This window comes from Vitis riparia, chromosome 18 (genome assembly GCF_004353265.1).
Source record: "Vitis riparia cultivar Riparia Gloire de Montpellier isolate 1030 chromosome 18, EGFV_Vit.rip_1.0, whole genome shotgun sequence".
Lineage (NCBI taxonomy): Eukaryota > Viridiplantae > Streptophyta > Magnoliopsida > Vitales > Vitaceae > Vitis > Vitis riparia.
The window spans coordinates 26,767,459-26,908,288 of NC_048448.1; the positions used below are offsets into that span (position 1 = coordinate 26,767,459).

A 140,830-nucleotide genomic window follows, 5' to 3' on the forward strand; every position below is an offset into this window, starting at 1 on the left:
ATCGAAATTCCTAAATCCCCATCCAACAACATAGAAACTGTATCCATGGAGATGCATAGGGTGGTGTGTCTCTGCAAGCACGGCTGTCCCTTGAAGAACAATCTCCACTGTGGAGTTATACTCGAGCACCCTTACTTCTGTTCCACTGCTCGGCAACTGATAGATTAATGGAAGATAATCATATGTAAAATCGAACACTAGTGGTGGAAAGCTAGGAAAATTATTTCCATATACACCACTGATGTTATAATAGTAAGCTTCCAGTATGTCAACCGTAGGGGTATGGAAGCTTATGTTGTTTATACTTGAGGAGAACCGCGTCCCATTTGGCCCTGCACATGAATCATTGACACATGGGTACGAGTTCATAGAAAGAGTGTAAAACAACTTAGTGCTTGTGCTCAATGGGACATTGCAAGGATGTTCCGCATCTGCTAAGCTTCGGAGGCCGGCCATGACCTGAACCGATGCATCTGTGTCATTGTATGCAGGAAGATGAGGCAAAGAGGGAGGTGAAGATGGAGTGTAGTATCCCCTATACTGTACAATAGCTGTGGTGGTTGTGTTATCATAAAAGCCTTGATATTTCGGGGCAACAGAATAAGTTATAGCTGCCATGTAATAGTGATCTGGGCGTTGGTTAGCTTCTAATAAGACATCGTAGGTTTGGCCAGGAAATATTGTGATATAATCTCGTGTCAATGGTTTCGTGTAGCTACCATCTGTTCCAACCACTATCATTTTATGCTTGGCTATGGCGAAGAAGAGAGCCTCGTGCAAGGCAGCATTGATTATGCGAAGTAGATAGGTCTTTCCATGATCCACCGTTAGCTTGAATGTGCCTGTAATTAGAAAGGGAAAGTTGTATACTTATGACTAGCCAAAAGAAAAAGAAAAATTTTCCATGAGAATCCACTAATTATGAAGTGATTGATTGATTAAGGGTGTAAATTTGGCTCCATAGTTCAAAATTATATTTGGACTAGCCTTTTCTGATGTGTTAAATCATGGCTCTACCATCCTCATAGCTATATTCCTCTTTCTTAGCATTAACCTTTAAATATGTTAATGTTAATAAGAAAAAGTAGTGTGGTTAACATATAGGAAAATGAAATTGTGTACAATTTTAAAATGGGAAGTTAAACTTTGTACCTGATTTTGAGCATGGATATAGATCACCGGGTTGTCCATTTATCAATAAAGCATCAGAGGAGTTGGGGTCACCTCCGGTTGCAAGCCCTTGATCTCGAACCTCATTCACATCCCTCTTCCACCATTCTCCTGCATTTCAACAACTTCAATAATTTTAGATTTTTCTTTGCTGATTAATTCATAATATGTAAATTAACCTTTAAAAGTAACAACACTTATACCTAATATGATGGGGACTTCTGCGTTAGGTTTGTGAAAAGGATACTTGGTTCCATTCTTGGGATAGATGATTATAGCTCCATGAACAGTGGCTCGGGTCCAATCACTGTGAGCATGCCACCATAAAGTGCCTTCCTCAGTGGAAAGGATGATCTTCTGGGTAAACTTTGACCCTGGCTGAATTGGGCATTGTGTGATATACTCGGGACCATCTGTCCATGGATATCTAGGCATGGTCACCCCATGCCTGTGAAACCATAACCATACATTAAAACTAGTACTAATTTTCAAAGTAATAAAAGATAGCACGCAACAAGCATCAACTGTATTTCAATGGATATGAAGAAAATAACCCTAAAGTATTGTTTTAAATTTGACTTTATTTTCAAAGCAATATGTTGTGGCCCCCTCTTAGAAATAAAAGAATTTAAGCCATGTCTTTCTCTAAGACACACACAGGACCTACCAGTGAATGGTGACATTTTCTTTTCCCCTGTTATAAACGTCGACAATGATCGTCTCTCCTTTCATAGCATATATAGTTGGTCCCGGAAATTGTCCATTTACTGTTAAGATGTTCTTGGCGCTACAAAGCCTTGTATATGAAGCTTCCCTCACCTGCAACCCATTAAAATTTAACCATGCAATCTCATCCCAAAAGAAATATTACATGTATGAATAGTTCCATCGATCCATTCATGTAAGTGTATAACCAATTAGAAATTGATGGCATGGATGAACGACTCAACGACACCCATAACATGCATGAACAACTCAATGACACTAGGGTAAGAGGTCATACGGTAGAAAATGAGAGCCATACTACTCCTTAAATATCATGATTAGAAGGTGGTGTTTAGGCCAATATCATATATAGTATTTACCACAAAAGTAAGCCGACGGGTCGAAGCTTGGCAATGTATGCCACCACCAAAAACTAGAAACGCTAAAATTTGCAAGAGGAAAACCTTCATGATCAGCCACATTTTCCTTGGAATAAAAGCCTCTTCTCTTCTCTTGTCCTAAACACAACTCCTTCAATTCTCTTACTACTTTTGATGTATTTCTTTCACATGTGATTCATTATATAGGCATGGTAATTCTCTCGGGATACAATACTTCCTCTCCACGTGTCAATATAAGAGGAAGTGATTTGAATGTGTATTGGTTTTCAATGTTCTTATGATATTTCTTACATGAGCAGGACCATTCAAAATAATTAATTATGATATTTCTTACAAGTTACCTACACGTTACCTTAGAATATATAAATTTAAAATATTCTTTCACAAGTCCAACAAATGTTAATTAATTAAATATATGTAGAATACTTTTAAAACTTTGACCTCCCGTATGAGTACCCTTATCAAGATCAGTCATGAAAACTGTTTTTCATTGACAACTACTTTTAAGAATTATTTTAAAATTATTTTTATAAACATTATTTAACCAACCCTTATTATTAATTTTACTTGTTTTCGTGTTACTTAAGATAATTAATAGTGCAGAACCCATGACTTTGGTGGTTGGTGGCAGAGTTGTTTTCGTATTGTTACGTAATACAATTATAATAATAATAAAATAATTAATTTTACTTGTTTTCGTCTGAATGGGACAAAGTTGTTTCCCTTTTTTTTTTTTTTTTTTTTTAAACCTGAGAATTGAGATTGTAAAAGACAAGATGATAAGCTAATTCGGTATTTCAGAATTTTTCATAAAAAACACAAAACTATATTTTGTAAAAAGTTGAAAATAGGATACGAACAACCCCTTGTAGTATTTTTTTCTCAACAAAAAGCAATTTAATTATAATAATAATAAATAATTATAGATTTAAAAAAAAAAAATTTTATTTTTGGGGCAACTTCTAGTAGTTCCAACTCCCAAAAACTGCTCCACCTTTGATATTTTATTTGGTTAGGTTGGGTTGGGTCACCTCGACTTGGGCACCCACCCACCTCCAATAATATTTAAGTAATTAATAAAGTAAATGATTGAATTACAATGAACAAGTATAATGATCAAAATAAAAAAAAATTAATCTTTTTTGTTTTAATATAAAATCCAACCTCTAATTGAACAAATCATTTACCATTTAAAAATATTCTTAATATCTTCATTTTCTTTTTGTGTTTTTGAAAGTTCATTTTTGTTTTAACTAGATCAAATAATATTTGTATAATAATGCCTTTAACATACATTTTTTATCAGTAATACCAAATAAACATCTCAACAAATATTATATTAGATGATCATTAATTTCACTATCTTCATTTTATTTATCTTATTCTTCTTTATCCAGTGGATTTAATTGTGTATTGTAAAATGAACAAGGACCTCCATAGTTATAATCTCACATAAAAAGTTGGAGAAGTTATCTCTACATTTATGGTTCATGCATGAAATAAATTGTTTTTGTACTTCCATCATCAAAGATGCATGTATGTCTATGTGGACCCACATTTCTCACATGCGCCCCCACTCAATCGGTGAGACTCACTTTTATTAGTGAAAAATTAAGTTTTGGAAAAGTCGGAGTCGCCACTTATTTTATTTTATTTTAAAGGGAAAATAAAACAAGAAATAAAACCCTAAAAAATAACTCCATAGTTTTGGAAAAAGCATGTTTTTGAAAAACCCGAGTCTAGGTCCGCGGATCAGGTTACCTATTAGGAAGGTACCCCTAAAAGGTAGCACCTCTCTAAGCCCTATAAAGGCCTCTACTAACTAAGTTAAAGGAGATGTGACAATTAATTGGTTAATTATAAATACCTAAGTAGGCAAGGTGATTTCAAAAATAGCATGCCTAACAAGAAAACCAATCATAATCATAAAGAAGATTTAGGGTGCGTACCTGAACTGCTTCTTATGCGTTATCACAAGACACCAAAGTTAGTTCAAATAATATACAATCCAGCATGCGCTTTATTAGAAAGGTTGCAACAAAAATAAATTTTGAAAAGATTTTCTTATGTAGGGGTTTCACCAATTCCCCAATTGATATACATGAATCTAGCCTAGAATTATCCCATTTGTTTGGGACCATAAGCTTGAATTCGTATTCCACTCAAAACCAAAATTTTTATTGAAAACTGAAGAAGATGCAAACCGACCAAAACATGGTTGCATATTACTTAAGAAAATGAGATTTTGATTCTAAGGACTCTAAATGGAATTTTAAAATGGATTTTTATGAGGAACATCTTCAGAAAAGTATTTTATTTTACAATGAAAGAAATTAATCTAAAAACAACAAAACACGAGAAACAAACTACCAAGTGAAACAAAAGAAAAAAAAAATCACAAAACGGAATTTTTTGACAACCGAGCAAACTAAAGTGGTGAGAATGGAGGCCAATCTTCACTATTTTTTTATGGCCTCTGAAAACTAAATTTTACCAGAAACTACCAAAACAATAAACTATTCAAACTTAAATCAATTAAATTAATGACTAATATTCAAGAAACATATCAATTAAGAGTAATAAACAAGAATTAGTGCGTGATCAATTAAACAAACAAACGTATCTAGGCTGATTAAAATGGACCAAATTAAATCAGGGCAAACATGAATTCTCAATCATAGAATTATTTTATTAGTGAGCTAACATTATAGAAAATGCCTAAAATAAATAGATGAGTGAAGCTAAATCAGAATAAACTAAACACAAGCACTTGCTAATATAGAATTTATTTTATTAATAACTTAAAATTATAAAAAAAATACTTAAAATAATTAAAATGAATCAAATTAAATGAAAGCAAACTAAAAACAAAATATGAATTCATGGAATCAACTTCCTAAATAAATTTACATTATTAAAATGAAATCTATGCTCAAAATGAATTAAACACTAATTAAGGCAAATCTAAAAATCAAATATTTAACACATGAGGTCAATTATTTTAACAAACTAAAATTTTACTTAAACCTAAAATTAAATTGAAAAACTATCCAAAACTAATTTTAAAACTAAACTATAAAATCAATCTCATTAACAAATAGATAAATAGATAACACATGAATAAATAAGTATGACTAAAACGAAATATGAACTCATGAAATCAATTTTTTTTAAATAAATTTACATTACTAAAATGAAATCTAAATTTAAAAATATTTTTAACACCAATTATGGAAATCCTAAAATCAAATATTTAACACTTAATATTAACTACTTTAGCGAACTAAAATTTCACTTAAACCAAAAATTAAATTAAAAAACTATCTAAGACAAATTTTAAAACTATGTCTCTAACCTATAACATAAATCTTGCTAATAAATGGATAAATAGATAGCATATAGATAAATATATCTCAAATTGAAAATGACTTACAAAGGTGTAACAATAAATTCATAAAGAACCTTTAATATATTGTATTGATTGATTAAAAATATAATAGGAGAATAGCTCAAATCCAGCTGGTTGTGCAAATATGCAAACTTCCAAAGACCTCCAGGTTGCTGACATATTCACCAAAAGTGTCTCTCGACCTCTCTTTGAATTTTTCCGATCCAAGCTTCACATTCATTCCAATCCGACGCTCAGCTTGCGGGGGTGTTAAGGATACTTAGCTTTTTCATTACAATTTACCATATGTATCATATTTGACCCTTGATTACATGCTATTCCTTTGTAATCAGTTTGATATTATTTCCTACTTTCCATTTCTTTTGTAATCAGTTTGATATTATTTGATTTGTAATATTCTGTAAATGATTATAAATAGAAAACTCTCACCACCTTCTAAAGTGTGGTGGTTTTGGCAAATATTCTTACCCACAACCCGCTCACCTTTCCGATGCTGGTGATGATCAAGTCTGGCACTCGAAAGAGAGAGGACAACTGGGTCATCTCCCTCTTCGTGGTCCTCCACATTGGGCCCTTCTTGCATCACCATAAGCCATGCAAGGGAGCATGCCAGTCACGTTCTCTAACTGCCATGCATCCGGTGAAGCGGTTTTGCGAGGAGAAGTCTCCACAAGAGAATCTTTTCGGTCGCGGGAATATAAAGATCACGCCAGAAAGAATAAAGAGGGCCGTTCTAGAGACTTCGGAGGAGGAGAGAGGAAAGGAAAACCGACATAGAGAGTCTCTGTTTCTGGGCGTTTTTTGGAAGAGAGTTCAAAGATCTTCTTTCTGTAGAAGATCATCACATGCACCGATTCAAAGAATTTAGAGAGCTTCTCGTTAGAGTCAAGGTTCTCGTCATTCTAGACCTTCATGAATATCTTCTTCACGGCAGCATTGGCATCCCGATTCCTGAACCTCCATGATGGATTGATCTCCATCATCTTCACGATCGTGCACAAGTTCTGAAAGAAGAGACGTGAATCTCTTCATCGTCTTCACTCTCTATACTTGTATCTCGAAGGTTATCCCGGTTTCTATGTGCATCGGATTTCCATAGATGAACTCGGATTTTGCATTGATCTGAATCTCAAGCATGCATTATTTCCATATTTTGCTGCCAAACTTGGTGTTTTTCTTCATTTATTCTTCACGGCAACAGCCTTTGAAGACACCATCAACATGCATCAGCCTTTGAAGACACCATCAGCACGCATCAGGTTTTAAAGAGATACATCACTGAACTTTGAAGAGGATTTTGAGGTAAGTTGCTGAATTTTTGTTAAAATCTTCTAATGTTCATCACCTAATTCAAGCCTTTGGAGACCATATGAAATAATGCTTTGTGTGAAATTAATTTTTTGATTTTGTTTTCTTTACTTTGATCTTATTTTGGTTGTTTGGTTTTGTGATGATCAACTTGTTCACTTGCAGCCATGATGCCACTATGAACACACACACATCAGCCACACTTTCACTCTCATCACACACAACTCAGCATGCTTCACTCACTTTCAGCACACACCACTTTGTTTCCTAAGGAATTTTCTTCTTTTAGTTGTGTGATTTTATGTGATTATTTGTGTTTGTTAGTGAATTCAAAATTCTTATCAATCTACCTTTCTAAAAATCAATTCTCAAATTTTCAAATTCATCTTAGACATTGTTAGGTTATGAAAAATCATTTTTCAAAATCATGCAACCACTTTATTTCAGTATGCATGCTTACTTTGGTTTTCAATGATTTTCAATTTTCTTACACTTGAATAAAATTCACAACTCTAAAATAATGGAGTTATTCATGGCCTTCATGAGCTTCATCATGATTATTGAGGGTTTAGGGAAGTCTGGATCAATTCATGAAAATTAAATCAGGCCTTGGTGAAGCCTTACATTCTAAGTTTCCAAAACAACCCTTTAAGTTATGAGTTTGTGACCTTCAAGATATTAAATTGAGTTTGGACACTTCAGAAATGATCAAAAAATATTTTTCATGCTTGGATGACTTTTTAAAACTTCTTAAAAGTGTTGGAGAAATTTTATTTTGAATAAAAATCACTCTCCAATCTAATAAATAAAGTCAACTTTTTCAGAAGGTCCAGATTCAATTCATTTTTTGATACATAACATGTTTCTATAAAATTAAATTTGTTTGAGAGGTTTTTAATTTATTTTGATATTTTTCTCATATTTTAGACTTCTCAAATAGAATTTTAGGCTTTTATTTCACTCAAAAACAATAAGTTGTAAAATTTTTAGTTTGATTATATCACACTCTTAAGATAGTTTTTAAAATTCATCTTTGCATATAATCATATTCTGCCCTATTTTTGAATGATCAAATTTTTTATTAAATATGGGATATATGCTGTATAATTAGGATTGTTGGACACTTGGGTTCTATTCTAGACTCATTAAGGTTGATGCACTTTTTTTTTTTTTTGGATTTAATGTCACTTCTAGCTATTTTTTTTACGGATTTATTTTGTGCATGTATTTGTTATGTCTTTTTTTATGAGTGATCCTAAGTTTAATTAAATCTAGGATAACCTGAGTATAATTAAGTTTCTGGGGCACTTGTGTTTATTCGAAACTCTTTAAGGATGATGTACAATTTTTGTTTTGATGAAATATCACTTCCAAATATTTTTTACGGATTTATTTTTGCATGCCACTATTATGACCGTTGTGTAATTTATATGTTTTGATTTATTCAACATCTTTCCACATATTTTTGAATTTTTTTGATATGTGTTGTGGACATGTTGTACGTATTTGATAAACCTATGTTGTCATTGCTTTGTTTCATGATCTCATAATTAGTTTAATTTTGAGAAATTATTAGTTTGGTTGCTTTGTTGATATTATGTTTGGTTTAATTATCTTAAAAATCATTAGTTTGATTATTTTATTAATCTCATGCTAGTTTAGTTTCTATTAAAAACCATTAGTTTGGTAATTATTCCATTGATCTCATGTTTAGTTTAATTTTTAAAAATGATTGGTTTAGTAGCTTTGTTGATATTATGCTTAGTTTAGTTTCTTTGAAAAATTATTAGTTTGATTATTTTTTTATCTCATACTAAATTTAGCTTTTAAATATTATTAGTTTTGTTGTTTTGTTGATATTATGCTTAGTTTAGTTTCTTTTAAAAATCATTAGTTTGGTTATTCCATTAATCTCATTTTTAGTTTAGTTTTTTAAAAATTATTACTTTAGTTGCGCGCTTTGTTGATGTGATGTTGGGTATAATTCTTTTGAAAATCATTAGTTATTTTAGGTCATTAATAAAATTAGTCCCATATTTGAAAGTTCATATTTTTAGTTTGCTTTAATTTAATTTGGTTCATTTTAATTAGTTTAAGTACTCTTATAGTTTTAGTTAATTCATTAATAAAATTGATTATATATTTGAAAGTTCACGTTTCTATTTTACTTTTATTTAATTTAATTCATCTATGTAGTTTAGATAATTTCATAATTTTAGTTCATTAATAAAATTGATCTGATGTTTGAAAGTTCATGTTTTTAGTTTAGTTTGATTTAATTTAATTCATCTATTAAGTTTGGGTACTTTTATAATTTTTGGCTCATTAACAAAATTGATTATATGTTTGAAAGTTCGTGTTTTTAGTTTGGTTTGATTTAATTTGACACATGTTGTATTTTGTATTATTTGTCAAACTAACTTTGATGTTTTCATGAAAGTGCTTTAGGTTGCAGTTTAGGTATTTTCTTTCTCATATGATTGATTTTTTCAGTTTGATTGTTTCAATGTGAATAACATTTTGTTTGGCCTTAGATATAATCACATTTTGTTTGATCATTAGACTCAACCTTTTTCATTGAATATATTGATTCATTCCCAATTGGTGTCTCAGCTGATTCATGTCCAGCTGGTGCTCTTTGATTGAGAAAGTAATCAACAAAATTTATAAACCTATATCACCATGCATTAGGATAGCTTTAGCTAATATGGCATAGTGGCTCTAGGATCGTTCACTGTGAAGGGTTTTCAACTCACAACTGATACCAATTCAAAGTAAATTGGTGCTTTTTCATTTCAAGGTTAGCTTTAAAAGAAAACATAATCTTTGATGAAAAAGATTTGGCTTTAAGCTAACTAAAAAGAAAGTAATGAAAATTACTTATGAAGAAAAACATTCCTTGGAGGTTTAGGTTCACAGGGGAGGTTCCTTATGCAAAAACAGAGCTCTGGTCATTTGGTTCATTTCCTCGCATTAGAGAATTAACATATAGTCAATTCTCTAACCGGTGTTGTACAGATGTATCCCTTTAATGGATTTCAGCTCTAATTCCCTCTAATTGATGCAACTTGCAATGGCTCATGCCTCTCACCTAGCATTTGCCATTCAAGATGATCTTTAACTTTGGACTTCCCTTCTCAAGCTCGCAAGAGATAACTAATGGATGTCTCCTTGGAGTCCAAAAGCTTACCAAGTGTTGGCAATTCTAGAAAATCCTACTTCCAAGTCACTTCCCAAAAGCTCGCAAGAAATAAACAAGTGCATCTCAATGGATGGAGATCACTTGCCTTACCAAGTGTTGGCTCAAGTGACTTGAAGGTGTTTTAAGTTAACTAAAAACATAGAAATCATTAAAGGATCACACTTTCTCTTCATTAATGGCTGAAGCCACAAAGCTATAAATTCTTGCACTTGGAAACTTTCCCTGCAACCTTAACTCCAAGGAACTAAAAGTCTAGCCACTCATTCTCTAAGGAAACTTCCTCAGAGCTTGTTTGGCTAGAAATAAAAAGAACGAGAAAACAAGAATATATATATATATATATATATATGAAAAGCAGAACAAGTGCTCTCTAGATATATTAGTTCAACAAAAGGTTGTCTCTGAGAACAAGCTCCCAGAATCCCTTTTTAAAAGAAGATTACAAACTATATATATGGGTTTATTTACCCCTTGTTCTTACTTAAAGACTAAGGAATCCTATGATAGGTGGATTACAAGGAGAGTTTGGGGATTTAGACCTCAAATATCTAAAGCAAAATATCTCAAAATGTCGGTCGGAAATATCAGGAAGCTTCAAGAGAACACCGCGGCACTGTGCAAAATGGCTGCGAAACTCTCCGGGTAAGCGCTGTTAGAGGATCCGGCTATGTCTGACCGGGGAAGTTCAAAAGTCCTCCTCTCCCATCCGGCTGTGAGACATCCGAATGTGAAATGTCGGCGGACGGAATTCTTCCCCGGGTGGACTGAGCTATGCTGCGATAGGGGGACCGTCTGCGTGTGCAAGGTGTAGGGACCCCTCTCCCGGATGACACGGAGTGCGCAAGGCTATCCGGATCAACTCCATCTGGATTTCCCAAGAGGACAAATGGCGGTGCTCCCCTATCCAGAACAACTTCATCCGGATCATTGACTATAGTGAGCAAGACTTGCTATAGCCCACGTTCCACCGCCTTTCGATGGTGTGTCCGGACGTACTGTCCGGACATCTTTTACTCCTTGCATTCCGGATTTGCTTATGGTAAAGGACTTCAAAGCTTCGGTTCTTCATGTTTCTGAGCTTTCCTTTGCCATGGATTCCAAAGAACTCTCCTCAATCTCTGATTGCTTTGGTGATAAAAAAGCTATCAAAACACTAAAACTTAACACAATTTGATTAGAATTGATTGCAAGGGTCCTTAACATGTTAATTGGGTTAAAAGGTGATAACTACTACTCAAAAGTGTTTAAAAGAGTTAATTACAAGCTATGAAATAACACTTTTTGAGTAGTAATCATATATGTTTATGTCTTATGGTGCATGTGTTAGACTTTCAATATGCTGCATTATTCACTTGCATATCACAATTATTGGGCCTAACCCATCATAGAGGATATTAAGCTAGGACTAAAGGATCGACTTAGGGAGCTTAAGATTGTGGCTCATTTGTCTTGTGATCAGAGTTGTACCTTATTCACTTCCATTTACACCTTGACCTTTACATCCTATCTATCTTGAGCCTAGCCTCCTTGCTTAAGACGGCCATCCCTACGGTTATATATGGCTACAAAGATCAAGCAGATTATAGATTTGAATTTTTGAGCTTCAAACTCTCCCACTTGCCAATCTGGGAACGTATGCGGTAATGGAGTTCTACTAGGGTCAAATTTTCAGAAACAACAACAACCAGGCTTTGCCACATGAGGAGCAACAGTATTGATGCACATTAGGGAATGACTCAATACCTGGAGAAGTTAGTCATTGATTTATCAGGGCTGATGACTGGACCGGATTGCCGTCGCTAGGTCTGGTAAAGCATTGACATTTGGAATTTCTTTCTCTGCCTGGTGATGCCTTTGGTTCCAGCGGCTCAAAAGACGCAGGGGTTTGTGATAATGAAAAGAACGTTTTCTGCTTAAATGGGAAGTCATCGACCTTACTGAATGGAATTGGATAAAGGAGAAGGAACTCCAAGAAACTTGGGAGTAATGTGCATGGAAACTTCATTGTTCTTGCAAAGTCGTGGTTCCTATAAAATCATATGAAGCTTCAGGTTCACTTTCAGGTGACGCGATATGATTATAGAGTACTAAGAGGATATGGTATGGCAATGCAGAACGGTTTTGTTTGAAACTGGGCGAGCAGGTCTACCAGTGATGATAGCAAACCCGAGAGTAGCCACACGTACATGCAGATTCTACATGCATGGTTATCTTTTGGTGTGCCCCCACACATGCATGTGTCACAATCAGGGTGAAGAAAAAATGTTTCCATGGAGACAGAGATAGGTGGCAGTGAAATAAGGAGAAGGTAGCTGTTGGTGATGTTACATATGTTGAAGCCCAATGTGGAGCAGTTAAAAGGGTGGGCAGAAGTGATGCTTTTGCTACAGAATTTGACCTTGAGGTGGAAGAGTATGTTCCACTTCTTAGATGAGAGGTTCACAAAAAAAAGGGAGATAGTTCAGGATGTAACACTTCATGACCTGGATATTGCAAATGCACGGCCTCAAGGTGGACAAGATATATTGTCCCTAATGGGTCAGACGATGAAGCCCAGGAAAACAAAAATCACTGATAGGTTACAATAGGAAATTGACAAGGTTGTTAACCGTTACATTGATGAAGATGTGGCAGAGCTTGTTCTTGGGGACCTATTTATTAATGAGGTACACATGTTGGATATGGAGTGTTTTTCATATTTGAATCGTCCTCTAGATACCTGACTGTCTCCAAATGTAATTTTTGCTGGAAATAGGGGAATATATAATGTAAGAGGAACCGATGTGAGTATTCCTCGTGGCATACCTGCTGACTTGTTGGACTGGTTGGTGATTGTACGGACGAAAACTTATGATCCTGCTGATATGATTCAGATTTTGACGATTCGTGCACAGGTGGAGATGAATAAGTGGTTTTGAAGAGTGACCCTTCAATGCAGTCCTAAGGATGGTTGTTGGGAAGAGATATTTTGTTAATGGGGTCCACGCAAATGAAGAAGCAAGACATGTCATAGCAGGCTTTAAGCAGTTCCTACATCTCCTCGAGGCCCGTGTTCCATCTGACGTCTTTCCATTTGTAGAGTGGATAGATTTGGACGGCTATTTGAAGTCTATGAAGCGTGTAGCCAAGCCGGTGGACAGTGTACAAGGTTGGGTAGAAGAACATGTTAAGAAACCTAAGAGTGACCCCAACAGCGGGTAGGACTTCATTGATGTGATACTGTCTATTCTCAAAGACGACTCCGCGTTTAGCCATACACGGGAAACTATTATCAAGGCAACAGTAGTGAATCAACATTGGCAGGGTCAGTAAGCGTTCTTGGTTGTTCTTTATCTGTTGCCCAGATGAAGATTATTGATGAACCTGTTGAGAAGCTTTTCCTTTGGGGTTATATAATGCATCAAGATATTGCAAAGGAGTGGACGCTCATAGTTTGGGCCTTGTGGATGCTGTAGTTGCTCCAGATCAGTTAGTAAAGACTGCTCGCAATGGGCCCTAGATATTTTAGGGTGTAGAAGACCATGGGTTTATAATCTTTACAAGACTGGCAAGTTGGAGCCCCTAGGCAAAGCAAGGGAGATGCTCAAGTTTGCAAGAACTCAGGCACAGAAACAGGCTCTGAATTTGACGCACCCATTAGTTTGCATTGATGTTATTGAAGCGGGTATAGTTTCTGGTCCTGTTGCTGGACTTTGGAAGGAGGCTGAGGCTTTTCAAGAACTTCTACGCTCTGAAATTTGCAAGTCCTTGGTCCACATCTTCTTCGCTCAATGAGGAACCACAAAGGTTCTTGGGATCACTGATCTGGGTTTGGTACCAAGACGAATAAACAAAGTAGCTATTCTTGGAGGATTGATGGGATCTGGAATTGCAACAGCATTGATACTTAGTAATTATCCGGTGATCCTGAAGAAAGTAAATGAAAAGTTCTTACAAGCTGGGATTGGTAGAGTCCGAGCTAATTTGCAAAGCCGTATCAAGAAAGAGGCAATGACAATCGAAACTGATGCTACTTCTGCAAGTGTTTCAGCAAGTTCCTAGAATGAATTAAGCTTACCCTCTATAGAGGCAATTGAAATGGAAACAAGCAAGCAGACAAATTGTTCTGCTAGTGTCTCCAAGAGTTATCAACACTCCCCAAGCTCATCCTATGAGAAGGCAATGACAATAGACGCAACTGGCCTTTCACCAGGTTGTAGTGATTGTCAGCCTATGATCAACTCGGTGAAGCAGCAAAGAAACAAGAACTTATCAATTAAAGACCTGTTTTCCAAGTATAAGAGTTCTCAACATGCTCAAAGCTCAGCATATGATGAGACAATGTAAGATAGCGGTGGTTCTTCTAATGATGGTCCATCTATGGGCAGCGTGTGACAACAATGTGAAACCTTTAGCAAAAGAGTCAACTGATTATCTTGAAGTAAGCGATCTAGAATTCAAGGATTTCACTAAAAAGTAGAATTGTGAGCAGAAATCCAGCTACAGCTAAAGGTAATGGCGTCAGAAGTCCAACTGGAAACATCAGCAGAATATCCAGTAAGAGATATTATTGATATGGTTGCTGGATTGCCTCAAACCCTATGAAGACAGGGCACATATGCATTTGCCACTCTAAAGTGAAATGTCTCTTACAGTGAAGAAGTTTGGAAAATCCTTCTCATGACTGTGCGAACTAGTAAGGATGACGTTGAAACTGATTCTTCCTCAGGATTTGAAATTGATTCTTATGAAGACTTGCTCGCACCACTGTCCAAAACCAAAACTGCCTTGCTTGAAATCGAAACTACCTTAATGGAACACTGAAGTCTATCCAGACAGTCACGGTTAGAATGTACTGGTTGTCTTTCCTCCCAGGCATTAGCATGCAACGGCAGTTCTAGGTTCAAAGATACATGTATTTGGTGGACTTGACAATGATGCAATCTCTCCATCCTTGCGTGTCCTTGACACGGGCGATTTGCAGTGAAATGAGATGCGTGTCCATGGGGAATGGCCTTGTGCTCGTCATTGTCACTCATTGGTTGCCTATGGGTCTAAATTATTTATGATTGGGGGTGCAATGATGGCAAAGCTCGTGGGGATCTGTACAGTTTTGATGTTCAAACACGTCCATGAAAAAAATGAAGTGGCATCAGAAGAACTCCATATACAAGGTTCTCCCACTCAATATTTATCTACAAAAATTATCTCGGCATTATTGCGAGTGGTTCTTTCCTAAGTCCATCATCATATTCAGCGGCAAACATGGTCAGGTTAGTGATGATGTGGACCTGCATTTCTCACGTGCGTCCTGCTCGATCCGGCGGGACTCACTTTAAATTGGTGAAAATTTGGTTTTGAAAAAGTCAAAGTCGCCACTTATTTTATTTTATTTTATTTTAAAGAGAAAATAAAAAAAGAAATAAAACCTTAAAAAAATGACTTTATAGTTTTTGGAAAAACGTGTCTTTGAAAAACCCGAATCTAGGTCTGGGGATCAGGTTACCTACTAGGAAGGCACCTCTAAAAGGTAGCACCCTTCTAAGCCCTACAAAGGTCTCTACTGACTAAGTTGAAAGAAATGTGATAATTAATTAATTAATTGAGGATACCTAGGTTGACTAAGGTGATTTAAAAAAAAATAGCATGTCAAACAAGATCAAATCACAATAAAGGAGAGTTAGGATGCATACACGAACCGCTTCTCAAGCGCTATGATAAAACATCAGAGTTAGTATAGAAATATAACACACAACATGTATTTAATCATAGCGAATCAAGCACACATCTAAGCATCTAAGGATCATATCAAGCATAAATAAGGCTCACGATAGCATGCATGTCCATGGAATTCCAAAAAGTATGATAGAGAGCGTACCTGGATAACATGCATAATTTATATAATTCCTCCAAAAATGTTAGAGTGATTAGGACAAGTATGAATTATATAACATAGTCATTATGTCCAATACACAGTAGCAAAGCCAAAATTGAGCCAAGGTAAGTCAAATGGCTCTAAAAATAAATAACCAATTCAAGCAATGTATACAAGATCATCAATATGCAATTTGAAAAGGGAGCATCAAAAAACCAATTCCTAAAAAAATGGCTTAGAATGGAATTTAATTACGAAAAACATCAGGAAACAACTTCTACACATTTAGATCAACATACCAAAGGCCAAACTCTCATTCAAAGGACAGATTGCAGCGAAGACACCTAAAGGTTCTACAAAGTCTAGATTAGATAAGAAAAACTAACATGCATAAATAAAGTTTTTTAAAAATAATAAATGATGACATAAAATCATACAAAAAATCACACACAAAGTTCAAAGTGTCTATATCACATAAAAAAATAATCTAGGGTTGGATAGTATTCAAAAATACTTTTAAAACACTCAAGCTAATCAAATGTCCAGAATCAAGCATGCACAATAGGAACAACTTTGAAAAAAACATATCTCCATCAAAGAGGCATGTTTTTTAATATTTTATGTGTCTAAGATTAATTTCAAAAAGCCTAGAATTGAGAAAAAAATATTTAATCAATTTTAAAAAGTCGTCTGGAATTTTATTTTTTCAAAAAAGTTCTCGGGTGTCCATAATTAGGAGAAAACGAAGCCCCCCTAAAGACTCGTTTATATATTCTATTCTAAAATGGCTTTCTAACTCAAACGAAACTTTAAATTCAAGTTCAAGAAGTGAGGAAAGTCATACAAGTTTTGGAAAATTTTTAAAAACATTCTAAAGTTGCTAAAACAAATTTTATCTAGAGGGTCAGTGGCTAAGTGTAAACTAGTAGCAAGGAAGTGTTTTGGAAATTTTATGTAAGGGTTTCACCAATTCCTCAAGTGATATACACAAATTTAGCCTAAAATTATCCTATTTGTTTGGGATCACAAGTTTGGATTTGTGTCCTATTCAAAACCATAATTTTTATTGAAAACCGAGAAAGATGCAAACCGATCAAGACATAGTTGCATATTATTTAAAAAAAAAATGAGATTTTGATTCTAAGGACTCTAAATGAATTATTTTTAAAATAGAATTTTCAAGGGGATCTTTTGAGAAAAGTATTTTATTTTAAAATAAAAGAAATTAATTTGAAAACAATCAAAATATAAGAAACAAAATATCTAGCAAAATAGAAGAAAACGAATTCATAAAGTGAAATTTTTGACAATCGAATAAACCAAAGTGGTGAAAATGGAGGCCAATTTTAACTACTTTTCAATGACCCTTGAAAAGTAATTTTTACCAGGGACTACCAAAGTAATAAACTATTCAAACTCAGGCCAAATAAGCTAACGAGATACTCATCAAGAATTAATGATTAATTTTCAAGAAACACGTAAATTAAGCGTAACAATCAAGAATTAGCAGTGATCAATTAAACACACAAATGCATCTAGATTGATTGAAATGGATCAAATTAAATCAGGGCAAACATGAATTTTCAATCATAGAATTAATTTTATTAATGAGCTAATATTATAGCAAATACTCAAATTGAATAGATGAGTGAAGCTAAATCAGAGTAAACTAAACATAGGCACCTTCAAATATAGAATTGATTTTATTAATAACTTAAAATTTGAAAAACACCTAAAATAATTAAAATGAATCAAATTAAATGAAAGCAAACTAAAAACAAAATATGAATTCATGGAATCAAGTTCCTAAATAAATTTACATTATTAAAATGAAATCTAAGATCAAAATGAATTAAACACTAATTAAGGCAAATCTAAAAATCAAATATTTAACACATGAGATCAATTATTCTAACAAACAAAAATTTTACTTAAACCTAAAATTAAATTGAAAAAACTATCCAAAACAAATTTTAAAACTAAACTATAAAGTCAATCTCAATAACAAATGGATAAATAGATAGCACATGAATAAATAAGTACGACTAAAACGAAATATGAACTCATGGAATACATTTTTTTAGATAAATTTACATTACTAAAATGAAATCTAAATTTAAAAATATTTTTAACACCAATTATGACAATCCTAAAATCAAATATTTAACACTTAATATTAACTATTTTCATGAACACAAATTTCACTTAAACCAAAAATTAAATTAAAGAAAAACTATCTAAGACAAATTTTAAAACTACCGTCTCTAACCTATAACATAAATCTTGTTAAATAATGGATAAATAGTTGGCATATAGATAAATAGATCTCAAGTTTAACAATGACTTATAATGGCACAACAGTAAATCCATAAAGAACTTTTAACATATAGTATTGATGGATTCAAAAAATAAGAGGAGAGAAAGTGGCAGGCGCATGGACTGCATGAGGATGGTTGACGTCTCATAGTCACCTTCTTTCCTCCATTGATAGTAGCCCACAAGGCCACCTTAAGTGGGCGACACAATAAGACTGCCATGCACGCATGACGCAGCCACGTGGGAGAAGGCAGCAACCACTTTCGCATTTTTACTATGTATCTCCAGAAACTCCTTTGTACAGCCCACACACGCGCTAATGAAGCAGATTCAGCAGATTTTAAGAGGGGGAATCTTGAAACCACACAACATCAAGAGACTTGGCCGGAAGTGTGATGATGGGTGTTTCCGAAGAAGAGTTATAATTCGCCCACTGTTGAATATGGTCATAGCCATGAAGGGTCCCACGAGCCTTGAATTTGTCACTACATGCAAAATATATGCAGAAGTGATTGAAAATGCATGGCCACCTTTTCCTGCATGTGAATGTGTTGAGCTCTATGGTGCAATTACTAATGGAATTCTCAATTTGGTTGATAAGTACAATGATATTGGGCGCTTGTGACTTGAAATTATATTATCATCATTATTAAGTCCCAAAGTACAATGATTTTAAATTTTAGATCAGCCTTATGCCATAAGCAGCTTTTAATTTGTAATAAAGCCATACGAGTTAGACTCCAAGCCTCTAACACCAAACTGTAGCAAAGCTAAGTTGGCTTTGGATGAGCATGGTTCAACTCACAAAGCCCCAATATTCTCCACAACACTCAAAAATCCAAGCAATTATATATGTCCCACTCCTCTACTACTTGGGTTTGTTTGCCAGTCCACTTTTGGTAAGTGATCTAGGTTGAATCTTCCATAAGCCAAATACATAAACTAGTTTGATCTCTAGTTTCACTATACTACCAAAATAGAGTAATTCAACTAAGAAGACTTCTAAAGAGAATAGTCTAAAGAGCTACTACAAAAGAGAATTGGAGATGGTTGGAGTAATGGTGGTGGCTATTGAAAGGGTCGATGGTGGTGGGAAGCCATAGCCGCTGGTGAAGAGGAAGTTAGGTGAATTGGAGACTCAGTGAAGAAGATAATGTGAGCTTGATAAAATTTCATCCAACTTTTCCTTCTCTCTCTCTTATTTTCCCCACTAATTTTTAAGGAAAGTAGTAGGGAAAATATTACAATATTTTCTTTAGTGTTTTACTTTATATATTTTTTTCCATCCTATTTTTCATGTCACCCAAACTAAGGAAAATAACTTTCCACAATATTTTTTTTCCTTTCCCTTGCATTTTATGAAAACTAAACACAACCTTTATAAATAAAAATTAAGAATTACATTAAGACTGTATATTCTTCCTCTTTCTTCTTGCATTTCTACATCCACTACTCTATTTTACATCATATTTTTACTCCTTTCTTCAATCAGCATTCCTCCCTTTATAGAGTTATCTTCACACCAATTCATAAGATAAGAAAGATGAATGAACCTTGGGGCAAGGTTGGACAATTGGTGGCAGCTAGTCAAGGCTAGAAGTAACCTTTTGCTTGAATTTTTGGGAATGGGTAGCAACGTGTCGACCTCTCTTTAGGATGAAAATGGCTAGAACGTGTTAAGCTCTCTTATTAGATGATGTGTCAGCTATAGGTCAATCATAGGGTGGGGAATATATGGTAATTATGCAAAAAAAGAAAAAAAAAAAAAGAAAAAGAAAAATTGATGTCCAATTATATAAAAAGACATCTTCCAACATTTGATATAAATATATAAAAATTAAGAGAAAAATATTTTTAAAAAACATATTAAACCTAAAAATAGGGAATTAATAATAAAATCAAGTAAAAAGGTAAACTTAAAACCAAATATTAAATATGAATATAGTTTAAATATTAAAAATAATATTATTTAGGTTTAATCATTGGGTTTGCTAGAGGAGTTTATATATATATATATATTAGTTTTTTTTTCTTTTTTTAATCCTATCTATGTTGTTGATATTAATGCATTGAATTTGATAATACCTAAAACAAAATTATATTTCATGTCTATTATAAGTGGACAATCATTCCTTATGTTAGGTTTTAGATAAAGAAGGAATAATGAATATTGGAGTTGTAAGAAATTAGGAGATCCTAATTTTAAATATGTAACAAAGTTCTATAATCACTCCAATCTACGTTTAAAAATTGTATTTCTTTCTAATATGGGAGCAAACTTTTTCCTTCTTTCTTATAATTTTCATTTGGGAATGATTTAAAAATAAAAGCCCTTCTAAATATTAAAAAAAACACTCTCTTATGAAAATTAATTAGGTGGATGGTAAGGTCAAATTCGGGATAGCTTCATATTTTTTGCTTTAACTGAAAATTAAAATCAAAATTATAGTAATAATTTTTAAGATGTTGTAAAAGTTTTATTAAACATGAAAAAACTTATTGTGTAAACAAAAATAGAACTATAGAATTCTTATAAGAAATAACATTTTTATGACTTCTATATGAAACTTTTTTTAAAAGTTATAAGTTTTTAAAAAAAATAATTAAATAGGTATAAAAACTTTTAATCAACTTAATTTTTCTTAACGGTTAAAAGTCAATTCAAATAAAATTTAAATATATTTGAAAATCATTTTTAAAAATCCAAAAAATTACTTAAAAATATTTTCTGGACTTTTTTTTTAATTTACATTTAATTAATGAAATTTCATTTATTGTTATTTATTTTTTGGGATTTAATTCTTTACAATTATTTTTGAGTGTTTATAAAGTATAATTAGGTTATGCCCAAATTTATTCCTTTAACTCTATCCATTAGATATAAGTAGCGTGAAATTTTGGCCTATCTCCACCTTTCTTCACTTCTGACATTGTCACGCACTACTTCGTCAACTCCAAACACAACCGCTGAGGATCGAAGAAAATGAGACAATGGTCAATAAAATGAAAGTTTAATCATTTAATCTTTTTTAGCACACCACTCATAACTGTCAGTGATTTCCTGCCAACTTAACATATTGACATGGACTTGGAGAGTTCGGTCAATTGCAGCAGCTTGGTTAATTGTAAGTGTCTTTTCCATTATCTTGATAGACTTTTAACAATCCAAGAAATTGACATTAATAATCCCAGACACAATATTCTGCAACTTTACATTATCTTGATTGAAGATAATCATATTATTTCATTAACAATTCAAGGAATTCCATTATCAAACAAAAAAATAAATCATGAAAGCTGAATAATACAAATATTCAATGAAATCTTTGGCGTGTTATTTCTTTGCAGCTTCAACATGGTGGCATGTCCGACGGAGGAGGCAGCATTTGAGCTTCCGGGTGTTTACCATTTTTCACTATGAACGCAGTTTCCATGCCCCAAGTCAGATGGCATTCTACATGGCAGTGCATGAACCACACTCCTGCAACAGAGAAAATATGCCAACATTACACCTAACTTAATTGTAATATTAAGAAAAATTATTTCCTTGGTATGTAGATTGGCAGTTTCAAAGGTTTTTTTTTTTTTTTTTAATAGAGGACATAAGTGCTTGGAACATACCAGGGTTGGATGCCTCGAATCTGATTGCAACCCAACCATTCGAAGGAACGGAGATGGTATTCTGAAAGGGAGGATCCACCAGATTATAGCGCAAAGGGTCCTTATTTCCATCGAAATTCCCAAATCCCCATCCAACAACATAGAAACTGTATCCATGGAGATGCATGGGGTGGTGTGTCACTGCAAGCACGTTTGTCCCTTGAAAAACAATCTCCACTGTGGAGTTATACTCGAGCACCCTTACTTCTGTTCCGCTGCTCGACAACTGATAGATTAATGGAAGATAATCAGCTGTAAAATCGAACACCAATGGTGGATCGCTAGGAAATTTATCTCCATAAACACCACTGATGTTATAATAGTAAGCTTGTAGTATGTCAACTGTAGGCGTATCGAAGCTTATGTTGTTTATACTTGAGGAGAACCGTGTCCCATTGGCCCCTGCACATGAATTATTGACGCATGGGTACGAGTTTACAGAAACGGTGTAAATCAGGTTAGTACTCGTGCTCAATGGGACATTGCAAGGATGCTCCGCATCTGCTAAGCTTCGAAGGCCGGCCATGACCTGAACCGACGCATTTGTGTCATTGTATGCAGGAAGAAGAGGGAAGGGTGGAGGTGAAGATGGAGTGTAGTATCCGCTGTACTGTACAATAGTTGTGGTGGTTGTGTTATCATAAAAATCTTGATATTTCGGGGCAACAGAATAAGTTATAGCTGCCATGTAATAGTGATCCGGGCATTGGTTAGCTTCTAGTAAGACATCGTAGGTTTGGCCAGGAAATATTGTGATAAAATCTCTTGTCAATGGTTTCGTGTAGCTACCATCTGTTCCAACCACTGTCATTTTATGCTTGGCAATGGAGAAGAAGAGAGCCTCTTGTAAGGCAGCATTGATTATGCGAAGTAGATAGGTCTTTCCATGATCCACCGTTAGCTTGAATGTGTCTGCAATTAGAAAGGGAAAGTTGTATACTTATGACTAGCCAAAAGAAAAACAAAAAGTTTCCATGAGGACCCACCAATTATGAAGTGATTGATTGATTAGGTGTGTAAATTTGGCTGCATAGTTCAAAATTATATTTGGACTAGCCTTTTTTTGTGTGTTAAATCATGGCTCTACCATCCTTATAGCTATATTCCTCTTTCTTAGCATTAAGCTTTAAATATGTTGATGTAAATAAGAAAAAGTAATATGGTTAATATACAAGAAAATGAAATCGTGTACAATTTTAAAATGGGAAGTTAAACTTTGTACCTGATTTTGAGCATGGATATAGATCACCGGGTTGTCCATTTATCAATAAAGCATCAGAGGGGTCGGGGTCACCTCCGGTTGCAAGCCCTTCATCTCGAACCGCATTCACATCTTTCTTCCACCATTCTCCTACATTTCAACAACTTCAATAATTTTAGATTTTGCTTTGTTGGTTAATTCATAATATGTAAATTAACCTTTAAAATTAACAACACCTTTACCTAATATGATGGGGACCTCTCTATCAGGTTTGTGAAAAGGATACTTGGTTCCATTCTTGGGATAGATGATTATAGCTCCATGAACAGTGGCTCGGGTCCAGTCACTGTGAGCATGCCACCATAGAGTGCCTTCTTCAGTGGTAAGGATGATCTTCTGGGTAAACTTTGACCCTGGCTGAATTGGGCATTGTGTGATATACTCGGGACCGTCTGTCCATGGATATCTAGGCATGGTCACCCCATGCCTGCGAAACCATAACTATACGTTAAAACTAGTGCTAATTTTCAAAGTAACAAAAGATGGCATGCAACAACATATTATCATAGTAACAAGAGGTATCAACTGTATTTCAATGAAACTGAAGCAAATAACCCTAAAGTATTATTTTAAATTTGACTTTATTTTCAAAGTAATATATTTAGAGCCCCCTCTTAGAAATAAAAGAATGTATGCCATGCAGGCATGCTGCCACTACTCTTTCTCTGAGACACGCATAGGACCTACCAGTGAATGGTGACGTTTTCGTTTCCCTTGTTATAAACGTCGACAATGATTTAATGGCGAGGAATTGTTGATACCCAAGCCACATTTGATCTGATTTAATGTAGCTGCCACAAAGTTGCTGCTTTCATTCTCAAACAGTCTGAAGCAATTAGAAAATGTGAATCGGAGGCCCCCACATTCCTTGGATCTGTAGACACTTGATGGACACAAAATGTTTTCCATAACTGTGCAATCATGGGCATCTATTTCTTCTATACTTGATGGAAGCTCTGGTAATGATTGAAGCCTCTTGCAATAGCCCAACCTAAGGCCTTTGAGCCGTGAAAGTTGATTGAGGCTTGAAGGTAGAGTAACAAAATTGTTTCTGCTCAGATCTAAATATTCCAATGAGCAGAGAGCTAAAGTCATTGGGAGTTGCTCCTTCCAATATGCGGCAATCACTTAGATTTGACTTTCTTAGGGATCTTAAACCAAAGAAAGATGCAGTTTCAAACGCCCAAAGCGTGGAATTTCTGCGGGCAACAACTGTAAAGAGAGGAGCAAATTCCTTGGCTTGGATTCTAGTCCTTTACATCCCTCAAATGATAATACTTCAAGGTTTTCTGAAAGAGAAATAGAGGGTGGCAGCTCTTTTATAGAGTTCCAGCTGCTTCGAGCTTCTCTAAACCTTTTAGGCTCCCCGAACCCTCTGGCAAATTGTCTAGTTTTGAGCAACCAGATGGAATAAGAGTTTGAAAAGATTTCAACTTACAAATGCAATGTGGAAGAATTGCAAGGCTTTTGCATTCTCTCAGATTCAACAGAACAAGTCCACTTAGATGTTGGATTGATGAAGGTAGCTCTTTTAGAGCAGTTCCATCTAAGAAAAGTTCCAACAAACTCCCCATATTTTCCAAGACTTTTGGAAGTGTTGAGATATTAGGAATGTTGATATATTTGGAAAGTTGAGATATTAGGATATTAGTTGTTCTTTCCTTGTATCATTCTTTCCCATTCTTAGAATGGTGATTACCCTCTATATATACTTTATACATGAATGAATGAAAGGAAAAATGAAAAAACTACCATTTATCAATTTGAAGATGGTATCAAAGCCATGGAATTGAAATCCTGGATATTTTGTCGCTATGGTAGTCCGACAGCGATCAACCCAGAATTGGCAGGACCAATCCAAGACCAACCATTCTAATGCAAGCCCTAATATTAATAAGTCAGCCTTCAAATGCACTCACTGCAATAAGACTGGTCATACCAAGAGTCGTTGCTTTGAAATTGTGGGATATCTAGACTGGTGGGATCATAATCGTGATCAACGGAAGAAGGATTCCGAGAAAGCCTCTGCATTGGTAGTCGCTATAGATTATGGTGGTAAGTTTTTAAATACTTTTACACCTATTATTAATAGTGCATGGATAATTGATTATGGTGCTACAGATCATATGACTTTTGATTCTAGACAAGTTTCACCTCTTAGACCTTCCTCACAAAAAATTGTTTCCAGAGCCAATGGTAATACAACCCTAGTCATTGGGAAATGATCCTTAACTCTTATTGATACTTTGAATTTGGATTCTGTTTTAGTTGTTCCATCTTTAAATTATAATCTTTTGTTAGTTTCTCAAATCACTGCAGCCTTATTTTGTATTGTCATTTTTTGCCCTAAATTTTGTGTTATTATGGACATCCAAACAAGACAGACGATTGGTTGTGGTATTAAGCGAGGAAAACTCTATTACTTGGACTTGCGGTCAAAGGATTCAAATAAGTTGCAACAAGCCTTGATGGCAGATGGATCTGAGTGGGAGAAGAAAAAGTCTGAAATTTGATTGTGGCATCGACGTCTGGGACATGCTTCCTTTGGTTATTTAAAAAAAAAATTTCCTAATTTGTTTGCAAAGAGTGATATTTCTGAATTGGCTAAAAGCCATCGTGCTTCATTTCCATTAATTTTGAATGAAAGTCTGCTTCCTTTTATGGTTAAACATTCTGATGTTTGGGGCTCATCCAAAGTCCCAACTTTGAGTGGCTCACGTTGGTTTGTTACTTTTATGGATGATTGTACCAGAATGACTTGGTTATGCTTTTTGAAGACCAAAGATGAAGTGAACTTGTTATTTTAAAATTTTCATAAAATGATTGAAACTCAGTACAATGTAAAGGTCCGGGTTCTATGTAGTGATAATGGTGGAGAATATTAGAGTTCTGATCTTCAAAAGCATTTGGAAGGACATGGCATCATTCATCAGACTACTTGTTCCAATACACCCCAACAAAATGGATTCGCTGGATGGAAAAATAGGCACTAGTTAGAGGTTGTTCGTGCTTCCTTGATGGTAGCAAAAATACCGATATCTTATGGGGGAGAAGCAATCACATCTGTCGTATAATTGATCAATCGGGTACCTTCCAGCTCAAATAACTTCCAAACACCTCTCCAAGCTCTTAATAATGCCATAGTTGCCCCAACTGTCCCAAATCTACCTCCTCATATTTTTGGTTACGTGGCATTTGTGCATCTACACAAACACCAACGCACCAAGTTAACTTCCTGTGCATTGCGATGTGTGTTTGTTGGATATGCATTACACAAAAAGGGATATCAATGTTACCATCCTCCAACTCGACGAATGTTTATTACAATGGATGTGGTGTTTCATGAAGATTCGTTGTATTTTTCATTTGAGTCTGAACTTCAGGAGGAGTACCACAAGGAAATGCAGACTCTCGATTATGATTATCATATCTCTGAGGAGAATGAATATGGACAATCTGAACTAGTGAACTAGGAAGTGGGTGAGTTGGATATGAGTTGTACAACTTTGGAACCAAGTAGTAATGACTGCCCAGAAACTAAAGAAGTGATAGAAGAAGGAAGAAACAGTACAATTGAATCATCACCACCATCTGAACAATTTAGGTCCAAAGATGTTTTCACTGAAATACCAAACCAATCGTCGTTTGATGAGGGTGTTCTTAATTTGGAATTTGATCCATTCATGAAACGGTTACCACACTTTCATAATAGAGGTATTCCTAAACCCACATATGAACCCGAATTGTCTACTAAAGTCAAATATCCCATGAGCAACTATGTGTCTAGCCATCGTTTGTCTTAATCAAATAAGTCATTTGTAAATCAATTATCTACTGTAGCTATTCCTAGCAATGTGCAAGAAGCCTTAGCCGATCCAGGGTGGAAAGCAGCCATGAATGAAGAGATGAAATCATTGTAGAAGAATGAAACATGGGAACTCGTAGAATGTCCACCTAAAAAGAAGCCAGTTAGGTGTCGTTGGATCTATACTGTGAAGTACAAGGCAAACGGTAGTATTGAACGATTTAAAGCAAGACTGGTAGCAAAAGGGTACACTCAAACTTATGGAATTGACTACATAAAGACATTTGCACCTGTAGCTAAGATCAACACAGTTCGAGTATTACTGTCTTTAGCTACAAACCTAGATTGGCCATTACAATAGTTCAATGTAAAAAATGTCTTTCTGCATAGCGAGTTATCTGAAAAAGTATATATGGATCTTCCACCAGGATGCATGGTGTCAGAAGGTGTGCAAATTGAAAAAGTCATTGTATAGGTTGAAGCAATCCCTGAGAGCATGGTTTGGAAGGTTCACAAAGTCAATGAGAGCTTTTGGCTATCGTCAAAGTAATTTAGATCACACTTTGTTCTTGAAAAAGCAACATGGTAAGATTACGACACTCATCGTATATGTGGATGACATGGTAGTTACAAGAAATGATCCCGAAGAAAGAAAAGATCTGCAGAATTATCTATCTAGAGAATTCGAAATGAAGGATCTAGGTCCTCTGAAATACTTTCTTGGGCTTGAAGTTTCTCGATCAAGTGAAGGAATTTTTCTTTCTCAAAGAAAGTATGCCTTAGATCTTTTATAGGAGACTGGAATGTCGGGATGTTAACCTGTTGATACACTAATAGAAGAAGATCTGAAATTATGTGTTGAGTCTAATCAAGTATCAACCGATAAGATAGGATACTAGAGACTTGTGGGGAGATTAATGTACTTAGCTCATACAAGACTAGATCTTGCTTATGCATTGACTGTAGTGAGTCAATACATGCATAATCCTGGAGAGCAACATATGAATGCAGTCATGCGTATTTTGAGGTATTTGAAGAATGCTCTTGGGAAGGGAATTTTGTTCACTAAAAATGTTGATCATCAAAGTATAGAAGTGTATACTGATGCTGATTGGGCCGGTGTAGTGGATGATAGGCGATCTACATCTGGTTACTTTACCTTTGCAGGTAGTAATCTTGTGACATGGAAAAGTAAGAAGCAGAATGTCCTCACTCGTTCAAGTGCAGAAGCGGAATTTAGGGGTATGGCTCTAGGACTTTGTGAGGCATTATGGCTAAGACTCCTCTTTTGGATTTAGGTTACCTATCTAGGCAACCAATCCGATTGTTTTGTGACAATAAAGCCGCATGTGATATTGCTCATAATCCAGTACAACATGATCGTACAAAGCATGTCGAGGTGGACAGATTCTTCATTAAGGAGAAGTTGGATGATAAGCTTGTGGAATTGCCTAAGATTCGATCAGAAGATCAATTGGCCGATATCCTCACCAAAGTTGCAGTCTCAAGTCGAGTGTTCTCAAAATTTTTAAACAAGTTGGGCATGTGTGACATCTATGCACCAACTTGAGGGGGAGTGTTGAGATATTAGGAAAGTTGAGATATTAGGATATTAGTTGTTCTTTCCTTATATCATTCTTTCCTTGTATCATTCTTTCTCATTCTTAGAATGGTGATCACCCTCTATATATACTTTGTACATGAACGAATGAAAGGAAGAATGAAAAAACTACCATTTATCAATTTGAAGAGGAAGCTCTTTGAGTTTTAAGTAATCTAAGAGAATAAGAATTTCAAGGGATCTCAACCTATAAATACAACCTATAAATACAACCTATAAATACAGCTTGGTAATGACTCAAGGTTTTAACAGTTCCTCAGATTTAATAAAACAAGTCCAGTTAGCTATTCAATCGACAAGGGCAATCCTTTTATTGCAGTGCCCTCCAAGGAAAGCTCTGATAAATGTTTCATGCACCCTTGGACCTCTGGAAACTTCTTGAGTTTGGAGCACTCAGAGAGAGTAAGAATTTCAAGAGATTCCATATAGATGCTTCTTAGAAAACTCTTAAGATCCTTGCAGCCTTCTAAATTAAGGAAAACAAGCTTGTTTAGATCTCCAATGGATCGGTGAACCTTGGACAAACTTGTACAGCCTTCAAGAATTAGTCTCCTAAGGTTTGGGGCCTCCGAGAAGTCTGGGGTTTCAATTAGGTGTTGGGAGTAGCTAAGTTTTACGAATTTCAATTGCTGATACATTTGTCAAAAACAAAATAGAAAAAATGATTATAATTCGTTTGAAGTGGAAGATGAAACTTGCAAAGATTATAATCATATACCTTGAATCCTTTCCAAAGTTGCTTAACTCGACTGTAACTCATATTTAGCTCGACAAGCTGCTCAGGATGAAAATTTAATAGGAGGGATTTCAGAGGGTATCCATGCCAATATAGACATCTTAAGTTGTTTGATAGAAATTTGAAGTCTCCAAAAAGAAGCAATTTATAGTCTTTGAATTGATTAAGTTTATTCATCCTTGTGCAAGCATCAAAATCACCACATAACTCTTTCCAAAAAAAATATTCAAAGCTTCCACATAGCCACACGTTACAGACTTTGAGCAATCTTGATTTGCTCATCTTCATGAAGGCATCAAAGCTAAAGTGTAGTTTCTTTGATGCTGACAAGTCAAGGACTATGCCTTCAACTACTTCACTCCCCTGCAATTAACCAGGAATAGAGTATGAATTGGAAATTAAAATCACAAAATTCTAAAAGGAAAAGCACAGAAAGCATCAAACTAATGACTTATTTTCTTTTTTTTAAGCAGCGTTCAAGGAAGCAAGTATGAAGATAAAAGAAAATGCATCTACTAAGACAAAAACTCAGGGAAAAGTTAGCAAAGGATTCAAATCAAATAATCCCCCCAGCTTTATATCTGCCTTTGCATACATAAATATGCAATACCTTATTAAAATTGTACATATATGTGAGTTTCTCAAATGAATTGAAATTATCCAAACTTCCTCTTCACCTAGAGCTTATATATACAAAAAGGGAATGCACACACAAAGTTCATGTATTTAGGTATTATTGTGTTTCTAATTAATGCATCACTGACATATGCATGAATCCACAATCTATTGTGTTTTTCGGGATTTTTAAGAGATTCTTGCCAAACAATTTCCCAACCCATTTCTTGTAGCAAATCATGCATGCACAACTTATTATTTGAAACAATTATGAGTGACTTATCAACGAGAACCCTTATTCCAATATCCAGAAAGAAACCACAACTCTCTAGTATTTTTGTGATAAAATCTTTGTCCTCCTATTTACAAAAACATGCAATATCGAGAAATATATCTCTCTTTGTCATCTAATCCATCAAAACCCATTTTGAGCACATTCTGAATTTCCATGTTGGAAAATCTTTTTAGTTTGTCCATTTCACTTTTCCATTCAAGTATGCTCTTGCTAAACAAAAAAGCACCCAAGACTTTAAGAGCTAAAGGACATTTAACCGTTTGATTCAAACAGTTCAAAATTGGTCTAATAAATAAACCCTTCAAAAAGAGAAATTGAAACAGAAATGTCACTTGGTGGTTGGACCAATTTGACCAATTGATTTGGTTCAATTTTCAAAAAATATTACTTTAACATGTATGATAATCAAAACATAGAAAAAAAAAAAAACTATTTTTCAAGAAACGAGATTATTATAAAATAATAGAAAATGTAATCTATTTTAATGATATGATAACTTGTAACTAGATGGAACTTTGATTGGCAAAGAAAAAGAAAAAGAAAAAGACCTTAAGGAATTAGAAAATATTATCTTTTATATTAAACTTATCTTTGTGTAAAAGCACCTCTACAATTAACTATATGTTTTCATAAAGCTTTTATTTAGGCTATGTTACATTCTTGGAAATTAAAAAATAAAAAATACATAAAATTAATAAATTATTTTTTTCATTAATATAAATTAAATAATTGAAAATACCTATAATTTTCAAAATTTTTAATCATGGTAGTGGGTCTTTGATCAACCAAAGATAGCCCATGCATCATCTGCCAAAGTGAAGCACAACAACCTTATAATAGTGATGTCACATAGCAATTCATTATTCATTATTTTGTTTTCCCTTTTCAATGTGGATTTTCTTAAAGCTATTAAAAAAACACACGATATCAAGATTTGAGTGTGGGTCTTTCACAATATCTTTTATATACTAATAATTGTAAATTAATTAAAATAAAATTATTATAACTAAGTTAATTTTAATTGTCTTATATAGTGATTAAATATAGGACAAATATAAATTTATAAATAAAATTATTAACATTTTCAAATAAAAAATATAAATATATATCAATATTTTTTTTATATCCTTCAATATATCTAAACTTAATGCATTATCATTTTAGTATTAATGTTTCCCAATTCGGTATATTATTGTCTAATATTATAAATTTATTATACATTTATCAATTTTTCTTAAAACAATTTCAATATATACATTATTATTTTTCTATCATTTTTTGAGTTATTTCTAACATTTCATGAGTTTTTTTTTTTTTTTTTATCAATTTCCATCTCATATATATATATATATATTGCAGAATTTTCATTGATATTTCTTTATATAGCTATAAACTCCAACTCATGATATATTAGTAAAAAATAATATTTTCATTCTTACTAAACATAAGAAAGAAAATTATTCAAATGGTGCATAAATTAATGTGACCTCTTGATGAGAATGACAATGACAACCATGAGTCATAGTTAGTGTATGTGTGTGGCAAATTAACTTAGTGTTTGATAAAATAATTATTTATCATCATTTAAAATTTAAAAATAAATTTAAATATTAAATCAAAATAATTAACTTATTCTAAATACTAAATTTTTTTATTCTCTTTGTTCATATTTGGTGATAATCATGCTTTATTTTTAGAATTCTTTTTTTTTTAGTAAATATTTTATAGTTATTTTGTAGCTTCACAATAGTACTTTTTAATATAAATGTTTAACAAGCTTAAGTTCATAAATATAAATATTAAGAAAAATTAATGAGTTTAAATATATCAATATAATAACTTTAAAAAAATTAAGTTGATTTTACCAAAATTAAAGTAAAAATAATTCATCTTAAAATTAATTTCAATAATTAAGTAATAAGGATTAAATTTTACCATACATTCTCTTAATTAATAAATGACATAACTTCTTTCAACAACTTCCTCATTCTACTTTAGAAAAAATAAATTAAATTAAATTAAAAAATTAACGTGATATTTATTTATTTATGTCTAAAATTTAAATATACTTGAATTTGACTTAAATCTAAATATAGCTTAATATCATTAAGTGTTTAGACTTTTTTTATTAGTGTCTAAATATTATTAATTGTTAAATTGTTTATTTTTATTAATATCAAAATATGTGAAGTGTTAAATTTTTTTTTTTTTGGTTAAAAACATTTATAAAAGTCATTGTTATATTTCTTCTTATTTTATTTTGAAAAGTTGTAATTCAACAAAATAGTAATTTAATTAACACATCTAAAAATATTAAAATACATTATCAAAGTAAAAATTTTATAATGATAATTATGTAATTAGTAAATTATATTATTGTACAATCCATGGTTCCATGTTGTATATTATAGCATAGTTGTGCATACCCATCAGTGCATAGACATATATCTTTTGATAATTATGTAATTAGTAAATTATATTATTGTACAATCCATTGTTCCATGTTGTATATTATAGCATAGTTGTGCATACCCATCATTGCATAGACATATCTTTTGATAATCTATCATGCATGAATGTCTCGTGGACTCTAAGTGAAGCATGTAGCTATTATAGTATAACGATGGTGTAGGAAGAGGCTCCAGGTTTACTAGTTCACACTCAACCATAGCAATAGGGAATATATTGCACATTATTTCCATCTAAAAGAAATGTAGAAAAGACCTTAGAAATGGAACTTTTAGATAAAACCTAAGGGTGGCAATGAGATGAGTCTAAGAAGGATCACCTCAATCTCAATCTTATGTCATTTATTTATATTAAATGGGGTGAGATAAGATAAAATCATATTTGAACCTGTCTTAAACTTGGTTCGAGAGCAAGAAGGGTCTCTAAAAAAATCAGTCTCATTGTCATTCTTAGGTACGCATCTATACCAATGAAAGTTTTTACATCTATTCAAAAATTCATTGTTCCCTAATTAATTAACTTCACCAAACTACATACACTTAATATGCATGAAAAAGTGTCAAAATTCTCAACCAATCAATGACATAAACTATAATTAAGTTTAGTACATTGTAACCCTAAAATACCTGCAAACCCCATTTCTTGTAAGACCCCCTTCTAATTAGGTTGCAAGTATTGAAGTACTTTATACATCTAATTAGGGGAACAACAAGTGTCAAGATAAGGCTACAAGCCATACATATACATATGCATATAAATTTAAAATTGAAAGAAAATATTATCAAATTTTAAAAAGATAAATTTTGATTTTTTTTTTTACCTTCGATACATTTTTTAAGCTTGTACCCTTTTGTTATACATATTCATTGGAGCATTTCTTTGACTTCCCTAAGAACTATTTTTTTTCCAGGACTAAAATTTTTTTTCCTTATTTGACTTGGGATATTATATACAGCCACAACCTAACTTTCATATGTAAAGAAATATATTTAAATAGAATAAAATTCTTTTATTCATAATTTATTTTACTTATATTATATTATTTAGTTATATTAATTTTTTTTAAATAATTATGTTAATTTAGGTTTTGTTTGCATTTTTTAAATTATAATCATTAATAACAAAGTGATGATAGCCTAAACATAATCTAAAGGTCCATGGTTCAAACCCTCGGTTTCTCATTGTTTTCCTGGTCTCATTAGGTGGGCTAGGCTTGGAATGTGAAGGGCTAACCTTCCACCCATGATCCAACCTTTTAGTTGATGAAAAAAGAAGGCTAACCTAGAACCGATAGACACTAACCTAGAACCGATAGACCATGGTTCAAAGTTGTAGTTGCGATCACTAACTTGGAGGGTCTTGAGGCACATCGGTCTTGACATCTTAGCTCGATATCGGATGATATGTAAAATAAGATAAATAAAAGTTATAAAATTATAAAATATTATAATAAATATTTAAAAAATAAATATAATTAAATAAACTTAGAAACTAATAAAATAAAATATTGTGAAAATTAAAATTGTTCAATAAATTTTTAATTTTGAAATTGAAAACAAAAACTCTTTAATTACCAAACTCAAATTAGAAAATAAAATAAAATGGGATGATTTTTACCACACATAAGCATTTAAAAATTGAAACAATAAAATATATTGATACTGTCATTTAAAACAACAAATATATTATTGATAATGGCATTTAAAACAATAAAATAGTGCATTAGACCTGATTTCAAATCTTCAATTCTCAAACACCACCAACCCACCCATGAATAGAGAAAGAGAAGAGAACCCTAGCAAAAGTAGAGAGCTTCCTCTACAACCCACCCCCACACCGACATCGACACTATGGAATAAAGTAAAGAGATAAGAGATCAACACCCAAGATCATCGCTAATGGAGGAGGAGGGGTCCATGAAGGTGTTGCAGTCCACCCTGTGGTGAGGTTAGCAAAGAAATGCCCTCAACCTCCTCTTCTCATACACCTCAAAGACAATCACGACTTGGACTAAAAAACTTTTCAAAGACTTCATTGGGGTCATCTTCTTCATCATGGGTCTTCAATCATGGGTCGTGATTCTCATGAAATTTTTTTTCCTTTGAAGAGTCATTGTTTTTTAAAAAATTCTCAGTTATGGTTGTTGTAATTCTGGTGTTTTTTCTCAGTTTTGGGTGTTGTTTTGCTATGATTTAGAAGGACAATTGTTTGTATTGAGTTTAACTCAAAAAAAAATTTAGTAACTCGTATGATTCGTGCAAGTTAACTCAGTATCTCGACTAAATCAACTGAGTTTAATCGATTCCTGCTCGAGTCTTTACTTAAGATGGTATCGAGTATCGGACTTGGCGTGGAAGGGGTTGAGGCAGATACAACTCGGCCAAGTCATACCAGACTTGATCGATACTTTGAACCATGCGACATACTGGTTCATTGACTCACTAGTCCAACTGTTAGTCTATCCGATTCAAAGCTGATTCATTGTGTACTCCAACCTAAAGGCCAAACTAGACCAGGCTTCGGTCGACAGTCCGACTTGGTCCTAGCTAGATTTTTTAATTTATCCAATTAAGAAATCTCAAATTAATAATAATAATAATAATAATAATAATAATAATAATAATAATTCAACTTTTGAAAAAGAAGAAAATATATTATTATTTTCTAATAGTTAAATTACATATTATATAATGGTAAAGCTGAGGAAACTTAAATATAAAAAACTAATATTACCATCTCCAATTTCTCAAAATGAGAAAAATGAATTTTATTTCCAACGACAATAAATTGTATAGTTTGATAAATATATAAAAAAAATGGGTGTCATATGCATCTTAGGGCGTGTTTGGTACATAAGAATGATGAATGAGAATGAATATTTTGTTTATATTCTTATTTCCTCTTGAATAGGAATGAATTTGGTGATTCCAATTTTTGTATTTGGATGCATATAGGAATGTAAAGTTGGAATAACAATTTGTTTTCATTTTAATGTTAAGTAAAAATGGGAATGAAAATGGAAGAAAAGAAATAAATTATCAATAACATTTGTACACATGGTTTAAAATATTTGTTTTAAATTTTTTTTAAAGAGTTTTTCTACTTAATATTAACAATCTATTTCAATGAATGATTTCAAAAAAAAAAAAAAAAAATTGGTTTTAAAAAATTATACCTAGTTATTGTTCTTTAGAAACAATTTTTAAAAATAAAGTAAAATATAAAATTGTTATTCCATTTTTTTTTCATTTGAGAAAATAAATTTCAAATCAAGTGAAACTTTGTATTAAATTTATTAATAACTTTCATAATTTTAAAAAATAATTTAAAACTAAAAAAATATACGTAACGACTATAAAAAATAATAGACATAATTAATACTTTAAAATTCTTTAATAAGTCTTGTAATTTTTAAGAATAATTTAATATTTTAAAAATTAATTAATTAATATTAGATTAAATAAAATAATTCAGAATGTCATCTTTTAATTGAGTAATAAATATATGCATATAATGAAAATTTTGGCTTATTTATACCTTACAATTTTAAGGGCAAGGAAGTGATCTAATGTAGGTTGCTTAGTATGAAAAGATGCTTTAAAATTTAAGAGCTTTTCATGGAGCTCATCAAATGTAACTGGGGTGTCATGTGCTTGAACAACATAGACTAGTTCTCTGTATTCGTCAACAAGGCCATAAAAGATTTTCTCCGTGGCATCCTCTTCATCCATTAGGGCACCAAGGAAAGTAAGTTCATTGGCACGGGCTTTAATGGTTTGTAGGAAGGCAGTGATGCTTTGCAAACCCGTGGTGTGATTCTTAAGGTGGTTGTTGACTTGTTTAATGTAGACATGTGATAGTTTGACATAGGTATGGGTGAAGATGATTTATGCTTCATGAGAGGTTGTGGCACAGGCAATGAATGGAATTATGGTGGGTGAAACGAAGCCAATAAGTGCATTTAGGATCAATTGATGTTGACGAAGCTGTGAAGAATAGGTTGGGTTGGGTATTATAGTGTCGTTGGCAATGAGAGTGGCGGGTGGACAAGGTTTGGTTTTATCAATATAGCTAAGGAGGTCAAAGCCAATAAGCAGTGTTTGGAATTGAAATCTTTATGATATGTAGTTGGTAGTGGTTAGTTTAAGTGGGGCTTAAGCAAAAACATTTATTGAGATGAGTATTTGGTGTGACTCATGGGTGTTGTGAATATTGAGAGTAGAAGTTGCAGAAGTGGTGACATCTTAGGTGGCTATGAGGTTATGATGATGGGGAGGAGCATTAGATGGCTTTGGCAGAGAAAAAGAGGTAAGACGGAAGAAAAAGTGGTGGTGAGGGTTTTCAGGTCAAGAAGCTTTAATGCTCTAATGCCATATTGAAAAATGAGATTGGTAAATTATTGTGTTTTTTTTTTCCTTTGATTATGAAGAATATATATATACATGTACAAAGAATATAAATCTGGAAAGTTTCCTAATTACCTAAAATCATAACCTAGAATATAACTAATTTATTGTCAATAGATTATTTATAAAATGAAACAAATTATCTACAAAAGAAAACAAATTAGTGATTGAAAGAGAATATGGTAACTTCCTTTATTAGTGTCAAGTTTTAACACCCCCCACTTCAAAAGGTGTATTTGGAACCATGTACATATCTCTGTTCTTGAATTTCATTAATTAAGATGTCCAACTTCTTTGCCTTTCAAAGAAATTTCTCATTCTCATCAATCTGAAAATTGTAATGGAAAGCTTCAAAAAGCATCAATAGTCTCCCAGTCTATCACCAATCAAAATGCAAATGCCACTATACAAGATTTGCTACCACCATATGACCTTTATGTTGAAATGATGACATTGCCCTTTGTATAGTGGTGTGGCATGCTTTGATTTTTTACAAGTTGAATTTTACTAAAAGTGCTTATGGAGTCAGTTTAAGGAAAAGTAGTGGAGCTAGGCAAGGGTTGCAATAGGTCATCACTTTAATATGCTGAGCGCTAAGATCCTTAATTAGGTTTTGCCATTCCCAATACCTTGTCATATCCCCTTCCCAATTCCACAAATGTTGTGATCCCATATAAGTCTCCCACTTAGTCCTATGCATCAATTAGCACATGATAAGACCCTATGCTTAGAAATTGTACAAGTGCAACATTGTGAGTTTCATGTTTGACAAAAATATGAATTCTAGTTAAAATAAATCTCGTTAAGAAAACACCTCTCCATTAGGGACAAGTGAAGTCATTAAAATGTAGAGGTTGGCTACTCGTGTTCTATGTTTGTTTTCTTCTTATTTTATTACTTCATTTCATGTCTTGCCTTCCATATTATTAGTATTTGTTTTACTATATTTTTTTTCTAAAGTACATGTGTTTTGTAGACCCTCCATTTTATCCTCCTAGCACATGTCCTATTAAGTATTTGTCCGATACTTTACAGCACTTCCTTGGTGGCCCATTACTACTCGTGTAACCTATCTTTTCTAAGCCACCTTGGGGACTTTGGTTGAGGGATTTATCTAATCCCGTTGTGACTCTTGGCAGCCCTATTTAGACTTTGGCCCACTTAGGCACCTTAGGCCCATTTAGATACACTTGGCCCATTAGGCACCACCCTAGGCCCATTTAAACACACTTGGCCCATTCGGCACCACCCTAAGCCCATTTAGGCACCCTAGGCCCACTTAGGCACCACTTTAGGCCCACTTAGGCACCTTAGGCCCATTTAGATACACTTGGCCCATTAAGCACCACCCTAAGCCCATTTAGGCACACTTGGCCCATTAGGCACCACTTTAAGCCCACTTAGACAACCCTAATTTACACCTTAGGCACACTTAGATACACTTGGCCCATTAGGCACCACCCTAGTCTCATTAGGCAGCACCTTAGGCCCACTTAGTGTTACCAGCCTTGCTTAGGTCACCTTTCAAGTAGGGTTGCATGGCTTGTATGACTAGCATGTGCTTGATTTTCTTAATTTATTTTATTTACTTATTTATTAGTTTTATTCATTTACTTATTCACTTTTTTCGGAAAATTGCATGAGAATTGAGATTTTAGTTTTTTCTAATTGCATGAATTGATATCTCATATATATATTCATATATTTACTTTACTTTATTCATCTATTTATTTTTGTAGGAAATTTCTTGAGCTTCATATTTTAATTCTTTTAATGTGTTTGATATCTTAGTTTTAATTGTATGATTTTAATTTTAAATTTTAAATTTTCAACTACATGATTTTTTTTATTTTACTATTTACTTTCTATTTCACACAGGATGTGGAAATATTTTCTCCTAATGGCGTCATTGAAGGTATTTTCATCATAGGGGATGACATGAAACAGAGTCGTGGTTGTGATTTTTTTTTTCTTTTTTTTTTTTTTGGAAAATGGAGAATCAGTCCAGAGCATAGCGTCATTTTTCCTTTTGAAAGGAAAATTACCATGGCTGATTTTGGCAAGTTAAAGGAGAAGGGTGCAGCGTGTATGTGGACGAAAAGGGGGCTGTGTTCAAGCGGGGGTTGGCTGGTTTTCTTTGGGAGAGAAGACGATTTGAGGAGGGATTTTTTTTGGGAGGTGAGGCTGCGATTTTCAGAGGGAGATCAGTTCACGTTTCAGAGGCATTTTTGGGGCTGCGGTTTGAAGGAGATCAGTCCATGTTTCAGAGGCATTTTGGGGGCTGCTATTTGCAAAGATCAGTCTGTGTTTTGAAAGGATTTTAGAGGCTGCTGTTTTGGAACGGAGAGACGCAACTGCTTGTTGATATTCACAGGCTATTCACCCCGCGATGGTGAAGATGAGTACATACCTACCTTGTTGAATCTGAAGATGAGAAAGGCAGCCACACCATTGGGAGCAATTCCGGAAAGCCGCACCAGTGAAGGAAGGAAAGAAAGCTGGGTTTCGGACACTTTTGGGTCTAGTTCCTCTCATCGGAGACACCACAGCCGCACCAGAATTTTAAGGAGAGAGTCTTCCGTCCGGATAGCTACAGATCGGTTCCGAAGCTTGATCCTCCATTGCCTGTGCCGCCGCAACACTTTGTGCCGTACCCATGCATCTCCGACAACACCCTGCTGCCATTGGAGATCCGCACCAGCTTGTCAGTCCCGCCACTTAAACACCACAGCCACACCAGATTTTTAAGGGAAATTCCTCTCCATTAACGCGCAGCACTTTGAGGACTTGCAGTGCATGGGTAGCCACCACACCATGCATCCTTGGAATTGTTTTTTAATTAAAAAATCCTACTGGTGGAAAGTGGCCTTCACCTTTTGAAAAAGGTGAGGAAGCTGTCATAGCTGTGATTGAGATTAGTTTGCATTACCATCCAGCCCGTGAAGTAAGCATTCGCATAGAAGCTGCGAATTGAGGAGGCCAACTTCAGATTATGGTGGTGGTTGGCCTTGCGAACCTTGCACCGTCAGTCACGGCTTGGAAGAAGTCGTTATTTTTAATATATGACACAACGCGTCAGACTGAAGAGAAGATCAAGACTTGGGTGATGGGCAAATGAATTTTTAGGCATTATTGAATTCTTCTTTTTCTCTTATGCGAGCGTCACAGTCAACTGTTCATTGCCCTAGGTGCTGTACACTCGCCGCCTTCCGCAAGCCCACTTGGATGATGGTTTAAGGAACCTGTGTGAACCACATTTTATTAATAGCAACAATTCAGGAAGCATATATATAAAACGGATAGGATGTGAAGAATGGCAAAAACGGTGTGGATCATGTGTTAAAATGGATCACTATCTATTCTTTCAGCAAAGGACACAATCAAGCATGTGGAACATGAAGATCAGTGGTCAGCATTTTAATATTAGGAAGACATCAAATATGGAAGGTCTCCACCCGACAGCACGCTGAGTACGGTTGGTTGGGAACTCACTAGCCTTATCAAATCGGATTTGACTCGGAAACAGGCCTCAAAAGATAGGAGCATATCCAGACAAACATATGGGTGGGTATCTCCTGCTTCCGATATAGGGGAACCAACATTCCACGTCGCAGTTTGAAGCCTGATCAGATCAGGAACAGCACACGCACCTTCTGTTGGGTCTCTGCCAGACAACTGAGTGGTGCTCTGAGCTTACATCTTGGTGTACAATCTCCTCCATTTGTTTCTTTGATCAGGAACTTTCAGTTTTGAATTGAATTTTCACATCCATTTTTCAACCGAATAATTCCGGCTTCAAAAATCCATCATTAGACCTCTTTCATAGACAATAAAATCCTTACTTTCAATGAACTTTTGTTGCCGAATTGCCTTTCGGCATGCACCTTCCTAATTTTCTCTATTTCTTTTGAGCAATTTTCTTGATTTTCACGATTTTCAATAATCGTGAACAAACTTCATGGTTCCAAATAATGGGACTATTGAATTAATTCGTGCAAAAGCAATTGGGGAATTGGTGGAACCCCTACACAAAATCATTTTTTTCAAAACTCACCCTCGCTGCCAGTTTTCATTTAATCACTGACCCTTTAGCTTTAAAATTCATTTTAGCAACTTTAAAATATTTTTTAAAAAAAAATTCCAACACTTGTATGATTTTCCCCACTTCTTGAACTTGAATTTAAAGTTTCGTTTGAATTAAAAAGTCATTTTGGAATAGAAGATATAAACGAGTCTTTAGGGGGGCTCCGTTTTCACCCAGTTCTGGACACCTGAGATCTTTTTACAAAAATAAAATTCTAGATGACTTTTTAAATTTGATTCAATATTTTTTCTCAATTCTAGGCTTCTTGAAATTGATATTAGACTCATAAAATATTAAAAAATACGCCTTCTTGAGGGAGATATGATTTTTCAAAGTTGTACCTACTGTGCATGATGGAATCTGGACATTTGATTAGTTGGAGCATTTTAAAAATATTTTTAAATACTATCCGACCCTGAATTTATTTTCTTGTGATATAGACACCTTGAATGATGTATGTGATTTTTTTTTATGATTTTATATGATTATATATTATTTTTATTTTTATTTTTTATGAATGTCAGTTTCTCTTATCTAATCTGGACTTTGTAGAACCTTTAGGTGTCTTTGCTGCAATCTGTCCTTTGAATGAGCATTTGGCTTTTGGTATGTTGATCTAGATGTGTAGGAGTTGTTTCCTGAAATTTTTCATAATTAAATTCCACTCTAAGCCATTTTTTTTAGAAATTGTTTTGTTATGCTTCCTCTTCTAACTGCATGTTATGGTTTTATACTTTACTCGAAATTGTTATTATTTTTGGAGTCATTTGATTTATCTTAGCTCAATTTTGGCTTTGGTACTGTATATTAAACATAATAAAGATGTTATATAATATATACTTGTCCTAACCATTCTAGCCTTTTTTGAGGAATCTTATAAATTATGCATGTTACCCAAGTATGCTCTCTATCACCCATTTTCTAAATTCTGTGAATATGCTTGTCACTGTGAACTTGGGTGTCTTGATATTTGTTTCATTGTTCATTATTTCTGATAAAACACATGTTGGGTGATATGCTATTTGAACTAACCATTGATGTCTTGTGATAGCGCTTAAGATGCAACTTAGGTACGCACCCTTTGACTCTCTTTTATAATCATGATTTGACTTTCTGGCTTAATATGTTAATTCTGAAATCACCTTAGTCTACTTAGGTACCCTCAATCAATTAATTAATTGCCACATTTCCTTAACTTAGTCAGTAGAGACCTTTGTAGGGCTTAGAGGGGTGCTACCTTTTTAAAGGTACCTTCCCAATAAGTAACCCGATTCCCAGACCTAGACTTGGGTTTTTCAAAGACATGCTTTTCCAAAAACTATGGAGTCACTTTTTTTTAGGGTTTTCTTTCTTGTTTTATTTTCCCTTTCAAAATAAAATAAAATAAGTGATGACTCCGACTTTTTTTAAACTAATTTTTCACAAAATAAAAGCAAGTCTCGCTGATCAAGTGGAGACGCATGTGAGAAATACGGGTCCACACATGTGTAGGTATGCATTTGCATATACAAAATGCATTAAACAAAATATGATTAAGCCATTTTCACTGTGTTGATCATCATCTTTGAATACCTAAACATTCTCTTTTTATTTTAGTTGTTTTTTAGCTAGATGAGCAATCTTGTCTTTTCTTTTCATATGAAATAATTCTTTGTGTGAAATTAATTTTTTGATTTTGTTTTCTTTGCTTTGATCTTATTTTGGTTGTTTAATTTTGTGATGGTCAACTTGTTCACTTGCAGCCATGATGCCACTATGAACACACACACATCAGCCACACTTTCACTCTCGTCACACACAACTCAGCATGCTTCACTCACTTTCAGCACACACCACTTTGTTTCCTAAGGAATTTTCTTCTTTTAGTTGTGTGATTTTATGTGATTATTTGTGTTTGTTAGTGATTTCAAATTTCTTATCAATTTACCTTTCTAAAAATCAATTCTCAAATTTTCAAATTCACTTAGACATTGTTAGGTTATGAAAAATCATTTTTTCAAAATCATGCAACCACTTTATTTCAGTATGCATGCTTACTTTGGTTTTCAATGATTTTCAATTTTCTTACACTTGAATACAATTCATAACTCTAAAATAATGGATTAATTCATGGACTTCATGAGCTTCATCATGATTATTGAGGGTTTAGGGAAGTGTGGATCAATTAATGAAAATTAAATTAGGCCTTGGTGAAGCCCTACATTCTATGTTTCCAAAACAACCCCTTAAGTTATGAGTTTTTGACCTTCAAGATATTAAATTGAGATTGGACACTTTAGAAATGATCAAAAAATCTTTTTCATGCTTGGATGACTTTTTAAAACTTCTTAAAAGTGTTGGAGAAATTTTATTTTGAACAAAAATCACTCTCCAAGCTAATAAATAAAATCAGCTTTTTCAGAAGGTCCGGATTCAATTCATTTTTTGATACATAGCATAGTTCTATAAAATTAAATTGGTTTGAGAGGTTTTTAATTTATTTTGATATTTTTCTCATATTTCAGACTTCTCAAATAGAATTTTAGGCTTTTATTTCACTCAAAAACAATTTTCCATGTATGAGAAACAAACCCATCTTTTTGTGTATTATGCTAATTCGAATACGTAGATGTTGAATGTTTAATTAAAGTTTTGACTTGATGAATATGTTTTTTAGTATCCTAAATATTTTTCATGTAATTTAGACATCTCAAATAAGTTGTAAAATTTTTAGTTTGATTTTATCAAACTCTTAAGATAGTTTTTAAAATTCATCTTTGCATATAATCATATTCTACTCTATTTTTGAATGAGCAATTTTTTTATTAAATATGGGATATATGTTGTATAATTAGGATTGTTGGACACTTGGGTTCTATTCTAGACTCATTAGGGTTGATGCAATTATTTTTTTTGATTTAATATCACTTGTAGCTATTTTCTTACGGATTTATTTTGTGCATGTATATGTTATGTCTTGTTTTATGAGTGATCCTAAGTTTAATTAAATCTAGGATAATCCGAGTATAATCAAGTTTCTAGGGCACTTGTGTTTATTTGAAACTCTGTAAGGATGATGTACAATTTTTGTTTTGATGAAATATCACTTCCAAATATTTTTTACGGATTTATTTTTGCATGCCACTATTATGACCATTGTGTAATTTATATGTTTTTATTTATTCAACATCTTTCCACATATTTTTTAATTTCTTTGATCCTTGTTATGTGTTGTGGACATGTTGTACGTATTTGATAAACCTATATTGTCATTGCTTTGTTTCATGATCTCATATTTAGTTTAGTTTTGAGAAATTATTAGTTTGGTTGCTCTATTGATATTATGTTTGCTTTAATTATCTTAAAAATCATTAGTTTCATTATTCTATTAATCTCATGCTTAGTTTAGTTTTTAAACTTTATTATTTTGGTTGCTTTGTGGATATTACTCGTAGCTTAGTTTCTATTAAAAACCATTAGTTTGGTTATTACATTGATCTCATGTTTAGTTTAATTTTTAAAAATTATTGGTTTAGTAGCTTTGCTAATATTATGCTTAGTTTAGTTTCTTTGAAAAATTATTAGTTTGGTTATTCTTTTAATTTAGCTTTTAAATATTATTAGTTTTGTTGTTTTGTTGATATTATGCTTAGTTTAGTTTCTTTTAAAAATCATTAGTTTGGTTATTCCATTAATCTCATTTTTAGTTTAGTTTTTTTTTTTCTAAATTATTACTTTAGTTGCTTTGTTGAGGTGATGTTGGTTATAATTCTTGTGAAAATACAAGCTATGCTTAAAGGAGAAAAACACTTAGGGGGGGGGGGGGGGGGGTGAATTGGGTTTTTCAAAGACTTTTTCAATACAACAAATTCAAGCGCACTATAAACAAGAAATAAAGAGATAGAGTTAGAGAATTCAAACTCGAATTTTATAGTGGCTCGACACTTCCTTGCCTACATCCACTCTCCTCAATCTCCTAACTGAGTGAGGGTTCCACTAGCTTGAAGCTTCAACCAAGCTTCCAATCCTTTACACTTGGATTCCGGCTCCAATGGGCTCTTACACAATCCCTTCAAGATTCAAACCTCTTGAAGTCTTTAACACTCAAGTTTTATAAGAAAGAAACCCTCAACCTAGCTCAAAGATAACTCAAATACAAAACAAAACTAGGATGACTCACAAGGGTGAACTAAAAGATATGCAAGTGATGGTTTTAATGCTCTAAGAAAGAAATGAGAGCTTATAGGTCAAGAACAGGTAGGTAGACAATTGATTGCAAGTGTTCTCTGCTTAATAAATGAAGTGGAGCTCTCAATTTATAGGTTTCTAAGCTCGGGAGCCAAGAAAAGCAAAAGGCAACCTTGACTAGTCGAGCTGGGGGTTGATCAGTTCACTAGCTGTTGGAGTATTTAATGCTTGACAGGTTACCGTTGCCTTGACCGAAGGTCGACCGGGAAGGGGTGAACCTCAACCGGGAAGAGGAAGCTACTAGATGAGAGAGAGTGTTTTTGGCACTCCTCGACCGGACCTTGACCGGACAAGGGCAACCGGTCGACCGGTTCCCCAACCGGTTGAGCTGGTTGGCTAGAGCCTCGACCGGTTCAGCCTTTTGGCCCCAAAAACCTATCCTTTTCAATTTCTTTATTTTCTAACACTTAGGCAAGGTCTTTAGGTAAAATAATATACCAATTTTGAAACTTTTTGCCTAAGGTACATTTGATAGAACTCGGGTTTTAATGAAATCAAAATTTTAAAGAATAAACCGAGTTTTCAAAGATGCATGAAAAATTATGAAAATCCTAAGTGCACCCATGCATTCATCTTACATTCGTTTCCTATGATCAAAAGTCTTCCAATAGTCTCAATTTTGTATCCCTTTGGTTCTTTGATGAATTTGCAAATTTATACTCGAGATTCTTTATCATTCAAACGAATTAGTCACTTAACCATGGTTTGTTATCATCAAAACCGGATTGGGCGAATCCTTGGGCTAACAATTCTTTTAAAAATCATTAGTTATTTTAGTTCATTAATAAATTGGTCCCATATTTGAAAGTTCATGTTTTTAGTTTGCTTTAATTTAATTTGGTTCATTTTAATTAGTTTAAGTACTCTTATAGTTTTAGTTAATTCATTAATAAAATTGATTATATGTTTGAAATTTCACATTTCTATTTTACTTTTATTTAATTTAATTCATCTATTTAGTTTAGATAATTTCATAATTTTAGTTCATTAATAAAATTGATGATCTCATGTTTGAAAGTTCATGTTTTTAGTTTAGTTTGATTTAATTTAATTCATCTATTAAGTTTAAGCACTTTTATAATTTTTGGTTCATTAACAAAATTGATTATATGTTTGAAAGTTCATGTTTTTAGTTTGGTTTGATTTAGTTTGACTCATTTTAATTAGTTTAGGTACTTCTATCATTTTAGTTCATTAATAAAATTGATCCCATATTTGAAAGTTCATGTTTTTAGTTTTCTTTGATTTAATTTGGTTCATTTTAATTAGTTTAGGTACTTTTATAGTTTTAGTTCATTAATAAAATTGATTTTATTTTTGAAAGTTCATGTCTTTAGTTTACTTTGATTTAGTTTAATTCATCTATTTAGTTTAGATACATTTATATATAGTTTTAGTTCATTGATAAAATTGATTATATGTTTGAAAGTTCCTGTTTTAAGTTTACTTTGATTTAATTTGGTTCATTTTGGTTAGTTAAGATATTTTTATAGTTTTATTTCATTAATAAAATTGATCCCATGTTTGAAAGTTTAAATTTTTTAGTTTGCTTTGATTTCATGGTTCATTTTCATTAGTTTAGGTATTTTTATAGTTTTACTTCATTAATAAAATTGATCCCATGATTGGAAGTTCATGTTTTTAGTTTACTTTGATTTAATTTAATTCATCTATTTAGTTTAGGTACTTTTATAATTTTAGTTCATTAATAAAATTCATCCCATATTTGAAAGTACATGTTTTTAGTTTGCTTTAATCTAGTTTGACTCATTTTAATTAGTGTAAGCACTTTTATAATTTTAGTTCATTAGTAAAATTAATTCTATGTTTGAAAGTTCATGTTTTTAGTTTAATTTAGTCAAACTCATTTTAGTTAGTTTAGGTACTTCTATAATTTTAGTTCCTTAGCTGAATTGATCCCATTTTTTTTTTTAGGTTTTGTTTTAAAATCATTAATGTTAGTTCATGATCATTCTTATCTTAGTTTATATGCTTTTAAAATCCTAGTGGTTAGTTCATGAATCGATATCTTATTAGTTTGTCTAATCCAAAATGCTATGCTTCTTGCTTTAGCAATCCTTCATTTAATTTGATTTTTTATTTTTTTTTTGCAACCTAAGGAAACTCATGAAGATAAACCTCTACTCTTACCTATTTTGCTTGGTTTCTAGAAAATATTATTTTGTGATTTTATTTTTTCTTGTTTTGCTTGGTTTTTATTCCTTGTGTTTTGTGGTTTAAAAATGCAACTTTTCGCTTTTAAAAAGAAAGTATTTTCTCAAAATGTTCTTTATTAAAATGGATTTAAAAAACTCCTATAATTGTTAGGGTAAAAAAAATCATTTTCTTAAAAAACATGCAACCAAGTTTTAATTGGTTTAGACCTTTCTTTTATTTTCAATAAAAATTCTACTTTGAGTGGAATATGAATCCAAACTTGTGATCCCAAATGAATGGGATAATTCTCAACTTCGATGAGTTTTTTAATATTCATGCGAAATTGGGAATCCATAGGCTAAATTTGTGTATATCAAATGAGGATTTTGTGAAACCCATACATAAAATCATTTTTCAAAACCCTTTTATTGTCAACTTGTTGGATTTGTTGCATCTCTAGAATAAAAATTTGATTTGGCTAATTTATGATGCTCCTAAAAAATTTTCCCGTGGTTGTATGATATTGTGAACTTCATGAACTTGATTTTAGAAATTTGTTTGAATCAAAAATCATATTTCAAATGAAAATTACGAATTAATTTTTTGGTAGGTTTAGTTTTTGCCTAATTTTGGATACCCGAACTATTTTTTTGTATTTTCAAATTACTAGATGAATTTGAAAAATTATTCTGACTTTCGTCCTTAATTATAGACTTCTTGAAATTTATTTTATACACATACAATATTTTTTTTTTTTTGCTAATTAGGAAAATTAATTTTCCTTTGTTGTCCCCATTACATTATCCTAATTTTAAATAGAGAGGCTCTTTGATTGTTTTTAAAATTGATCCATATACTTTCTTACCTTCTTATTATTTTTCTTGTAAATTAGACCTTCTGAATATATTTCATGATTTTCTTATGATTTTATAGCACTTCTAGGTTTGTTAAAAAAATCGGTTTATGTATTCTATTAAATTCTATCATATTCTAAACCTTTTGATATATTTTTGTAAATTGAAATTAATCAAGGCTTCAATATATTGTTGGGCTAGTTGGATGATAAACTAGACATGTAGGAGATGTTCCTTGAAAATTTTTGTAATTAAATTCAGATTCTAGATATTTTCTTTTAGGATTTGTCTACATGTTGAAATTTTTATATAATATTTTATTTATTATTTAATTTGGAGTTAGTTAACTAATCATTTCTTGATCTTGGCTTTGGAATTGTATTATAGACATAATGAGGATGTTGTATGATTTTTTTTTTTTAAATGATAAAATAATACTTCAAGATATCTGTTTAGAGTTTTTCACGTGAATGCAATTGTTCTACCCTTTGTTGTGTGCTTTGTTCTATTCTATAATTTTGGTATTTTTAAAGTTATCTTGTACATAGTTTATCCTTAACAATGAGGTGTATGCATGTTCTAAGTGATAGATGATATTTCTTTGGATTCTTGTCATTTCTTTTAAGCTATACATATACCATGTGAATTATGATTCACTATCACAATTATTTATTATTGTAATTGTTCTAACCATCCTCTAGCTTTATGGAAATGCCTTGCAAGTTATTTATGCAATCCATGGACACCCCCTCATACTTTTATCCCTTTAGTTTGGTAAATAGATATGTTTTGTGTGTCAACATCTTCATATTTGATATTACTTTGTTATGTGCTATGATTGGTGTTTGATTCCTTGAATTAGATAGACACATGTTGTATTTTGTATTATTTTTCAAACTAACTTTGATGTTTTCATGAAAGTGCTTTAGGTTGCAGTTAAGGTATTTTCTTTCTCATATGATTGATTTTTGCGGTTAGATTGTTTCAGTGTGAATAACATTTGTTTGGCCTTGGATATAATCACCTTTGTTATTTTTAGTATCCACAATTTATCGATTAATTATCATACTTACCTCAACCTAGTCAATATAGACCTATTTTTAATGCTTAGAGGGGTGCTACCCTTATGGTACTTTCCTAATAGGTAACATGGCCTTCATCCATACTTAGATTTGGTTTTTCAAAGACACTCTTTTTTAAAATTAAGGAGTCATTTTTTAGGGTTTTATTTCTTATTTTGTTTTCCCTTTTAAAAATAAATAAAAATAAGTGGAGACTCCATTTTTATAAAAATCAATTTTTCACTACGAGAACGAGTTTCACCGTCAAGTAGGGATGCATGTGAAAAATGCAAGTCCACACATGTCTTTTCCTTAAAAAATGAGTCACATTATGGCTTTATTTCTTATTTTGTTTTTTTAATAAAAAATAAAGAAAAAAAGTGGCAATTCCAACTTTTCAAATATATATATATATATACACATATATATATAGTTTTTCCTAATAAAAACAAGTCTCATCGTCCAGTGAGGATGCACATGAAAAATATAGATCTACAAAATAGTGACTCCACTAGAAATGTTTAGAGGGTTAAACTTGAACTCAAGTTGAGGGGAAATGTGACATTAAATTAATTGATTAGTGGATACCCTCTCATTGTGCCTTTGTTATACGCTTGCATATTTTAGGGCATAGGAGAGGTTAACTTGGTGATTATTTTGTATATATTGCATGTGCCTTACTGTATATTGACTATTGTTATTATATGTGTTTGTATATATCTGCTCATGTTTGTATATATCTATTTGGCATGATTATGTGATGCATGACTACCTTCCTTTTGCATAATGCATGTTTTGTGTTTTTTTGTGTAGGATACACATTTATCCCTCTATCTCAAACTCCCTAGCCTTGGTCGATTTTCTCCTTTTGATCTCGTATTTGGTGGATAAGACTTGGTGCCTTGTTTGTTTCTCAAGTATGCTAGTGATTAGGAGTACTGTCTAGTTGTGAGCTTTATGTATGTTTGGGAGCATTTAGAGCATTGTCATGACATTATCAGCATCTTGAGATCGTCACCTCAGAGTAGATTACAACATCATCAGCCTTACCACATCATTTTTATTTTATCATAATCCTATTTAGTCACCTCATCCCTACTATCACCCCACTTTGCCACATCATCCTACTCACCATGTCATCACTTTGCCACATCCCTAGCGCCTTAACATCATTTTATGTTGTCATGTCATCCTTGCCACTTTATTCTTATCCTACTAGCATTGTTCCTTATCATCTCATTCTTACTGTCATCCTCACTTTGCCTCATTGTCATACTTTATCATTTCACCCAACATTTTTTTTTTATGTCATCATCCTATCTTGTTGCAGCATTGTGATGCCTTACAGAGCATCACGACATCATTGACATCACGTCAATAGAGGTCACCACATCATAGCCACTTGGAGTTTGATCATTGAAGACTTGTATAACCCATGACTAGATTCAAGATATATGTGTGACTAGTGTGTTTACTTTTTTGCTTTAGTTTAAGATGTTTGGATGCACTTATGCCACACGCTACACACACTAGATTGCCCTGTATATGTGTTAAGAGAGGTAACATGTGCTAACTAGTAGAAAACCTTAACCATTAGGAAACCACCTTAAGATTTAGAGGAAGTGCATGTGTTAATGACCACCTTGCATGGAAGCTCCTAGTCTCTTTGGAGGTGTGTAGGAGGTTTTGTACCAATAATGAGTATGATTGCTCCTACTAGGTACCTTTGATCCTACCTTTTAGAGTCACCTTTACCTTGTAGAATGAGAATTAGATCCTTGGACCTAGGATACCTACCCACACATAGGTGCATTCATGTATAGGAATTTGATAACAACAATTTTGCATCAACATTAGAGTTCCATCAACGTAGATTAGTTGTATTATCATCCTCTTTACTCTTCATTTGTTTGATTCAGTTAGTCAATCTTCTAGGTTATACATTCATCGATCTTGTATAGTCTTATTCCCTTTAGAATTTTTTCAACCTGAATATGTTGTATATAAAAAGGATTTACATTTTTAAATGTATTGTCACTGTTTTAGGTTTTTGTACATTAGGTGTAGCATTCTAGGATATGTTATTTGACATTTTTTTACCTAAGTCTAGGGTTTTGTGTTCTCTGGTTCATTGATAGGTTCCTTAAGTGACTCGTGTTAGTTAGATTTTTAGGGACCTAGCTAGCTTTTTCTTGGTGAAATGGTGGGGCGTTTGTCAAAGTTAGTGTGACTATTTATTTTTGTTGCATCAAAGCTATCCGTCTTGGTTATTAAGTCTATGTTAGTCTTGTGGTATAGTTAGAGTTTGTATTCCTTGTAGATTGTTTTGACCTGTTAGTATCTATTTCTACTATGGATGTACATTGATCATTAGACTCGACCTTTTTCATTGAATATATGTTTGTCTTATGGTGCACGTGTTAGACTTTTGATATGGTGCATTATTCACTTGCATATCATGATTATTGGGCCTAACCCATCATAGAGGATACTAAGCCCATTAACCTAGGACTAAAGGATCAACTTAGGGAGCTTAAGATTGGGGCTCATTTGCCTTGTGATCAGAGTTGTACCTTATTCACTTCCATTTACACCTTGACCTCACATCCTATCTATCTTGAGCCTTGCACAACATTTACCCCTTGACACCATCACATGACCTTTACATCCTTTCTTATCATAGCTTATACAACATCATCTACATGGACATTGTTTCAATCTATTTATTTGTTCTTTGTACTTGAGACTGATTTTATGAGACAAGAAGGGTGGCTTACGATGAGCGAAGTGGTCAATTGCACAAGATCATTGACTATTCTATGGTTGAGAGAAGCATCTTGAGATTGTTATAAAGCATTAAGAAATGGGATATTTATGCATGATTTTAAAGGGATGGAATGCCTACATTTTGATATTGTACACCAATCTATAGTGTTGACCATGTGAGAGTTTAAGAGCATGATGTTTGAGGTTTTGACCAAGGAATGAGTGGCCATCATTTCATGAGCCTATTTATCTAATCATGTTGATGTTCATGCTATGATTCCTAGTGAAAAAAATGGAGAAAAACAAAAGAAAACACACAAATTTAATGTGGTTCGGCAGATTGCCTACGTCTACGGGAACAAAGAAGAAGACTTTCACTATATCTCAATTAGGTTTACAAAAAAGGGTATTTATACTAACCCTCAAGTATTGAAATTCCAAAAATACCCTTAAACCATATGCCACCCCCCCCCCCCTGCATTCACTCCCCTCGTTCCACTCTACTTCACTTTGGCATTTGCCCCTTTTTCTCCATATGTCTTTCACTCAATATGAGCCACATACTACAACAAATCACCTTTGTGTATAAAGTTACCCTTTGCTAGCCAATTAAGTCATGCATATTTAGCCTTTTGATTCATCACCTTGCTTACCTCATTTCTCATACCTATGGTTAGGGCCTCTTGGCAGATCTTTGCTTATAGATAGGATTGCCTAGGTTGTGGGCTCCTCAGGTGATTCATCTTTTGTATTCATTATGTTCGTCTTGATCATTTGTATTATTTCAATCGTACATCTTCTCAATACTTGTTGTACTTATTTGAGTCATTGTTCATTATTCCGTCATTATGAGTTCATATATGTACATACGAGTTAGCCTTCTTATACATATATTGAGATTTGTATAGGTTACCTTAGGATCCTTGTACATGATTGCCTTAATTCATTGGTTTGATTATTGTTAAAAAGAAAAAAAAATTATGATGTTAGTCTTTGTTGGTGGCTTATGTGATAGTTTTGATCATTTCATTATATATAGCCATCTCATCTATACATCTAGTTATGATTGAGTTGTGGGTTTTATCCCTAACTATGACATGTTGCTTCTCTTGTACTCAATTACACTTTTTATTTAGAGTTTTATTCTCATTCATCTTGGTTATGTTCTTTTTTGCTTATATATCGAGTCATCATTCATTAGCATTATTTGCTTTACCTCTAGCCATTGTACTATTCCTTTGATTTCTTGAGCCTATTTTAAGTCTTACCCTCGTCATTTCCATTTCTTTGAGTTATTCATGTGGATGGTTGGTATTTGTGTAGTTCTTATCTTGGATTTGTTTTTCTTTTCATTGATTTCATCTTTTCATTCATTCATCATATGTATCATAGTGTATTTTTTTTTTCATTCATTTAGTTATCTGTATCATAAAGCATATGTGAGGTTTATAATCTTTGAGTTTCTTTATCTATTACACTGTGTATGCTAAAGGCATGGGGATTATATCATTAGGATTACTGAGCTTAATTTCCCTTTGTTTCTTTTACCTTATTACCTTAGCTTAAATTACATCCTGGGTCTTAAGACCACCTTGAGACCATGACATCAAGCATTATGCTTGATATCTCACACATGGGTGGCATTTGAGATTGGTTAAAGATCAGTTCAAGTAATATGGATGAGAAACTATGAGAGGATTTACACTAAGGCCTAACCTCTCAACAATTATTGATTTTCGATATGATAGCTTATACTAAGGCATAGCCATTTCATTCTCTCTCATGGAGCATGATAGATCAGGAGTCACTTAAATTCATATCGACATATATCCATTTTTGAGATATAAGATAAAGTTTGATTTTGATTAGACAATTTACACTAGGGCATAGCCATCTCAAGGAGTTTATACTAGGTCATAACCCTCTTATTGGTGCTTAATTTTTTAGATAATAGCTTATATTGAGGCATAGTCATTTCATTCATTCTCATGGACCATGATACATAAGGAGTAACTTGGATTCATATAGACATATATCCATTTTTTTAGATTTGGGATTGAGTTTGATTTTGATTTGACAATTTACACTAAGGCATAGTGACCGAACTTCTCTATTGTACCAAAATACTTAGCCTTTTTACGTAGTAACTCTGGTTAATAAAAACTAGAGAAAGAGTCACTATGGCTTTTGTAGTATTCCGGGTATCGTCCTCAAGGACTAGCTTATGAAAATTGTCAATACTAGAATAAATGAATTGTTTTTGTTTAAATTATAAAGTGAAAAACTATATGTGAATAATGCGAAACTAAGTAAAAGAAATTAAATTAATAAAAAAATGAATATTGATTTTAAATTCAATTGATTCAAGTTTGGGGTTTTCCACAATCCAACCTAGGGTATAGAAATTAGAGAAAACAAGGGTCTTTTAAGTAATATGATCTTAGGGTTTTGGGATCCTTAGCCGCTCGCGATCAAGTTGAGTTCTATAACTCAAAATTGCATCCGAAACCTAATTTTTTCTTTTTAAAACAGATTCCTAAAACCATCAAATGAATGAGATTGATTACCAATTTAAGAGTTGGATTTTTAACCCTTCCTACTCCTTATAGCTTTGTTTAGGGGCAAATAACAGTAGGGAAGACGAGGATAACTAATGATCAAGAATTACCAAGAATCACTAGTATCAGGTAATAACCTACCGTATCATTCCCTAAACGAACTCACAAGGATAGGATAAAAAAAAATTTTAAATTGTCACCCAACCAATAATTAATCTCATTGTTATAATAATTTACCCATTGTCCTTATAGGTTTCCTAACCCTGAGGTTTTCATGCTTCAAGCCCCAAGTTGGCTCTTAGCCTCTCATGGGGGTGATGTCACATTCACAATCCATAATAGGGTAAAAATCCATAATTTGAATCAAAAGAAACTAAAAACAATATATTTTATCAAGAGAAAAAAGAAAACAAACCAAAGTTCTCGTCTTCTTCCACCTTCAATGTCAAGCTCTCCGAAAAAAAATCCAAGATCCCTAAAACCTAAAATTGAGAGAGTTTATATAATATCGTCAATTACCTAATATGTGGCACACTCTCATTGGCCACTTATTACAAAATAATTTCCTAAAAATGATTAAAAAATAATAAAATGGTGATTTCTAGTCATGTGGGGTCCACTTAGGGCGGATGGAGTGCCCTAGATGCAATTCCCAAGGTAGAAAAGGCAAAACATCAAAGTGGTAGTGGGTGAATTCGAAATTGGTGTCATTTCGAAGTGGATTTTGAATTCATAAGTTGAATAGATGCAATTCTTGAGGTAGAGGAGGCGGAACATCAAAGTGGCAGTGGGTGAATTCGAAATTGGTGTCATTTCGAAGTGGATTTCGAATTCATAAGTTGAATTTCGAAATCATTTCGAAATGACCCTTCAGCTTGGTGCAGTTGTCTTCAAATGGCCATAACTTCTTCATTTTAGCTCCGATTTGCAAACCGTTTTAAGCGTTGGATTCCTGACTTCCCAAGCTTTAAAAAATATATATTATGTATACAATGGACTCTAGTAAATTCTCTAAATTTGTCCTCAAAATCAGAGTATATAATTCCATCATATTTTTGAGTTCTAAATTTCCATGCAGCCGAATCTTGCTTCATGCCTCATTTCCCATGTTTTCTTACCTTATTTCTTACTCCATAATGGTTATTTCTCATCTTCTAAACTCATGATATCTTTGTCTTGCCTTTCCTTACGGTCCATGAGTCTTGACTCACTTATTTCCTCATTTAGCCCTTTCTTGATCTTTCAAAATCTAAAGTGATTCAACTTGCACCATTTTCTTCCCTTGAACCTGAGATAAGTCTCCAAAGTACAAATTAAACTCATGGCCAGGGCCTTAGCATCAATTTAGGTCAAGTTGGGTGATTTGAATGTCTTTTTGTGCACAAATCATATAGAATATGTGCCATTAGAGCACATATTTTGGCTCCAATCACATAGCCACCTTAGAAAGTTTATATTAGTGTATAGCCCTCTCATTGATGATTGATTTTCAAGATGATAGTTTATACTAGGACATAATCACTTTATTCCTTCTCATGGAGCATGATGGATTAGGAGTCACTTCGATTCATATTGACATATATCTATTTTTGAGACCTAGGATAGAGTTTGATTTTGATTTGATGATTTATACTAGGGTATAGCCACCTTAAAGAGCTTATACTAGGGCATAGCCCTCTCATCAATGATTGTTTTTTTAGATGATATCTTATACTAAGACATGCCTTCATTCCATCTCAATAAGCATGATGGATTAGGAGTCACTTGGATTGATATTGACATATATCCATTTTTGAGATATGGGATAGAGTTTGATTTTGATTTGACAATTTATACTAAGGCATAACCACTATGCTTGATTCCCTACACTAGAGCATATTCATCTTTTAGAGGAGATTTGAAACTCCCTTCACATTATAGTATGAAGATAATTTAGGGAGTAAAAATCTATCTTGATGAGATTGTGTATGTTACAACATAACCATTCTAGATATTAACTTGCACTGAGGCTTAACATTTTAGACGTTACCTTATATACCAGGGCATACTCCTTTTATCAGCGTTTGATTTTGAAGATGATTAATTTGTTTTGGCCTTACCCATTTTTACTCAATATATTCATGTTGGGGCATAACCCACTCAGTTAGCGATTGATTATTTTTTGAAATGGCAATTTATATTGAGCATGACTACTCTGTTTGAATCCCTACATTGGGGTATAACCATTCTCTTGAAGGTGGTCAGACATTCTTTTCATATTAGAGTATGAAAGATGGTTGAGAGATATCGATTTGATGTCTTTTATATTGGGGCATAACCATTTGAGGGAGTATTTATACTAGGGCATGACTATCTTATTGATCTTCTAGGACATTGGAATTCGACCACTTAATTAAGGTTTTATATAGGTTATAAAGATGATGATGCCTTGGATTCAGTCTTCTCACCATACCTAATCTGATTTAGATACTATCTTATATTTACTTCATACCAAAACACTCCATTTTTTCTATATCTTCACACTTATATCTTGTATTCAATCCATCCATATCATTCCATCATGATGTATAAAGTTATTTTGCTTCCAGATCATAGGAGCATGTAAACTAATCATGAGTTACCTAGTCAAACTTTCATGTGCCTTTTGGATACTGAATTTAACATCTTCCATGATGGCAAGGCTTGACAAATTGTCGATTGTTTGTAATGTTTTTCATTTGATAGTCTACATGTCATGGCATGACTTGGTGCATATTTAGACTTAGAGCTTTAGTTATCTTTGTTTTTGTCCATCATTCATTTTATTTTGATAACATGGTCCCAAGACCTATAGTCCTATTTAGCTTTTTTAATTGAAGATTAGACATTTTCATCTTATTATCAATGAGTGTATCCTAGTGTATGTCTTTGTTAGTGCCACACCCTAATTATCCGACTTTTTTTATGTTTTCTGTTAATGTCACGCCTTGACTACCCGACCTTTTTTTATGTTTTCTTAATGTCACGCCCTGAATATTCAACCTTTTTTTGTCTCTATTAGTGTCATGCTTTGATTGTCCAACTTTTTCATGTTTTTTTAGAGCTATCTTGATTGTCCAAAATTTTCATGTTTTCCTAAATTCGAGCCCTAACTGTCCAACTTCTTTTATGTTTTCCTAGATTCGCACCCTGATTGTTGAGTCTTCCTTGTGTTTCCTCTAATGTCCACACACTGAATACATGACCTTTTTTAATTTTTATTTTATTAGCCTTGAGTTTTTTCTCTAATCATTAGCTTCTTCTCTTTTCTTCTTCATTCTCTTGTTCACCCATTCATTCCCCCCTTTGGATAGTAAGGTCCTTAGTGTTTCACATAGATATTGTCACTACCTTGTTCAGAAGAGTCTCCCTTAAGATCCACGTAGATATTGCATGTTTCTCTACTAGTAGATCAATGAGCACATTTCATAACCTTAGAGAGCTTGTGTCTTATTGGGACAAATTTGGTGATCTTTCTTGTACTTTAGTAGAACCCACTTTGTTTAGTTGGTTTATACACTTACTTCACTTGTGAACTCTTCTAAAAATGGACATATTTGTAGATCCCAAAATTTTCCCTAAGCCTATTCTCACTTTTTATTTTATTTTATTTTTACTTTATTTTTTTCTTCTTTTTTTTTTTTTTTTGTTTCTTTCTTGTTTTTCACCTTTTTTTTTCTCCCACACACGTGCAACTACAGAACCTTTCCCCTTCTTATTTTTTTCCTTCTCTTTTCTTTGCTTCTTTCTTTTTCCTTCCTTTTTGTTTTTCTTTCTTTTCTTTCTTTTTCTCTCTTCTCTCTACCCACTCTCTCTCCCAAACCCATCTCTAGCCATCATCTACCTTCCTCCTCTTTCCCTTGTCTTATTTATTCTCCTTTCATTTTTCTTCTTGTTACCCATTTCTCTCTCTCACCTTGAAGATCCATAACCATGGCTGCCCCATACTCAACACTCTCACCACTAGACAGTTGCCATCAGCGAGCCATTATTTGTTTGTGATCCATTTTCTCCTTTTGTTTCTCTCTTTTCTTCATTTTTTTCTTTCTCTTATCTCACCCATTTTCTTTTATTTATTATTATTATTATTATTATTATCCCATTCTTTCCTCTTATCCCTTCTTTCCATATTGCATTCAAGAAATGGGTAAGATGGCCTTTTTCATTTTCTTATTTCTTTAGTCATTTTATTTTTTATTCATAAAGTAATTGTTCTTGATTGTTGAGTTTGCTTGTTTGGACTTTAGATAATTTTGCTTGGAATTTGCATATTTGATGTTGATCTTCTTTTAGACTTTAATAAATTAAGTTATCCAAAAATCTTCTTTTAAAAAAATAAAATAGGTCGAATAAGATATTTTCATTAAATAAGAAAAATGGACCCAAAAATAAGTTTCTAGACATCCTTTTTAGATAAAATAGTCCAAAAATTTTATTTTAATAAAAGAAACAACTCATAATTTTAAAATAAATAAATAAATAAAAAGTTCACAAATATTTTTTCAAATAAAATAAAATAAAAATAAAACAATCCAGTAATCTTGTTTTAATGCAATAATAATTCAAAAAATATTCTTTTTAATAAAAATTAAAAAAAAAAAAAGAATAATAAACGGTCTAGAAATTCATTTGTTTAAAAAAATTTTCTAAAAAAAAATTTATTTTTAAATAAAATTGTCCAAAAAGTTAATTTTAATCAAATTGTCCAAAATTTGATTTTTGAATAAAATTCTCTTTCCTTGATAAGAATGGGATTAAAAATAATTTTTAAATAAAGGTCTTAAAGAATTTTTTTTTTTTTTAATAAGAATAGGCTAAGTAAACCTTTAAATTGAACTGAAAGACGAACCACCCCCCCCCCACCCTCTTTTTTTTTTAATAAATTGGTAAACTAATCTCTTTCTAGATGAAATCCAAAAATTCTTTCTTAATAATGGAATCCTTGGGAATAAATTTGTGAATTTTTTTTTTCTAAATAAACTAGTAATAAAGAATCTTTTTCTAGGTAAAATAAAAAAATATATATTTTTAATAAAATTGGGTTGAACCTTATAACCTTGTAAATATCTTTCTTTAAGTTTGTAAAAAAAAAAAAGAAAGATTTAAAATAAATAAAGATTGAATCAAAACACTTTTTTAAATAAATTAGTAAAATTCATGCCTTCTTAATAAGGCAAACAAAAATAATTTCTTGTAAGTCAAATAAAATCTTTTGTAATAAATTGAAGCCTTGTGAATAAATAAATTCAAATCACTAATTTGAAATTGTTGTTAATATAAATGGATTCTTTGAAAATTTTTGGAAATTGTATTATGATATTTGAAATAATAAAATCTTTCTAATAAATTATTTTGTGCATTTCTTATGTTTCATTTTTGCATATCTTTATAATTTGTTTTTGCATTATTCTATGTGCTTGTATTATTCTTTTTTTCAGTATCCATGATTAATTAATTAATTGTCATAATTCCTTTTTACATGCTTAGTAAAAACTTTTTTAAGGCTTAAAAGGGTGCTACTATGGTACCTTCCCAATAGATAACTTGATCTTTGGATTCAAACTCGATTTTTGACGACATGTCTTTCTTTAAAAATGGAGCTACACTAGGGCTTTATTTCTTATTTTATTTTCTTTTAAAAATAAACAAAAATAAGTGACAACTACACCTTTAAAAAAAAAAAAAATCAGTTTTTTACAATAAAAATAAGTCTCACCATCAAGTAGGGATGCACATGAAAAATGCGGGTTCACAATTGTATTCCTTAGGATTAAAATATAATACAATTAATTAGGTGGATGATAAGGTCAAATTCAGGATAGCTTCATATTTTTTCCTTTAACTAAAAATTAAAATAAAAAGTAAAGTAATAATTTTTAAGATGTAAAAGTTTTATTAAACATGAAAGAACTATTGTGTAAACAGAAATAGAATTATAGAATTCTTATAAGAAATAAGATTTTTATGACTTTTATATGAAACCTTTTTTAAAAGTTAGAAGTTTTTTTTAAAAAAAAATAAAAATAAAAATTAAATAGGTATAAAAACTTTTATTCAACTTAATTTTTTTTTTAACTCTTAAAAGTCAATCCAAATAAAATTTAAACATATTTGAAAATCATTTTTAAAAATCCAAAAAATCACTTAAAAATAATTTCTGAACTTTTTTAAATTTACATTTAAATACTAAGTGATTCTTTTAAAAATCATTTTTTTTTACGGATAAAAATATTACAAATAAAAAACATTTTAATCACAATAAATTTATTTTGAATTCATGAAATTTCATTTATTGTTATTTATTTTTTGGGATTTGATTCTTTACAATTATTTTTGAGTGTTTACAAAGTATAATTAGGTTATGCCCAAATTTATTCCTTTAACTCTATCCATCAAATATAAGTAGCGTGAAAATTTGGCCTGTCTCCACCTTTCGTCACTTCTGACATTGTCATGCACTGCTTCGTCAACTCCAAACACAACTGCTGAGGATCGAAGAAAATGAGACAATGGAATGTCAGCTGGAATAAAATGAAAGTTTAATCATTTAATCTTTTTTAGCACAGCTTTCCTGCCAAGTTAACATATTGACATGGACTTGGAGAGTACCGTCAATTGCAGCAGCTTAGTTAACTGTAAGTGTCTTTTCTCTAAACCACAAATTCAAATGATCAACTCCTACGTTTTAATTTACAAAAGCCAGTGATTTGAATTTAAGGAAGCAGGAAAGGGTTTACTTGAATATAAAATATAAAAAAATAATAAGAGTTGAAAAGTAATCAAATCACTAAAAAAACAGATTTGGAGTTCTTTTGCTATGGGGTTAGACTCAATTTGTTGCCATGCAATGGAAATGGACGATTTTCTTTATCTTGGTATAGATCTTGTAATATTTTATAAAAATATAAATTATATGTCAATTATTTTAACTTTAGGAAAAAGTGCTTATTTTAATTTAAAATAAGTAAATAAAAAAGAATTGATTTTATCTCAATTGTATAAGACTTCATAAAAATTATCTTATTTGCAAAATATTTTCAGATGTAAAAGTAAAAATTAAAAAAAGCATTTGATGATCTTTTTCATAAGTATCCATTTAGATCATAATCTAATTTTAAAATATTAGAATAAATCAATTACTCTAAACTACATAATTTATAATTTTTTTATTATTAATATGGTACCTAACCTTCCACGGAATTGGAATAAAATATGGATAATTAAAAAATGTCAACTATCCCATTTCAAACTTTTGTAATACAACATGATATTTTATCATGTTGAATGAAATGGGAATGACCAAATATTCTCAAATCAAAGATATATCTATTGTGGACATTGTCTTTTTATATTGAAATGAACTAAGGTTGAAACAGGAACACAATGTCAAATTCTTTTTTTATAATCAAAGACTTCCATGGAAAATTCCACCATAGCATATCTCAAAGATTAGTCAAATTCCATTATCTTTATAGGCTTTTAACAATCCAAGAAATTAACATTAATAATCCCAAACACAATATTCTGCAACTTTACATTATTATTTTTATCGTAATTGAAAAGGAATACAAACTTAGTCAAACAGAAAATAAATCACGAAAGCTGAATAATACAAATATTCAGTGAAATCCTTGGCATGTTATTTCTTTGCAGCTTCAACATGGTGGCATGTCGGATGGAGGAGGCAGCATTTGAGCTTCTGGGTGTTTACCATTTTTCACTATGAACGCAGTTTCCATGCCCCAAGTCAGATGGCGTTCTATATGGCAGTGCATGAACCACACTCCTGCAACAGAGAAAATATACCAACGTTACACCTAACTTAATTGTAATATTAAGAAAAATTATTTCATTGGTATGCAGGTTGGTAGTTTCAAGGGTTTTTTTCTTTAATAGAGGACGTGAGTGCTTGCAATATACCAGGGTTGGATGCCTTGAATCTGATTGCAACCCAACCATTCGAAGGAACAGAGATGGTATTCTGAAGGGGAGGATCCACCAGATTATAGCGCAAAGGGTCCCTATTTCCATCGAAATTCCCAAATCCCCATCCAACAACATAGAAACTGTATCCATGGAGATGCATGGGGTGGTGTGTCTCTGCAAGCACGGCTGTCCCTTGAAGAATAATCTCCACTGTGGAGTTATACTCGAGCACCCTTACTTCTGTCCCGCTGCTCGGCAACTGATAGGTTAATGGAAGATAATCATATGTAAAATCGAACACCAGTGGTGGAAAGCTAGGAAAGTTATTTCCATATACACCACTGATGTTATAATAGTAAGCTTCTAGTATGGCAATTGTAGGCGAATGAAAGCTTATGTTGTTTATACTTGAGGAGAATCGCGTCCCATTGGGCCCTGCACATGAATCATTGACGCATGGGTACGAGTTCATAGAAAGAGTGTAAAACAGGTTAGTGCTCGTGCTCAATGGGACATTGCAAGGATGTTCCGCATCTGCTAAGCTTCGAAGGCTGGCCATGACCTAAACCGATGCATTTGTGTCATTGTATGCAGGAAGATCAGGTGAGGAGGGAGGTGAAGATGGTGTGTAGTATCCCCTGTACTGTACAATAGCTGTGGTGGTTGTGTTATCATAAAAGTCTCGATATTTTGGGGCAATAGAATAAGTTATAGCCGTCATGTAATAGTCATCCGGGCGTTGGTTAGCTTCTAGTAAGACATCGTAGGTTTGGCCAGGAAATATTGTGATATAATCTCGCGTCAATGGTTTCATGTAGCTATCATCTGTTCCAACCACTGTCATTTTATGCTTGGCTATGGCGAAGAAGAGAGCCTCGTGCAAGGCAGCATTGATTATGCGAAGTAGATAGGTCTTTCCATGATCCATCGTTAGCTTGAATGTGCCTGCAATTAGAAAGGGAAAGTTGTATACTTATGACTAGCTAAAAGAAAAAGAAAAAGTTTCCATGAGAATCCACCAATTATGAAGTGATTCATTGATTAAGGGTGTAAATTTGGCTCCATAGTTTAAAATTATATTTGGACTAGCCTTTTCTGATGTGTTAAATCATGGCTCTACCATCCTCATAGTTATATTCCTCTTTCTTAGCATTAACCTTTAAATATGTTGATGTTAATAAGAAAAAGTAGCATGGTCAACATATAAGAAAATGAAATAGTGTACAATTTTAAAATGGGAAGTTAAACTTTGTACCTGATTTTGAGCATGGATATAGATCACCGGGTTGTCCATTTATCAATAAAGCATCAGAGGAGTTGGGGTCACCTCCGGTTGCAAGCCCTTCATCTCGAACTACATTCACATCACTCTTCCACCATTCTCCTGCATGTCAACAACTCCAATAATTTTAGATCTTGCTTTGCTAGTTAAATCATAATATGTAAATTAACCTTTAAAAATAACAACACTTATACCTAATATGATGGGGACTTCTGCGTTAGGTTTGTGAAAAGGATACTTGGTTCCATTCTTGGGATAGATGATTATAGCTCCATGAACAGTAGCTCGGGTCCAGTCACTGTGAGCATGCCACCATAAAGTGCCTTCCTCAGTGGAAAGGATGATCTTCTGGGTAAACTTTGACCCTGGCTGAATTGGGCATTGTGTGATATACTCGGGACCATCTGTCCATGGATATCTAGGCATGGTCACCCCATGCCTGCAAAACCGTAACTATACGTTAAAACTAGTACTAATTTTCAAAGTAACAAAAGTTAGCATGCAACAAGCATCAACTGTATTTCAATGGAACTGAAGCAAATAACCTTAAAGTATTGTTTAAATTTGACTTTATTTTCAAAGCAATATATTGCAACCCCCCCCCCCCTCTTAGAAATAAAAGAATGTAAGCTATATCTTTCTCTGAGACACACACAGGACCTACCAGTGAATGGTGACGTTTTCTTTTCCCCTGTTATAAACGTCGACAATGATCATGTCTCCTTTCATAGCATATATAGTTGGTCCCGAAAATTGTCCATTTACTGTTAAAATGTTCTTGGCACTACAAAGCCTTGTATATGAAGCTTCCCTCACCTGCAACCAATTAAAAGTTAACCATGCAACCTCATCCCAAAAGAAATATTACATGCATGAATAGTTCCATCGATCCATTCATGTAAGTGTATAACCAATTAGAAATTGATGGCATGCATGAACGACTCAACGACACCCATAGCATGCATGAACGACTCAATGACACCCATAGCATGCATGAACAACTCAACGACACTAGGGTAAGAGGTCATACAGTAGAAAATAAGAGCCATACTACTCCCTAAATCTCACGATTAGAACGTGGTGTTAAGGCCAGAATCATATATAATATTTACCACAAAAGTAAGCCAACGGGTTGAAGCTTGGCAATGGATGCCACCACCAAAAACTAGAAACGCTAAAATTTGCAAGAGGAAAACCTTCATGATCAGCCACATTTTCCTTGGAATAAAAGCCTTTTCTCTTGTCCTAAACACAACTACTTTAATTCTCTTACTACTTTTGATGTATTTCTTTCATATATGATTCATTATATAGGCATGGTATTTCTCTCGGGATACAATACTTCCTCTCCACGTGTCAATATAAGAGGAAGTAATTTGAATGTGTATTGGTTTTCAATGTTCTTTCAGGACGACTTCAATACGACTTCAATGAGCAGGACCACTTCAAGATAATTAATTATGATATTTCTTACATGAGCAGGACCACTTCAAAAAAATTAATTATGATATTTCTTAGAAGTTACCTACACTTTACCTTAGAATAAATTTAAAATATTCTTTCACAAGTCTTTTATTGATTATTTCAACAAATGTTAATTAATTAAATATATGTACCCTTATCAAGATTAGTCATGAAAACTGTTTTTCATTGACAACTACTTTTAAGAATTATTTTAAAATTATTTTTTAAGAATTATTTTTATAAACATTATTTAACCAACCCCTGTTATTAATTTTACTTGTTTTCGAGTTACTTAAGATAATTAATAGTGCAGAACCCATGACTTTGGTGGTTGGTGGCAGAGTTGTTTTCGTATTGTTACTTTATACAATTAGTCATGTCATTGCTTTCGTCTGAATGGGACAAAGTTGTTTCCCAATTTTTTTTACCTGAGATTTGAGATTGTAAAAGACAAGATGATAAGCTAATTTGGTATTTCAGAATTTTCCATAAAAAAACACAAAAATACATTTTGTAAAAAGTTGAAAATAGGATACTAACAACCCTTGTAGTATCTTTTTTTCTCAACAAAAAGCAGTTTAATAATAATAATAATAAATAATTGTAGATTTAAAAAAAATATTTTTCAAAACAAATGCAATCCATAATTTATTTCTTCGAATGGTATGCATATCTTGATTAAATAAATAAATTATGGAAATGCATATATTTTTAACTTATTTATAAATAGAAAAAATAATGAATAAATTTTAAGACGTGTAAAAATTTGATCGAGGTAATTTAAACTTTTTTTTTTCACTTTCTTTCTCCTATTCTTTTTTTCTCACATTTCCTTTTAAACTTTCGAAATAAATTCCCTACTATTTGTGGAGTTTTAATACAAATAACACCTTTATTAGTTAGACTTACATTATATCACTACCCTCACCAAAGGTAATGAAGGTCAACAACTTCTCCCTTGTTGACTAGGTCCACTAATAACTAGAGTTTCAAAACCAATATAATAAAGTAAACGATAAAATTCACTTACATACAAATAAACAAATCATATGATATTCCCAATTTATTTTATAAACTAAGGAACAAATCATAAAATTTTTAGCAAAATATTATTTGATCCACTTTAGGGATTTAAACATTTTGATAGTTTAAAAATAGATGAAAACAAATAAGGAATTAGACAATGGTTTACCGTATCATTAACCCCTACCTTGAAGATATCATTCAAAATCACGAAAGATTTAGTCTACTCCTAATATAAATATAAATAAAAAATAATTATTAAAGACTAATTATCTAAATTAATGGCTTCCTAAATTTTTTGTAAAACTTATTTTAATTCCAAACCCTCTTCTAAAAATCTATATTTTTTAATTAAATTTTTTATCAACCATATTATTATTATCATTTTTGCTTCGCATAATTACATCAATAGGTTTTGTTTAATTATTAATGTTAATATTCTTTATTTTTTTCATGGTAAGTAGAATAATTATTTATTAATTTACTACTATTTTTACTTATCTCCTACCCACAACCCAAGTCTTATTATTAGTTTATTATTTCTTTGCCACAACCACTTTCCTCATTTCCTCAACTCTTCTTCCTATTAATCTCGTGGTTAAAGAAAGAGAAAATAATTTAACAAATAAATCAGAACTTACCTTAAATTTCATAATGAATCAAATTTAAAAAGTTTCTTCTTTCTAACCCTTCAAACCAAACTTCTCTAAAGGCCTTTCTATTGTTTCTTTTTCCCTTCTATTTTATCTTTTCAGTATTTAATAATGCGGAAAAATCAAAATGATATAAAGTTTGAATTACCCAAGATCTGAAAAAATAGTTGTTTCACCATTTAATTCTTTATCCCAAGTCATGAATGAAACCACACTAAAATTGAGAATCACTTTATTTCACAGTATAAAGCATTTCACCTTCTTTTTCAGATAACTTTTCTTTTCGAGTTCTTTCGGTCTTTATTTTCCATAGAAAAGTTTATTAGGGTGATTTTTTGGGCAATTTCTAGTAGTTCCAATCCCTAGAAATTGTTCCACCTTTGATATTTTATTTGGTTAGGTCGGGTTGGGTCACCTCGACTTGGGAACCCACCCAACTCCAACAATATTTAAGTATTTAATAAAGTAAATGATTGAATTACTATGAACAAGTATAATGATCAAAATAAAAATTTTACTCTTTTTTGTTTTAATATAAAATCCAACCTCTAATTGAACAAATCATTTACCATTTAAAAATATTCTTAATATCTTCATTTTCTTTTTGTGTTTTTGAAAGTTCATTTTTATTTTAACTAGATCAAATAATATTTGTATAATAATGCCTTTAACATACATTTTTTTATGAGTAACACCAAATAAACATCTCAACAAATATTATATAAGATGATCATTAATTTCACTATCTTCATTTTATTTATGTTATTCTTCTTTATCCAGTGGGTTTAATTATGTGTTGTAAAATGAACAAGGACCTCTATAGTTATAATCTCACCTAAAAAGTTGGAGAAGTTATCTCTACATTTATGGTTCATGCATGAAATAAATTGTTTTTGTACTTCCATCATCAAAGATGCATGTATGTCTAAGAATGGAAAAAAAATCTGCTGTTCTTGTATTGAACATTTTTAAGCTTTCCTAAGTCAAACGGATTAATTTAAAATTGTTGGAAAGTTTGAAGTTTGAAATTTGAATTATTCAAATATTTGTTAATCTGAATAAGTCATCGAAGACTATTAAGATTAGAAGTTAATTTATTTGTTTTTAAATCTTATGAGATTAGGAGTTATTTATTCAAATAAGGATTGAATATCCACCAGGTTGTTGGGATAAGAATTCTAGTTTCCTTATTTTTAAGGATTTTTGAATTCTAGAGTCAACCTATAAATCTTGTTGTATTTCGTATTAAAAATAATAATAAGATTTTTGTGCTTTCTGTTTTTTTTTTCTACTTCGGCTTCAAAAATAATTATTTTTTGAGCTTAAGAGGTTCAAACACCTATTCACCCTCTCTAGATGTTACCTAAACTAGATCAACTAACTTTTAATGAGGAAAACTCAAATCATAGAATTTGCTCTTTCAGCCAATGCAACTAGGCTTAGACAAATTGAAGAGTAAATATTCTTTCAAATCAACCAACTAACCTTTCATCCATGGAGACCTTCTCCAATTTAAAGATCATGAAAACCTCTCAAAGCATTTCTAAAGAAAAATAAGAGCATTGTGTCACGGACTTAGTCTTCTTCAAGTGTTTTGGAACTCACTTGTTTTGGTTGGTTAGGTTCTTGGGTGGTACCTTGGCCAAATGAGGCCTTAACCTCTTTATAGGCACCTTAGGAAGTCTCTAGAACCTTGAAGGGTTCCTTACAAATCAAAAATAATCTAGAAGCTCCTACACTAGTCTATGTACAAGATGACTTTGGAAGATTCTAGAACACCCCACACTTTTCCAAGTGGTCTCCTAGCCAAGTGTAGATATGTGTGGATATCTCTAGCATTTTCTAGAAGCTTCCACACTCTTCTACCTTGTAGGCAAGTGTAGATGTCTCTAAGGGTGTCTACAAGCTTCCTACCTCCTATATAAGCCCATGAGGAGGGTCATTTGAAGCATCTTGTGACAATTGGCTCACCCTAAGGGTTCCTTGGAGAGGCTTTGATCTTAATCTTCTCTATGAGTTGTTGAAAGGATCTTTAACAACTGGGATTGGATTGGATGGAGCACTTATATGAACTAAAATGATAAATATTATAACTACTCAAAAGACATTTTCACAGAATTGCCAACCTGCAGATCATTTTTAGTTGACCAATTCTTAAAACATTAGTCACATCCATGACCAAAATTAAGTGAAGGCTAAGCACAGATAGAAGAGGATCATCAGGACGCTCTCCTTAGCTCTACCAAGCTAGCTAACAACCTTGAACAGAATATTGCTCGAGCAGTCCAATGCTACTATTAAAAGGAAAAACCTATAAAAAAATATGAAGAACAAGAAGCATAAAAAGAAAATATAGGCTAAAATAAAATGGTTCAATTTGGGAATCAACTGCTACGCAATATATGACTAAATTCTCAGCTACATTCTTATGAGTTCTAACCCCCAAAAGCATCAAATGCAGCAGAAAACCTTGCAAAAGAGAAACCAGTAAGACAATAACAATATGATAGTTTCATCTCTACCTTTCAAGTTTGAGCATCTAGTGCTGATGCATCCTCTCAATGTAGAAGTGGCTTGCTTCATTATATCAGTATTGTAAAAAGAAGAGGTGTAAGCTCACCATAATCTTTAATAGTGAAGAAACTTGAATTCTCATCGGTAGTGCTGCACTGAAATTCTGGTTGATTGTCTTCTTTCTTATCTTGTCGATATAGTAGATGAACCCCACACTTCTTCACCCCATAAGATGGGCCATAGACTTGGAATGAAGCCTGAATTTGACTCAGTTTATTTAGCCAATTGGCGTGGCCAATCCCAATTCGAGAAATTGGTTGATACCCAAGCCACATGTGATCTGATTTAATGAATCTGTGCCCTTCATCTGAAGAATTCTGGTGTTCTGGATTGATGGGAGCAAAAAGGTGACCAGTTTTACCTTAGAGTCAAATTCAAATGACAAAATATATTACCAGGGCAATCATGGACAGCACCCTTAACTACAAAAATAGCGCACACAGCCAATCCCATCAACCTAGTATACACCAATTTGGAGGCAGATGTACCATTACTGTGAAGCCTATACTCTGTTGGCTGAACCACTAACGAATTCAACTTCCAGGAACAAAAGTGCTGGATTCAATATGTGGAGTATATGGCACCATCTGGGTCATGAAAATCAATGTCAAGTTATATGGAAATAATTTAGGAGTAGTGCTCAAAGGAGTATAAGAATTATTCCATAGGATTTAATTGATTTACTTTTACAATATGATCAAGAGAGAGAGGAGAGAAACCTGGATTGGGAATTGAAATCTTGGTAATTTATTTGCCAGACTTTGCATTTCCCTTAATGTAGCTGCCACAAATTTCTGCGGGCAACAACTGGAAAGAGGGGAGTGAATTCCTTGGCTTGGATTCTAGTCCTTTACATCCCTCAAATGATAATACTTCAAGGTTTTCCAAAAGAGAAATAGAGGGTGGCAGCTCTTTTATAGCAGTTCCAGCTGCTTCAAGCTTCTCTAAACCTTGTAGGCTCCCCAAACCCTTTGGCAAATTGTCTAGTTTTGAGCAACCAGATAGAATAAGAGTTTGAAGAGATTTCAACTTACGAATGCTATGTGGAAGAATTGCAAGGCTTTTGCATTCTCTCAGATTCAACAGAACAAGTCCACTTAGATGTTGGATTGATGAAGGTAGCTTTTTTATAGCAGTTCCATATAAGAAAAGTTCCAACAAACTCCCCATATTTTCCAAGACTTCTGGAATAAGCAATCTGAGAGAATAAGAATTTCAAGGGATCTCAACTTATAAATACAGCTTGGTAATGACTCAAGGTTTTGACAGTTCCTCAGATTTAATAGAACAAGTCCAGTCAGATATTCAATTGACAAGGGCAATCCTTTTATTGCAGTGCCCTCCAAGGAAAGCTCTGATAAATGTTTCATGCACCCTTGGACCTATGGAAACTTCTTGAGTTTCCAGCACCCGGAGAGAGTAAGAATTTCAAGAGATTCCAAACAGATGCTTCTTAGAAAACTCTTAAGATTCTTGCAGCCTTCTAAATTGAGGAAAACAAGCTTGTTTAGATCTCCAATGGATGAAGCTTGTACAACCTTCAAGAATTAGTCTCCTAAGGTTTGGGGCCCCAGAGAAGTCTGGGATTTCAATTAGGTGTTGGGAGTAGCTAAGTTTTATGAATTTCAATTGCTGATACATCTGTAAAAAACAAAACGGAAAAAATTATGATAATTCGTTTAAAGTGAAAGATGAAACTTGCAAAGATTATAATCATGTACCATGAATCCTTTCCAAAGTTGTTCAACTCGACTGTAACTCATATTTAGCTCGACAAGCTGTTCAGGATGAAAATTTAATGGGAGGGATTTCTGAGGGTATCCATGCCAATATAGACATCTTAAGTTGTTTGATAGAAATTTGAAGTCTCCAGAAAGAAGCAATTTACAGTCTTTGAATTGATTGAGTTTATTCATCCTCGTGCAAGCATCAGAATCAGCACATAACTCTTTCCAAGAAAAATATTCAAATCTTCCACATAGCCGCATGTTACAGACTTTGAGCAATCTTAATTTGTTCATCTTCATGAAGGCATCAAAACTGAACTGTAGTTCCTTTGATGATGACAAGTCAAGGACTATGCCTTCAACTACTTTAGTCCCCTGCAATTAACCGGGAATAGAGTATGAATTGGAAATTAAAATCACAAAATTCTAAAAGGAAAAGCGTACAGAAAGCATCAAACTAATGACTTATTTTCTTTTTTTTTTTAGGCAGTGTTCAAGGAAGCAAGTAAGAAGATAAAAGAAAATGCATCTACTAAGACAGAAACTCAGGGAAAAGTTAGCAAAGGATTCAAATCAAATAATTCCCCCAGCTTTATATCTGCCTTTGCATAAATATGCAATACCTTATTAAAATTGTACATATATGTGAGTTTCTCAAATGAGTTGAAATTATCCAAACTTTCTCTTCACCTAGAGCTTATATATACAAAAAGAGAACACACATACAAAGCTCATGTATTTAGGTCTTACTGTGTTTCTAGTTAATGCATCACTGACATCTTCATGAATCCACAGTCTGTTGTGTTTTTCGGGATATTTAAGAGATTCTTGCCAAACAATTTCCCAACCCATTTCTTGTAACAAATCATACATGCACAACTTATTATCTGAAACAATTATGAGTGACTTATCAATGAGAACCCTTATTCCAATATCCGGAAAGAGACCACAACTCGCTAGTATTTCTGTGACAAAATCTTTGTCCTCCCATTTACAAAAGCATGCAATATCGAGAAATATATCTCTCTTTGTTGTCTAATCCATCAAAACCCATTTTAAGTACATTCTGAATTTCCATGTTAGGAATTCTTTTTAGCTTGTCCAATTCACTTTTCCATTCATGTATGCTCTTGCTATACAAAAAAGCACCCAAGACTTTAAGAGCTAAGGGAAGGCCCTTACTATAATGTATTACATAATAGCAAAGCTGCATATAATCTTCTCTAGGGTGGGTATGTTTAAAGGCATACTGACAAACGAGTTGAAAAGCTTCACTATCCTCTAATACCCTAAATTCATAAATTGCGCTGACTCAATGTGTAACAAGCAAATGCTTTTCTCTGCTTGTTATAATAATTCTACTTCCTGAACCAAACCAATCTGGTTTCCTGCTAAATATTCTAACTGTTCCAAGTTATCCACATCATCAAGAACAATAAGAATCTTCTTAGAGTGGAGTCTATCCTTCACAAAATTGATTCTTGTATTGGAAATTCCTAAATTTAGATTTCCATCCTTCAATATCTTTGAGAGAAGTTCCACTTGTAAATGACCCAGACCACGTTTTTATGAGCCTTCTCTAACATTTTCAAGAAAACAGCAACCCTCAAATTGAGTGTAAATTTGCTCATAAATAGCTCTAGCAATAGTTGTCTTACCTATGCCACCCATGCCCCAAATTCCTACACTTCGAACATTATCCAACCCAATACACAACGGTGAATCCATTGCCTTTGTACGGGAATCCATTCCAACCAGCCCTTCAGCATAGCACGAGGATGTACCAATCAATTTATTAGATATATCTGTGACAAGTTCCTCAATAAGTATAGATTCATGCTTGCAAATTTTGAGGAAAAAAACTAATCATTTAATGAATTCAAGGATCCATTAAAAAAACAAAAGAGATAGTAGATAAATCATCAGTGATTTAGTCTTGTTTTTTGCAACTTAAAAGTCATATGGCAAGCTTATATCTCAGATTTTTTCCAGTGTAAGTGTGTGTGTGTGTGTGAGAGAGAGAGAGAGAGAGAGAGAACTGTATTGCTATCTAGACAGACAGACAATCAAACTAGATTATAATAGCAAGCATCTGCCGCACTTCCTAGTAGTCTGCATGAGGAACTTCTCAGAAGTGGTCAGGATAGAAATACTAGAAAAGCCAGTGGATGCATGTTTAAGACTGCAGTAGCATTGATTGATAGTAGGATTACTAATTCCAAGTTAAGCATATTGGCAGGCAAAAATTCTCTTCCAAATGGTTGAAAAAATTAGGGATTACCATCCAAAAGGTTTTAAAAGCATGACTATCCAATGGGGTTGGGGGACACTACTTAGGCATGGAAGAGAGAATGCCAAGAGGTCATTGGAAATGAAGAAAAAGCATTAATCCAAGGTCAACTTACCAACGGAATAAAGCACACTAAGGGCAAATATGCTCAAGATAAGGTAAAAGGTTTTACAGTGTAGTCATAACATTCTTGCTCAATGTGATAAGGACCGACCAATGTGTAGCTTCAAACACCTTCAGCAGAAAGGAGGGAAAGGGTCATTCATATTATGGTCAAGTGGGTTGAAATCACAATTCGATGAGGGTCGAGAAAAGTTTGATGTGTTGGTGGATTGGATCCAAGTTATTCCATCTTCATAATTTTGATCACAGTCATGGAGAGATTTCCTTGCATATGTGAGATCAAGTTCATCTAAACATCATTCAGTCATAGGCAGCAAAATACAACTTAATCCATACATGGTTTTAAGTCAAATCATCTTGGATCAATCTCTCTATTGATCATCCTATGATTTCCAATTTATATGGCTATGCAAGCTTTAAAGTTTCAGCATCATTACATCATACACCTAAAAGGCAAAGGAAAAAAATTGCAGTTAAAAATACCTATCTCGAGAATCCCATCCAGAAATATTGGCAGCTTCTGTCAAAGCCACTCTCCACTTGATCACTTTCTCCATCTGCTCCTTATAAACCTCTTCATGCTTAGCAAATGCTTGTGCAAAACTCCCTGTCTGTTTCCTCACATGAGAGGGATCCATATTGTAGAAAACTGGTAAAGCTGCATGCCCCATCGCCATGGTGCAGTCAATAATCTTGACAAGTTCCTCCAGACACCATGTTGAAGAAGCATAGTTTTTAGAGAAAACGATGACGGAGAATCTGGACTCTTCGATGGCTTTTACAAGTGCTGGAGAGATCTCTTGCCCTCTACTGAGCTGGTCATCCATGAAAGTCTTGACTCCTCTTTAACACAGAGCTCTATGAAGATGGTCAGTAAAGCTTTTGCGGGTGTCTTCCCCTCTGAACTCAGGAACACGTCGTACTTCCATTGATGCGTAGGTGAAGATGAAGATAAAGAAGCCATTAAATGGAAATTTGATACCTTAATTGTGGGACAGAATTATAAGTGAGTCAGAGAATGAATAAAGACTAAACTGAACTGAAAGAAAATTATATATGGCTTGACATGCAAATAGCAAATCACTATGTGCCCAGAAGTTTCTTGTGATTTTCTTGTGAGCTGCCATCGAAAAGGCCAGCTTCTAATAACTTACAAATAAGTGTTAAAGTACTTTATACACCTAATTAGGCGAATAACAAGTGTCAAGATAAGACTACAAGCCATACAAATACATATGCATATAAATTTAAAATTGAAAGAAAATATTATCAAATTTTTAAAAGATAAATTTCAATTTTTTTTTTACCTTTTCATACATTTTTTGTGCTTGTAACTTTTTGTTTTACATATTCATTGGAGCATTTTTTTTACTTCCCCAAGAACTTTTTTTTTTTCTAGGACTAAAAACCTTTTTCCTTATTTGACTTGGGATATCATATACACCCACAACCTAACTTAGTAATTTTAAAATTAATTAGTTAAAAAGAATGAAATAATCCCAAAATTTGTAAATATAACAAGATTGTGTTTTTGCTTGAAAAGTAACCCATTTTGACATAAATGTCTTTCGCTATTTCAATTATTTACATTTAAATTTATATATATATATAAAAGTTATGACATTTTTGTCAAGAGGACAAAAAAAAAAATCAAAAGTTAAATTTCCAGATTTAGATTTTTAATGAATATTTTAATCAAATAAACCTTAGTTTTATATCACATAATGTTTCTTCTTTATTTTTCTTTAATCCCTTTTATTTATTTATTTTATCATACACAACCTATTAAACTTGAAAATTTTAATAATTTCTTGTAGTGCATGCCTACGTGCTTATCACATGAGCTTCTCCATCTATGCTAACTACAGATCCATTTGATAATTTCTTGTAATGTCTACATGCTTATCACATGAACCTCTTCATTTATATTAATAGGGTCCATTTGGTATTTCAAAATAGTTAAAGGGCCTTTACTTAAGAAAAGCTTAGAGATCAATTAGAAACAATGTTTTTAGAACCCAACTAGTTATTGAATAAAAAAAATTATTAATTCACGGTTTAGTGGTCAAACCGATGTTTGAACCGTAGTCAAACTGGTGACATCATAAATATATAAATTATATATTAAAATAAATTATAAAATTATAAAACTTATTTTTCATCTTTGATATTACCAAACTTAAATCATGAATAAATATAAATGTATTAATATTTTAAATTTTATAAATAAAATTTGTGTAACATTCATATGTAAAGAAATATATTTAAATAGAATAAAAAAATTTATTCATAATTTATATTACTTGTATTATATTTATTTAGTTATATTAAAAAATTTAAAATAATTATATTAATTTAGGTTTAGTTTGCATTTTTTAAATATAATCATTAATAACAAAGTGGTGATAGCTTAAACATGATCTAAAGGTCCATGGTTCAAACCCTCAGTTCCTCATTGTTTTCCTGGTCTTGTTAGGTTGGGCTAGGCTTGGTATGTGAAGGGCTAACCTTCCACCATGATCCAACCTTTTAGTTGATGAACAAAGAAGGCTAAAGTTGTGGTCGCAGTCCCTAACTTGGAGGTCCTGAGGCACATTAGTCTTAATAAAATTATAAAATTATAAAATATTATAATAAATATTAAAAACAAATAAATATAATTAAATAAACTTAAAAATTAATAAAATAAAATATTATAAAAATTAAAATTGTTCAATAAATTTTTAATATTGAAATTGAAAACAAAAACTCTTTAATTACCAAACTCAAATTAAAAAATAAAATAAAATGTGATTATTTTACCACGCATTGGTATTTAAAAATTGAAACAATAAAATAACATATATTATTGATACTAGAATTTAAAACAACAAATATATTGTTGATAATGGCATTTAAAACAATAAAATAGTGCATTAGACTTGCATTCAAATCTTCAATTCTCAAACATCACCAACCCACCATGACTAGAGAGAGAGAAGAGAACCCTAGCAAAAGTAGATAGCTTCCTTTGCAACCCACACCACTCCCACGCCGACGTCGGCGACACTATGGAGATGAAGTAGAGAGATAAGAGATCAACACCCAAGATTGTCGCTAATGGAGGAGGAGGGGTCCACGAAGATGTTACAGTCCACCCTGTGGTGATGTTAGCAAAGAAATGCCCTCCATCGTCTCTTCTCATACACCTCAAAGACAATCACGGCTTGGACTAAAAACTTTTCAAAGACTTCATTGGGGTCATCTTCTTCATCATGGGTCGTGATTCTCATGAAAATTTTTTCCTTTGAAGAGTCATTATTTTTGAAAAATTTCTCAGTTATAGTTGTTGTTTTGGTGTTTTTTTTCTCAATTTTGGGTGTTTTTTTTGCTATGATTTAGAAGGACATTTGTTTTATTGAGTTTAACTCAAAAAAAAATTAGTAACTCGAATGATTCGTGAAAGTTAACTCAGTATCTCGACTAAATCAACCGAGTTTAATCGATTCTTGGCCAAATATTTACTTAAGATGGTATTGGGTATCGGACTTGGCGTGAAAGGGGTTGAGGCGGATACAACTCAGCTGAGTCTTACCAGACTCGATCGATACTTTGAACCATGTGACACACCGGTTCATTGATCTCATGTTTAGTTTAGTTTTTAAAAGTTATTTGTATGGTTGCTTTGTTGATACTATGCTTAGTTTATTTGCTTGCAAACATCATTAGTTTGGTTATTCTTTTTGTCTCATGCTTAGTTTAGTTTTGAAAAATTATTAGTTAGTTGCTTTGTTGATATAATGCACATTTAGTTCCTTTAAAACTCATTAGTTTAGTTGTTCTATTAATCTCATTTTTAGTTTAGCTTTTAAAAATGATTATTTTGGTTGCTTTGTTGATGTCATGGTGAGTTTTTTTTTTTAATCATTAATGTAGTTATTTAGTCAATCTTATGTTTAACTTTGATTTAAAAATTATTAGTTTGGTTGTTTTACTGATATTATGTTTAGTTTAGTTTCTTTAAATGTCATTAGTTTACTTATTTGGTTGATCACATATTTAGTTTGGATTTTAAAATTATTAGTTTGGTGCTTTATGATATTACGTTTGGTTTAATTATCTTAAAAATCATTAGTTTGGTTGCTTTATTGATATTACGTTTGGTTTAATTATCTTAAAAATCATTAGTTTCATTATTATGTTAATCTCATGCTTAGTTTAGTTTTTGAACATAATTAGTTTGGTTGCTTTGTAGATATTACTTATAGTTTGGTTTCTATTAAAAAGCATAAGTTTGGTTATTCCATTGATTTCATGTTTAGTTTAGATTTTAAAAATTATTGGTTAGTCGTTTTATTGATATTATGCTTGGTTTAGTTTCTTTGAAAAATCATTACTTTGGTTTTTCTTCTTATCTCATGCTTAATTTAGTTTTTAAATATTATTAGTTTTGCTGCTTTGTTGTTATTATACTTATTTAGTTTCTTTAAAACTTATTATTTGATTGTTCCATTAATCTCATGTTTAATTTAGTTTTTTAAAAATTATTAGTTTGATTACTTTGTTGATGTTACACTCTGTATATTCTTTAAAAATCAAAGAATGCTCCCTCTTCTGTAATTTTCTCATACCCAATCCACAACACTATTATTATAGTTGTTCTACATGCCTTTTTTTTTTTTTTTTTTTTTGCATTTCTAAGTTAATTTTTCTTTGGTTATAGCAATAGTTTCATTGGTATGTCTCATAGGTAATTCCTCAAACATGTTGTCCTCATTGTTACTATTAAGTTTTGCAGTATGAAACAAAAAATTAAAATTCTTGTATTTAAAATTAAATGGAAGCACAAAGAATTAAAAAATGCAAACACGAGAAACACTCAAATCCAATTACAAAGAGTGGTATCAAATATTCCATATCTACAAAATTCGGGTTTAGATTTCCAAAAATGAAAAAAAAAAAAAAGTTCATTGAGAGAAGACCTACATCTACAAAACATCAAGGTATGAAGTTAAGAGAGAGGAATTCAATCAACACCTGATACAAAGACATGGATTCAAACACATTGATTAGATTTGAAGAATGCAATTCATCCATGGGAACTTGTCTACTAGAAAAGGGTTGGTGTTTGGAGGCATTGGAAGGAGAATGGAGTAATGTGGTGACTCATGAAAGGGTGTGGTAGGAAGCCATAGCCGCTGGTGAAGAGGAAGTTAGGTGAATTGGAGACTCAATGAAGAAGATAATATGAGCTTGATAAAATTTCCTCCAACTTTTCCTTTCTTTCTTATTTTCCTCACTAATTTTTAAGGAAAAGTAGGGAAAATATTATAATATTTCCTTTAGTATTTTCCTTTATATTTTTGCCATCATATTTTTCATGTCACCCAAACTAAGGAAAATAACTTTCCACAATATCATTTTCTTTTCCCTTGCATTTTCTGAAAACTAAACACAACCTTTATAAATAAAATTAAGAATTACAACAAGATTATATATTCCTCATCTTTATTCTTGCACTTTTACATCTACTACTCTATTCTACATCATATTTTTACTCCCTTCTTCAATTAGCATTCCACCCTTTATATAGAGTTATCTTTACACCAATTCATAAGATAAGAAAGATGAATGAACCTTGGGCATGGTTAGACAACTTGTGGTAGCTAGTCAAGGCTAGAAGTCAACTTTTGCTCAACTTTTTGGCATAGGTAGCAATGTGTGGACCCCTTTAGCATGAAAATGGCTAGTCTTATTAGATGATGTGTCAACCATATGACAATCATAGGGTGGGGAATATATGGTAATTATGCAAAAATAAAATAAAATAGTATCCAATTATATATAAAGACATATTTGTGGACTCGCATTTTTCACGTGCGTCCCCACCAAGGATGAAAAATGTCGGATAAAATTGGCGATTTATCATCAAAATATCGGGTGTCAGCGGTGCCCGAGCAAAAAAGGTGACCGAAAAATCGATCAACGGATATTTCGACAAAATCAATAAAAAAATCAGCGATTTATCATTGATATATTGATTTTGGTGATAAATAGTGGAAGCGGGCGAAAATGGTCTTGTGGGCGCAAAAAATTGCGATATATCATCGATTATCAAGAAAAATTGATTGATTATGTTAGTAGCTAATCATTCTTGTGACAAGTACAACTATTTTTTTTGTCTTGCTTTTTAAGCTTGTGGCAAACTATTTTTTAGGCTTATGGCAGACTAATTTTTAGGCTTGTGGCAGGCTGATTTTTGCTTTGGCAGGCTATTTTTTAGGCTTGTGGTAGACTAATTTTTAGGCTTGTGGCAGGCTGATTTTGCTTATGGTAGTCTAATTTTTTGGCTCGTCCAATGGGCAAAAATATGGTCATAATATTGAAGTGGTTCAATGGTCAAAATGATTGATTAAAGGGCTCAGATTAAAATAACGACCTCATGTCTAATTGGTGTCTCAGCTGATTCGTGTCCAGCTGGTGCTCCTTGATTGAGGGATTAATCAACAAAATTTATAACCTATTACACCATATACTAGGGTAGCAAAGACAAAGCTACTAACATAGTGGCTTTAGGATCGTTCACTGGAATGGTTTTCACTTCACAAATGATATTAATTCAAAGCTGAATTGGTGCCTTTTCATTTCAAGGTTAGCTTTAAAAGAAAACATAAAGATGTTTGAATGAAAAAGGAAAGGTTTTAAGCTAACCAAAAGTAGTAACTGATTTTACTTATAAAGAAAAGTGTTTCTTGGAGTTTAGATCACTAGGCTCAGATTCCTTATGCAAAAAAAAGAGTTCCAGTCACTTGTTTCTTTTCCTCGCATTAGAGAATTAACATATAGTTCCTTCTCCAACCGGTGTTGTACAGATGCTTCCCATTAATGGGTTCAAACACTAAATCCCTCTCACTGATGCAACTTGTAATGGCTCATACCTCTCACCTAGCACTTGCCATTCAAGGTGATCTTTAACCTTGGATTTCCCTTCACAAGCTCGCAAGAGATAACTAATGGATGTCTCCTTAGAGTCCAAAAGTTTACCAAGTGTTGGCAATTCTAGAAAATCCTACCTTCAACTCACCTCCCAGAGGCTCGCAAGGGTAAACTAATGCATCTCCATGGATGGAGATCACTTGCCTTACCAAGTGTTGGCCCAGGTGATTTAAAGGCGTTTTAAGTTAACTAAAAAGATAAAAACCATTAACGGGTCACACTTTCTCTTCATTAACAACTAAAACAACAAAACTTCCAATTTATGCATGAGGAAACTTACCCGGCTTTCTTCACTCCAAGAGACAAAGAGCCTAGCCTCTCATCCTCTAAGAAAACATCTCAGAGAATGTTTGGCTAGCAAGAAAATGAAAATGAAAGAGAAGACAAGAATATATAGGAAAAACAGAGCAAGTGCTCTGTATTTTACTTCCTTCCAAAACTGTACAAAGGATGCTCTGTAACAACCTCCTCCGAGAGTCCTCCTGAGAGTTTATATAGGAAGGTAATTTACCCTTCCTTGGATACTTCCCTAACTAAGGAATTACATGAGTGGCTGAATACAAGGAGAAAATGGAAAATTAGACACACAAATATCAGAAGAAAAGATCTAAAAGAGTCGGTGCACAACTATCGGGAAGCACTAAGGACCACTTTGCAGGTGAAAGGTGAGGTCTGCGAAATTTCGCAGGTGCACAAGAAGGGGCTGCGAAATTTCTTCATAGCAACTAGCTGATTCAACACCTTTTGCAAAGTGGACTTCCATCTTGTGGTGTTTGGCTTCCATCGCGGCGTGAAGCTCAGGGAAAAATCCATAGCACTGTGCAAAAAGGCTGCGAAATATCTCGCAACAAAATGGTGATTCGCAGCACTTTTCTGAAGCCTTCCTTCAGCTTGGAGTGATTGGCTTCCAATGGCTGTAACTTCCTCATTTCAGCTCCAAATCGTGCACCGTTTGAAGCATTGGATTCTTGACTTCCTGAGCTTTGAAATGGTATATAGCATGTAGAAAATGGACTTCGGGAAGTGCTCCAAAAGTGCGAAAGAAGATTGCAGCTGCTGTCCTCTGTTTTCTTCTTTGCTTTTCTCCTCTTTGCTTCTCTCCTTGCATACTTTGAACGACTTTGGCAAAGGGCTATGGAGCTCCAAATCTTGGTTCTTCATGAATTTGAGCTCTTCATTGCTTTGCCATGGATTCCAAAAAACTCTCCTCAATCTCATAATGCTTTGGTGATCAAAATACTAACAAAAACACCAAAACTTACACATTTTGATTAGAATTGATTGAAAGGGGCCTTAACATGCTAATTGGGTTAAAAGACACTAACTACTACTCAAAAGTGTTTAAAAGGATTAATTATAAGCTATCAAATAGCACTTTTTGAGTAGTAATCACTCCCCCCAACCGACATATTGCTAGTCCCTTAGCAATGAAGGAGAGAAAAATAAAATAAAAGTACCATAATTTACAACATCATGCTGATCACTTCAAAAAATGTTTAAGTGGCATGACTGATCAAACTCTCACATGGAACATTAAAGAAATAAAACTCAAACTTCAATAGGAGCTATCAAATAATTTGTCTAATCACAATTCTTAAAGAGTAGGCATTATGCAAATTTAAGCTTCAAAAGAGTTTCCACTCCCAAAGGGTCAAACCTTACTCTTCCACAAAAATCTAAGTGTTACTTATTAGTTTCCGGATATAGTATGTCAAACTAATCTCTCCCCTCAACCTAGTTTTTTTTTTTTCAAAGCTTAGCAAACTAATCAACCTCCAATAGGCTAAGAACGCACCTCTTTTTTTCACAATTTTTTTTTTCATTGTAGGAGTACAAGGCTTAAAGGTATTCTTTTCTAAATTGTCCATGTAACGGGGGTCCATCGATGACTCCCAACCAATTAAGGTTTAGGGCATCAAGCTTTAAGGATCTTTCAACCACTAACTCCTCGGATTTCACCCCGGACTTTTGAGAATGAATTTTAATACCAAGCACCTACAGTATGCTAAACTCCACCTATTCACCCTTGTAACGAGCATTGAGGTCGGTGACTCCCAACCAATTAAGGCTTAGGGCACCAGGCTTTAAAGATTTTCACCATATACCCCTCAGACCTTGCTCGGGTTTCAAGGCAAGCAAACATTTTTCTTTATTTCTTTCTTTTTTTTCAAAGGCTCATTGGCCTTTTATAAGGTGTCCCAACACTATTAAATGAGGTCAAAGGTACCAAGTCTAAATTTTCCTAAGTCAATAGGGAAATAGTTTTTCATCTTATAATCGGAACCTAGTGTGCACAGTGTGTGAATAGCTTAAAGTGGAAGAACTAAGGTTGAATTCAATAGATGTTTCAACAATTCATCAACTTTAGTAAGCATAATACAAACTCTAAGTCAAGTAAAAAGAACAAAAAATTCAATTTCTCCCTTTTCATTTTGAAAATTTTTCCTTAATAACCATGGAGAGTAGAATAAAAAACTTAAAATTTTAAAAATTAAGCAAAAAGCAACTAAATTACCAAAATAACTTAGCATTAATAGCAATACTTACTTCCTCAACTCTCCCCCCAACCAAGCTGAACATTGTCCTCAATGTGACAAAAGCAATTAAAAAATAGGGAGGAAGTGGTACCTCCTTAGTGACATGGAGTCTTAGTCGTATAGGAGAAACCACATGTTTCAAAGAAAATATAAGAGTTAGTGAGTAGAGAAAATAGAAAAATGCCAAGTTTAAACAAAAATTGATGTCTATGTATGATGTATCATCAGTAATACATCCAATCCCAGAATATAAGACATCAAAACATGGAATTATGTATACTAATATAATAAGTAAATACAAAAAATAAAAAAATGATCAAGTAATGGAAGAGTCCTGTGGAGCTGATGCATCTGTGGTGGCCTCTTGAGTGGATGGGATCAAGACTTTGGCCTCTGCTTTGGTAGTCTCCTTAGGTAGCATAGTCTCCTCAACTGGAGCTCTCAGTTGGTAGCTATGGGATTTGATGGTTTAAGGAGGTCAGAAATGGAATGAGAGGCTTCATGTGTGATCTCAGGGTGCGCGGGGCTTTCCTCTAGTCTTGGCCATGGCTGAAATGGAGAAGGGTGGCTGTTCATGAGTTCCAGAGGGTACTCAGCTGGTGCGTGGGGCTCTATTGGCATTTTAGCAACTTCCCTTAGCTTTGCAAGGTGTTTTTGCAAACTTCCCTCCATTTTTCAAGTCAATTTCGCAATTTGAAGGCCATTTCGAAGCTTGGAGGTGATTTCGCAGCCCAAAAGTGATGAAAAGAAGGAAAAAAAATTTCGCAGCCCATTTCGCAGCTGCGAAATGAGGGTCACTGTGCTGCGAAATGGCACTCGTGTGCCAAGAAGTGGTTTCGCAGCTGCGAAACACCCTTCCAAATGGCGTCTCGACTGTGAAATTCCCGCTCAGCTTTGCACGCTCGTCTTCAAACGGCCATAACTTCTTCATTTTTCCTCCAAATTGCATACCGTTTGAAGCACTGGACTCCTGACTTCCCAAGCTTTGAAACGAGATATGGTATGCATAATTTGAGCTCCAGAAAGTGCTTCAAAAATGTCTCCAACAGTAGCAAAATGGAGGTGCGACATTTCCGCTCATGGTTTGCACAGTCATCTTCAAACAGCCATAACTTTTCCGTTTCAAATCCAAATCGAGCACTGTTTGAAGCTATGGACTTCTGACTTCCCAAGCTTTCAAACGATATATGGTATGCATGAAATGAACTTTGGAAAGTGATCCAAATGTGTCCAATAGTTGCCGAAATGGGGGTACGGCTGTGACATGTCTGTTCATGGTGTGCGCGCTGAAGGATTTTAAGGTGTGGAGGTTTCGTAGTCATTTTGCACCTGCAAAATGAGTGTACAGGGCTTCCAAATGGCACTCGTGTGCCAAAAATCGGGTTCGCAATTGCGAAACATCCTTCGAAATGGAGAAATCGCTGCGGAATTGGGGCTTTTTACGCCTTAGTGGTTCGCAGACCACTTCGCAACTGCGAAATTGTGGCTCCTGTGCTGCGAGTGGCACTCGTGTGCCAAACATTGGTTTCACAGCTGCAAAACACCCTTTCAAATGGAGTTTTCCCTGCGAAATGGAGGATTTCATGCTTTGGAGCTTCGCAGCCGCTTTCGCAGCTGCGAAATGGGGGCTCCTGTGCTGCGAGTGGCACTCGTGTGCCAAACATCGGTTTCGCAGCTGCGAAATCATTCGCAGAGGGCTTAAAAGTATTGCAAACTGATTTCGCAACAAAAGGTCGTTTTCGCAGAGGCTGCGAAATCTCGCAGAGCTCTTTTTCTCCCCTGTTTTTGCTCTGTTTTTGCTCTGTTTTCGCTCCGATTTCTTCCCGATTTCTTCCTTTGCATTTCCTCCTGACTTTGATCATCCAAAAGCCTATATTACATCAAAACAAAGTAGAATTAAAACATTAAAATCAAAATTAAAGCATTGAAATCAAAATTAAAACATTGAAATCAAAGTTAAAACAAGTAAAAAATAAAACAAAAAGCTATGGACTAGTTAGTCTTTAGAAAGACTAAGTCCATCAAAAAATTTGATCCTGATTTAGCTTGCCCGGATCCCATATGAAGTTTGCATCTCTCACTTGAGGCTTGCTGAGTATGATGGCAACAAAACCAATTCCCTTTTTGCCATACAAGGCTTGGAGAAAAAGCGGATGCATGTGTTTCTTCATTTCTTCCTTGATGACTATCCTCTGTGGTTCTCCTTGTACATTAACATCATAGCCATCTTTTTCTGTACTTTTCCCCTTTCTCTTTCCTTTGATTTCCTCCCTATTTTCTTTCTCTGTTTCACTTTCTACCATATGCTCTAGCTTGCATGTGGGCAGATCAACCTCTTTACCACTCCTCAGAGTGATCACTTCTTTGACTTCCCTTTTTTGTGAAGATTCTCCCTCCTTAGCCTCCATTTCATGGATACTCATGGAATTTTGATAAGGTTGAGAATGAGAGTTTTCTTTTTCTTGCATTGTGTTGAGGTTAGCAAACCTTGAGATTGAATCTTGGAGATTATCTATCTTTTGAGATAGATCATGTTGCACTTCATCCTTCTTTTTGTTCAATGAACTCTCTACACTGTCAATTCTTTAACTGAGCTGAGCATTGATGGATTTGTTAGCTTCAACAAAGTCTTCCATGACCTTGTTAAGATTCATCATAGCTTGTTCAAGGTTTGAGGCTTGCTGAGGTGCTTGGGCAGGTTGCTGGTATTGAGGCGGCTGTGGTTTCCAAGAGAAATTTGGATGGTCCCTCCAATTGGAATTGTAGGTGTTGCAATCACCAAACATTTCCCTTTCCGTTGGAATGATAGGACACTCTTCCACCAAGTGCTCATAAGATAGACAAATGGCACAAGGCATAGCTTGCAATGGTGTCTGAGAGATGGCTTGCACTTCTTGCATGTTCTTCATTTCTAACTCATCCAATCTCCTTTCCATAGCTGCAATCTCTGCCTTCATGTCCATGCCATCATTCAAAATATACATCTCACCCTTAGCATTAGGTTGAGACATCATTCTTCTCATATCTCTAGCATTTGGTTCATCCCATTCTCTTGAAAATTCAGCCACATAACTGATGAAGTTCATGGCTTCCTCTGCTATCTTGTATTCAATATGGCATGCACAACTAGCAATTTGTGAATTAAAAACAGAGAACACAAAAGAAAACAAAAGAAAAACAATTCAAAGAAAGAAAATTAAGGTAAACTAAAAACTAAATAAAAGGTATACTAAAATATGAACAATAAATGAAATAAAAAGAGTTAGTAAAAGGAAAAGAAAAGTCACCAAACTTGTGATGAAGATCACAAGTACTCTCAAAAGATCATATCACTGCAAAGTGGCACCATTCCCCGGCAGCGACGCCATTTGATTCATGCCTAATTGGTGTCTCAACTGATTCGTGTCCAGCTGGTGCTCCTTGATTGAGGGATTAATCAACAAAATTTATAACCTATTACACCATATACTAGGGTAGCAAAGACAAAGCTACTATAGCATAGTGGCTCTAGGATCGTTCACTGGAATGGGTTTTCACTTCACAAATGATATTAATTCAAAGCTGAATTGGTGTCTTTCCATTTCAAGGTTAGCTTTAAAAGAAAACATAAAGATGTTTGAATGAAAAAGGAAAGGTTTTAAGCTAACCAAAAGTAGTAACTGATTTTACTTATAAAGAAAAGTGTTTCTTGGAGTTTAGATCACTAGGCTCAGATTCCTTATGCAAAAAAAAAGAGTTCCGGTCACTTGTTTCTTTTCCTCGCATTAGAGAATTAACATATAGTTCCTTCTCCAACCGGTGTTGTACAGATGCTTCCCATTAATGGGTTCAAACACTAAATCCCTCTCACTGATGCAACTTGCAATGGCTCATACCTCTCACCTAGCACTTGCCATTCAAGGTGATCTTTAACCTTGGATTTCCCTTCACAAGCTCGCAAGAGATAACTAATGGATGTCTCCTTAGAGTCCAAAAGTTTACCAAGTGTTGGCAATTCTAGAAAATCCTACCTTCAACTCACCTCCCAGAGGCTCGCAAGGGGTAAACTAATGTATCTCCATGGATGGAGATCACTTGCCTTACCAAGTGTTGGCCCAGGTGATTTAAAGGCGTTTTAAGTTAACTAAAAAGATAAAAACCATTAACGGGTCACACTTTCTCTTCATTAACAACTAAAACAACAAAACTTCCAATTTATGCATGAGGAAACTTACCCGGCTTTCTTCACTCCAAGAGACAAAGAGCCTAGCCTCTCATCCTCTAAGAAAACATCTCAGAGAATGTTTGGCTAGCAAGAAAATGAAAATGAAAGAGAAGACAAGAATATATAGGAAAAACAGAGCAAGTGCTCTGTATTTTACTTCCTTCCCAAAACTGTACAAAGGATGCTCTGTAACAACCTCCTCCGAGAGTCCTCCTGAGAGTTTATATAGGAAGGTAATTTACCCTTCCTTGGATACTTCCTAACTAAGGAATTACATGAGTGGCTGAATACAAGGAGAAAATGGAAAATTAGACACACAAATATCAGAAGAAAAGATCTAAAAGAGTCGGTGCACAACTATCGGGAAGCACTAAGGACCACTTTGCAGGTGAAAGGTGAGGTCTGCGAAATTTCGCAGGTGCACAAGAAGGGCTGCGAAATTTCTTCATAGCAACCAGCTGATTCAACACCTTTGCAAAGTGGACTTCCATCTTGTGGTGTTTGGCTTCCATCGCGGCGTGAAGCTTCAGGGAAAATCCATAGCACTGTGCAAAAAGGCTGCGAAATATCTCGCAACAAAATGGTGATTTCGCAGCACTTTTCTGAAGCCTTCCTTCAGCTTGGAGTGATTGGCTTCCAATGGCTGTAACTTCCTCATTTCAGCTCCAAATCATGCACCGTTTGAAGCATTGGATTCTTGACTTCCTGAGCTTTGAAATGGTATATAGCATGTAGAAAATGGACTTCGGGAAGTGCTCCAAAAGTGCGAAAGAAGACTGCAGCTGCTGTCCTCTGTTTTCTTCTTTGCTTTTCTCCTCTTTGCTTCTCTCCTTGCATACTTTGAACGACTTTGGCAAAGGGCTATGGAGCTCCAAATCTTGGTTCTTCATGAATTTGAGCTCTTCATTGCTTTGCCATGGATTCCAAAAAACTCTCCTCAATCTCATAATGCTTTGGTGATCAAAATACTAACAAAAACACCAAAACTTACACATTTTGATTAGAATTGATTGAAAGGGGCCTTAACATGCTAATTAGGTTAAAAGACACTAACTACTACTCAAAAGTGTTTAAAAGGATTAATTATAAGCTATCAAATAGCACTTTTTGAGTAGTAATCACGACCAAAAACACAACCACCTTTTTAAAGTTAATCCCAACAGTTAGTTGCCAAGTCCAACGACATGAAACATAGTCATATTTTTAAAGCTGATCGCAACGGTCAACTGCCAAATCCAAGGGCCAAGATTAAATATGACCTTGATCTAATGGTTGGGAAGTGATTCCAATGGTTATTTGAATATCCAATGGTCAAATTTCATCCAAATTTGATCAAACGACCAAAATGAATTATAATGTTAAAATGAGCATCCAACGGTTATTTTAGCCTAATTTTTTTTATAAATACTTCATTCTCCAACCATTTCAAAGTATTTTGGTTTCATATTTGTCAAATTTTCTTTATTATTATTCTCAAGATTTTATAAATTTGGTGTTCAAGTGGTGCATTAACTCCAAATCAAGGTCAACCAATTACTTTAAAGTATCAGGTATGTACTTAATCCAATTTAAATTATGTAATTAGTATAAGTTTAATAATTTAAGTGATTGAATTTTTTTTAATAATAGTTTAATGTTAAAAAAAAAATCAGAGTAGTTTTTCTTTTAAAATTAGTATAATATTGAAGTTAAATTATAATAAATTATTTATTCAATTTCATGTTATGAATTAAATGCAATATTAGTTTTATGTAGATTTGTTTAATATTATAATATTGTAAATTATTTATTCAATTCCATGTTATGAATTAAATTTAATATTAGTTTATAATCAAGTTAAATTATAGTATATTGTACATCCAATTTAATTTATATGTGTGGTTCTAGATTTTAATCACCTATGTATATGTCCAATATATTAAAGTTAATTAAATTAATGATTTAAATTTAGGATTTACAATTGGTGCAGTGTTGAACTTAAATTAATGGTTCTAGATTTAAATTTTATGTTATGCATAGTTCACTTTCAATTGTAATTGAATTTAATATTAATCTTATATTTAAGTTAGAGTATAGTTTATTAATCATCCAATTTCATTTATATGCAAGGTTCTACATTTTAATCCCCTAATTAATTAGTACATGTCCAATATATTTAAGTAAATTAAATTTCATTTTAATTTACATTTCAATTGTTTATTTAATTTGATGAAGTTAAATTATAGTTTATTGTAAATCCTATTTAATTAATATGCAAGGTTCTACATTTTAATACATGTCTAATATATTTAAGTAAATTAAATTAATTGTTTAAAATTACTATTTTTGCCATCACTGTTCTATTTAATTTAAATTATGGCCAATTGTTTATTTAATTTTATGTTATGCATAGTCCACTTTCAATTGTAATTAAATTTAATTTTAATGTTATATTCAAGTTAAATTATAGTCTATTGTACACCCAATTTCATTTATTTTAAATCACATAAATAGTTCATTTAAGCAAATTAAATTAATGGTTTAATGCTTCAAATTGAAGAGAATGACTAGTAGAAGTGGAAGTGGAACTGCAAGTGGGAATGGCGTAATAGGACGAGATCCAACTTGGAAACATTGTACACCAGTGGAAGGGAAATAGAAATGGCACAATTTGTAATTGTTTTGGCCTGTTGATTAAGAGTGGAGGCATCACTCGATTCAAGTTTCATTTATCGCATATAGACCCGCACTCAAACACCAAAAAGTGTCCTAGAGTGCCTCCTGAAGTAAAAGAAATAATATGAAAGCTTTTGCATAAAATAAACCAAAGCAAAAGCAAAGAAAGTTGCAGATATCAAAGAGATTCATGCTGAATTATGTGGTACAATGGGAGACAACCAAAGATATGTCATAGACGAGGATGATGATGATGACAATGATGTGTACATGTATTGGACATATATGCACCCTGATGAGTGAGATGTTTATAGAGTTGCAATTCGAGTCTCCAAAGCTACAGAATGGGATCAACAATAACATGAAACATTTGTGGGAAGCAAGCATAAAATAGGTGAGTCGTCACGTCCTAGTGATTCACCGAGGCCGATGCGGAAATCACAAAGTGTTTGATATTCAGAACCATCATCGCCTATTGCCCCTTCATTATACAAGTCTTTTGCAACAAGACAAAGAAATATCAAAGATTTATTCAAAGGTGGTTCTATTAAAGAAACAATGGGACACTTAATAAGCAAATTCTTCATTTATGAGAGTGTTGCGCCCCATAAAGAAAACTCTCACCATTTTAAGAATATGATCATCGGTGCACAATAAGTAGGTAATCATTAATTACTCTATTTTTAGATTGTTTGAGTAAGTGTAGTATTCTATGACATATTTTAAATATTTCTTACACATGAATTTCAGGAACGAGAATAGAACCTCCATCTCCATATGAAATAAAGAGCAAGTACTTGGAAATGAAGTATGCTGAAATGGAAGCTTATATGAACCAACGAAGAGAAAAATAGAATGCATATGGGTGCACAATAATGTTTGACGGATGGACAGGGCCCATAAAATTAAGTATAATTAATTTCATGGCCTATTCAACAAGGACCACAGTGTTCCTTAAGTCAGTTGATGCATCTAACAATGTTAAAGACCACAAATATATATACAAGCTATTAAAGAGTGTTATCAAAGATGTTGAGGAAGAAAATGTGGTCCAAATTGTCATAGATAATGGGTCGGCATTCGTGAAAGTAGGCAAACTGTTGATGAAAAAATTTAAGTTATATTGGACTTTGTGTGTGACGCACTATATTGACTTAATGTTTGAAGACATTGGCAAAAGAACAAGTGTTGCAGAAGTAATAAGCAATGCCTGAAAGATAACCAACTTCATTAACAATTATGGTTGGTTACTTGCACAAATGAGAAAGTTTTGTGGTGGAGACATTGTTCGACCTAGAGCTACGAGGTTTGCTACCAACTATATTGCTCTTGATAGTCTTCTTAAAAAAATGGTTGATTTAAAGAAATTGTTTAAGAGTGATCAATGGGCACAACTATAAATGGATTCTTTGAAAATTTTTGGAAATTGTATTATGATATTTGAAATAATAAAATCTTTCTAATAAATTATTTTGTGCATTTATTATGTATCATTTTTGCATATCTTTATAATTTGTTTTTGCATTATTCCATGTGCTTGTATTATTCTTTTTTTCAGTATCCATGATTGATTAATTAATTGTCATAATTCCTTTTTATGTGCTTAGTAAAAACCTTTTTAAGGCTTAAAAGGGTGCTACTATGGTACCTTCCCAATAGATAACTTGATCTTTGGATTCAAACTCGATTTCTGACGACATGTCTTTTCTTTAAAAATGGAGCTACACTAGGGCTTTATTTCTTATTTTATTTTCTTTTAAAAATAAACAAAAATAAGTGACAACTCCACCTTTAAAAAAAAAAAAAATCAGTTTTTTACAATAAAAATAAGTCTCACCATCAAGTAGGGATGCACATGAAAAATGCGGGTTCACAATTGTATTCCTTAGAATTAAAATATAATACAATTAATTAGGTGGATGATAAGGTCAAATTCAGGATAGCTTCATATTTTTTCCTTTAACTGAAAATTAAAATAAAAAGTAAAGTAATAATTTTTAAGATGTAAAATTTTTATTAAACATGAAAGAACTATTGTGTAAACAGAAATAGAATTATAGAATTCTTATAAGAAATAACATTTTTATGACTTTTATATGAAACCTTTTTTAAAAGTTAGAAGTTTTTTTTTTTTTTTTTAAAAATAAAAATTAAATAGGTATAAAAACTTTTATTCAACTTAATTTTTTTTTTAACTCTTAAAAGTCAATCCAAATAAAATTTAAACATATTTGAAAATCATTTTTAAAAATCCAAAAAATCACTTAAAAATAATTTATGAACTTTTTTAAATTTACATTTAAATACTAAGTGATTCTTTTAAAAATCATAATTTTTTTTACAGATAAAAATATTACAAATAAAAAACATTTTAATCACAATAAATTTATTTTGAATTCATGAAATTTCATTTATTGTTATTTATTTTTTGGGATTTGATTCTTTACAATTATTTTTGAGTGTTTACAAAGTATAATTAGGTTATGCCCAAATTTATTCCTTTAACTCTATCCATCAAATATAAGTAGCGTGAAAACTTGGCCTGTCTCCACCTTTCGTCACTTCTGACATTGTCAAGCACTGCTTCGTCAACTCCAAACACAACTGCTGAGGATCGAAGAAAATGAGACAATGGAATGTCAGCTGGAATAAAATGAAAGTTTAATCATTTAATCTTTTTTAGCACAGCGTTCCTGCCAACTTAACATATTGACATGGACTTGGAGAGTACCGTCAATTGCAGCAGCTTAGTTAACTGTAAGTGTCTTTTCTCTAAACCATAAATTCAAATGATCAACTCCTACGTTTTAATTTACAAAAGCCAGTGATTTGAATTTAAGGAAGCAGGAAAGGGTTTACTTGAATATAAAATATAAAAAAATAATAAGAGTTGAAAAGTAATCAAATCACTAAAAAAACAGATTTGGAGTTCTTTTGCTATGGGGTTAGACTCAATTTGTTGCCATGCAATGGAAATGGACGATTTTCTTTATCTTGGTATAGATCTTGTAATATTTTATAAAAATATAAATTATATGTCAATTATTTTAACTTTAGGAAAAAGCGCTTATTTTAATTTAAAATAAGTAAATAAAAAAGAATTGATTTTATCTCAATTGTATAAGACTTCATAAAAATTATCTTATTTGCAAAATATTTTCAGATGTAAAAGTAAAAATTAAAAAAAGCATTTGATGATCTTTTTCATAAGTATCCATTTAGATCATAATCTAATTTTAAAATATTAGAATAAATCAATTACTCTAAACTACATAATTTATAATTTTTTTATTATTAATATGGTACCTAACCTTCCACGGAATTGGAATAAAATATGGATAATTAAAAAATGTCAACTATCCCATTTCAAACTTTTGTAATACAACATGATATTTTATCATGTTGAATGAAATGGGAATGACCAAATATTCTCAAATCAAAGATATATCTATTGTGGACATTGTCTTTTTATATTGAAATGAACTAAGGTTGAAACAGGAACACAATGTCAAATTCTTTTTTTATAATCAAAGACTTCCATGGAAAATTCCACCATAGCATATCTCAAAGATTAGTCAAATTCCATTATCTTTATAGGCTTTTAACAATCCAAGAAATTGACATTAATAATCCCAAACACAATATTCTGCAACTTTACATTATTATTTTTATCGTAATTGAAAAGGAATACAAACTTAGTCAAACAGAAAATAAATCACGAAAGCTGAATAATACAAATATTCAGTGAAATCCTTGGCATGTTATTTCTTTGCAGCTTCAACATGGTGGCATGTCGGATGGAGGAGGCAGCATTTGAGCTTCTGGGTGTTTACCATTTTTCACTATGAACGCAGTTTCCATGCCCCAAGTCAGATGGCGTTCTATATGGCAGTGCATGAACCACACTCCTGCAACAGAGAAAATATACCAACGTTACACCTAACTTAATTGTAATATTAAGAAAAATTATTTCATTGGTATGCAGGTTGGTAGTTTCAAGGGTTTTTTTCTTTAATAAAGGACGTGAGTGCTTGCAATATACCAGGGTTGGATGCCTTGAATCTGATTGCAACCCAACCATTCAAAGGAACAGAGATGGTATTCTGAAGGGGAGGATCCACCAGATTATAGCGCAAAGGGTCCCTATTTCCATCGAAATTCCCAAATCCCCATCCAACAACATAGAAACTGTATCCATGGAGATACATGGGGTGGTGTGTCTCTGCAAGCACGGCTGTCCCTTGAAGAATAATCTCCACTGTGGAGTTATACTCGAGCACCCTTACTTCTGTCCCGCTGCTCGGCAACTGATAGGTTAATGGAAGATAATCATATGTAAAATCGAACACCAGTGGTGGAAAGCTAGGAAAGTTATTTCCATATACACCACTGATGTTATAATAGTAAGCTTCTAGTATGGCAATTGTAGGCGAATGAAAGCTTATGTTGTTTATACTTGAGGAGAATCGCGTCCCATTGGGCCCTGCACATGAATCATTGACGCATGGGTACGAGTTCATAGAAAGAGTGTAAAACAGGTTAGTGCTCATGCTCAATGGGACATTGCAAGGATGTTCCGCATCTGCTAAGCTTTGAAGGCCGGCCATGACCTGAACCGATGCATTTGTGTCATTGTATGCAGGAAGATCAGGTGAGAAGGGAGGTGAAGATGGTGTGTAGTATCCCCTGTACTGTACAATAGCTGTGGTGGTTGTGTTATCATAAAAGTCTCGATATTTTGGGGCAACAAAATAAGTTATAGCCGTCATGTAATAGTGATTCGGGTGTTGGTTAGCTTCTAGTAAGACATCGTAGGTTTGGCCAGGAAATATTGTGATATAATCTCGTGTCAATGGTTTCGTGTAGCTACCATCTGTTCCAACCACTGTCATTTTATGCTTGGCTATGGCGAAGAAGAGAGCCTCGTGCAAGGCAGCATTGATTATGCAAAGTAGATAGGTCTTTCCATGATCCATCGTTAGCTTGAATGTGCCTGCAATTAGAAAGGGAAAGTTGTATACTTATGACTAGCTAAAAGAAAAAGAAAAAGTTTCCATGAGAATCCACCAATTATGAAGTGATTCATTGATTAAGGGTGTAAATTTGGCTCCATAGTTTAAAATTATATTTGGACTAGCCTTTTCTGATGTGTTAAATCATGGCTCTACCATCCTCATAGCTATATTCCTCTTTCTTAGCATTAACCTTTAAATATGTTGATGTTAATAAGAAAAAGTAGCATGGTCAACATATAAGAAAATGAAATAGTGTACAATTTTAAAATGGGAAGTTAAACTTTGTACCTGATTTTGAGCATGGATATAGATCACCGGGTTGTCCATTTATCAATAAAGCATCAGAGGAGTTGGGGTCACCTCCGGTTGCAAGCCCTTCATCTCGAACCGCATTCACATCACTCTTCCACCATTCTCCTGCATGTCAACAACTCCAATAATTTTAGATCTTGCTTTGCTGGTTAAATCATAATATGTAAATTAACCTTTAAAAATAACAACACTTATACCTAATATGATGGGGACTTCTGCATTAGGTTTGTGAAAAGGATACTTGGTTCCATTCTTGGGATAGATGATTATAGCTCTATGAACAGTAGCTCTGAGACACACACAGGACCTACCAGTGAATGGTGACGTTTTCTTTTCCCCTGTTATAAACATCGACAATGATCGTGTCTCCTTTCATAGCATATATAGTTGGTCCCGGAAATTGTCCATTTACTGTTAAAATGTTCTTGGCACTACAAAGCCTTGTATATGAAGCTTCCCTCACCTGCAACCAATTAAAAGTTAACCATGCAACCTCATCCCAAAAGAAATATTACATGCATGAATAGTTCCATCAATCCATTCATGTAAGTGTATAACCAATTAGAAATTGATGGCATGCATGAACGACTCAACGACACCCATAGCATGCATGCATGAACGACTCAATGACACCTATAGCATGCATGAACAACTCAACGACACTAGGGTAAGAGGTCACACAGTAGAAAATAAGAGCCATACTACTCCCTAAATCTCATGATTAGAACGTGGTGTTAAGGCCAGAATCATATATAATATTTACCACAAAAGTAAGCCGACGGGTTGAAGCTTGGCAATGGATGCCACCACCAAAAACTAGAAACGCTAAAATTTGCAAGAGGAAAACCTTCATGATCAGCCACATTTTCCTTGGAATAAAAGCCTTTTCTCTTGTCCTAAACACAACTCCTTTAATTCTCTTACTACTTTTGATTTATTTCTTTCATATAGGCATGGTAATTCTCTCGGGATACAATACTTCCTCTCCACGTGTCAATATAAGAGGAAGTAATTTGAATGTGTATTGGTTTTCAATGTTCTTTCAGGACTTCAATGAGCAGGACCACTTCAAAATAATTAATTATGATATTTCTTACGAGTTACCTACACTTTACCTTAGAATAAATTTAAAATATTCTTTCACAAGTCTTTTATTGATTATTTCAACAAATGTTAATTAATTAAATAAATGTACCCTTATCAAAATTAGTCATGAAAACTGTTTTTCATTGACAACTACTTTTAAGAACTATTTTAAAATTATTTTTTAAGAATTATTTTTATAAACATTATTTAACCAACCCTTATTATTAATTTTACTTGTTTTCGAGTTACTTAAGATAATTAATAGTGCAGAACCCATGACTTTGGTGGTTGGTGGCAGAGTTGTTTTCGTATTACTTTATACAATTAGTCATGTCATTGCTTTCGTCTGAATGGGACAAAGTTGTTTCCCAATTTTTTTTACCTGAGATTTGAGATTGTAAAAGACAAGATGATAAGCTAATTTGGTATTTCAGAATTTTCCACAAAAAAACACAAAAATACATTTTGTAAAAAGTTGAAAATAGGATACTAACAACCCTTGTAGTATCTTTTTTTCTCAACAAAAAGCAGTTTAATAATAATAATAATAAATAATTGTAGATTTTAAAAAAATATTTTTCAAAACAAATGCAATCCATAATTTATTTCTTCGAATGGTATGCATATCTTGATTAAATAAATAAATTATGGAAATGCATATATTTTTAACTTATTTATATATAGAAAAAATAATGAATAAATTTTAAGACGTGTAAAAATTTGATCAAGCTAATTTAAACTTTTTTTTTTCACTTTCTTTCTCCTATTCTTTTTTTCTCACATTACCTTTTTAAACTTTCGAAATAAATTCCCTCCTTTTTGTGGAGTTTTAATACAAATAACACCTTTATTAGTTAGACTTACATTATATCACTACCCTCACCAAAGGTAATGTAGTCAACAAGTTCCCTTGTTGACTAGGTCCACTAATAACTAGAGTTTCAAAACCAATATAATAAAGTAAACGATAAAATTCACTTACATACAAATAAACAAATCATATGATATTCCCAATTTATTTTATAAACTAAGGAACAAATCATAACATTTTTAGCAAAATATTATTTGATCCACTTTAGGGATTTAAACATTTTGATAGTTTAAAAATAGATGAAAACAAATAAGGAATTAGAAAATGGTTTACCGTATCATTAACCCCTACCTTGAAGATATCATTCAAAATCACGAAAGATTTAGTCTACTCCTAATATAAATATAAATAAAAAATAATTATCAAAGACTAATTATCTAAATTAATGGCTTCCTAAATTTTTTGTAAAACTTATTTTAATTCCAAACCCTCTTCTAAAAATCTATATTTTTTAATTAAATTTTTTATCAACCATATTATTATTATCATTTTTGCTTCGCATAATTATATCAATAGGTTTTGTTTAATTATTAATGTTAATATTCTTTATTTTTTTCATGGTAAGTAGAATAATTATTTATTAATTTACTACTATTTTTACTTATCTCCTACCCACAACCCAAGTCTTATTATTAGTTTATTATTTCTTTGCCACAACCACTTTCCTCATTTCCTCAACTCTTCTTCCTATTAATATCATGGTTAAAGAAAGAGAAAATAATTTAATAAATAAATCAGAACTTACCTTAAATTTCATAATGAATCAAATTTAAAAAGTTTCTTCTTTCTAACCCTTCAAACCAAACTTCTCTAAAGGCCTTTCTATTGTTTCTTTTTCCCTTCTATTTTATCTTTTCAGTATTTAATAATGCGGAAAAATCAAAATGATATAAAGTTTGAATTACCCAAGATCTGAAAAAATAGTTGTTTCACCATTTAATTCTTTATCCCAAGTCATGAATGAAACCACACTAAAATTGAGAATCACTTTATTTCACAGTATAAAGCATTTCACCTTCTTTTTCAAATAACTTTTCTTTTCGAGTTCTTTCGGTCTTTATTTTCCATAGAAAAGTTTATTAGGGTGATTTTTTGGGCAATTTCTAGTAGTTCCAACCCCTAGAAATTGTTCCACCTTTGATATTTTATTTGGTTAGGTCGGGTTGGGTCACCTCGACTTGGGAACCCACCCAACTCCAACAATATTTAAGTATTTAATAAAGTAAATGATTGAATTACTATGAACAAGTATAATGATCAAAATAAAAATTTTACTCTTTTTTGTTTTAATATAAAATCCAACCTCTAATTGAACAAATCATTTACCATTTAAAAATATTCTTAATATCTTCATTTTCTTTTTGTGTTTTTGAAAGTTCATTTTTATTTTAACTAGATCAAATAATATTTGTATAATAATGCCTTTAACATACATTTTTTTATGAGTAACACCAAATAAACATCTCAACAAATATTATATAAGATGATCATTAATTTCACTATCTTCATTTTATTTATGTTATTCTTCTTTATCCAGTGGGTTTAATTATGTGTTGTAAAATGAACAAGGACCTCTATAGTTATAATCTCACCTAAAAAGTTGGAGAAGTTATCTCTACATTTATGGTTCATGCATGAAATAAATTGTTTTTGTACTTCCATCATCAAAGATGCATGTATGTCTAAGAATGGCAAAAAAATCTGGTGTTCTTGTATTGAACATTTTTAAGCTTTCCTAAGTCAAACGGATTAATTTAAAATTGTTGGAAAGTTTGAAGTTTGAAATTTGAATTATTCAGATATTTGTTGATTTGAATAAGTCATCGAAGACTATTAAGATTAGAAGTTAATTTATTTGTTTTTAAATCTTATGAGATTAGGAGTTATTTATTCAAATAAGGATTGAATATCCACCAGGTTGTTGGGATAAGAATTCTAGTTTCCTTATTTTTAAGGATTTTTGAATTCTAGAGTCAACCTATAAATCTTGTTGTATTTTGTATTAAAAATAATAATAAGATTTTTGTGCTTTCTGTTTTTTTTTTTCTACTTCGGCTTCAAAAATAATTATTTTTTGAGCTTAAGAGGTTCAAACACCTATTCACCCTCTCTAGATGTTACCTAAACTAGATCAACTAACTTTTAATGAGGAAAACTCAAATCATAGAATTTGCTCTTTCAGCCAATGCAACTAGGCTTAGACAAATTGAAGAGTAAATATCCTTTCAAATCAACCAACTAACCTTTCATCCATGGAGACCTTCTCCAATTTAAAGATCATGAAAACCTCTCAAAGCATTTCTAAAGAAAAATAAGAGCATTGTGTCACGGACTTAGTCTTCTTCGAGTGTTTTGGAACTCACTTGTTTTGGTTGGTTAGGTTCTTGGGTGGTACCTTGGCCAAATGAGGCCTTAACCTCTTTATAGGCACCTTAGGAAGTCTCTAGAACCTTGAAGGGTTCCTTACAAATCAAAAATAATCTAGAAGCTCCTATACTAGTCTATGTACAAGATGACTTTGGAAGATTCTAGAACACCCCACACTTTTCCAGTGATCTCCTAGCCAAGTGTAGATATGTGTGGATATCTCTAGCATTTTCTAGAAGCTTCCACACTCTTCTACCTTGTAGGCAAGTGTAGATGTCTCTAGGGGTGTCTACAAGCTTCCTACCTCCTATATAAGCCCATGAGGAGGGTCATTTGAAGCATCTTGTGACAATTGGCTCACCCTAAGGGTTCCTTGGAGAGGCTTTGATCTTAATCTTCTCTATGAGTTGTTGAAAGGATCTTTAACAACTGGGATTGGATTGGATGGAGCACTTATATGAACTAAAATGATAAATATTATAACTACTCAAAAGACATTTTCACAGAATTGCCAACCTGCAGATCATTTTTAGTTGACCAATTCTTAAAACATTAGTCACATCCATGGCCAAAATTAAGTGAAGGCAAAGCACAGATAGAAGAGGATCATCAGGACGCTCTCCTTAGCTCTACCAAGCTAGCTAACAACCTTGAACAGAATATTGCTCGAGCAGTCCATGGCTACTATTAAAAGGAAAAACCTATAAAAAAATATGAAGAACAAGAAGCATAAAAAGAAAATATAGGCTAAAATAAAATGGTTCCATTTGGGAATCAACTGCTACGCAATATATGACTAAATTCTCAGCTAGATTCTTATGAGTTCTAACCCCCAAAAGCATCAAATGCAGCAGAAAACCTTGCAAAAGAGAAACCAGTAAGACAATAACAATATGATAGTTTCATCTCTACCTTTCAAGTTTGAGCATCTAGTGCTGATGCATCCTCTCAATGTAGAAGAGGCTTGCTTCATTATATCAGTATTGTAAAAAGAAGAGGTGTAAGCTCACCATAATCTTTAATAGTGAAGAAATTTGAATTCTCATCGGTAGTGCTGCACTGAAATTTTGGTTGATTGTCTTCTTTCTCATCTTGTTTATATAGTAGATGAACCCCACACTTCTTCACCCCATAAGATGGGCCATAGACTTGGAATGAAGCCTGAATTTGACTCAGTTTATTTAGCCAATTGGCGTGGCCAATCCCAATTCGAGAAATTGGTTGATACCCAAGCCACATGTGATCTGATTTAATGAATCTGTGCCCTTCATCTGAAGAATTCTGGTGTTCTGGATTGATGGGAGCAAAAAGGTGACCAGTTTTACCTTAGAGTCAAATTCAAATGACAAAATATATTACCAGGGCAATCATGGACAGCACCCTTAACTACAACAATCGCGCACACAGCCAATCCCATCAACCTAGCATACACCAATTTGGAGGCAGATGTACCATTACTGTGAAGCCTATACTCTGTTGGCTGAACCACTAACGAATTCAACTTCCAGGAACAAAAGTGCTGGATTCAATATGTGGAGTATATGGCACCATCTGGGTCATGAAAATCAATGTCAAGTTATATGGAAATAATGTAGGAGCAGTGCTCAAAGGAGTATAAGAATTATTCCATAGGATTTAATTTATTTACTTTTACAATATGATCAAGAGAGAGAGGAGAGAAACCTGGATTGGGAATTGAAATCTTGGTAACTTATTTGCCAGACTTTGCATTTCCCTTAATGTAGCTGCCACAAAGTTGCTGCTTTCATTCTCAGACAGTGAAGCAATTAGAAAATGTGAATCGGAGGCCCCCACATTCCTTGGATCTGTAGACACTTGATGGACACAAAATGTTTTCCGTAACTGTGCAATCATGGGCATCTATTTCTTCTATACTTGATGGAAGCTCTGGTAATGATTGAAGCCTCTTGCAATAACCCAACCTAAGGCCTTTGAGCTGTGAAAGTTGATTGAGGCTTGCAGGTAGAGTAACAAAATTGTTTCTGCTCAGATCTAAATATTCCAACGAGCACAGAGAACTAAAGTCATTGGGAATTGCTCCTTCCAATATGTTGCAATCACTTAGATTTAACTTTCTTAGGGATCTTAAACCAAAGAAAGAATGCAGTTGAAAACCCCTAGAGCGTCCAATTTCTGCGGGCAACAACTGGAAAGAGGGGAGTGAATTCCTTGGCTTGGATTCTAGTCCTTTACATCCCTCAAATCATAATACTTCAAGGTTTTCCAAAAGAGAAATAGTTGTCTTACCTATGCCACCCATGCCCCAAATTCCTACACTTCGAACACTATCCAATCCAATACACAATGGTGAATCCATTGCCTTTATACGGGAATCCATTCCAACCAGCCCTTCAGCATAGCACGAGGATGTACCAATCAATTTATTAGATATATCTGTGACAAGTTCCTCAATAAGTATAGATTCATGCTTGCAAATTTTGAGGAAAAAAACTAATCATTTAATGAATTCAAGGATCCATTAAAAAGACAAAAGAGATATTAGATAAATCATCAGTGATTTAGTCTTGGTTTTTGTAACTTAAAAGTCATATGGCAAGCTTATATCTCAGATTTTTTCCAGTGTAAGTGTGTGTGTGTGTGTGTGTGTGAGAGAGAGAGAGAGAGAGAGAGAACTGTATTGCTATCTAGACAGACAGACAATCAAACTAGATTATAATAGCAAGCATCTGCCGCACTTCCTAGTAGTCTGCATGAGGAACTTCTCAGAAGTGGTCAGGATAGAAATACTAGAAAAGCCAGTGGATGCATGTTTAAGACTGCAGTAGCATTGATTGATAGTAGGATTACTAATTCCAAGTTAAGCATATTGGCAGGCAAAAATTCTCTTCCAAATGGTTGAAAAAATTAGGGATTACCATCCAAAAGGTTTTAAAAGCATGACTATCCAACGGGGTTGGGGGACACTACTTAGGCATGGAAGAGAGAATGCCAAGAGGTCATTGGAAATGAAGAAAAAGCATTAATCCAAGGTCAACTTACCAATGGAATAAAGCACACTAAGGGTAAATATGCTCAAGATAAGGTAAAAGGTTTTACAGTGTAATCATAACATTCTTGCTCAATGTGATAAGGACCGACCAATGTGTAGCTTCAAACACCTTCAGCAGAAAGGAGGGAAAGGGTCATTCATATTATGGTCAAGTGGGTTGAAATCACAATTCAATGAGGGTTGAGAAAAGTTTGATGTGTTGGTGGATTGGATCCAAGTTATTCCATCTTCATAATTTTGATCAGAGTCATGGAGAGATTTCCTTGCATATGTGAGATCAAGTTCATCTAAACATCATTCAGTCACAGGCAGCAAAATACAACTTAATCCATACATGGGTTTAAGTCAAATCATCTTGGATCCATCTCTCTATTGATCATCCTATGATTTCCAATTTATATGGCTATGCAAGCTTTAAAGTTTCAGCATCATTACATCATACACCTAAAAGGCAAAGGAAAAAAAATTGCAGTTAAAAATACCTATCTCGAGAATCCCATCCAGAAATATTGGCAGCTTCTGTCAAAGCCACTCTCCACTTGATCACTTTCTCCATCTGCTCCTTATAAACCTCTTCATGCTTAGCAAATGCTTGTGCAAAACTCCCTGTCTGTTTCCTCACATGAGCGGGATCCATATTGTAGAAGACTGGTAAAGCTGCATGTCCCATCGCCTTGGTGCAGTCAATAATCTTGACAAGTTCCTCCAGACACCATGTTGAAGAAGCATAGTTTTCAGAGAAAGCGATGACGGAGAATCTGGACTCTTCGATGGCTTTTACAAGTGCTGGAGAGATCTCTTGCCCTCTACTGAGCTGGTCATCCATGAAAGTCTTGACTCCTCTTTAACACAGAGCTCTATGAAGATGGTCAGTAAAGCTTTTGCGGGTGTCTTCCCCACTGAAACTCAGGAACACGTCGTACTTCCATTGATGCGTAGAAGATGAAGATGAAGAAGTTTCTTGTGATTTTCTTGTGAGCTGCCATCGAAAAGGCCAGCTTCTGATAACTTACAAAATAAGTTTGTTTGGGCCGCTTAGCTTTATAGTTAGGAAAGTCTTCACATCCAACTTTTTATGTAGTTTTACCTTTTTTTTCTCAAATTTTTGCCACCTGTCGCTTGGACTTTGGAGGGAAGTTTTCCAAGTACGAAAACTTGTCATCGATACCTTAATCAAACCCAAACTTTAATACAATGTTCTCAAAATAGGTTTTAATGGTCGGGTCATTGAACCACAATCGTAAATATATAATATATATTTTATTAAAATTAAAAATAATTTTAAAAATTGAAAATATATAAAATTGAAAATTAATAACATTCATTTCTTATTTTATTAAACAAAAAATCTAGAACATTTAAATATAAAAATATATTGAAAATGAAAGAAAAATTATATTATATTATTTTATATATGTGTTCACTTATATTATTTTTTGAAATAATATATATAATTTATTTTTTGTTTTTATAATTTTTAACATTAACAAGAGAATAATTGAGTGGTGCAACCATTCTACCTTGCACTTGTTCGTCCAAGTTTATTTTTCTTTAAATCAGCCACTACAATGATGAAATAAAAAGAAATAAGAAAGAGTGTTATAAGCCTCATTCATTCATTATAATGCGTGTGTCCCATTTTGCAAAATCAAAAAGTGGGTGTTGAATGTTGGGTTACGAGTGATAGGTAGTCTAACCCATTTTGCCAAAAAAGAAAAGGACATTGGTTCAAACAGTTCAAAATTGGTCTAATAAATATACCCTTTAAAAGGAGAAATCAGACCGGAAATGTCGCTTGGTTGTTGGATCAATTAGACCAATTTATTTGGTTCAATTTTCAAAAAATATTGCTTTAACATGTATGATAATCAAAACATAGAACAAAAAATTATTTACCAAGAAATGAGATTATTATAAAATGTAATCTATTTTACTGATATGATAACTCGTAACTAGATGAAACTTTGACCGGCAAAGAAAACAAAAAAGACCTTAAGGAATTAGAAAATATTATCTTTCATATTAAACTTATCTTTTTGTAAAAGCTCTCTACAATTAACTATATGTTTTTATAAAGCGTTATTTAGGCTATGTTATATTCTTGGAAATAAAAAAAAAAGTAAGAAAAATAAAAAAGAAATAAAATTAAAAAATTATTTTTGCATTAATATAAATTAAATAATTTAAAATACCTAAGTTTTTCAAAATTTTTAATCATGGTAGTGGGCCTTTGATCAACCAAAGATAGCCCATCCATCATCGGCCAAAGTGAAGCACAACACCCTTATAATGGTGATGTCACATAGCAATTCATTATTCATTATTTTGTTTTCCCTTTCAATGTGGATTTTCTTAAAGCTATTAAAAAAACACACAATATCAAGATTTGAGCGTGGGTCTTTCATAATATCTTTTATATACTAATAATTGTAAATTAATTACAATAAAATTATTATAAATAAGTTAATTTTAATTATCTTATCATGTCTCTTATATAGTGATTAAATATAGGGCAAATATAAATTTATAAATAAAATTATTAACAATTTCAAATAAAAAATATAAATATATATCAATTTTTTATATATATATTCTTCAATATATCTAAACTTAATGCATTATCATTTTTGTATTAATGTTTCCCAATTCGGTATATTATTGTCTAATATTACAAATTTATTATACATTTATCAATTTTTCTTAAAACAATTTCAATATATACATTATTATATATATATATATACATACATACATACATATATATATATATATATATATATATATATATATATATATATATATATAAGAATTTTCATTGATATTTCTTTATATACCTATAAACTCCAACTAATGACATATCGGTAAAAATCATTATTTTCATTCTTACTTAATATAAGAAAGAAAATTATTCAAATGGTGTGTAAATTAATGTGACCTCCTGCTGAGAATGACAACGACAACCATGAGTCATAGTTAGTGCACGTGTGTGGTAAATTAACTTAGTGTTTGATAAAATAATTATTTATCATCATTTAAAATTAAAAAAATTAATTTAAATATTAAATCAAAATAATTAACTTATTCTAAATACTAAATTCTTTTATTCTTTGTGTTCATATTTGGTGATAATCATGCTTTATTTTTAGAATTCTCTTTTTTTTAGTCAATATTTTGTAGTTATTTTGTAGTTTCACAATAGTACTTTTTAATATAAATGTTTAGCAAGCTTAAGTTTATGAAGAAAAAATATTAAGAAAAATTAATGAGTTTAAATATATCAATATAATAACTTTAAAAATATTAAGTTGATTTTACCAAAATTAAAGTAAAAATAATTCTTCTTAAAATTAATTTCAATAATTAAGTAATAAGGATTAAATTTCGTCATACACTCTCTTAATTAATAAATGACATAACTTCTTTCAACAACTTCTTCATTCTACTTTTGAAAAAATAAATTAAATTAAAATTAAAAAATAACGTCATATTTATTTATTTATGTCTAAAATTTAAATATACTTGAATTTGACTTAAATCCAAATATAGCTTAATATCATTAAGTGTTTAGACTATTTTTTTTATTAGTGTTTAAATATTATTAACCGTTAAATTGTTTATTTTTATTAATATCAAAATATGTGAAGTGTTAAATTTATTTATTTTTGGTTAAAAAATTTATAAAACTAATTATTATATTTCTTCTTATTTTAATTTGAAAAGTTATAATTTAACAAAATAGTAATATCATTAACACATCTAAAAATATTATAATACATTATCAAAGTAAAAATTTTATAATGATAAGTATGTAATTAGTAAATTATATTATTGTACAATCCATTGTTTCATGTCATATATTATAGCATAACTATGCATACCCATCAGTGCATAGACATATATCTTTTGATAATCTATCATGAATGTCTCGTTGACTCTAAGTGAAGTATGTAGCTATTATAGTATAAAGATGGTGTAGGAAGAGGCTCCAAGTTTACTAGTTCACACTCAACCATAGCAATAGGGAATATATTGCACATTATTTCCATATGAAAGAAAGGTAGAAAAGACCTTAGAAATGGAACTTTTAGATAACACCTAAGGGTGGCAATGAGATGAGTCTAAGAAGGATCACTTCAATCTCAATCTTGTGTCATTTATTTATATTAAATGGGGTGAGATAAGACAAAATCATATTCGAACCTGTCTTGAACTTGGTCCGAGGGCAAGAAGGGTCTCTAAAAAAATCAGTTTCATTGTCATTCTTAGGTATGCATCTATACCAATGAAAGTTTTTATATCTATTAAAAAATTCAATGTTCTCGATATTAATTAACTTCACCAAACTACATACACTTAATATCCATGAAAAAGTGTCAAAATTCTCAACCAATCAATGACATAAACTACAATCAAGTTTAGAACATCATAACCCTAAAATACCTCCAAACCCCATTTCTTGTAGGACCCCCTTCTAATTAGGTTGCAAATGTTGAAGTACTTTATACACTTAATTAGACGAACAACAAGTGTCAAGATAAGACTGCAAGCCATACAAATACATATGCATATAAATTTAAAATTGAAAGAAAATATTATCAAAATTTAAATTTCAATTTTTTTTACCTTTTCATACATTTTTTGAGCTTGTACCTTTTTGTTTTACATATTCATTGGAACATTTTTTTTACTTCCCCAAGAACTTTTTTTTTCTAGGACTAAAAACCTTTTTCCTTATTCGACTTGGGATATCCTATACACCCACAACCTGACTTAGTAATTTTAAAATTAATTAGTTAAAAAGAATGAAATAATCCCAAAATTTGTAAATATAACAAGATTGTGTTTTTGCTTGAAAAGTAACCCATTTTGACATATTCGCTATTTCAATTATTTACATTTAAATTTATATATATATAAAAAAAGTTATGACATTTTTGTCAAAAGGAGGACAAAAAAAAAATGAAAAGTTAAATTTCCAGATTTAGATTTTTAATGAATATTTTAATCAAATAACCCTTAGTTTTAAATCACATAATGTTTCTTCTTTATTTTTCTTTAATCCCTTTTATTTATTTATTTTATCATACACAACCTATTAAATTTTAAAATTTTAATAATTTCTTGTAGTGCATGCCTACGTGCTTATCACATGAGCTTCTCCATCTATGCTAACTACAAATCCATTTGATAATTTCTTGTAATGTCTACATGCTTATCACATGGACCTTTTCATTTATATTAATAGGGTCCATTTGGTATTTCAAAATAGTTAAAGGGGCTTTACTTAAGAAAAGCTTAGAGATCAGTTAGAAACAATGTTTTTAGAACCCAAGTAGTTATTGAATAAAAAAAAAGTTACTAATTCACGGTTTAGTGGTTAAACCGATGTTTGAACCGTAGTCAAATTGATGACATCATAAATATATAAATTATATATTAAAAATAAATTATAAAATTATAAAACTTATTTTTCATCTTTGATATTACCAAACTTAAATCATGAATAAATATAAATGTATTAATATTTTAAATTTTATAAATAAAATTTGTGTAACATTCATATGTAAAGAAATATATTTAAATAGAATAAAAAAAATTATTCATAATTTATATAACTTATATTATATTATTTAGTTATATTAAAAAAATTTAAATAATTATATTAATTTAGGTTTAGTTTGCATTTTTTAAATTATAATCATTAATAACAAAGTGGTGATAGCCTAAACATGATCTAAAGGTCTATGGTTCAAACCCTCAGTTCCTCATTGTTTTCCTGGTCTCGTTAGGTGGGCTAGGCTTGGTATGTGAAGGGCTAACCTTCTACCCATGATCCAACCTTTTAGTTGATGAACAAAAAAGGCTAACCTAGAACTGATAGACCATGGTTCAAAGTTGTGGTCGCAATCACTAACTTGGAGGTCTTGAGGCATATTAGTCTTGATAAAAATTATAAAATTATAAAATATTATAATAAATATTAAAAACAAATAAATATAATTAAATAAACTTAAAAATTAATAAAATAAAATATTATAAAAATTAAAATTGTTCAATAAATTTTTAATATTGAAATTGAAAACAAAAACTCTTTAATTACCAAACTCAAATTAAAAAATAAAATAAAATGTGATTATTTTTACCACACATTGGTATTTAAAAATTGAAACAATAAAATAACATATATTATTGATACTAGAATTTAAAACAACAAATATATTGTTGATAATGGCATTTAAAACAATAAAATAGTGCATTAGACCTGCATTCAAATCTTCAATTCTCAAACATGACCAACCCACCCATGACTAGAGAGAGAGAAGAGAACCCTAGCAAAAGTAGATAGCTTCCTTTGCAACCCACACCCACTCCCATGCCGACGTCGGCGACACTATGGAGATGAAGTAGAGAGATAAGAGATCAACACCCAAGATTGTCGCTAATGAAGGAGGAGGGGTCCATGAAGATGTTACAGTCCACCCTATGGTGATGTTAGCAAAAAAATGCCCTCCATCTTCTCTTCTCATACACCTAAAAGACAATAACGACTTGGACTAAAAAACTTTTCAAAGACTTCATTGGGGTCATCTTCTTCATCATGGGTCGTGATTCTCATGATTTTTTTTTCCTTTGAAGAGTCATTATTTTTTAAAAATTTCTCAGTTATGGTTGTTGTTTTGGTGTTTTTTTGCGATGATTTAGAAGGACATTTGTTTTATTGAGTTTAACTAAAAAAAAATTAGTAACTCGAATGATTCGTGTAAGTTAACTCAGTATCTCGACTAAATCAACCGAGTTTAATCGATTCTTGGCCAAATATTTACTTAAGATGGTATTGGGTATCGGACTTGGCATTAAAGGGGTTGAGGCAGATACAACTTAGCTGAGTCATACCAGACTCGATCGATACTTTGAACAATGTGACAGACTGGTTCATTGATCTCATGTTTAGTTTAGTTTTTAAAAGTTATTTGTATGGTTGCTTTGTTGATACTATGCTTAGTCTATTTGCTTGCAAACATCATTAGTTTGGTTATTCTTTTTGTCTCATGCTTAGTTTAGTTTTGAAAAATTATTAGTTAGTTGCTTTGTTGATATAATGCACAATTTAGTTTCCTTTAAAACTCATTAGTTTAGTTATTCTATTAATCTCATATTTAGTTTAGCTTTTAAAAATGATTATTTTGGTTGCTTTATTGATGTCATGGTGAGTTTTTTTTTTAATCATTAATGTAGTTATTTAGTCAATCTTATGTTTAACTTTGATTTAAAAAATATTAGTTTGGTTGTTTTACTGATATTATGTTTAGTTTAGCTTCTTTAATATGTCATTAGTTTACTTATTTGGTTGATCACATATTTAGTTTGGATTTTAAAAATTATTAGTTTGGTTGCTTTATTGATATTACGTTTGGTTTAATTATCTTAAAAATCATTAGTTTGATTATTATGTTAATCTCATGCTTAGTTTAGTTTCTGAACATAATTAGTTTGGTTGCTTTGTGGATATTACTTATAGTTTGGTTTCTATTAAAAATCATTAGTTTGGTTATTCCATTGATCTCCTGTTTAGTTTAGATTTTAAAAATTATTGGTTTAGTCGTTTTATTGATATTATGCTTAGTTTAGTTTCTTTGAAAAATCATTATTTTGGTTTTTCTTCTTATCTCATGCTTAATTTGGTTTTTAAATATTATTAGTTTTGCTGCTTTGTTGATATTATACTTAGTTTAGTTTCTTTTAAAACTTATTAGTTTGATTGTTCCATTAATCTCATGTTTAATTTACTTTTTTAAAAATTATTAGTTTGATTACTTTGTTGTTGTTACACTCTGTATAATTCTTTTAAAAATCAAAGAATGCTCCCTCTTCTGTAATTTTCTCATACCCAATCCACAACACTATTATTATAGTTGTTCTACATGCCTTTTTTTTTTTTTTTTTACATTTCTAAGTTAATTTTTCTTTGGTTATAGCAATAGTTTCATTGGTATGTCTCTTATAGGTAATTCCGCAAACATGTTGTCCTCATTATTACTATTAAGTTTTTCAGTATGAAACAAAAAATTAAAATTCTTGTATTTAAAATCAAATGGAAGCACAAGAATTAAAAAATGCAAACACAAGAGAAACACTCAAATCCAATTACAAAGAGTAGTATCAAATATTCCATATCTACAAAATTCAAGTGTTTAGATTTCCAAAAATGAAAAAAAAAGTTCATTAAGAGAAGACCTACATCTACAAAACATCAAGGTATGAAGTAGAGAGAGAGGAATTCAATCCACACCTGATACGAAGACATGGATTCAAACACATTGATTAGATTTGAAGAATGCAATTTATCCATGGGAACTTGTCTACTAGAAAAGGGTTGGTGATTGGAGGCATTGGAAGGTGATTGGAGTAATGGTGGTGCCTTATGAAAGGGTGTGGTAGGAAGCCATAGCCGTTGGTGAAGAGGAAGTTAGGTGAATTGGAGACTCAATGAAGAAGATAATGTGAGCTTGATAAAATTTCCTCCAACTTTTCCTTTTCTTTCTTATTTTCCTCACTAATTTTTAAGGAAAGTAGTAGGGAAAATATTACAATATTTTCTTTAGTATTTTCCTTTATATTTTTTTTCTATCATATTTTTCGTGTCACCCAAACTAAGGAAAATAACTTTCCACAATATCATTTTCCTTCCCCTTGCATTTTCTGAAAACTAAACACAACCTTTATAAATAAAATTAAGAATTACAACAAGATTATATATTCCTCCTCTTTATTCTTGCACTTTTACATCTACTACTCTATTCTACATCATATTTTTACTCCCTTCTTCAATTGGCATTCCTCCCTTTATATAGAGTTATCTTCACACCAATTCATAAGATAAGAAAGATGAATGAACCTTGGGGCATGGTTAGACAACTTGTGGTAGCTAGTCAAGGCTAGAAGTCAACTTTTGCTCAACTTTTTAGGCATGGGTAGCAATGTGTGGACCCCTTTAGCATGAAAATGGCTAGTCTTATTAGATGATGTGTCAACCATATGACAATCATAGGGTGGGGAATATATGGTAATTATGCAAAAATAAAATAAAATAGTATCCAATTATATATAAAGACATATTTGTGGACTCACATTTTTCACGTGTGTCACCACCAAGGATGAAAAATGTTGGATAAAATCAATGATTTATCATCGAAATATCGAGTGTCAGCGATGCCCGAAGCGAAAAAGGTGACCAAAAAATCGATCAGTGGATATTTCGAGAAAATCGATAAAAAAAATCAGCGATTTATCATTGATATATTGGATTTTGGCGATAAATCGTGAAAGTGGGCAAAAATGGTCTTGTGGGCGTAAAAAATCGGTGATATATTGCCGATTTATCAAGGAAAAATCGATTGATTATGTTAGTAACTAATCATTCTTAGTGACAGGTGACAACTATTTTTTTTGTCTTGCTTTTTAAGCTTGTGGCAAACTATTTTTTAGGCTTATGGCAGACTGATTTTTAGGCTTGTGGCAAGCTGATTTTTTGCTTTGGCAGGCTATTTTTTAGGTTTGTGGCAGACTAATTTTTAGGCTTGTGGCAGGCTGATTTTTGGCTTATGGTAGGCTAATTTTTTAGCTCATCCAATGGGCAAAAATACGGTCATATATATTGAATGGTTCAATGGTCAAAATGATTGATTAAAGGGCTCAGATTAAATTTGGCCTTGATCTAATGACCAAAAACACAACCACCTTTTTAAAGTTAATCCCAACAGTTAGTTGCCAAGTCCAATGGCCAGAAACATAGTCTTATTTTTAAAGTTGATCGCAACGGTCAACTGCCAAATCCAAGGGCCAAGATTAAATATGGCCTTGATCTAATGGTTGGGAAGTGATTCTAATGGTTATTTGAATATCCAATGGTCAGATTTCATCCAAATTTGATGAAACGACCATAATGAATTATAATGTTAAAATGAGCATCCAACGGTTATTTTAGCCTAATTTTTTTTTTTTATATAAATACTTCATTCTCCAACCATTTCACCCTCAATTCAATTGAAAGTATCTTGGTTTCATATTGGTCGAATTTTCTTTATTATTATTCTCAAAATTTTATAAATTTGGTGTTCAAGTGGTGCATTAACTCCAAATCAAGGTCAACCAATTACTTTAAAGTATCAGGTATGTACTTAATCCAATTTAAATTATGTAATTAGTATAAGTTTAATAATTTAAATGATTGAATTTTTTTTAATAATAGTTTAATGTTAAAAAAAAAATCATAGTAGTTTTTCTTTTAAAATTAGTTTAATATTGAAGTTAAATTATAATAAATTATTTATTCAATTTCATGTTATGAATGAAATGCAATATTAGTTTTATGTAGATTTGTTTAATATTAGAATATTTATTCAATTCCATGTTATGAATTAAATTTAATATTAGTTTATAATCAAGTTAAATTATAGTATATTGTACATCCAATTTAATTTATATGTGTGGTTCTAGATTTTAATCACCAATGTATATGTCCAATATATTAAAGTTAATTAAATTAATTATTTAAATTTAGGATTTACAATTGGTGTAGTGTTGAACTTAAATTAATGGTTCTAGATTTAAATTTTATGTTATGCATAGTTCACTTTCAATTGTAATTGAATTTAATATTAATCTTGTATTTAAGTTAGAGTATAGTTTATTAATCATCCAATTTCATTTATATGCAAGGTTCTACATTTTAATCCCCTAATTAATTAGTACATGTCCAATATATTTAAGTAAATTAAATTTCATTTTAATTTACATTTCAATTGTTTATTTAATTTGATGAAGTTAAATTATAGTTTATTGTAAATCCTATTTAATTAATATGCAAGGTTCTACATTTTAATACATGTCTAATATATTTAAGTAAATTAAATTAATTGTTTAAAATTACTATTTTTGCCATCACTGTTCTATTTAATTTAAATTATGGCCAATTGTTTATTTAATTTTATGTTATGCATAGTCCACTTTCAATTGTAATTAAATTTAATTTTAATGTTATATTCAAGTTAAATTATAGTCTATTGTACACCCAATTTCATTTATTTTAAATCACATAATTAGTTCATTTAAGCTAATTAAATTAATGGTTTAATGCTTCAAATTGAAGAGAATGACTAGTAGAAGTGGAAGTGGAACTGCAAGTGGGAATGGCGTAACAGGACAAGATCCAACTTGGAAACATTGTACACCGGTGGAAGGGAAATAGAAATGGCACAATTTGTAACTGTTTTGGCCTGTTGATTAAGAGTGGAGGCATCACTCGATTCAAGTTTCATTTATTGCATATAGACCCGCACTCAAACACCAAAAAGTGTCCTAGAGTGCCTCTTGAAGTAAAAGAAGAAATACGAAAGCTTTTGCATAAAATAAACCAAAGCAAAAGGAAAGAAAGTTGCAGATATCGAAGAGATTCGTGCTGAATTACGTGGTACAATGGGAGACAACCAAAGATATGTCATAGACGAGGATGATGATGATGATGACAATGATGTGTACATGTATTCGACATATATGCCCCTTGATGAGTGAGATGCTTATATAGTTGCAATTCGAGTCTCCAAAGCTACAGAATGGGATCAACAACAACATGAAACATTTGTGGAAAGCAAGCGTAAAATAGGTGAGTCATCACATCCTAGTGATGCACCAAGGCCGATGCGAAAATCACAAAGCGTTTGATATTCAAAACCATCATCGCCTATTGCCTCTTCATTGTACAAGTCTTTTGCAGCAAGACAAAGAAATATCAAAGATTTATTCAAAGGTGGTTCTATTAAAGAAAAAATGGGACACTTAATAAGAAAATTCTTCATTTATGAGAGTATTGCGCCCCATAAAGAAAACTCTCACCATTTTAAGAATATGATCATCGGTGCACAATAAGTAGGTAATTATTAATTACTCTATTTTTAGATTGTTTGAGTAAGTGTACTATTCTATGACATATTTTAAATATTTCTTACACATGAATTTCAGGAACGAGAATAGAACCTCCATCTCCATATGAAATAAAGAGCAAGTACTTGGAAATGAAGTATGCTGAAATGGAAGCTTATACGAACCAACAAAGAGAAAAATAGAATGCATATAGGTGCACAATAATGTTTGATGGATGGACAAGGCCCATAAAATTAAGTATAATTAATTTCATGGCTTATTCAACAAGGACCATGGTGTTCCTTAAGTCAGTTGATGCATTTAACAATATTAAAGACCACAAATATATATATAGAAGCTATTAAAGAGTGTTATCAAAGATGTTGGGGAAGAAAATGTGGTCCAAATTGTCACAGATAATGGGTCGGCATTCATGAAAGCAGACAAACTATTGATGAAAAAGTTTAACTTATATTGGACTTGGTGTGTGACGCACTGCATCAACTTAATGTTTGAAGACATTGGCAAAAAAAACAAGTGTTGCAGAAGTGATAAGCAATGCCTTAAAGATAACCAACTTCATTTACAACCATGGTTGGTTACTTGCACAAATGGGAAAGTTTTGTGGTGGAGACATTGTTCGACCTAGAGCTACGAGGTTTGCTACCAACTATATTGCTCTTGATAGTCTTCTTAAAAAAAGGGTTGATTTAAAGAAACTGTTTAAGAGTGATCAATGGGCACAACAGAAGCTCAATCGGATAAAAATCAGTCAAGAAATGGAGAAATTAATGTTTGACCATCCATATTGGGACAAAGTGACAAAAGTGGTTTCATTATATGAGCCTACTATATGTGGTGCTTTGTCTTGTAGATTCAGAAGTTGTTCCCACACTGCCCTTTGTGTACAATCTTATGCAAGTGATGAAAGAAAACCTCATTCGTCAACAAGCTAGAGAATGGATGTTTGAAATAATAAAAGGTCGTTGGGAGAAAACACTGAAACATCCACTTCATGCAGTAGGTAATTAACCATTATCCATCTTCATAAGTTCTTATTGTTGATGTCATATAATTTTTTATCCTATAAAATACTAACTTTACTTAATTTTATTATAGCAAATTTCTTAAATCCAAGGTTTCAATACAGACATGGAGTTGGTAGCGATCCCGAACTGCTCCAAGCAATCCATGACATTTTTGTGAAATTAGACCCAATTGCTGAATCGCTTGGTCAATTTGGAACTGAGGTAAACTAAAAACATTTTATTTATCAATTTATTTGAACATTTACTAAAGATATTATATTCACACATTGAATATTGAATACATAGCTTGTACTTTTTCGAGACGCGAAAAAAGGATTCAATGATCGAGCGACGGTTGTTGTAAGGTCAACCATAGTTCCTGGTGAGTATTATTTCTTAATAGAAAACTAAATTTATTATCATTATTGTAAATTCACAACATAAGTATTTATATAATTATGAATTTGGTTGCAACTGAATGGTGGTTCATGTATGGAAATCATACGCCGACATTGAAGAAATTGCCCATCAAAGTTCTTTCATAAACTGCATCATCTTCTACATGTGAAAGAAATTGGAGTACATTCACTCTCATTCACACAAAGCAATGAAATCGTCTAGCTTACCCTCGATTGCAATAATTAGTTTTTTGTTATTACAATATGAAGCTAAAGTTGCGTGATATGGAGGTAGAAAATGATAGAGTTGTTGAGAAAGATTACCTTAATCTCCTTGACATTTTAGCCGAAGTGGGTGAAGAAGAGGATAAACAATTGTTCCAATGGGTTAGGCCTCTACACTTGGATGATGAAATCGGAAATCTTGATCCACGGATTGTCGCTCATGCTCGAGAATTTGGTGTTGATGTTGATCGAGTGTTGTTTGAAGAAGTTCATAATGAGAGTTTTAGCAAAGACATTGATGATTCATTTGAGGTAGCATTGAATTCACATCCTTCCGTTGACTCCACAAACGTTGGGTAAAGTAGTAGACCTAGTGCTGTTGGTACTTCTACTTCTAGTTACGATGGTTCAAGAGGTAGAACTGATGATGGAGGTGATAATGCGGGAGGTGATGTTGGGCAACAAAAACAAATTCAATATCCAATGAGTCCATTCACCTATGAAAATGATTTCACACATTGCACCCAAGATGAAGACCATGGCTCTAGAAGAGTTGGTCCAGGCATAGGAGCTATTGGGAAGTCATATAGAGGAAGAGAACGGACGATGGCACCACCATTTAATGAGCAGTTATTTTCAGTTAGTTTTGAGTCTATGAGTATAAGGACTCAATTTAGTGACTCATCCAATGAGGTTAACGTTTATCCTCCTTATGTGATGGTTTATGGTCAACCTTTAAGTTTAATGGATGAAGAGTATGGTATGCCTAGTCATTCTCCTTCTACACAAATGTCATATGATTCATATCACATTCCATGTCAGATGTAAGGAGGATTTGACACAAGCACATGGGTGAACCTGGAGTATCCCATCCATGTGGAGGTAGTGGGCAGGACTCAAGAGATCTATGCATGGCATCTTCGGATTTTTAATCAATACTATTGAGGCTCATTAACTTGGTACCAATATTGTCTCCAACAACAAGATGGGATTCCTTCATCTATCAATTCCATTGAACCACATCGGTCATCATTTTGGTACTAAAGGTTCATTACATAATATGTATAAATTATTGATATTTAATGAAATCAAATCTTTCATCTAGCTTCATAATGAGTGTACACTTACAAAATTTACATTTTTTATCGATCGACCCAAAATCATTAAATTTAATATCGGAAATCATATGTACACATATCAATTTCTTCAACAAAGCAACTTTAAAATGTTTATTATACTTCTAAAGATATATCTAAGAGTTTTTTTTTTTTTTTTTTTTTTACATTTCCTTGACTTTTAATCACTTTTTGGTCTATCTATATTTTGTGTCAAAATATCCATCGATATATTTCTGATATATCTTATATATCCGTAAAATTGAAGTACCAATATATTCGTAATTATCGATATTTTTATCCTTGGTCCCCACTCAATAGTAAGACTCATTTTTATTGGTGAAAAAATAGTTTTGAAAAAGTTATAGTCGCCACTTATTTTATTTTATTTTATTTTAAAAGGAAAAATAAAACAAGAAAGAAAACCCTAAAGAAGTGACTCCATAGTTTTGGAAAAGCGAGTCTTGAAAAACTCAAGTCTTGGTCCGAGGATCAGGTTACTTATTGGGAAGGTATCTCTAAAAAGTAGCACCCCTCTAAACCCTAAAGAGGTCTCTAATGACTAAGTCGTGGGAAAAGTGTCAATTAATCAATTGATTGAAGGTACCTAGGTAGGGTAAGGTGATTTCAAAACTAGCATGCCAAAAAAGAAATCAAATCACAATCGCAAAGGAGGATTAGGATATGTGCCTGGAATGCCTCTCAAGCACTATCATAAGACATCAAAGTTAGCACAGAAATATAGTACACAATATGTATTTAATCAGAGAAAATCGAACAAACATCTAGGCACCCAAGGATGGAATCAAACATAAATAAGGCTCACAACAACATGCATGTTCATAGAATTCCGAAAAGTAAGTGATAAAGAGCATACTTAGATAACATGCATAATTTATAAGATTTCTCCAAAAATGCTAGAGTGGTTAGGAAAAGTATAAATTATATAACATATTTATTATGTCTAATATACAGTACCAAATCCAAAATTGAGCCAAGGTAAGTGAAATGACTCTAAAAATAATAACAATTTCAAGCAAAGTATAAGGTCATTATCATGCAATTAGAAAAGGGAATATCACAAAACAATTTCTAAAGAATGTCTTGGAGTGGAATTTAATTACAAAAAAAATCAAGAAACAAATCTTACACATCTAGAACAACATACCAAAATCCAAACAATCATTCAAATGATAAATTGCAGTAAAGACACCCAAAAGTTCCAAAAGGTCCAGATTAGGTAAAAAAAAGTGGCATGCATAAACGAATTTTATAAAAAATAATAAGAGTTCACATAAAATCATACAAAAAATCACACACATCTTTGAAAGTGTCTATAGCATAGGAAAAAGAAATTTAGGGTCGGGTAGTACTCACAAATATTTTTAATACACTCCAACTAATCAAATGTCCAGATTCCATCATGTACAGTAGGTACAATTTTGAAAAATCACATCTCCCTCAAAAAAGCATATTTTTTAATATTTTATATGTCTAAGATCAATTTCATGAAGTTTAGAATTAAGAAAAAATATTGAGTCAAATTCAAAAAGTCGTCTGTTATTTTATTTATATAGAAATATTCCGGGTGTCCAGAATTGGGTGAAAACAGAGCCCTCCTAAAAACTCATTTATATCATCTATTCTAGAATTGCTTTCTAACTTAAACAAAATTTTAAATTCAAATTCAAGAAATGAGGAAAACCATTCAAGTTTTAGATTTTTTTTTTTTAAATATTCTGAAGCTGCTAAAATGAATTTTAAATTTAAAAGGTCAATGGTTGAGTGAAAACTGGCAACAAGGAAGAGTCTTGAAAAATTTTCTTATGTAGGGATTCCACCAATTCCTCAATTGATATACATGAATCTAGCCTAGAATTATCCCATTTATTTGGGACCACAAGCTTGAACTCAAGTCTTACTAAAAACCATAATTTTTATTGAAAATTGAGAAAGATGTGAACCGATTAAGACATGGTTGCATATATTTAAGAAAATGAAATTTTGATTCTAAGGACTCTAAATGAATTTTTTAAATAGATTTTCAAAGGGATCTTTTGAGAAATATATTTATTTTAAAATAAAAGAAATTAATTTGAAAACAACAAAACATAAGAAACAAAATACCAAGCAAAAAAAAAAAAAACAAAAAACAAAACAAAACAAAATCACAAAGTAAAAATTTTGACAACCAAGCAAACTAAAGTGGTAAGAATGGAGGTCAATCTTTGCTATTTTCCGATGGCCTGATTAAATTTGATAAAGAACTATCAAATAATAAACTATTAAGACTTAGATCATACAAGTTAATGAAAATATTCATCAATAATTAACAACTAGGATTCAAGAAACACCTAAATTGAGAATAACAAATCAAGGACTAGCACGGGTCAGCTAAACACAAAAACACATCTAGAATAAAAAATAAATTAAAATTGAACTAAATCGGAATTAAAAACATAAACTTTATTTAATAGGATTAATTAAACTATTGATTAAAATCACAAACACATCTAAACAAATTAAAATAAAACTAAATGGAAATCATAAACATGAGCTTTATCTAACAGGATTAATTGAACTATTGAATTAAAAATCACAAATTCATCTAAAGTAAAAAATAAACTAAATCAGAATTACAAATGTGAACTTTATCTAACAAGATTAGTTAAACTAATGAATTAAAAACACTAATACATTTAAACTAAAAGATAAATTAAAACTAAACTAATTTGGAATTAAAAATATAAACTTTATCTAATGGGATTATTTAAACTAATGAATTAAAACCACAAACACACTTAAACTAAATGACAGGTTAAAACTAAATTAATTTGGAATTAAAAAGAAAAAAAAAGCTTAAACTTTATCTTATAGGATCAATTAAACTAATCACCTAAAACTCCGAAAAACACATGAATTGAAATTGGACGAAACAAGAATCAAAGTTAACATACTTAAAAAGCGAATAAAACAATTTTGGGTCAACTAGACAAACTTATTAAAATTTCTAAAAAAAATGAAATACAAAATGAAAATTGCATCAATTAAGAATTAAAGTTAAAAAAAATAACCTAACCTTCATTCCAATATTTATGAATAAAAACTAATAAGAAAAACTCTAACTTTCAATCTAATAAAAAATTAAAATTAAAACTAAAATCTAGAAATTCTAACTTACCTTCTCTAGAATTCCTCTATGGTGGTGCGACTGCTGCTCTCTTCAATAACAGGCTTGTGCGTGTTATAGTGGTATGCGATTGTCTTCAATCGCAACCCGTGGGGAAGAGTCCATCTATGGGCTGTTGAAAGATCAGAATATATGGCATGTTGCTGGTTGTACCTTCCCGTGAGTGTGTGGCCTTATTCCTCGCCAAATTCTAATGGTCGATCCCTCTTGATGGTGCATGCTAGTGTTCAATGGTGAATGTGTCATGGCTGCCTCCTTCCATTTTTATTTTTTTTATGATGAATACATGCTCTCCTATGGGAACAAATGGTAGCCTTGCCAAATTCTGGTTTGTGCGGCTTAGGAAAGAATGGAATCAACCTCACGCAATTTCCTAGAAAAAAGATAAATAAGTAAATAGACTAAATAAATAAATATATAAGTATCAATTCATGCAATTAGGAAAAACTAAAATCTCAATTCTCATGCAACTTTCTAAAAAATGAATAAGTAAATGAATAAAACTAATAAAAATAAAATAAAATAAAATATCAAACACATGCTAGTCATACAAGCTATGCAACCATACTTGAAAAGTGACCTAAGCAAAACTAGGTAAAGCTAAGTGGGCCAAGACATGCCAAAATGGGCCTAAGTCAGCCTCGGTGGGCCTAAGTTAGCCTAAGTGGGTCGAGTGTATCTAAATGGGCCCAATGTGCCTCAATATGCTATCCTAAAAGTGTATCTAAATGAGCTATTCAAAAAAGAAAGGAAAATCCTAGGCCTAACTCAGGGCTACCAAGGGTCACAAGGGGGTTAGATAAATCCCTCAACCAAAGTCTCCAAGGTGGCTAAAAAAGGTAAGTAGTATGAGTAGCAATGAACCATCAAAGAACTACAGTGGAGCACTGGAAGTGAACTTAAAGACATATGCTAAAGGGACAAAATGGAGGGTCTACACATCTTCCAATATTTGATATAAATATGTAAAAATTATGAGAAAAATATTTTTAAAAACAACATATTAAGCCTAAAAATAGGGACTTAATAATAAAATATAGTAAAAAGATAAAATTAAAACCAAATATTAAATATGAATATAGTTTAAGTATTAAAAGTATTATTATTCAGGTTTAATCATTGGGTTTATTAGAGGAGTTTATATATATTCCATTTTTTTAATCCCTGTTGATATTAATTAAAGTGAATTTGTTATTAATAGAATTAATTTAGTTATGTTGGTTGATGTCAACAAGTTATTTTTAACTAAATAGAAAAAAACAAATATTTTACCTTTTTTTATTTAACTAAAAAACAGTCATCATCTAAAATTTTAGATAATATAAACATTTGACTAGAAACAAACTTCATATGAACCATTGTCAAATACCATGCAATGGGAGAAATCTGGATCCTCACTTGCTCTTTGATTCTAATGTATTAAATTTTATGTTACCTAAAACAAAATTGTATTTCATGTCCTCTATTATGAGTGGACAACCATTTCTTATGTTAGTTTTAGATCAAAAACGAATATTGAAGATTGAAGCTGTAAGAAATTAGGAGAAAAATTAGGAGATCCTAATTTTAAATATGTAACAAAGTTCTATAATCACTTCAATCCACGTTTTAAAATTTGTATTCCTTTTTAATATGGGAGCAAACTTTCCTTTATTTCTTATAAATTTCATTTGGAAATTATTTAAAAATAAATAAATAAAAGCCCTTCTAAATATTAAAAAAAAAAACACTTTCTTATAAAAATTAATTAGGTGGTAAGGTCAAATTTGGGATAGCTTGCTATTTTTTGCTTTAACTAAAAATTAAAATCAGTATTAAAGTAATAATTTTTAAAGGATAATGTTGATGTTGTAACAGTCTTATTAAACATGAAATATGTTAAAAAAAAAATAGAATTATAAAATTTTTATAAGAAATAACATTTTTATGACTTCTATATGAAACCCTTTTTAAAAGTTATAAGTTTTTTTTTTTTTTAAAAAAAGAATTAAATAGGTATAAAAACTTTTATTCAACTTAATTTTTTTTTAACTCTTAAAAGTCAATCCAAATAAAATTTAAATATATTTGAAAATTACTTTGAAAAATCCAAAAAATCACTTTAAAATAATTTATGAACATTTTTTTTTATTTTACGTTTAAATACTTAAGTATTTCTTTTTAAAATCATTTATAATGTCAAAATATTTTTTTATGGATACAAACATTACAAATAAAACATTTTAATCACAATCAATGTCAAAGCATTTTTAATTTAATTTTTAATTCATGAAATTTCATTTATTGTTATTTATTTTTTGGGATTTAATTCTTTACAATTATTTTTAAGTGATTTTTTTGGATTTTTCAAAGTAATTTTCAAATATATTTAAATTCTTTACAATGGTCAATGAATAATTTATTAATTTATTTCTTAATTCAATAGCATTGGAATCTCAGCTGGAATATTCCAAGTCCATAAAACCAAAGTTTAACTATTTAATCTTTTTTTAGCACACCACTCATGACCCTACAACTTTCCTACCAACTTAATTTGTTGACTTGGAGTTGGAGAGTTCGGCCAATTGCAGCAGCTTAGTTGTCTTTCCTCTAAACCATAAATTCAAATGATCAGGTCCTACGTTTTAATTTACAAAAACCAATTATTTGTTTTTACTAATTTTAATTTAAGAAAGCAGGAAAGGGTTTAATTTAATGTAAAATGAAAAAAATAAAAAATGAGAGTTGACAAGCAATCAAATCACTAAGAAATAGATTTGGAGTTCTCTCGGAGTGAGGTTAGACTCAATTTATGCCTATGCAATGGAAATAGAGATTTTTTTTTTCCTTTATCTTGGCGCAGATCTTGTGATATTATTACTAAAATAGAAGGTAAAAATATCAATTATATACCAAGTATTTTAAATTTAAGAAAAAACACTTATTTTAATTTTAAATAAATAAATAAAAAGAATTGATTTTATCTCAATAGTATAAGACTTCATAAAAATTATCTTATTTGCAAAATATTTTCAGATGTAAAAGTAAAAAATTTAAACAAACCATTTCATGATTTTTTCACTATTATGCATTTAGATCATAGTTTAATTTTAAAATATTAGAATAAGTCAATCACTCTAAACTGTATCATTTATAATTTTTATAATTATTAATACGATACCTAACCTTCTAGAATTGGAATAAAATATGGATAAGTCAAAAAATGTCAAATCAAGATAATTAAAAACTATCCCATTTCAAACTTTTCTAATACAACATGATATTTTATCATGTCCAAAGAAATTGAAATGGCCAAAAGTTGTCAAATCAAGATATATATATTGTGGACATGGCATTGGGAGGCTTCTTAACGTTGTACTGATATATTTAATGAGTTGTTCATATTGAAATTAATTGAACTTGAAACAGGAACACAACATCAAATTCCCTTTTTCATGATCAAAGACTTCCATGGAAAATCCCACATAGCATACGTCAAAGATTATTCAAATTCCATTATCTTTATAGTTCTTTAACAATCCAAGAAATTGACAATAATAATCCTAGACATAATATTCTGAAAATTTACATTATTCTTTATATCTTAATTGAGTAGAAAATAAATCATGCAAGCTAAATAATACAAATATTCAATGAAATCTTTGGCATGTTATTTCTTTGTAGCTTCAACATGGTGGCATGTCGGATGCAGGAGGCACCATTTGAGCTTATGGATGTTTACCATTTTTCACTATAAACGCAGCTTCCATACCCCAAGTCAAATGGTGTTCTACATGGCAGTGCATGAACCACACTCTGCAATGAAAATATACCAACATTACACCTAAATTGTAATATTAAGAAAGATTATAATTTATATTTTTTTTTCCTTTCTTGCCTTTTCCTTCATCTTGGTGTAGATCTTGTTATATTGTTACTAAAATAGAAGGTAAAAGTATAAATTATATACCAATTATTTTAACTTTAGGAAAAAAATGCTTATTTTAATTTAAAATAAATAAATAAATAATAATTGATTTTATCTCAAATATACAAGACTTTCTAAAAGTTACTTTATTTGCAAAATATTTTCAAATGTAAAAGTAAAAATTAAATAAACCATGACCTTTTTCACAAGTATCCTTTATATCATAGTCTAATTTTAAAATATTAGAATAAGTCAATTACTTTAAAAATTATATCATTTATAATTTTTTAAATTATTAATAGGATACCTAACCTTCTACAGAATTGGAATAAAATATGGATAAGTAAAAAATGTCAACACAAGATATTTTATATGTTGAAAGAAATTGGAATGGCCAAAATTTGTCAAATCAAGATAGATTGTACTAGTCTATTTAATGAATTGCTCATATTGAAATTAATTAAGGTTGAAACAGGAACACAACAAAAAATTCTCTTTTTCATAATCAAAGACTTCCATGGCAAGTTCCACAATAGCATACGTCAAAGATTATTCAAATTCCATTATCTTTATAGGCTTTTAACAATCCAAGCAATTGAAAGTAATAATCCCTAACACAACATTCTGAAAATTTACATTATTCTTTTTATCTTAATTGAGGAGAAAATAAATCATGCAAGCTGAATAATACGAACATTTAATGAAATCTTTAGCATGTTATTTCTTTGTAGCTTCAACATGGTGGCATGTCGGATGCAGGAGGCACCATTTGAGCTTCTGGATGTTTACCATTTTTCATTATGAACACAGTTCTCATACCCTAAGTCAGATGGCGTTCTACATGGCAATGCATGAACCATACTCCTGCAACAAAAATATAACAACATTACACATAAATTGTAATATTAAGAAAAATTATAATTTATATTTTTTTTTTCCTTTTTTGCCTTTTCCTTCATCTTGGCATAGATCTTGTCATATTGTTACTAAAATAGAAGGTAAAAATATAAATTATATACCAATTATTTAGCTTTAGGAAAAAGTGCTTATTTTAATTTAAAATAAATAAATAAAAAATAATTGATTTTATCTCAAATATACAAGACTTCATAAAAGTTATTTTATTTGCAAAATACTTTCAAACGTAAAAGTAAAAATTAAACAAATCATGACCTTTGTCACAAGTATCCTTTATAACATAGTCTAATTTTAAAATATTAGAATAAGTCAATTACTTTAAATTATATCATTTATAATTTTTTAAATTATTAATACCATACCTAACCTTCTAATGAATTGGAATAAAATATGGATAAGTAAAAAATGTCAACACAAGATATTTTATATGTTGAATGAAATTGGAATGGCCAAAAGTAGTCAAATCACGATAGATTGTACTGGTCTGTTTAATGAGTTCCTCATATTGAAATTAATTAAGGTTGAAACAGGAACACAACAACAAATTCTCTTTTTCATAATCAAAGACTTCCATGGCAAGTTCCACCATAGCATACGGCAAATATTATTCAAATTCCATTATCTTTATAGACTTTTAACAATCCAAGCAATTGACAGTAATAATCCCAGACACAATATTATGAAATTTTACATTATTCTTTTTATCTTAATTGAGTAGAAAATAAATCATGCAAACTGAATAATACGAATATTCAATGAAATTTTTGGCATGTTATTTCTTTGTAGCTTTAACATGGTGGCATGTCGGATGGAGGAGGCAGCATTTGAGCTTTTCGATGTTTACCATTTTTCACTATGAACGCAGTTTCCATACCCCAAGTCAGATGGCGTTCTACATGGCAGTGCATGAACCACACTCTTGCAACGAAAATATACCAACATTACACCTAAATTGTAATATTAAGAAAAATTATAATTTATATTTTTTTTTCCTTTTATTGCCTTTTCCTTCATCTTGGCGTAGATCTTGTCGTATTGTTACTAAAAGAGAAGGTAAAAAATAAATTATATACCAATTATTTTAACTTTAGGAAAAAATGCTTATTTTAATTTAAAATAAAAAATAAAAAATAATTGATTTTATCTCAAATATACAAGACTTCATAAAAGTTATTTTATTTGCAAAATATTTTCAAATTTAAAAGTAAAAATTAAACAAACCATGACCTTTGTCACAAGTATCCTTTATATCATAGTCTAATTTTAAAATATTAGAATAAGTCAATTACTTTAAATTATATCATTTATAATTTTTTAAATTATTAATACCATACCTAACCTTCTAATGAATTGGAATAAAATATGGATAAGTAAAAAATGTCAACACAAGATATTTTATATGTTGAATGAAATTGGAATGGCCAAAAGTAGTCAAATCACGCTAGATTGTACTGGTCTGTTTAATGAGTTCCTCATATTGAAATTAATTAAGGTTGAAACAGGAACACAACAACAAATTCTCTTTTTCATAATCAAAGACTTCCATGGCAAGTTCCACCATAGCATACGGCAAATATTATTCAAATTCCATTATCTTTATAGACTTTTAACAATCCAAGCAATTGACAGTAATAATCCCAGACACAATATTATGAAATTTTACATTATTCTTTTTATCTTAATTGAGTAGAAAATAAATCATGCAAACTGAATAATACAAATATTCAATGAAATCTTTGGCATGTTATTTCTTTGTAGCTTTAACATGGTGGCATGTTGGATGGAGGAGACAGCATTTGAGCTTTTCGATGTTTACCATTTTTCACTATGAACGCAGTTTCCATACCCCAAGTCAGATGGCGTTCTACATGGCAGTGCATGAACCACACTCTTACAACGAAAATATACCAACATTACACCTAAATTGTAATATTAAGAAAAAATATAATTTATATTTTTTTTTCCTTTTTTTGCCTTTTCCTTCATCTTGGCGTAGATCTTGTCGTATTGTTACTAAAAGAGAAGGTAAAAAATAAATTATATACCAATTATTTTAACTTTAGGAAAAAATGCTTATTTTAATTTAAAATAAAAAATAAAAAATAATTGATTTTATCTCAAATATACAAGACTTCATAAAAGTTATTTTATTTGCAAAATATTTTCAAATTTAAAAGTAAAAATTAAACAAACCATGACCTTTGTCACAAGTATCCTTTATATCATAGTCTAATTTTAAAATATTAGAATAAGTCAATTACTTTAAATTATATCATTTATAATTTTTTAAATTATTAATACCATACCTAACCTTCTAATGAATTGGAATAAAATATGGATAAGTAAAAAATGTCAACACAAGATATTTTATATGTTGAATGAAATTGGAATGGCCAAAAGTAGTCAAATCAAGATAAATTGTATTGGTCTGTTTAATGAGTTCCTCATATTAAAATTAATTAAGGTTGAAATAGGAACACAACGAAAAATTCTCTTTTTCATAATCAAAGACTTCCATGGCAAGTTCCACCATAGCATATGGCAAAGATTATTCAAATTCCATTATCTTTATAGATTTTTAACAATCCAAGCAATTGACAGTAATAATCCCAAACACAATATTCTGAAAATTTACATTATTCTTTTTATCTTAATTGAGCAGAAAATAAATCATGCAAGCTGAATAATACGAATATTCAATGAAATCTTTGACATCTTATTTCTTTGTAGCTTCAACATGGTGGCATGTTGGATGGAGGAGGCAGCATTTGAGCTTTTCGATGTTTACCATTTTTCACTATGAACACAGTTTCCATACCCCAAGTCAAATGGCATTCTACATGGCAGTGCATGAACCACACTCTTGCAACGAAAATATACCAACATTACACCTAAATTGTAATATTAAGAAAAATTATAATTTATATTTTTTTTTTCCTTTTTTTGCCTTTTCCTTCATCTTGGCGTAGATCTTGTCATATTGTTACTAAAATAGAAGGTAAAAATATAAATTATATACCAATTATTTTAACTTTAGGAAAAAATGCTTATTTTAATTTAAAATAAAAAATAAAAAATAATTGATTTTATCTCAAATATAGAACACTTCATAAAAGTTATTTTATTTGCAAAATATTTTCAAATTTAAAAGTAAAAATTAAACAAACCATGACCTTTGTCACAAGTATCCTTTATATCATAGTCTAATTTTAAAATATTAGAATAAGTCAATTACTTTAAATTATATCATTTATAATTTTTTAAATTATTAATACCATACCTAACCTTCTAATGAATTGGAATAAAATATGGATAAGTAAAAAATGTCAACACAAGATATTTTATATGTTGAATGAAATTGGAATGGCCAAAAGTAGTCAAGTCAAGATAAATTGTACTGGTCTGTTTAATGAGTTCCTCATATTGAAATTAATTAAGGTTGAAACAGGAACACAACGACAAATTCTCTTTTTCATAAAGACTTCCTTGGCAAGTTCCACCACAGCATACGGCAAAGATTATTCAAATTCCATTATCTTTATAGACTTTTAACAATCCAAGCAATTGACAATAATAATCCCAGACACAATATTCTGAAAATTTACATTATTTTTTTTATCTTAATTGAGCAGAAAATAAATTATGCAAGCTGAATAATACGAATATTCAATGAAATCTTTAACATGTTATTTCTTTGTAGCTTCAACATGGTGGCATGTCGGATGGAGGAGGTAGCATTTGAGCTTTTCGATGTTTACCATTTTTCACTATGAACGTAGTTTCCATACCCCAAGTTAGATGGCGTTCTACATGGCAGTGCATGAACCACACTCCTGCAACGAAAATATACCAACATTACACCTAAATTGTAATATTAAGAAAAATTATAATTTATATTTTTTTTTTCCTTTTTTTGCCATTTCCTTCATCTTGGCGTAGATCTTGTCATATTGTTACTAAAATAGAAGGTAAAAATATAAATTATATACCAATTATTTTAACTTTAGGGAAAAGTGCTTATTTTAATTTAAAATAAAAATAAAAAATAATTGATTTTGTCTCAAATATACAAGACTTCATAAAAGTTATTTTATTTGCAAAATATTTTCAAATTTAAAAGTAAAAATTAAACAAGCCATGACCTTTGTCACAAGTATCCTTTATATCATAGTCTAATTTTAAAATATTAGAATAAGTCAATTACTTTAAATTATATCATTTATAATTTTTTAAATTATTAATACCATACCTAACCTTCTAATGAATTGGAATAAAATATGGATAAGTAAAAAATGTCAATACAAGATATTTTATATGTTGAATGAAATTGGAATGGCCAAAAGTTGTCCAATCAAGATAGATTGTACTAGTATGTTTAATGAGTTGTTCATATTGAAATTAATTAAGGTTGAAAGAGGAACACAACATCAAATTTTCTTTTTATAATCAAAGACTTCTATGGAAATTCTACCATCGCATATCTCAAAGATTAGTCAAATTCCATTATCTTTATAGACTTTTAACAATCCAAGAAATTGAAATTAATAATCCAAGACACAATATTCTGCAACTTTACATTATTCTTTTTATCAATTTTACACAAAAAACTGAAGAGGAATACTAACTTAAATCAAATAGAAAATAAATCATGAAAGCTGAATAATACAAATATTCAGTGAAATCTTTGGCGTGTTATTTCTTTGTAGATTCAACATGGTGGCATGTCCGATGGAGGAGGTAGCATTTGAGCTTCCGGGTGTTCACCATTTTTCACTATGAACACAGTTTCCATGCCCCAAGTCAGATGGCGTTCTACATGGCAGTGCATGAACCACACTCCTGCAACAAAGAAAATATACCGACATTACACCTAACTTAATTGTAATATTAAGAAAAATTATTTCCTTGGTATGCAGGTTTTCATAGAGGACATGAGTGCTTGCAACATACCAGGGTTGGACGCCTTGAATCTAATTGCAACCCAACCTTCCGAAGGAACAGATATGGTCTCCTGAAGGGGAGGATCCACCAGATTATAGCGCAAAGGGTCCCTATTTTCATCGAAATTCCCAAATCCCCATCCAACAAGATAGAAACTGTGTCCATGGAGATGCATGGGGTGGTGTGTCCCTGAAACTACAGTTGTCCCTTGTAAAACAATCTCCACTGTGGAGTTATACTCAAGCACTCTAACTTCTGTTGCACTGCTCGGCAACTCATAGACTAATGGAAGATAATCAGCTGTAAAATCGAACACCAGTGGTGGAACGCTAGGAAATTTATCTCCATATACACCACTGATGTTATAATAGTAAGCTTGCAGTATGTCAACTGTAGGGGTATTGAAGCTTATGTTGTTTATACTTGAGGAGAACCGCGTCCCATTGGCCCCTGCACATGAATCATTGACGCATGGGTACGAGTTTACAGAAACAGTGTAAATCAGGTTAGTGCTCGTGCTCAATGGGACATTGCAAGGATGTTCCGCATCTACTAAGCTTCGAAGGTCAGCCATGACCTGAACCGATGCATTTGTGTCATTGTATGCAGGAAGATAAGGCAAGGAGGGAGGTGAAGATGGAGTGTAGTATCCCCTGTATTGTACAATAGCTGTGGTGGTTGTGTTATCATAAAAATTTTGATATTTTGGGGCAACAGAATAAGTTATAGCCGCCATGTAATAGTGATCCGGGCGTTGGTTAGCTTCTAGTAAGACATCGTAGGTTTGGCCAGGAAATATTGTAATATAATCTCGTGTCAATGGTTTCGTGTAGCTACCATCTGTTCCAACCACTGTCATTTTATGCTTGGCAATGGAGAAGAAAAGAGCCTCCTGCAAGGCAGCATTGATTATGCGAAGCAGATAGGTCTTTCCATGATCCACCGTTAGCTTGAATGTGCCTGCAATTAGAAAGGGAAAGTTATATACTTATGACTAGCCAAAAGAAAAAGTTTCCTTGAGGATCCACCAATTATGAAGTGATTGATTGATTAAGGGTGTAAATTTGGCTCCATTGTTCAAAATTATATTTGGACTAGCTAGCCTTTTCTCATGTGTTAAATCATGGCTTTATCATCCTCATAGTTATATTCCTCTTTCTTAGCATTAAGCTTTAAATGTGTGTGATGTTAATGAGAAAAAGTAATATGGTTAACATACAAGAAAATGAAATCATGTACAATTTTAAAATGGGAAGTGAAACTTTGTACTTGATTTTGAGCATGGATATAGATCACCGGGTTGTCCATTTATCAATAACGCATCAGAGGCATTAGGGTCAGCTCCGGTTGCGAGCCCTTCATCTCGAACTGCATTCACATCAATCTTCCACCATTGCCCTGCATTTCAACAACTCCAATAATTTTAGATTTTTCTTTGTTAGTTAATTCATAATATGTAAATTAACCTTTAAAAGTAACAACACTTATACCTAATATGATGAGAAATTCTGCGTTTGGTTTGTGAAACGGATACTTAGTTCCATTCTTGGGATAGACGATTATAGCTCCATGAACGGTGGCTCGGGTCCAGTCACTATGAGCATGCCACCATATTGTGCCTTCCTCAGAGGAAAGGATGATCTTTTGGCTAAACTTAGACCCTGGCTGAATTGGGCATTGTGTGATATACTCGGGACCATCTGTCCATGGATATCTAGGCATGTTCACTCCATGCCTACAAAACAAAAACTATATGTTACAACTAGTACTTATTTTTGGACTAACTAAAGATGGCATGCAACAACATATTATCACAGTAACAAGCGACATCAATTATATTTCAATGGAACTGAAGCAAATAACCCTAAAGTATTGTTTTAAATTTGACTTTATTTGCAAAGCAATATATTGCAACCCCCTCTTAAAAATAAAAGAATGTATACCATGCAAGCATGGTGCCTTTGCTCTTTCTCTGAGACATGCTCAAGACCTACCAGTGAATCGTGATGTTTTCTTTTCCCCTGTTATAAACATCGACAATGATCGTCTCTCCTTTCATAGCATATATAGTTGGTCCCGGAAATTGTCCATTTACTGTTAAGATGTCCTTGGTGCTACAAAGCCTTGTATATGAAGTTTCCCTCACCTGCAACCAATTAAAAGTTAACCATGCAACCTCATCCCAAAAGAAATATTACATACATGAATAGTTGCATTGATTCCTTTATGCAAGTGTATAACCAATTAGAAATTTATACCATGCATGAATGACTCAACGACTCCAAGGTAAGGGGTCTTATGGTGGGAAATGAGAGTCATACTACTCCCTAAATATTATGATCTGAAGGTGGCGTTAAGGCCAAAATCATATATAGTATTTACCACAAAAGTATGTCGATGGGTTGAAGCTTGGCAATGGATGCCACCACCAAAAAGTTGAAACACTAAAATTTGCAAGAGGAAAACCTTCATGATCAGCCACATTTTCTTTGGAAAAAAAGCCTCTTCTCTTGTCCTAAACACGACGCCTTCAATTTTCTTACTACTTTCAATGTATTTCTTTCATATATGATTCATTATATAGTCATGATAATTCTCTCAGGATACAGTACTTCCTCTCCACGTGTCAATATAAGAGGAAGTGATTTGAATGTGTATTGGCTTTTAATGTTTTTTTTATTATTTCAATGAGCAGGACCACTATATATAATAGTGATATTTGATCACTTGCCAAATTAAAATAAACCAAATGCGTGAAGAAAGCTAACAATTGTGAAAAATTCTTACAAGTTACGTACATGTTATTTTAGAATAAATTTAAAATATTCTTTCGCAAGTCTTTTGTTGATTATTTCAAGAAATGTTAATTAAGACATGAAAACTTTGACCTCGCATACAGTACCCTTACCAAGATTGGTCATGGAAACTGTTTTTCATAGACAGTACGTTTAAGAATTATTTTAAAATTATTTTTTAAGAATTATTTTCGTAAACATTATTTAGCAAACCCTTATTATTGGTCTCACTTGTTTTCATGTTACTTAATACAATTAGTCATTATCATTGTTTTCGTCTGAATGGGAGAAAGTTGTTTCCCAATTTTTTTGAAACTTGAGAATTGAGATTATAAAAGACATGATGATAAGCTAATTTGGTAATTCATAATTTTCCATAAAAAAACATAAAAATATATTTTGTAAAAAGTTGAAAATAGAATACGAACAACCCCTTGTATGTTGTGAATCACTTAAAACATCTATTGGGACTCATACTATTTTTTTTCTCAACAAAAAATAATTTAATAATAATCATAATAATAATAATAATGATAATAATAATAAAATAATTATAGATTTAAAAAAATATTTTTCAAAACAAATGCAACCTATAATTTATTTGTTCATATGATATGTATAACTTGATTAAAATGATTTTAGTTGGCTTACAAAAATAAATTATCTAACAAGAGAAAAAAAAAAAAAAAAAAAAGTAAAAGAAGAAATAATTCAAACTTCCTTGTTTGGTTTATCGTACACCATATACAAAGAAAAATCATTATACAAATAAATTATGGAAAGATTTATATATTTTGAAATTATTTATAAACAGAAATGATGAATACATTTTAAGACGTCTAAAAATTTTATCAAGTTAATTTAAACTTGTTTTTTATTTGTATTTTTTTCACATTTTTTCTCCTATTTTTTTCTCACATTTCCTTTTTAAACTTTTGGAATAAATTCCCTATTATTTGTGGAGCTTTAATATAATTTTTTTTTCTTACATATGATATTGTAAACCCCAAAATTTGTTTCAATTTTATTTTTACATTAATTTTGAGTCCAATTTTGTTTTTATAATTTAAATCTCGATTACATGTGATATTTTTTTGCACACTCATCTTTTAATTCTTAGTTTTTATTATTTTTAAATTGTTTTTTTATTTTTATTTATTATTATTATTATTACGTTATATTATATTATATTATATTTTTATAATTTTATTTTATTTATTTTTTATTTCCTCTTTCCTCTCTCCTCTCTCTCTTCCTTTTTCTCCTCCACCTACCCTCACCTACCCCCATTCTTGAAGGCAAAGGGCCAGTCCCCAATTTTTTGAGCTACCCCATTCCACTTGTTTTTGTTCTTCGAGACTGCCAATTCCCATAACACACACGGACGACCGACCCCCATTTCTTTTCCAGTTTCTTTTCTCCCTGCAGCTCGTCCTAACACCCACACACACCAACTCCCCCTATGATTTCTCTCTCTTCTCTTCATTTTCTTCTTAGACCACTACACTCACAGCCCAGAAACCGACATTCCCCATTTTCCATGGACAACCCTTGCAGCACAACCGCCACCTCCACTCACCTCTTCTCTTTTTCTTCCATTTTTTCTTCTTTTGATTTATTTTATTTTCTTCTCTCCTCCAACCATACCCATTCTCTCTCCATCCGCCACCCTCACCGTCGGCCACTGCCGGCTAGCAATCCAGCCATCCATGGTTGTTCAAAAAATGGGTAAATTTCCTTTTTACTTTATTTTATTTTCATTTTTTTATCTTTATTTTTTTATTATTTTGATTTACACAATAATTGATTTGAACTTGGCCTATTGCTTATTGACTATTTGTTTGGCCTTATTTGATTGGGCTTGAGATATTATTTTCTTTGATCATGTGTATTATTAATGTGAGTTTGTTAATTGATATGAATTTTAGGCTCACAATGTGGGTGAAATTTGTTGGATGACTTGAATATATAATTTGGACATGAGACAATTGTGGTGTATATTAAATTAGGCTTGAATTATGGAATATTAAATTTAAGCATAGTGAAATTTGTTTTAATTTATTCAATTTCAAGTTTGGTTGATTGTGTTTGTATTTTGGTTATTAATTTGAGTATTTTGGGTTAAGACTTATAGTAATTTAGTCTATTTTTGTTTTTACATGGACCCATTCTACAATTTTGTTGACTGAGTACGGATTTATGGCACGTGGAACACAACATTTCATGGAAGAAAGTGGAACTCAAAAAGCCATAAGAAGACATTGAACTTGTTGTAAGCTTGTTTGGGTACATGTTTTATTTCCCATTATTATTTTATTTTATTTTTATTGGTTTCTGTAAATATTTGTTTGTATATATTTATTGAATGTGTACAGATATCAAACAAACCAAAAATTTTGTTTAAATAAGAGGAATAATTCAATAAATATGTTTTAATAAAATAATAATTTTAAAATATTCTTTTTAATAAAAGAAAGTTTTTTTTATTAATAAAAATTCAAAAAAATGCATTTAGAAAAATCTAAAAAAAAAAAATTTTTAACAAAATTGTCCAAAAATTTCTTTGTTTAATAAAAATTGTCCAAAAAATGATTTTTTTTTTAATGAATTCTTTTTCCTTAATTAAAATGGGATTAAAACTATTTATTTAGAAATAGAGGATTTATTTTTTTTTCTTTTTAATTAAAAATTCTTTTGTAAATAAAGTTACGTTTTTTTTAATAATTTGTATAAATCATTTTTCTTAAATGAAAACAAATTGAAATATTTTTGTAAATAAAATTGTAAAAATTCATTCATTTTTTTTTTTGTAAAAACAAGTAAAAATAATTTTTTGTTGCCAAATTGAAATTTTGTAATAGATTCTTTTGATACAATAACTGTAAATTACTTTATTTGAAAGTTAAATACAAATTAAATTGAATCAAATCACTTCAAGAAAATATTTTGTAAATAAATAAACAGAAATCACTCATTCAAAATTGTTTTTAATAAAATCCTTTGAAATTTTTGGCAACCTAATTTTTTTAATTAGTTTAATAAATCATTTTTCATAATTCTCTTATTATTTATTTTGTGTATTCTTGTAATTAGATTTTATCATTATTTTTGTGTATATTGATTTTCACTATGACTTGTACATACTCAATTGAATGATTATTTTTCTTGGTATCCATAATTAATTACTTATTTATCATAATTCCCTTAACTCATTTAGTAGAGGTCGTACATATATGGGCTTAGAGGGGTGCTACGACTCACCATCATACCTTCCCAATAGGTAACTTGACTCTCGGATCCAATTTTTTTTTTTTTTTTGCAAATATGTCTTTTCCAAATAAGGAGTCACATAGGGGTTTCTTTCTTATTTTGTTTTCTCTTTTTTTTAAAAAAAAATAAAATTAAAATAAGTAACAACTCCAAGTGTTTTTCTAAAAATCAATTTTTCACAAATAAATGAAAAACGAATCTCGCCATTCGAATGGGGACGCATGTGAAAAATGCGAGGTCCACATATACATATTTATGCAATATTTGGTTAAATTATTTTGAATGTATATTTTTACCTTAATAAGAAACTTTTCTTGAAAATGAAGGCTATTTTTTCCTTATTTTCAAAATTGTGTTTCTATTTTTTAAATATAAAAATTACTATTTTGATTTCAAAACAATGAGCCATTTTTAAAAGATATTTTAGAAAATAGTTTTTTAGATATATTAATTGTGACACTCGAAGATCTAAGACACCATGGTCATTTTACTTGTCAAACTCAAGAGTCTAACATGTGAATGACCTTAACTAACAAATCCAACAAGTAATTAGTTGACAACTTCCTCAAATTGATTCATAACAATGATTAGAGTATAAATTTAAAAAATTATAAATTTCTAACCCAAAACTAATTAAAAATATCTAAATAATAAATTCAAATATCATCCCACAGACTATAAAGAGTTTAGAATTCAATAGTAATCTTAATTTAAAACTCCTAAATAATTAATTGTAAAGCATATTTCAAAAGAAACACCTTTCTTATCTCGATTTCCCCTCATGAATATCACTTATACCTAAAAAGTGAAATAATAAAAAGAGTGAACTTAAAAGTCAGTTAGGAAAAATAGTTCAATAAGGAGGATTTAGTATAATACAAAGTTAAATCCTAGGAGGTATCGCATCTTTATAAATAAAAAAAAATAAAAATTGATAAGTAGGAGTTCATTTAATTCAATAATTAAATTCACTTTTTTTTTTCCAGAAAACTATGCACTTTCAATTTAAAGATAGAACTAAATAATATACTTTGCATACTTAAATTGTATTTAAAAAAATTATGAACAAACATTTTACTTTGACTTATTAATAATAACATTATGCCCAAATAGTAGAAATTGCATTAGGTGGCTATATGATCAAACCAACTTTTATTATTTAGTAAAAACACTCTCAAAGAATTTTTTTAAAATAAAAATAAAAATGATTTCAAACCATGTATAGTTTGGGAGTTTTTTTTTTTTTTAATGAAAATAAACAATTATTTTAAGTTATATGTATAGTTATTATTGTCACTTTCATTTTCCATTCTCATTCTCATTATTACCTAACATTGAAATGGAAACAAACATTCATTTCGACTTTACATTCCTCGGTGCTTTCAAACATTAGAATTGGAATGGACGGATTTATTACTGATCAAGGAAAAATAGGAATTAAAATAAAGGTCATGTTTGGTAATTGCTTTTGAAAAACAATTTTGGAGAAAATTTTTAAAAAATTGTTCAATATCTTGTAAAAAAAATGTCTATTTGGGAACTTGAAATGTTTTTAACCCGCTTTCTATGTTATTACATATGTTTTAAAAATAATTTTTATTTGTAGTGCTTTATTTATTATCATTTCCCATATTTGTATAATTGTTTTTTAAAACAACCCTCAAAAAACAACTTAAATAATTAAAAGATGTTATCATAAAACATCCTATTAATAGTTTTAAAAGCAAAAACAATTTTCTATTTTTTGGTTGTTAAACATGGTTTCCTGTTTTTTTGTTCTAAAGAATAGGAAATTGATGCAAAAGTTTTGTTCAGAGAACTTTTCTTCCCGAGTTCTCTCAACCTTTCTTTTCCATAGAAAAGTTTATTGGAGTGATTTTTAGGCAATTTCTAGTAGTTTCAACTCCTAAAAACTGCTCCACCCTTGATCTCTTATTTGGCTGGATCGGGTTGGGTCACTCCAACTTGGGCACCCACCCAACTCCAATAATATTTAAGTATTTAATAAAGTAAATGATTGAATTAATATGAACAAGTATAATGATCAAAACAAAAATCTTACTATTTTTTGTTTTAATATAAAATCCAACCTCTAATTGAACAAATCATTTACCATTTAAAAAATATTCTTAATATCTTCATTTTCATTTTGTGTTTTTGAAAGTTCTTTTTTATTTTAACTAGATCAAATAATATTTGAATAATAATGCCTTTAACATACATTTTTTATGAGTAATACCAAATAAACATCTCAACAAATATTATATAAGATAATCATTAATTTCACTATCTTCATTTTATTTATGTTATTCTTCTTTATCCAGTGGATATAATTGTGTTGTAAAATGAACAAGGACCTCTATAGTTATAATCTCACCTAAAAAGTTGGGGATCGGAAGCTATCTCTACATTTATGGTTCATGCATGAAATAAATTGTTTTTGTACTTCCATCATCAAAGATGCATGTATGTCTAAAAATGGAAAAAGAATATGAGGTTGGGAAAAAAATGAAAAAAAATTATGTTTTTTTAATTGATTTAATTTATTTTTTTCTTTTCTATATAAAAATTCAATATATATAACTCTTTAACTAATTTTAATTATATTTTTATTTCATATTTTATTAGATAAATAAATAATAAAAAATATATTTTTTAATATTTCAACTATAACAAGGTGGGATAATTAATTTATAATGCTAGGATATCCTAACAACCTAACCTTAAAATTTTCTTAAATAAATAAGCACTTCACTAGTCATATATTTTCTTATTCCACCATATTGTGATTGGCACCATAGTATTTGTTATACTTTGAAGCATTTTGGTATGATTCTCATCTCATAATAAGTCATTTTTGAATCAAACCCAACATGCTTGATAGAAATCCCTCTTGTTAAATGAAGCCCAAGGTTTCTTATTTGTGAGTGTTGATATATTAAATTATATAGTTTAAGATTAATAATTTTGCTTCATTTATTTTGACTTAGGGCTTTTTTAGATTATGTCTCGCTCTCCTTTGAAAACTTGAAGTTGTCGTGTGGTCAATTGGAATAACAAAGGTAAGCATAGGAAGGTATGAGAAAAGCAAATTAGAGTTTGTTAAGGTTGGTGGGAACGTCAAGTAATTCTTAAACTGAGTTAAATGTTTTTTATAACAGTTTTAAAGAACTCCTCAAGTACTCTAGTGTTGTAGAGAGCACTTAAGCACTTCTTGGAGCACACAAGTGTGATAGAATTTTCTAGAATTCCAAAGCTTTGATTTTCCAACTTTTAAAAGCTTTAATTTAGGAAAATTCAAAATCTAATCCACCATTATCTTGGCCCTATAAACACCTTTCCTTAAGAGGATTTTCTCTTTTTGATGCAAATGTTTCAAAAAACCTAATTTGTCTTCTTGTTCCCAAAACTTTGAAAAATGATTGTCTTCGCTTTTACTAGGTTGAGAAAGAGATCTTCATCTCCAAAACACTAAAGCAAGATTCACTAGGAGCACAAGCGGTGTTGTACAACAAATGTGAAGTATAGTAGAGATGATGGAGGGTAAGACTTAGAGATAGCTTCCACTAGATAAAACTACGTGCTATACTTTTGAATAGTGGATTTGTAATTGGATGTCTCTAACCCCATGGATTTTACATCTACATGTTGTGAGTGGTTTTCCATGTAAAAAATCTTGTGTTCTTGTATTGAATATTTTTAGGCTTTCCTAAATCAAACGGATTAATTTAAAATAATTGATTTTTGAGCCTAAGAGGTTCAAATACCTATTCACCCCTTCTAGATGTTATCTAAACTAGATCAACTAACTTTCAATGAGGAAAACTCAAATCACAGAATTTGCACTTTCAGCCAACGCAGCTAGGCTTAGACAAATTGAAGAGTAAATATCCTTTCAAATCAACCAACTAGCCTTTCATCCATGGAGGCCTTCTCCAATTTAAAGATCATGAAAACCTCTCAAAGCATTTCTAAAGAAAAATAAGAGCATTGGCGGAGGGTTCCTTGGAGAGGCTTTGATCTTAATCTTTTCCATGAGTTGTTGAAAGGG

The 140,830-nt window shown here is 31.8% G+C and overlaps 4 protein-coding genes and 2 pseudogenes across 4 annotated transcripts in view; all 6 read right to left on the reverse strand.

The window, feature by feature from the left end:
• Positions 1–2,357, reverse strand: part of LOC117906986 (laccase-14-like) — a 2,902-nt gene extending 545 nt beyond the window's left edge. The window contains 5 exon segments of the mRNA XM_034820286.1: positions 1–842; positions 1,153–1,281; positions 1,374–1,618; positions 1,838–1,989; positions 2,256–2,357. The exon segment at positions 1–842 is cut by the window's left edge and continues 40 nt beyond it. Coding sequence (XP_034676177.1) covers positions 1–842; positions 1,153–1,281; positions 1,374–1,618; positions 1,838–1,989; positions 2,256–2,357 — 1,470 coding nt within the window.
• A 19,201-nt stretch (positions 2,358–21,558) lies between these two features.
• Positions 21,559–71,050, reverse strand: LOC117905589 (annotated as a pseudogene).
• Positions 71,051–73,363: 2,313 nt separating this feature from the next.
• Positions 73,364–74,984, reverse strand: LOC117905591 (annotated as a pseudogene).
• Positions 74,985–94,150: 19,166 nt separating this feature from the next.
• Positions 94,151–95,367, reverse strand: LOC117905592 (laccase-14-like). The gene is made up of 2 exons (XM_034818483.1): positions 94,434–95,367; positions 94,151–94,299 (listed from the first exon to the last, which is right to left on the reverse strand). The coding sequence occupies exons 1-2, from the start codon at positions 95,365–95,367 to the stop codon at positions 94,169–94,171; spliced, it is 1,065 nt and encodes a 354-aa protein (XP_034674374.1). The 3' UTR covers positions 94,151–94,168.
• A 658-nt stretch (positions 95,368–96,025) lies between these two features.
• On the reverse strand, positions 96,026–103,899 carry LOC117905593. Its single transcript, XM_034818484.1, has 6 exons — positions 103,556–103,899; positions 102,311–102,348; positions 101,767–101,868; positions 101,402–101,530; positions 101,156–101,331; positions 96,026–96,181 (listed from the first exon to the last, which is right to left on the reverse strand). The coding sequence occupies exons 1-6, from the start codon at positions 103,897–103,899 to the stop codon at positions 96,026–96,028; spliced, it is 945 nt and encodes a 314-aa protein (XP_034674375.1).
• A 26,409-nt stretch (positions 103,900–130,308) lies between these two features.
• Positions 130,309–133,248, reverse strand: LOC117905982 (laccase-14-like). Its single transcript, XM_034818894.1, has 6 exons — positions 133,097–133,248; positions 132,709–132,860; positions 132,205–132,449; positions 131,984–132,112; positions 130,724–131,674; positions 130,309–130,612 (listed from the first exon to the last, which is right to left on the reverse strand). Exons 1-6 carry the CDS (start codon positions 133,196–133,198, stop codon positions 130,482–130,484), a joined length of 1,710 nt encoding a protein of 569 aa, XP_034674785.1. The 5' UTR covers positions 133,199–133,248; the 3' UTR covers positions 130,309–130,481.
• Between the last annotated feature and the right edge of the window lie 7,582 nt (positions 133,249–140,830).

Coding starts and splice junctions, on each gene's coding strand:
- LOC117905592 (XM_034818483.1), bottom strand. CDS start 95,367: ATGGATCATGGAAAGACCTATCTACTTTGCATAATCAATGCTGCCTTG. Junction 94,300..94,433: donor ATTCAAGGCATCCAACCCTG/GTATATTGCAAG, acceptor TCTCTGTTGCAG/GAGTGTGGTTCATGCACTGC.
- LOC117905593 (XM_034818484.1), bottom strand. CDS start 103,899: ATGGATGACCAGCTCAGTAGAGGGCAAGAGATCTCTCCAGCACTTGTA. Junction 101,869..102,310: donor TTGGGGCATGGGTGGCATAG/GTAAGACAACTA, acceptor AAGTGTCTACAG/ATCCAAGGAATGTGGGGGCC. Junction 96,182..101,155: donor ATGGGGTGAAGAAGTGTGGG/GTTCATCTACTA, acceptor AATTGGTTGCAG/GTGAGGGAAGCTTCATATAC.
- LOC117905982 (XM_034818894.1), bottom strand. CDS start 133,198: ATGTGGCTGATCATGAAGGTTTTCCTCTTGCAAATTTTAGTGTTTCAA. Junction 132,861..133,096: donor CCCATCGACATACTTTTGTG/GTAAATACTATA, acceptor AATTGGTTGCAG/GTGAGGGAAACTTCATATAC. Junction 130,613..130,723: donor ATTCAAGGCGTCCAACCCTG/GTATGTTGCAAG, acceptor TCTTTGTTGCAG/GAGTGTGGTTCATGCACTGC.